This window comes from Siniperca chuatsi, linkage group LG4 (genome assembly GCF_020085105.1).
Source record: "Siniperca chuatsi isolate FFG_IHB_CAS linkage group LG4, ASM2008510v1, whole genome shotgun sequence".
Taxonomy (NCBI): domain Eukaryota; kingdom Metazoa; phylum Chordata; class Actinopteri; order Centrarchiformes; family Sinipercidae; genus Siniperca; species Siniperca chuatsi.
This window is the reverse complement of record NC_058045.1, coordinates 26086476-26198358: the sequence shown is the minus strand read 5'-3', so window position 1 is coordinate 26198358 and position 111883 is coordinate 26086476. Positions and strand designations below refer to the sequence as shown.

General features: G+C 39.7%; 4 protein-coding genes across 10 annotated transcripts; 1 reads left to right on the top strand and 3 right to left on the bottom strand.

Moving 5' to 3' along the window:
• Window positions 1-3600: 3600 nt before the first annotated feature.
• tmem231 (transmembrane protein 231) lies at window positions 3601-10246 on the bottom strand. Its single transcript, XM_044193643.1, has 8 exons — window positions 9773-10246; window positions 9417-9583; window positions 9112-9240; window positions 8203-8346; window positions 6390-6471; window positions 6066-6171; window positions 4503-4691; window positions 3601-3938 (listed from the first exon to the last, which is right to left on the bottom strand). The coding sequence occupies exons 1-7, from the start codon at window positions 9909-9911 to the stop codon at window positions 4529-4531; spliced, it is 930 nt and encodes a 309-aa protein (XP_044049578.1). The 5' UTR covers window positions 9912-10246; the 3' UTR covers window positions 3601-3938; window positions 4503-4528.
• Window positions 10247-13067: 2821 nt separating this feature from the next.
• On the top strand, window positions 13068-27058 carry gabarapl2 (GABA(A) receptor-associated protein like 2). Of its 3 annotated transcripts, XM_044193646.1 has the most exons (5): window positions 13068-13467; window positions 14847-14902; window positions 20134-20306; window positions 24252-24302; window positions 25024-27058. In XM_044193646.1, the coding sequence occupies exons 1-5, from the start codon at window positions 13428-13430 to the stop codon at window positions 25049-25051; spliced, it is 348 nt and encodes a 115-aa protein (XP_044049581.1). In that variant the 5' UTR covers window positions 13068-13427; the 3' UTR covers window positions 25052-27058. The 3 variants fall into 3 exon arrangements, with proteins under 3 accessions (XP_044049581.1, XP_044049579.1, XP_044049580.1); XM_044193644.1 differs by having other exon boundaries at window positions 13125-13467; window positions 24252-27058; XM_044193645.1 differs by having other exon boundaries at window positions 13193-13461; window positions 24252-27058.
• A 2471-nt stretch (window positions 27059-29529) lies between these two features.
• Window positions 29530-41195, bottom strand: adat1 (adenosine deaminase tRNA specific 1). Its single transcript, XM_044194212.1, has 9 exons — window positions 40854-41195; window positions 40327-40395; window positions 39839-39893; window positions 39578-39708; window positions 38462-39113; window positions 36697-36842; window positions 32770-32869; window positions 32588-32674; window positions 29530-30655 (listed from the first exon to the last, which is right to left on the bottom strand). Exons 1-9 carry the CDS (start codon window positions 41035-41037, stop codon window positions 30523-30525), a joined length of 1557 nt encoding a protein of 518 aa, XP_044050147.1. The 5' UTR covers window positions 41038-41195; the 3' UTR covers window positions 29530-30522.
• Window positions 41196-46336: 5141 nt separating this feature from the next.
• wwp2 (WW domain containing E3 ubiquitin protein ligase 2) lies at window positions 46337-110004 on the bottom strand. 5 transcript variants are annotated; one of them, XM_044193251.1, is made up of 24 exons: window positions 109891-110004; window positions 108622-108703; window positions 102291-102447; window positions 101646-101767; window positions 98017-98154; window positions 86581-86656; window positions 83526-83668; window positions 82461-82704; window positions 79559-79648; window positions 72718-72892; window positions 62993-63047; window positions 61100-61181; window positions 59291-59419; window positions 57791-57869; window positions 57061-57132; window positions 56516-56604; window positions 53904-54063; window positions 50732-50865; window positions 50300-50440; window positions 50052-50172; window positions 49165-49269; window positions 48897-48993; window positions 48046-48118; window positions 46337-47163 (listed from the first exon to the last, which is right to left on the bottom strand). In XM_044193251.1, exons 2-24 carry the CDS (start codon window positions 108689-108691, stop codon window positions 47064-47066), a joined length of 2652 nt encoding a protein of 883 aa, XP_044049186.1. In that variant the 5' UTR covers window positions 108692-108703; window positions 109891-110004; the 3' UTR covers window positions 46337-47063. The 5 variants fall into 5 exon arrangements, with proteins under 5 accessions (XP_044049186.1, XP_044049187.1, XP_044049189.1 ...); XM_044193252.1 differs by having other exon boundaries at window positions 83526-83662; XM_044193254.1 differs by lacking the exon at window positions 59291-59419.
• Window positions 110005-111883: the final 1879 nt, after the last annotated feature.

The following is a 111883-nucleotide window of genomic DNA, read 5'->3' as shown; positions in this document are numbered from 1 at the left end:
ATAAAATTTCATTTATATAGCGCCAATTCATTACAGGAAGTCATCTCAAATGTTTCAACTACAGCATTTCCAATACAGCATTTTCTAGTCGTTCTGCTTCCCTTCAGCAGTTCCTTTTAGGTCCTAAACTCAATTCAATTTTCAATTCAATTCAGTTTTATTTATATAGCCCAAATTCTTAACAGAACACAGTTATCTCATTGCACTTTTCCTATAGAGCAGGTCTAGACCGTACTCTTTCTAATGTTATTTATACAGACCCATCAATTCCCACCATGAGCAAGCACTTGGCGACAGTGGCAAGGAAAAACTTCCTTTAATAGGCAGAAACCTCGAGCAGAACCAGACTTAGGGTGGGCTGCGGGGGGCACAATGCAAATTCCACCTAGAATTTTAAAATAATAATAATGTAATGGTAGTGGTAATTTTAATAAAGTAATAATAATAGGATGATATTGATAGGAATAATAATGATAATTATAGTAATAAAACTAATAATAACAACTGTAGTAGCAGTTGTAGAGCAGGAACATACAGTCAGCAGGTGGCCCACGATCACAGATCCAGACTCTGCAGCTCCGGAAGCAGAAATACCTGCTAATTTGCTTATTTATCTAATATTTCAGCATGGAAATGCACATAAAAATATGTCCCAGCATGTCGTTATGTAGGCCTACATGACTTAAAACCTCAGAATACTGTAGATAACTGTTGTGTAGATGGCTGGGAAATACTACCAAAACATAATAAAATAACCTAATTATTTTCAATATTTTGTGGAACAAAGCGAAAGCCAGAAATATACAGTGGAGTGTTATAGCTCCCAAGGGGAACATGATGATCATTTAGTTTTATAATACTTCAATGCCTCAGTAGGAAATTATTATATTCAATGATGAGATCCCGAATTTAAAAAGTTAACAAAGTAAAAACTAAATGTGAAATAACAGCATATTTCAATTTGAAAGCCCAAGGCATTACTCATCAATAAACAGCATGTAATTATCTCCATAAACCAAGTACAGGTACCCATCACTTCATACTGCTGTGGTGGTATGTAATGTAACTAAGTAAATTTACTCAAGATCTGTACATTTGTACACATTTGTGGTACTTAGTTACTAGGTACTGTACTTCCACTTACACATGAATACATCACTGGTAATACTCCAATAATACAATCTGCAAAAGAAAAACACTCATAGGGGCCATTTGAGTATGTTTACTTAAGTACATTTTGCTGAGTAACAATTTCACTGCTTTTACTTGTAATGGATTATTTATTTTTAGTGTGGTATTGCTACTTTAACTTAAGTAAATTATAGAAATATTTCTTCCATCTCTGATTTTAAGACGTATTTTATGAAAGTTTACACATGCAAGTCCTATAGGGTGTGAGAGGTTGGGGTTTAAACACCCAGTGACCACAGTGAATTAAATGGAATGTTAATTTGTGCCCCTAATTTGTGTGTCATTTAAAAACATTGTGACATACCGTGGTAAAAGGGGTGGCAATATGAGACAAAAGCAAAAATGTCTTCACACATAGTCTTCATTATTCTACGGAGTTTGTTCGGTTGTCATGGAGATTGACATGTTGACATGCAAGCTCAGTAGCTGTTACGATTTCATCCACAACACTTTTAGGACTTTACATCACATCTGCTGGAGAAGATACTGTAAGTTTGAAGCTTCAGAGAAAACTAGAGTTGTGGACCGGTTGGGGATGTTTTATCAAAACACTGAAATGATTTTGGGAAATTACAATTCAAGAGGGTCTAGTACGGGTAGCATTCTTTCTGTCTAACAATTGTATGTTTAAGGCTGTAGGTGAAAGAGATGATATTGCCATATATGCAGTTGTAAGAAGTGAGTAGAATGGACCTGTGTTTAGCTCTCCTGGGCCTTGGTGATTAGCTGGAAGGGATCGCAACTGATCACAAGATGAATCCAGAGAAAAATAAAACACTGAAATGGGATGCACCTGGTTCCTGTAAGAGCCAGACTCATATCCTGTCCTTCTCTCTGCATCCAAAGCCGAAGCGCTTTGGTCGCCAGTAAATGCCTGCTGGATAAACAGAGGGGGTGGGGTGCGGGGTTAACTTAGCCCAAGGGCACTGATGTGGAACCTGTTTCAAACAGCTGCAGTAAGGTGTTAAAAAAAAAAATACAGTGTTTTGTCATTCAAACAATAGTCAATCAGTCTCTAACATTGTGTGCAACGACACTATTATTGATTCTAAGAAACTGGTTAAAAGGCTGTTTCTTATTTTGCATCACTGCATTGCACAAAAACAAACACTGATACTTTTGTGAGGCATGACCCCACAGTTTGGGTATCAATATTGTTAATGGCAATGTCGGTTGGTCAGTCCAGACTTAGATATCTCTCAACTATTGGATGGATTGCCATGAGATTTTGTACAGACATTCATGCACCCCAGAATATGAAGTCTACTGACTTTGGAGACACCTTGACTTTTCCTCTAACGCCACCAGCAGGTAAAAAATTCACTTTGTTCAATACGTTAGTTTATGACCAAATAGCTGCGAAACTAACGACATTCCCATCAGCCTCAGTTGTACTTTATGTTTAGAGCTAATTAGCAAATGTTAGCATGCTTACATAATAAACTAAGATGGTGAACATGACAAACATTATACCTGCTTAGCACAGCATGTTAGCATTGCCATTGTGAGTATGTTATCATGCCAACGTTAGCATTTAGCTCAAAGCACCACTGAGTCTAAGTAGTCTAGAGCATCACAGAGCAGCATGGCTGTAGTCTCTTAGTCACGACACTTTCACATCACCTAAGATGTTAACGCAATACTACTGGTATATAACTTTACTGTTTGTTAGCTTTAAGGGCAGATGAGGATTGTAGGTACTATAGCTGAGCAAACAGGGAGTGACTCTAACTGAACTGTCTGGACCATCCCTAACTGGCACGGTCAGTGGCCTAAATGAGCTAATATAATGGTACTGGTCCAGAACTAACTACACACACACACAACAAACTAATTGTGGACATGCACATATACTAACAAACATCTCCTGGGACAGGGAGTCAGATGGAAAATGAAAACCATGTTTCTTGCCACTAAAGTACTTCAGACAAAGATCTTCCCACAAAGTACAGCACAATTCTTCGTAAGCCATCATTAAATAAAAATGCGGATCTTAGTATCCTGTGGGTGCTTCCGCTTGTAACTGCAGTGGGTATTTGCATGTACAAAGTACAGAGCAATTCTTCGTAAGCCATCATTAAATAAAAATAAAGCGGATTATATAGGATAAACTTGTGTGTACTTGATGTGTCATGTTTTTTTCTCAGTTGTGATGAATAAGGTGCAATGTCTCAGTCAAAGATTAGTCAGTTTCTATGGTCAGGTGTGTCTGCTGACATTATGTAGTAAAGTGGGAACTTAATCAGTTAAATTTTAACAAGGTTTAAGGTTACGTAATGACTGATGTTAGAAGAATGTTAATGACAGCAACTTTCAAGGTCTGTCCTTCCATCCTTCTTGCTATTATTCTGCTATAAATACATCATTATTTACAGAATAAGAGTAGTCAAAAAGTTTCACTGCTGTTACTTACAAATTAATCTTTTTATTCCAAAAAAGGATTAGACGATGAAAGTAAAAGATGCAAGTAAATTAAAGCATTTGGTTAAATAAATGTTAAAATGTACAAATCGTTTATTATCCATCACCTAAAACTCCTGTACCATACAAAAATGAAAGAACACATCGCCAAAGTATTTATTTAATAACTGTCACAAGCTGTCATAAACATACAAACAGTAAAAATATAGAAAATGTTTTTATATTTTCTATAAATTTCAATTGCTTCAAACAGCAGTAAAAGAAAAAATGCCTTTTCAAGGGCAAGAACTAGTGCAGCTCCAGTAGAGGGGGGCCTGCGTAGAAACCTGTCCAGGAAAGGGTTAAAATATAAATCAATTTGTGTCTCTCAGCATGTTTGTATAAAATACAGGCAAATTATGAAATTACAGCAAGTTCTTGGGAGGTTCATTGGTCAAATTGTTGAGTAATGAGGACAAACTAGAAAGACGTCTTAAAGTGATAAAAGTAAGTTCAATTTTCAAAATGAAACACAACAGTCAATACAGCTGATGCGGCTCGGTAACTTCACTCATGACATTTGCTTCGTATGGAAACAGTGTAAGTCACTGCAACTTCTAATCAGTTTTCAAATTGCACAAAACTGCCATAGCATCTACGTACAATTGAAAGTTTCTCTACATTTAGTTTTAAAGCTGCCGCTATTGGTGTGTGTGAACGTTATGGTATCAGCATGGGTAATAAACTGGAGCAAATACCTACCAGAGACAGCCGGTAGAATTTATGCTCTCATAATGTAATTACAAAACTGAACAAATGGCTGTTCCTTAAAACTCAAACAGTCATTCATTTGGTATTACATTACATGTTATATTGTCTCTGAAAAAAGCAACCTAGTGGTTCTTGTATACCTGGAGGTCAAAGCATTTCCACTGCATCATGACAGGTGAGGTTTTCCCACTGGTATGGGTACGGTGGTTAGAACCTGGTTCTGGAAAACAAATCTCTGTATGCGTTCAAACACCCAGAGGAAGACGAGGAGGACACTGACGTATTGAATCCAGGCAAATTTGATGGTTTCCCAGAAGCCAGGACGATAGGTGGAGGGAGAAGGTTAAGGCATTGAATGATGAAGAAAACTTGACAGTACCGGCCAAACCGTTGTTTTTTAAGCACTGTATTTGGATGAAGACATTGAGGATAGTGAGGAACAATTTAAAATGGATGAATAGCTCACTAAGTGTGTGGCTTAAAGGGTCAGTTCACCTAAATAAAAATAAACATTTTGCCATGCAGATAATTTTAGTATTATTTACCAAAATCTCAAGATATCCACTGCTACCAGCCCAATACAATGGAGGTGAAAGAAATTAAATTCTTGGAGCTAAAATAATGTAGAAAAATGTTCTACCAAAAGATGGATATGTTATCTGGGACGGTTTTCTTTCATTAATAAACAAATGTCTGGAGCTAGGTGCTGTATAATGTTCAGATTACCCTCTCTACAGTAACCTGTTGTGTAAGGATGAAGTTGATGTGCTGTTATTGATTTACAAAATTCTAAATATGTGTACTCAAACACAGACAGACGGATGCTACTCTGACAATATAATATGCACCATACCATGAACCATGGTAGAAAGATGTAGAAGTTATAGTTAGTTCAGCCGTTTTCCTAATTTACACAAATACTGCGGTACAAAACTTCAACTGATAATTCAACTGCTCAGTGCTTTAACTTAAACTGCAACTACCATTCAACATCTCAGATGCAAAACATTTGAAGACATTAACCAGTTTAGTGTTTTCACCTGTGATTGTTTGCGTTAGTGAGCACACTTCAATTTTCTTCAAAACATTAAGCCTTTTCTAGTTAAACCTGTTGTCTCACTGCTGAGCCTTACCCACACTCATTTCATACCTGAAGGTCAACAGAAAGGCAAGAACGACATACTGTATAGTATAAACATATATGAATATATATAAAGAATATAGCTAAAATTATAAAATGGGCAACACTTTACATCGACCCCTAGTCTTTATTAGCGTATTTGTCAACAACTATAACTCCTCCTGTGGGTGCTGGTGGAGGCTGGTGTATAAACAGATAATGAATGACAATATAGTAAAACAAAGCAGTAATAATAATAAATAAATAATAATAAAATATGTTATAATTATTGAAAAATATTGTGCATTAATAAACACTTTAAAATGTCCTTATAACTGTTTACAACTACATTATAGTGTGTTTTATACCATTTATCAAATGTTTACTGTATACAGTATTTATAAATGCTAAATTGGGGAGTTAAAATAAATTGTTACCATAGAAGGTATACAAAAAGAATTTCTCCAAAATTAGGTTTGAGCGTATCCTATGTTAAGACACACACACACACACACACACACACACACACACACACACACACACACACACACACACAGCCTTTCCTGCATTTATTAAAGGATATCTAATGACCTCCATAGGGTACCGGATCTCAGCATTAAGCTGAAAGGGAGAACCAGCAGCTCGTCCCACAGTCCAGACTGGCATGGGACAGGACAGTACTGTGGTCACTATGGTAGAAAAAAGAAAGGGACAAAATGACAGAAAAATGTGACAGTATCCACATTTCACAAAATGCATGTGTAATGCAGTGGATGTGTAATAAACTGTGGGCTTAAATCCCGCTCAAAGGTGGTAGTTCAGCTTGAGCTCATTCTGGTTTTTGTCACACAGTATATTAAGCAGTAATAAAATCAAGCAAACAAAATAAGAGCCTTTGTCAACTTACGGTTTCTATCCTGGTAGCGTCCAATTATGTTGTCAAGGTCATACGCACTTGCAAAGGGGCTGGAGCCATCGATCACTGACACCTTGGCATCAATAGAGAAAAAAGACAAACAGAACTAAATACCAGACTGGTGACATGTCATTTTAATACTGTACATTTATTTTACACTATAATGCAGGGATTTTCAAAGTCTGACACTGTGGGCCCCCCCAGACAAAATTGAGACAACTGCGTCCCCCTTCCACAGCCCATCTACTCATCCCCATCACCCCCCAGGTGCAATTTTAAATTGTTCACTTTCTTTTGCCCCCATGTCCACAGGTTTTCAACACAGGGCAAATGTCTGTATATGAATGGACAGAGGAGAGTGTCAGTGTTATAGAAGGACCATGTCGAAGAGACATTCTGAGCCTCAGTACTGTCAAAAAACATGAATAGTGCAACATCAACACGTCTGTGTGTTCAGATTTATGTATCCGAGAAGGCGAGAAACAAGACTAAAACTAAATAAAAAGTAACCTTTGAAAATGAGAACTATGATGAAATGTATTACATTTTTCGTCAACGAATAAAAACGAAACGATGATGTGAAAGACTAGTGAAATTAATTAATTAGTGTTTTAATGCAAAGTATTATTCAGTGACCTGCAGGCATCTGCTGAATCACACACTGTAGCCTAGCTCCTGTTTAGTAAAACAGTGTTGTCCGCCAGACTACAGAGCAGCTTCTTCCCTCAGACTGTGATACTCAACTCCACCTCATCCTCCGCACTCCACCACAAATAAATTACATGTAACTTTCTGTTATGCTGGTTGTATATATATTTTTTGTATGTACATATGTAACTGTATATCTTCCTTGTCGATGTAATTTAGTTTTCTACTTTTATATAGTTTGTTCTATTTTATTGCTTATATTTTATTCTAATTTAAATATTTTAATTTCTGTTTATTCATTTTCTGTGTGTGTAGCATGGAGGGGACTACAACTGCATTTCATTGTGCAATGCTGTATTGTATCATGACAATAAAGCTGAACCTAACGTTACTGGTTCTTGAAAGAAACAGATTTAATCTACAATCCACAGAGAATTAGACAAGAAGAAGGAAAGGAATGAGTAAATTTCAGAATTAATGTAGGTAGCCAACCAGCTAAATCGTCCTCTAGATGTTCGCTAAAGAAATATCACTGCGTTATGTGACATTTTAGCTTCTGCTCTCAAGCTAAAGCCAGACAGTGAACAGTATTTTAGTGAACAGGTGAGTGATTCCAGTTTCTGAATGATCACTCTGCTCTGCAGTGGAGAGGTAGCTGCGGTAATGCTAGGTGAGCAGTAACAACGGAGAGAGAGTGGTACTGTTCAAACAGTCAGTTTGTAAATGACAACTGGATTTACTGAGGAGACTCAGTCTGTATTACTGCAGAGCAGAGTGACATGGACACTGTGTGTGTGAACAAGTAAACAGTGCTTTTTCCACTAACCTCGCAATAGACAAGAGCAACAAAGATGGTGACTGCTGTAGCTTCAAAATTCCTGGCTCATATTCATAAATTTGCCCTTTCACTCATTTTCTTTGTTGATTGTTTTGCATGCACACACCACTATCCCAGTTTCACCTTCCTGCAGTGTGCTCTGGCAGGCTCTGCTCCAGCCTTGGACCAAGTGACCCGTAGAGTCTCAGGGTGTGTCAATATATTTTTCCATGTCATTGATGGGTGGCTAAGTCTCCTCTACTTGAATTTGTATTGGTGCAAAAGGGAAAAGGAAAAAAACAAGAGAGAGAGAAAGACAGTAAGTCTGTGTCCTCTCACATTGTAAATGTTCAACAGTCCTCTGTGAGGCAGGGGTGTCCTCTGCTGCAGCCTCAGGTCTCCGCTGATGAATAGCTTAGCTCCGGGGACAGAAGAAGAGTGCTGCACATAGGCCAGGGTCTGCATCACCACTGTGGACATCCGCTAGAAAAACACAAAGAAATAATATGCTTTTACTTTAGTTGGAGCACTGACTAAGGCCGGTCTGGATAGGCTTGGTGTCTCACTGCAGTTGGCAGGCTGTACTGTAATGGTGGCATACACACTGAAAGGATCTGTGGCTCATTGAGTGTTATAGCTACTGTATCAGTGGGCTATATTCTAAATAGTTGGCTGGCTGATAATATGACTAGGAGCCAATGTTATATACCTCCGGTACAATGCACATGAAGATAATACATATTAGTCCCTGAATTTATCAGTACACTAGTTGTTTGTGAGAATACTTGTGAATGTTAATTGAATTTTGACCAGGATGGTAAAAATGGTATGGTATAAATGCTGTTTCAAAGGCTTTACCACAATGACAAGAACATTCTTTTATTACTAAGACTAATTCTAAAATCTGAATTGCCCATAGGTCAAACCGTGGTGCATAGGACCTACACACAATTTGCATGGGACAATTAGGCAACAGAGGGATTGTGTATTTGAAGCCAGACCTCAACAAGGTAATAGTGTAGTAATGATCAGACCCAACACACAGTGAGTAATCACTGACTGTATTTTTTTAAATATTCGCTACGACAAGATCAGAATTTTGTCTGAGATTGACTTTCATTACTTCCTAGCTTCAGGTTGAGTACTGCTTTCTTAACAGTCAACACAGACACATGAAGCATCTACAGTATGTGTCATGTATATACTGTGAGTGGATAGACAGACTAGGTGCTGCAGCGGCATACATACAAAGAGCTGGTAGCTGAAGGTGAGCAGCAGCTGGACACTGTACACCTGTTCCTCAGGTTTTAGAGGTAGCTGCAGTTGAAAAATCAGAAGGTCCAACTTCCCGTCCTGGTTATGGTCCTCTTCTCTCACCTGTAGAGTGTGTTCACCCACACACACACACACACACACACACACCATTGTATTTTTGACAGTGTTAAAACAACAACATCCAGCGTGATTATTGTGTAAATGCAGGCAAAACCATGGAGGCACAAGCTGCAGGGGACACTGGTGTGCATTTAAGGGAACTGTGGTGAATCTCTTACAGAGACAGCAGGGATCCGGAGGTTGGCCCCAAGCATGTTGTTAAGATGGGGAAAGGTGCTCCAGGCGACGTAGTCTCCCTGAGTACTGGTTGCTGCCACCAGCAGAGTCTGGTACTGGTACCTCACAACCGGTTGTTCCTCATAAGTGCTTCTTTTTATCCAGAAACCTAAAATGACATGACTTTAAACATCGAGCAAGCATTTCTACTTGTTTAACAAAAGCGTTTAAATTTCGGCGTATTTACACTTCACGGAATATATATAGTTTATATAGTATATATATATATATATATATATATATAGTTTTCCATTTGGCAATAGCGACATAAGCAGCGACCATAACAGCAGTAAGTTACCTTGGCTCCTGTAAGCGACCAGCAGAGGTGGGATGTAGGTGAGGCACAAAACAACAACTAGAAACAGAGTGGCTTTGGTGCAAACACTCGTTTTGTACCGAATCAAAGCCGGGTGAGAATACACTTCATAGAAAGCCATAGATAACGATATAGATAGCGTTCGTAACCGCAAGTGTTGTTTATCATCAAGTCAGCCGGCTAGCTAGTTAATGCTCAAGCTAACATAACGTTAGATGCGCCCCGGGGGAGTAAACGCTCACAGACAACAAAATGCCAAACAAACACAGATTAACAGTCGTTAAGTAATATCCATCTAACAGCTTCCGAAATGAAATCGTCTTTGAGAGAGTATTTTTGGCAAAACGTAGCGTATTAACATGCTACTTAACGTTACGTTAGCGCCCTAGCTAGTGTCGTGCCATGCACCGCGCCATGTTTCAGTTTAGCTTAGCGTCTCTCACGGTTACCATGGCTGCCAGTAGTAGAAATCATGCTGCATTCAAGCAATGTCGGTACAATGGAAAGAACAAAAACCAAATATTCACTATTTCAAGCATGAAATGAAAATGTAGGCTACTTTGAAACACTAAAAGGATTGACCAATCATTAAGCCATCGAGACTATGGTCATTTACAATGCCTTAAGAAGAACCTCCTTTTAATTTTAATATGTGTGCAGCCCTCTTCTTGTTTTCTTGTAATTAATTGTATTTCTTATATTTTTGTAACCTTTTTTGATCATTAAATAAAAATAAAAAAACAATGGGCAGAACAAGAAAAAAAAATCATTTTATTCCGATTTCATAAATTTCATATGCACCCTCAGCAGCCCCCTTCCCCTTTTAGCCCCAGTATTAAAACTGAAATCACAAGATTAGAACCTGCTATCACTCTCAAACTGATGACTGGTCTCAATACAGGAAGTAATGTTAAATAATAATTCAGTTTAAGTAATAATATGCTGCTGAAGGTTTATTTGCATCAGTCATGTTTCTAAACACATTACTTGAGAAACACTGTACATTACAAGCATCTTAAAATTGTATGATATTGTATAATACTTATACAATAAAACAGACTACTTGATGTTAATATTGCATATCTCCTTTCAGTGAAAACTGCTGCAAATGACTGTTTGAGATGACATTTAGCATCCACCTTATGAGCTCACTGTGTGTCAGTAATACAAGAAGATGGTGATGATGGATGAGCAGCTGATCCACTCTCTGTGGCTGTTTGTCAAACTGAATGCAATGCTACTTCACTTATCAACAAACTATTATAATATTAGCTAGCTTGCCACTTTACATACCAGTATTAAACCATTCACACTTCTAGTTTATCAACCGCTGCTTTCCCTCTGATTGGTTTCTGTCTTGCTCTGTCGTTCTTCTCTCTTTTGGTCACTCTACTTATTTTTAAATTACCTAATTGCTTCAAAGTTCACCTATAAGGTCCTCCGCATCAGCGCAATTACCACTTTTGGATGCGGAGGCAAACTATTTTTGTCTACCCGACAAGGCCTAGGTTTAGGCCTAGACTAAACCATGTGCACCTTTCAGAGCAGGGAGGGCCCCTGAGAGGTTTAAATATTGTTTTAGATACAAGAAATAGTCTGTCAAGCTATTTGTTTAGCCAATAGTAATTGTTTCCCTATATTGCTAATATCATCACATTTCAAAATGGCAGATAAAAACAGACTTTTAATTCCAGGCTCTTTTGAGGGCCTCCTTTGTGCTATGCTTGAGCATAATATGCACTAGGGACAGTGGGGCCATGGGGGCCCGTTTTTGTCCTGCCCACTTTTTTTTTAATCCAGCGAAGCCGTGGTAGCTCTCTAGAGTCCAATATTCTGACGTTGGGTCTGTGGTATTATTGTATGTTTTACATAATATGTCTTATAAACCCTAGGTAGTATAACAATAGGAATCAGCTTGGGAGATGTCGGGGTGCATGATGGGATATAGCAAAGCGTCGGGCGGGTAACGGACCTGTAAGTCGGCTATGTCAATAAAGAGTTCCGTGTTCAGTAACAGTTAGTCTCACAGTGCTCACACAGTGCTGAATAAATGTACTTAGTTACTTTCCACCACTGCACTAGCTAAACCCAGCACAAATCTCTAAATAGGGCAAAACAGTCCTGGCCAAAGAAGAGAAGCCTGGAAACTGTTGTTGTAATGGTTCAATAAATAAATTATTATTTTATAATGCCGCATTTCAATTTCTGGAGTCAAACCCGGCAAGAAAACCACCTGGTACTTAACTACTGTCATGTTGTCAAACTGCAAACAGGCCTCCATCTTCTCTGTGTCCGGTCTTGCAGCTCTGTGAGAGAACCACGCCCCCTTCATTAAAATATAACAAATGGAAAAGTGTCAGTATGAAATTGTCCCATAAAGTAAATAAATGTGGCATTATGAAGTAAAAGTCCATTGAAATAAAAACCTATTTATTTATTTACTGAACCATATTGACTCATTTATTCATTTCATAGGCATATTTATTTATTAAATATTGACTAAAATGGCATTCCATATTGTTGTTGTTTAGTTGTTTATTTTCCCATAATTCAGCAGGAATATCTTTCCCTTGGCTTTGTTTTCGGTGGAGCTGCCTGGCTGCCGTGAACCTGTTACAGTGTCCCAGCACAAGGAGAGGGCCACTGCCTGTTAAATAATGAGAAATGAATGTGCCTATGTTACAGGTGAGCGGGTACATACTATCAGTAACTTCACTCGTGATCAGGTACATTTTGTTCTAAATTGTTACATTAGGGAAAACTAAGTGGTAGTCAGTGTCATCTAGATTGGCAGTGGGGTTATTTGTAATGTGTAGCATTGGTGTGACAATAGGGAATAGCCTGAACAGAACCCTCCTTTTCATGGGATACAGGACAGCCCATGAGTCAGTGAGAGCCTGGATTGCAAGGTGTGTAACCACCTGGGGAATGTAATCCTATCCCGTTCTTAGGGAGTCATGGTCTATGAACACTGGCCTGCTCGCTACTGAGTTTTTCAACTTGGCAGTTGGCTGGACCTGGGTGGACCTTGATTCGTCAGGGTTAAGGAATGGTTTGCATGAAGCAAACGGATTTTGAGTCAGGTCCTAAACGTGGGGCAATCTTTGCTTTGGGTTGGAATATTTGTTAAATACATAATGCAATGAAATCACTTTTTACATTAGAGTTGAAGGCACACTTGATTGCAGTGGACAATTGATTATTTTATTATTATTTATTTACTAGCACATGTTACTATATTATTCTATAAATGGTTTCATTCTGCATCCAAAACTCACGACATTAATTGGCGATACCCAGCATGTAGGCTAGTCTGCACTGTTTATGAGGGCTCAGTTGTTTCAGATACTTCATGTGCAGTCAATGTTTTATACAGTCTATGGGCCCGATTCATGGATGGACGGATTCTTTCCGAGAGCCCTTGAAGGTAGCATCATCACCAACACCCCTCTGCCACACGGTGACGTCACCTTACAGCCAGACGGACAGCGGGGAGCTTCGGGCAGAGAGACATTGTTGACGTTTTGTTTTGATCGCTTTTGTCTGGAGTTTTGGACATCACGCCGACATTATCCGCTGATTTAGCAGCCCGCTTTTCGACGCTACCATCACGCCTCAGAGCGGGGATCCAGCAAAGATGAAATGGATGTTTAAAGAGGACCATTCCCTCGGTAAAGGTGTTTGGGTTGTTATGAAACAAGAGATGCTCTTGTCGTGTCATGCACACCCTCTTTACTGTTTTGCTGTCTCCGCGTCGCATTTTGCCATATCATCACACACAGTTGCAGAAATGCATGCTTGTCACAGCACCTCGCTAAAAAAAAAAATCTATAATTGCTAACGCTGCATCACTAGCAACAAATGCTAACGTGTTCTTCCTACAAGTGAAATGACCGCTGTCAAAACACGTTTTACGTTGCTGATACATCGTATTAGATCAGATGATTTCTCCCCGAAACGTGTCTTTATTCCGCATGGAGACATTTCATCGCCAAATTCCATTCAAGCATCTGACAATGTAATATTGCCTTGCTTATATGAAATCCTTGGTGGAAAACCATTGGTAGAAAATGGCTTTTAACGTGTCAGAAATTGGTCAAGTGTAGTTCGGCAACAATACTCCACCAAGAAGCACTTTCTCTCAATAGCACTTAAAGTTTTTGCATTGCTTCACACTGCTCGGTACCGCCCTCCAGGGTATATTTTACCGACAAAGGACAGCGAGAATTTCAAGCGAAACAAAGTAAAAGAAGCAGGACATTTGATTAAAATTAGTAGTGAGTGTGTATTGCACGGATGTCGAGTGTGTCATTAGTATTTGTTCCAGAGCTCGCAACGTGTTAAACTGGCGTGAACATTTTAAGGTTTCAGGGGGAATATTTATTTACAAGAATTTTCAATTGAGTTTGGTGTAAAGTTCTCTCAATACTCAAATAGCTGTGGCAGGTTGTCTTGCAGCCCCATAAGTTACATTTCTGTCGCTTAGCGCCTCAGCTTCTGTGTTCATATTCTCTTCAGATACCCTTGAGTCTCCTTTTTAAAGAAAGGCTGCTGCGGGCTTTGTAGAGATGTTTCCAAAAGTAGGCCTCTTATCTGGGCTAATGAAAGCATGTGAGGTGTTGAACCTAAATGGATCTGCTACATCTTATCACCCATCACCTCACCCTCCCCTCTCTGGCCTCTGTTCAGTGTATGCCTGCTGCACCTTGTCCTTCCCACAAAATGTACTGGAAATAGATGCCTTATCACTTGGTCTTTGATAATGATAATTACTAAAATGTTTAGTATCACTTAATAAAGACCGTTGATGTAATTCATTACTTAAACTAAACAGTTGTGACAATTAGTTGAGGATCACTACTAAAATTAACGAAGATAATCACACTTTGACCTGACTGCTGCCAACCTTTTATGCTTTGCTTGATCTTGCATGTGGAGCACTATATCGTACTAGGCTTGGCTGTTTTTGGCAGTAAGGCATGAGAGGAGGCTCCCAAGAGGCCTCACTCATTCCTTTAATCTCTGTCTTCCTGTTTGTTTCCTGTCTTTCCCTCAGAGCACCGATGTGTGGAGTCAGCCAAAATACGCAACAAATATCCTGACAGAGTACCGGTGAGTGAGGGGGAGGTGGTGGGATGGGGGTTAAAGGTACAGATACAGTGAGTGACAGTGAAGTCAAGAGATAAGGAGTGAGTGACTGGGTGAGTGAATGGCAGTTATGGGTCGGAAAGAAGTGAATGAGTGAGTGGTAGTAGCAGTCTTGATAGACGGATTTGGACGCAGCTCAGAGAACCAGGGTTCCATCTGTGACCCCAATGAAAAAGTTTTCCATGACTTTCCATAACTATGCCTCCATGTCCCCCTGTCTGCTTTGTTAATCACCTGAAAACCATCTATGGAACAAGTCTGAAGATACCTCATTGTATACCACAAAGTGACTATTTCACACAGAGCCATGTAGGTTTGGATTTTGTTTTCCCTTAATAATAACAACCTTCATTTAAAAACTGCATTTTGTGTTTACTTGTGTTATCTTTGACTAATATTTAAATTTGTTTGATGATCTGAAACATTTAAGTGTGACAAACATGCAAAAAAAATAAGAAATCAGGAAGGGGGCAAACATTTTTTCACACCACTGTATATTGTGAGCATCTACTACACACAAATTGAACACAAAGGTTCTAAATACTATATACACCAACATAAATAGTAACTTTGAAGTGTAATGAAACAAAAATAGTCACAAATAAAATAAGGACATTGCAGTAAATAATACAACACATTTTCTGGTTTTCTCTCTGATGTCCTCTGGCTGCTCTGCCTCAACTGTCAGTGACTTACAGAGTTTACAGATGAACAGATAGCTTCACTTGCTGCTAACTGTAACGTTATCTGCCCTCAGCTAGTTAGCTGTGCAGCTGCGGTCCAATTACCTGACTCTCCCCGGGGTGGGAGCTTGGAGCAACGGAGTAAACAATAACACTCCCCCGGTGCTCCCGGCTCAAAGCTCCCAGTCCGGGCAGTCAGCTAATGGGACAGCTAGCAGCACAACTAAAGTAGCTAACCGCTAACAACAAGTAGTTTAAGCCATCTGTCCATCAGCAAACTCTATTAATCACTGAAAGTTGAAGCAGAGCAAGCCGAGGACATCAGAGGGAAGACCAGAAAATATTCCCTCCATAAAATATGATCCAGTTTCACCAAAATCCGTGAATAAAGTTAGAAAAGTTGTGTGCTTTTGTACAGTAATCAGTGAGGCCCCAGTCCCAGTAAGTTGGAAACATGATAGACGCATACTGAGAATGGCAAGCGAACTTATTAGCTGAAGACCCATAGTTAACCTGGGACTCGCTGGGCGACCCAGTATGCCTGCCTGCACAGCAGCTCATGTTTTACACTCTTCTCCTCCAAGGTCTTCCTTCTTTTGGCTCGTTTTGTAGCCTGTTATACACTGTTGTAGGCAAAGGAGGTATTGGAAATTTATCCGCTGAGCCTAGCAGAGAGGAAGGGAGAAGAGCCATGTAGATAGAGGATAAGGGCGAAGCTGGATGTGGTCAATGCCCCACTGGATCACCAGAGTCCACAAGCAGTAACAGACAGCAGTTCACAAGCATCATATGCACACAGTGCACAATAAAGATAAAATAACACAAGCTGCACCATAGCCCTCTCCTGCTCCAAGCCCTGTCTGAAAGGTGAAAGCATTACACCCCACTCACGTAACACACCTCTCTATGTGGCTCTGGAAGGAAGGAACCAAAACACGTAGAAACTAGATGACCGTTGTTTGTACAGCGTCGTTTTTTTAGTGTCGTTTGATTGGCTAGTTATGTGCTAGCTAAGCCTGATTGGTTGTTTGATTCAGACCGGGTACAGTTTCTAAAAAAACTAAATACAAAGGGCCAAGCCCCCACAGACAAACATTTTTTTAAAGGAACCCTTTGGTTAAATATTGTTAGTAACATGCAATGGTCAAAAGGTATTTCAACTGAAATTATAATGAAATAATATTGCCTACTTCAGCTTTAATAAATAAAATGGGAAATTAAATGTAAAAGTAAATAAATATGGGAATTAATACAAATGTAAATAAAAACAGAAGCAAATTAAAACAGAAATATCAATTTGTGTCACATTTAATAAATTATTTAAAGCCTAAATTCATTTTAATATAATTTGTGGTCCATTTAATGGCATATTAATTTATGTATTTATTTTAAATTTTGGCAGTTCCGGTCCTCCATAATTTGTGGCTCTAAACCTGGTCCAAATGCTGTTAGCCAGGTTTTTTTCATTCTGTCAAAAATACAGTACATAGAAAATACAGGAGAAACATCATGGTGTAAACAAAATCAAATATCAGCAGCTTTAGTCCAAAGAAATGGTCTTAAAAAGTCCCTTGCAACTGATATGTGACTGATGTTACGCTACATGTAGACTTTAATTCATCTCACACTGGCTAACAAAAGCACACCCACACCCCTGAAAAGCCTGTGAGGTAACCTTTGCAATGCTGGCAGGAAGGGAATATAGCAGCGCTAAGACTGACACCTCATCAGATCAGAGCACATACAGAGTGACGTTGTGGACAACATAAGGTGTTAAACTGCCTGGCCCTAGGAAATGCATACCCTGAGCCTTTTGTGTGGATGATAATGCCTGTTAAACTCAGGCTACCTCCACATTACTACGTTTTTGCTTAAAAACGGCATTTTAAAACGAAAACGATCTCCGTCACAAGCGTTTCAGCTCAGTTTCATGGTACGTGTCCACAGGGGTGTTTTTGTATGCGAGGGGTCGTGCTGCTTCCCAGCTGCTAGATGTCATGATAGATGATTGACAGGTGCTCTCCTTCCCTGAAACACAACAGGAAACACTTACTGGCTGCACCTGATTGGACGAATGCTTTCACTCGTGGGATGTCTGCTCCCAGATTTCAAACCGGACCAACATGGCATGTTTGGAAACTTTCTCTTATGTTACAAAAATACTTTAACGAAATGTGTTTCTGAAAACATTTTAGGCGAGAAATAAGCCATGCAGTCGCTGAATCTGTCTTCATTTTAGATCGACAATGGTTAGTTTAAACGTTTTTCGGGAGTTTTCCAGAGGCGGCGAGTTAAAAACATATTTTTCTGTTAATGTATGTGCTCCAGGTGATAGTGCAGAAGGTTTCTGGCTCTCAGATAGTGGAAATTTATAAGAGGAAGTACATGGTGCCCTCTGACATCACAGTGGCCCAGTTCATGTGGATTATCAGGAAACGCATCCAGCTGCCTTTAGAGAAAGCCATCAGCTGGACGCCACTGATTTGCATAAAGTAGCCTAGATTAAAGTTTATGCAAATGAATTAACAGCCAATGTGACGGCCCGTCTCTCGAAATGCAATGCTACACTACTAGAATGCATTGCAGGGCCTTCTACATAGACAATGAATGGAAAGCGTGGAAATGATGGAACCTGTGGACTCTCCGTCCATACTCACACCCATGAAAACGCATATTACATGACCATTCAAGTACACTGGGCATGCGCGTGCCAGTGTAAACAGGAACAGGACAAAAATAATAAGGCAGGGAAACGTGACTGCTCATCACAAAATCACCTGGATAATGCTGTTTTTATTAAAACATTGTAAATAGCATTTTGTTTGTCTCTTTTCCATCATTGTATTACATCAAGTCTTTTTGTGTCTTTCTAAATATAGAAAATATAACATCCATTCCGTCAATATACAAACTCAAACTCTCCACAATATCACAACACATACGAGTTCACATTAGCCAACGATGCTTATAATCAGAATCAGAATCAGAATCAGAAATACTTTATTGATCCCCGTAGGGAAACTCTTTGTTCCAGTAGCTCTTCTTTACGTCAGTGCACACAGGAGAAAACGATATTATACACTATAAACAGGTCAGAAATAAATTAAGTAACATGTTGGTATAAGTATAAGATAAACTAAGTGTCGAGTACCAAGTGGGTTTACTGGTAGATGGTGAAGTACAGTATAAATACAATGTCACTAATTATGTAATAAAAATACAATACCCAACGTTACATGTTGTAGTCACAACCTTGTACATTCAAAGATTGTTTCCCGTTTCTGTTGTTGTAGTCTGTGGATTAGCATTGTGGCATAACTTTACTGTGTGTTTGCAAGAAGTTGACGACAAGATCCTTCACTTCGGGCTCTGTGCTCGGTGTTTTCATGTAGTCTGGACCCAGGGAGATGGTGATAGTCTTACAGACTTGTCGGATGATGACTGAAACAACTTGTCGGGATAGTCCATGGGATAGTCCAAACGCATTAACGTTATAATTTTTCGGGAGTCTTCTATCGTCACTTAGATAATACAATGTGCAAGATACCTTTGTAAATACATCCACGTGTGCTAGTTTTTGTTGTTGCTCCTTCCACATCTGGACATTTGAAAGTTTTCTCGCCATTCCCCAGGAACCTCAAAACCGGCGCTCCGTGTAAGGCTGATAACGCCGCTTAACTTGGGAATTGTCACAAATCGCTCAAATAATAGCTTGCCTCCTGTTATGTGGGCAGTAGTAGCATTATAAAATGCTGAATTTAACTGTACAACAGCTGCTAGCATTGACAGCAAGGTCAGCAACGCCGGTTCGTTATCCATGTTAAATTAGCCATGCTTTGTGTTTGTTTTCTTCCAGAAAAGGGTTGCGTCATAGGGGCATGACGAATCAGGGAAGGACACGTCGTTACTGATGAGATCCAATCAAGAAGCTAATGCAGGTGTCTGCGTCATCGTTTCCAAAAGACTAAAAGTTCTCAAACGAAAACGGGGCCAGCAGCATTTCCAAACGTATCCGTTTTAGGGGCTCAAAAACACCGGAGTAGTGTGGACACTAGGTGTAAACGTAGCACAGCGTATGTGTTTTAAAATGAAAATGTAGTAGTGTGGATGTAGCCTCAGTCCCTTTTAACTAGTTCTTGCATTCTGCACCTGTTTAATGGGAAGACTGCTGGGAGGAACAGGACACAGAGTCAGTGAACACAAATCAAAGTTCCTCCTCTTGTTTAGGCTCACTGCACAGATCTAAATAAGAGCAAGGTAGAACTGTGCTTTGGATAAAATAACTATGTGTAATGCAAAAGGGGTCGCTTGTAGTGACAAACCCACAGAGAATTATCACCCAAGTCTGCCGTTTTCCTCTTCCCACTTATTGAAGGGTTTTAGCGTCTTTCAGCTCATTGTTTTGGTTTTATGGTAAGCAACTGTACTGTTTTGATTCAGTTGTAGCACGCCATATCATACAGAGTTCTACAGTTCTCATACAGAGTTTTTCTGTTAATGTATGTGCTCCAGGTGATAGTGGAGAAGGTTTCTGGCTCTCAGATAGTGGACATTGATAAGAGGAAGTACCTGGTGCCCTCTGACATCACAGTGGCCCAGTTCATGTGGATTATCAGGAAACGCATCCAGCTGCCTTCAGAGAAAGCCATCTTCCTCTTCGTCGACAAAACTGTCCCCCAATCCAGGTGAGAGCAACACTACATTCAGCAGTTGTAGTAGTGGAAGGAAGTTGCAGTAAGACAGTGAAATCTAGCTAAATGAAAGGCAAAATTGTTTCATCAATCTGTCATTTGTGGCGTGAAGCACTGAACCAAATTTCTCCCCCAAAGTAAAATGCAGTGTAGAGGCCACTAGAGGCTGTACAGCTTTTTGGTGATGGTCTTATTTGTTTATGGTAATTATGGATTCTCAGAATCAATGTTGAAATAATTTATTCATGATCAACTGCTATTTGTAGCAGTTTTAAAACAGTGCAGCAAAAAAGTTAGCATAATTGTGTAGAAGGACTTTTTTTTGCCAACACTCTTTTTGATTCATTTAAACAAGTACTCAAGACGTTTTGCTTTATAATGACCCACGTTCATTAACAACTATTTATAATGGATGGGATAAACTTGCATTCAACTGTTGAATGAATTAAATTGATCAAACTGTACATACATTGAATGTAAATGCACGTTAAACTGAAACAAAAATTAATTTTAGCTGAGAAATCAATATATATATGTAATTAGTGTTTTGACTTTGAACTGTGAAATAGACAGCTAATGCTAGCTGAACCCCCCTCCTTTCTATATGTAACAAATGCAGCACTGATTGTGAAGTAACATCTAGTGGGAATCCAAGCTAACATTAGGAAGTTAGGCTAACTAGCTTTCACTTTCTGAGTGGAATACAAACTTACCAGCACAGTGGGTCCTCCCCAGTGTTGAATGTTTAAAGGGACAGATGTCCTAAATTGCCTATGGCACGTAACGGTACAATGTGTGTTTGTTGAGGAAAAGGACAAACCTCTTATATCAATGTTCGTAGGCTGTGCAGGGCTGTGACACGCTCCAGTCAGCAGTGCATCTTCTAGCAGCGGTAGCACTCAACCACTGTCATGGGAAACGCCAACCCAGAGGCCTGAAGCATAATTCCACAAATATGTCCACAAATAAGCAGTAAATTATATCTGAAGTATCATATTATTATAGTTTAGATTTCCTCACACAAAAAACAGAATTTAAATTTCAGTTCGATTTTAAGTAATTGTCTCTTGAGGGCCAAAGAGAGTATCATATGGCACACAGCTGCTGCTGCATTTTTGTAGTCACCCAACCACATCAGAGCTAGAATGATAAATTAACCCATAGCTTATTGTAGCTATGTTGGTATTGAGTACACTCAATTGTCAGTTTATTAGGTACACCTAGCTAAAACTAATGTAGTCTAATGCAAGAGACCTGCAATAAATCCTACCTTCATGAAGGTTATAATGTTCAGTTTCTGTGTTGTTTCTAATATTTTGTCCACCCCATTTATAGCAACGAGGATAGACAAAATATCAGAAAGTATTGCTGTGAAGTCGGTCTGCTCAGCTTCACTGTGTAGAAAGTTATCGGTGTGGTGCAATACAATTCAACTGCACCACAAACTACACCCTCCAAAATGATCATGCAGTTGAATCAACACCTCTCTAAAATAGTCTCGACCAAAACAACACATATTAGAAACACATTTTTTTTTAACATTCAGTGTTACGCAGGATGTGTCAAGCCAGTGTGACACACCCTTGCCCAAGCAGTTTGTTAGTTTGGTTGCAGAAATAGTAGGTGTTTTTGCTGCCACAAATATAATAGTATCATCAGCGTACATTTGTAGCCCAACTCCTGTGCAAAACTCAGAGATGTCATTGATACACTGTATAAGCTAAACAATAAAGGTCCAAGCACTGATCCTTGTGGTATTCCCATTTTACTTTCACTGCTTTCAGATTTAAAATGACCGATTGTGACCTGTTGACTCCTATTTAGTAAATAAGAATTAAACCATGTTTTTGCTTGAGAAGAGAAACACCCCCCCTATCCAAAAAGCTTTTGATATTTTCACGCAGATAGCAATTAGCTAGTTCCGTTGAATGCTTGCGTCTGAAACCAAATTGATTTGGGTGCAAGAGGTTATTATCCTCCATGCATGTCATTAATTGTTGTGCTACAACCTTTTCTAAGACTTTGGAGAAAATTGGAAGTATGGAAATTGGCCAGTAATTTGTAGCCAGGTTAGTTGCACCTGACTTGGAAATCGGGGTAATCAGAGCTGTTTTCCAGTGATCAGGGACTATTTCTGTAGCTATAGACAAGTTTATAAGTTGGGTTAATGGTTCTGCAAGAGTAGATGAGTGTCTCTTCAAGAATGCTGTGTCTAAATTAAAGACATCTTTATCATGTGAATTAGACAGATTGGTATTTTGTGTACTGTATCCTGATTGGTCATTTTGGTATAGAAAGAGATGTCTGAGTCTATTGTAGTATCATTCTCTAGTTGAACTGGTTGAAAATTTCTAGCAAGTTCATCTTGCAAGGTCTGCAGTTGTGGTATTCTCAATCTTTAGTTCCTTAACATAGCTTTGTTTCTGAGGTTTAGGGTTGACAAACTGTACATTTGTTTCCAAGCATTAAAACCATTCCCCTTGGCATTTTCAATCAACCAGGTAAAGTAATGTGCTTCTGCAGCACGCATTTCTTTGACCAACTTGTTTGGGATTTAAAAGTTATGATGTTAGTGTTACGTTTTGATTTATGGGAGATTTTTAGGGCTTGATCTCTCTTTATTATTAGTGCCCAGATTTCCTTTGTCAACCAAGGTAGCTAATTTTTCTGGGTTTTGTTTTCCAAATCTGTGTATACTTCTCCATAATATTTTTGACTGTACCCATGAGGTTATTGCAGCAGTTATTCAGATGATCATATTTTAATGTTTTCCCAGTTAATTTACTGAAACTCAGATTGAAATATTCCCAGTTGTGTTTTGGAATGCCCTTTATTCTATTCTATTTTAGCTAATCTGTGGATTATCTTGAGTAACCGGTTCATGATTTCTGGAAAGAGACATTGCGGCTGAATTTTTCAAATGTATTTTTTTGGCACCACAAGCCGAGTGCCATGTAGTCCCAGTAAAAAAAAAAAAAAAATGCAGACATCTTTACGACCGATATCTCCAAAACTTGGCAACTCACACCAAAACAATCTAGATGGATAAATAGCACTACAGGTAAGAAGAAAAATATAGAATAAAATATAAAATATATTTTTGATTTTGGGGTAAATTTTAAGTAATGGATCTGAATACTTCTTCCACCTGTGGTTAGCACACCCACAGTCTAACTGCACCTGTTTGCTACCAGCCGAGCCTTCCCCTTTAAGAAAAGTGGTCTTGTGGGTAACCTGTGTGTTACCCAAGGAGAAAGGAGAAAGCGCATGTAGTGGTCAGGGACAGTGCACGCAACATGTCCAAAACAGTGATTGAGTTCGGTGTAGCCTAGCTCATTGAGATGATCCCTGTGGACAGAGATTACATTTATTTACTTGTTTTGCAACATGTGAAATAGTTCAAATTTGCCCTGGATGTGGCTATTGTCAGGATTGTCTCAGGGAGAGCATCATCAGAGCCTCTAAAAATAGGATGAATTTTACAGTTTTGTTTGAAAATGTTACATAAAAATAAATATGACATGTTTTACAAGTAACCTAAGTTGAAGCAGTTTTCGTATTTTGCCCAGTGAATGTGTACATTTTGAAAAGCATTGTATTTTATGCCCGCATCTGCCAGTGGGCCATCAAGATAAGAGTAGGCATAATGATATGTTAATTCTATCATAGGCGAGACTTGATGTTCTCAATTAAGTGGAAAGAATATGTGCATATATCGGTATCAGCAATCGGCCAGAATGAGTTGGAAAAATCCAGTACCGTGCATCGCTGTAGGCTTTAGTATAGAATACTGATTACAAAATTCTGTTGATCAGCACAAAATAACCACTATTGGAGGCTTTGGTCTTCACAAACCCATATTGGAGATGTAAATAGAATTGATTCTGCTTGACTCTGTGTGTGATCTAATAAGAGTTTGGTTTCTGCTGTGTGTTGCAGTCTGACTATGGGCCAGCTGTACGACAAGGAGAAGGACGAGGACGGCTTTCTGTACGTGGCCTACAGCGGGGAAAACACCTTTGGTTACAAGGCCTTTTATACAACACAGGATTAATGCTTCACTGAAAACCAGTGTCTCACACACACAACACACACACACGCACACAAACACACACTGACACTGTAGGGCCCAACATATACTGTATACTGGTGCACATTGGCCTTCATGTGTTAAGTAATGCATCTACACACTTGACACAGTCATTTATGGTCAATTTTTATACTAAAAATACACATTTATGATGACAATTAACTAAAATGCTACAATTAACAAACTTGTTCAGATTTTTTGACAGGCTCAGATGATCATTAGTGTCAAGAAATGCTTGACTTTAATGGTTGGTCTTTTTGTCGTTATTGCTGTTTAAAGGTCAGTTGTGGAGAGAAATATCTTTAACACTGCCGTAAAATAACAATAACAATCGCCACACATTACAGGCACGTCAGATATCATTAATTTTCCAAGTATTGACATTAGTGTTAGATTTAAGAAACTCCTTTAGGCTCTGACACGTGCCAATCATCCATACTTTACCCGATCATGCTACATTTTCTTCAGTCCAGCTTTGTTGTCACAGATATTTGTGTTCATTTGACGTGAGAAAGAAACCCTATAATCATGTGACTAGAATCATTAACCACAATATGGATGTATTTGTATGGCTCATAATATCATGTATAAAAATTTCAGTATGTAACTTTAATTCCACAGGTACACTCAGCACTACGATAGGCTATGAGAACGACTATAAGGAAATGAAAGAAGGCAGCTCATGCTACTGAGATGGTGAATGATGGTGGATGACTATAAGCTGGTAAGGAGGCAGCCAGTGTAAAGTGTGTCCAGCTCAGGGCCAGGGACCAGCACCAGTCCCTGGGGTGTTCCTGAGTGCTTCCCAGCCTGGCTATTATGTATTTGCACTTTATGTTGGCTGAATAGATGTCAGCACCACCCAGGATTCAGACTTGTGATGCCAACAGCAAGTCATGGACCTCAGTGAACTGCTAAAGAAATCCAACACTTTACTTGAAGTTTATTGTGTCGAACTGTGATATTTTTATGTTGTCATCACAGGGCAACAATCTGAAAATTACAAACACTTAACAGGAAAACTCACATAGTTAATCTTATATTATCAGTCTGTGACATCCTGTCCAAGATAATATTCAGTGATGAAGTGTTGCACTTAACCTTTCTCCCTCAACCTGCGTCATCTACCTCTACATCAGTTTTTGGTTTCCTACACTCCCCATAATGCCTTTCGACAACCTCAGACATTTTGACTTGACAGACACAGGTGTAACTAATAATATTCATAATGACTGCATTTCATTTAGGTGTTCAGTTGTAGGTCACTTGAATCAGTGACATGGATCCAGACACACCTTAATGGAATAGAACCGTCATTAATGTTATAAATTACATCTGTGCTTTCCCTGCTATGACAAGTCAAAATGAATTGTTTTTATATTAGCCACGGATCACATGACTGTGTAATGTGTAAAGGGTCACTCGAAGTGATGAACCCACAGAGAATTTCTATCTTACTGTACAGTCCCCCTCAGCTCTGCAGAGCTTTTAAGTTGGTATCAGCTCATTGTTTTGGTCTTCTTATCAAAAAAGGTCTAATAAACCCACTGGACAATACCTGCTCAGCACCAAACAGCAGACAGACACAGTTAGAGACTAGCTAGTGTACTTAGTCGAATATTTAGTAGCTAAGGAGACAGATAGTTGGTGGAGACCAAAACAGAGGCAAAAGGAGCGTGTATATTGGATTTAAGTTCCATCAGATTGACACTAACAAGACTTCAAATGGATTACACCCTAATTATCATGAACTGGGCTAACAAGCTACAAGCAATATGTTTGTCCTTTCTCTGGAGTTTTTTAAAGGCATTCTGGAAAATGTAAGAAGTCATTGCAGCAAAAGTAGAGCAAGCAGGTCACCAAAACAACTGTTTACACCCCACTGTGAATACAGCCAAGGAGGCTACTGCACTGCGTTCAAGTTCAGCTTGTCTGCTACTGCTAATACACTGTGAGCCATCAGCACATTACAAACAGGATAATAACATCAGAAACATTATTATGACATGTATTATATTTCCTCATGTTCCTGGAATGAGTGTCATGAGATTGTCCCCGCCGATTATATCTTGTTCAAATTTTAATGATTAAAAGACACAAGGCTCTAATCGGAAATTTGGTTATAAAAATCCCTGAAAGTGTATTTTTGGTGTTTACACTCTTGTTAATGATTAAATCCACATATTTAACGTGCTTACAATGAACCCTGTGTTTATAAGGACCACGGTAAGAATATACAGCACTGTAATTCACGTCTCCAATACTTCAAGTAAAGAGTTGCTCAGGTCTTTGGCTGTGCGGGTTTAGAGTTATAAAATCAGAACTAGTTATCTTTCTTCCCTTCACTCAGATGACTCTGAAGCTGACATTTTGCAGCTGTAGTTTTTGGTGCTGAATCAGAGTAAGACATCCGGTGTATTTCCACCCTTTACTGGACCCATTATTCATATTTGTGTACCACAAAGCTGGTTCATGCTTATAGACATGGTATGTAGATGTGTAATATATTGATGGAATGCTATATATCCAGTATTGTTTTATTTCATCATTGTTGTATGATTGTTAAAAATATCTTAAAGACATAAAGGAATTTTAGATATTTGAAAAAGGTAAGGTAGCTGGAAGACCTGACCAATAAAAATGTATGTGAAATTAACCGTAAGGTGTTTCTGTCTTATTAAAAATGAAAAAAAAAAAAAAAGAATATATCAGTACACTTACACTTCAGAAAAGAGCCATTTTGGACATGCATTTAGCATGTAATGAGATAAATGAACAATTAACACAGGGACACAGGATTAGAACTCCTGTGTTTTTCATTTCACTGTCTTTAGTTATTTACATATACAGTATGCACATTTGAGATATTTTCATAGGTCATCTGACTGCTACCTCATGATTGCTTGAGTATGTTATATCTTTTTAAAAAAAAGTGGACTTGATATGCCAGACTGACTGCTGAACTTCTAAATTGTGTGTTCTATGTGCAGCCATTTTGATGAATAAGACCTGTTGGCTGAAACACAAGGGCATATATCCATGATAAGAGCTTTTTCATCTATTCTATAGGCTTTTCTCCTATTGTTTTGAAGTACCATGGTCAAAAACAGTACAGCTTTAATTAAGGTTTTGGTTTTCATCCATGAATATGCAGATGGGTGACAAATAAAAGGAAAAAGTGTCTTAGTCTGGACTCTGGCCACCACAAGCCTCCAGAACAACTTCAGTGCTCTGTGCCAAGTCTGTGGAACTCTATTGGAGGGATGAACACCACTCCTCCTCAAGATATTCCCTCATTTATATATACCACCTTTATTTAATCAGGTGATCTCATTGAGATCAAGATCTCTTTTGCTAGAGAGACCTGAGTACAGATAGAAAGAAAAAACAAACATAACCTAACATAAAGGTTCTGTATATGAGATTCTGAACATTAATATAGCAGCAAACAACTACTTGCTATGTAAAGATATAGTGGAGCAATGGCATCCTGAGCAGAGGATGACATGACACTCGCTCTGCGAGTCCCTCTGTGTCAAACTGTTCGTCTGTGAGGAGCTGGTTCTTTTCTCATCTAACACGGTGAATTAAGGGTTAATTTCGACCAAACCAGAGTTGGTGATTGTTGGAACAGTGGAAACACTAACAAAGACGGTTTTGGTGAGTTTTATTTTGTTTCTGTCCAGTTTGAATGAAGTGTGTTTTACGATGAGCCTGCAATGTAAAATTACAGTTTTTCTCAATGGAGTCTGGTGGGCCGTAGCGCACATTAGTTTTGGTCCGAGATGCTGGTGCAATGGACAGTCATAGACATCACTAAATAGATTTGAAGATAAAAGTTTATATTATATCATATGGTTATAAGTATTTTAATTTTATACTTATATCCATTTTGTACTTAATTTCTCTTGCCTGTATTATAATGTACTATATTCTGATTAGTTTAGAACTTCTATTCCTGTGTGCACTGACGTGATAGTGAGCTGCTGTAACAAAAGAGTTTCCCCTCGGGGATCAATAAAGTATTTCTGATTCTGATGATGGCGGAGAGCGCTGGTCCAAAATCTTCCATAGGTGTGAAACTGGGTTGAGATCTGGTGACTGTAAATGCCGTAGGATTTTATTCACGTCATTTTCATACTCACCAAACCGCTCAATGAGCCTGCGGAAGCATCTGCATTTGATACGTTTCTCCACTCTTTTATTCAGGTTTTTCCCTTTCATTTGTTCCTGCATCTCTAAATGCTACATTTTTTTGACCAAAGTCTAGAATTATCCACTTAAATAGCCACTCCAGTGATTTAATATTGCACTTCCATAAAGTTGGGGGACTTGGTAAACATCTGTGCAGCAGAAGTTTATCTATCCTCACTTTTAGTTACTTGTATGGGTCAAACTCCACAAACGTACATTTCCCATAATGCATCTATGTAGCGTCACTTTATGAGAGCCTCCCTGCCTGGTAAACTTCCACACCTTTCAAACTTCGTGACCCCGCACTGAAACTACAGTCATAAATTTGTAATCTCCAAGCCCAAGCTGATATCATCATCAGGGTTATTCTCTGAGACTTCAAAAGCCAGAGGCTTTCCACAGATCCACAGAGGACATAATACTAGTGTTTTTAATCGGGGTGGCAGTGTCTGTCAGCCCGTTGGTTTGTTGCTCAGATCACCACTGTACTCCAGACTGCAACATCTCAACAAATACTGATTCATGTTCACTGGAGGATAAATTTGAATAACTTTGGTGATCCACTGAGTTCTAGCGCCATCATCAGGTCAAAATTTGTCCAATAGTTTGCTTTACTGTATGACCAGAAACCTGCAAAACTAATGACAATACCATCAGCCTCAGCTGTACTTTGTGTTCAAATGTTAGCATGCTAACACGCTAAACTAAGATGGTGACTGGTAAACATCTGCCAAACTAGAGTCTTGTTCAGACTTTGCTCCCTCTTTAGCCACAGAAGAGATTATACAGTACAACTGTTTGCACAAACTGAGTAGAACATGATGACTAAACTGATCTTGTGTACATTTTGGAGGGTCCCTTTAAGCCACAGACATTTTGTGAACATCAAAAGGTTTGCTGTCATTTCCTTAAATAGGGTGAAAAAAATTCTAATTAACAGAGATACTTGGGATATTTTACTGAGCATCACAAGGTATTTGCAGTGAAAGTATGCCTGCAGTACAAAAAACATGCCAAGAGTCTTTAAAACAAGACCTCTAAACCTCTAAAAATCTCTACTGCAGAGGAATGAGAATGACATTAAATACACAGTGTAAAGCTTCCTGGTCATAACCTGCAACATGCTGTTCAGCATTAGCCGAGCTGAACTGGGTCATTACTTGTCAGTGGAATCTGCTGAGCTTAAGCACGAACACAACTGATCCTCTGTCCCTGCATGGATTTGGTGTCTGGACTTCGATGAAGGACATAACTGTTGCAGAAATATGCAGGTTCAACTTATTCTTTGTCTTTATGGGTGAGTCAAGTGTCCCAGAGGACTGGAATCTATTCTAACATGCACTGGAAACACCCTGGTCAGGTTTACAGGTCATCATCGTTTCTGTGGTCAGAGTTGTCTTCAGCCCATCTGAGCAGAACGCTTAGACTGTGCGGGGAAACCACAATGGGAGAGCATTCAAACTCGGACTGGGAACTGAACACAGAACTCATTTTCCACTTGCCTGTGTTTTCAGAGCATGAACTCCAGGCAGCTGCAGTCACAACATGTTACACACATTTTGAAAATAAAACTATCATCTGAGGACACTGAAGAGCGGTCATCAACCTCTTGGAACAGCATGACAGAGCAGGGTGTCCTGCTGTTGCAAGCAGTGACATCCTGGGTTAAGAGTCAAATATAGCCAAACAATATTTATCCAGATTGATCAGCTGACCCAACAGGTGTTAAGAAATGAACACTGGAAATTAGAGTTGTCACGTTTGTCCTTTCATTAAAAGTGTGACATGATGAACATGATTCAGAATATTTTTTTTTCCACCAGTATGTCTGTTACTTCCATCTTTTGTTTGAAATGTGAGTTTCACAGGCCCTTCCACCCTGACAAGAGTCAAATTCTGGGAGAAAAACTATTTCAGAGTGGGCTTTCAGTGGAAGAGCAGGAGATCTCTGTCACTGCGTGGCCACAGAGGGAAAGCCTGGTTGTGTAGCTGCTGCCAGGCCTGCTGGTACAACTGAGAATCCTGCTTGTAGTCCCAGTAGGTCTGCAGCTCTGTTCTCCTGAACAGATACACATAAAAAAAAAGCACAAGGAGAGGGGGGACCCAGTTATTGCCCACACTTTAGTTCTTGTGTTTACAAGATCATTTAAATTAATCTTCCTGCTGTAATTAATGAACTAATTTAAAATAACTCAAAACATAAGTCATGTGTGTTATATATGAGGTTAATACACTTCACAGTTATCAATAGAGTATATTGGACTTCCTGTATATTGCACAAGGCTAAGCATAAAAGCAAGGTCTCTCATTTCCCACATGTATTTGTTTTGGAAGATCCTTCCACTCTAAAAGATCAAATTCCATCAATGCTCTCTGAAACTATACAAGCGGCCATTTTGCTAGGCAGGAGAGTGCTTGTACAATAAAGGAAGCCCATTTTTAAGCCATTGTGGTATAAGTGGGCACACATGAAATGGTATCCTTTTCCCTACTCAGCTTATAGCTCTGCCTTCCGTAATACAAGCAATTTTTTTTTATTTTTGTAAGATTTAATTTAACACTATACAACATTTTGGTTTGTTATTTTTTGAAATTTTATTTAAAAACAAAACAAAAACAAATCAATGAGCTGTTTCACGAAATTACTGAGCCTTTTTAAAAAAGTATTAAACTATATTCCTGAGCTGTTTTCGTTGAGATTTACGTCTTCAGTAGGAATGGGCTTTTTAGTTGAGTGCCACAGATAGGGTAGGGAAGTCAGAAAGTATTGAGAGACGGACTAACACATTGTTGGTTTTAGTCTTTCCATACTGACAAGAAAATAGAAAACTAGAAGGGCACTCGGAGAACGCAGACCTCCACCAAGGCCAATAGTCCAGTCTTCTATGATATGCAAATCTGCAAGTGCAACCACTCTATATGTCTGAATATATTTCCAAAACTATTAGAATTACAGTATGTCAAAATATGGTTGTGCCTAGCTGAAGCCTCATCATCTCAGCTGTGCATTTAAATCTCCTCAAAAATGTACCAAAAATCAAGAAAAGCAGCAGGATGTTTCCAAGCCAAACTCATCTGTATGTAAGTAAACTATCAGAGAGTCTGTGATACAGTAACCAGGTTTCTCTTAAGAATAAATCTTGTGCAGATAAAGTGGACAGTTTGATTCTGATTCTTTATTTAATTGTGTATGTCCCGTCAGACACAAAACTTTAAGAGTGTATGAGTGTGTGTGTTCTGTTGATCCATGTGTGGCGCCGGGCCGGACTAGGCTGGGATCAGGTATATCAGCATTTTAGCAGGTAACTTGATCCTCTGATCCTGCTAAAATGCTGCTAAACAGAGGGATCACTGTTCTCCCTTTGGAGAGGATTCTTAGCCATCAGCGCACACATATACACACACACACAAAGCATGTGAACAGGGACAACCCCAGATGCACATGTGGAGACTAACTAAGATGAAATATGAGCACAAAATGTCACATACAAAGACACACACAGTGAAAGCCACAGCACACATACATATGCACACACACAGACAAAATGTGTTGGTCACACAGTAGCAGCAGTACTGACACACTGGTCTCATTGTACATTATGAAATAAAAAAATATTAGTCTGTGTTCACTTGTCTTTTATCCAGATAGTACTGGGCCTTAAGAGACGCCTCCGAGCCATTCATTCAATGAGTTCTCCTTGAGGGAAAATATCAGGCCCTTAAAACAGAAACCTCAACATTTCCTTTGCACTTTGTCTTTATAATGCTGTTACTCATGATGACTGCGATACATAATGTTTGCTTATTAGTTTGCCTCACTGTCGATTCGACGTGGTTCAGCAGCAGATGAGATGAGAGTTACCCAAAAAGACAAAATGATGAAAGCCAGACTGTCGTTTGGAGATTTTCATTAGTGTTTTGGGTTGTTCAGATTTTGTTTGAGGCTGTTTAAAACCACAGTGAGATTATGAAAGAGCCTACTGTTTGTTACCTGAGAGATTCTGGAAGTGCTGAAGGGTCAGTGGCCGATACCAGAGACAGGAAGGAATGAAAAAGCTCCAGTTTACACAGAAGAGACCTAAGGACACACAAACATGCATAAATATCACTGAAATTTGATCTAAATTCTCATTTATGTGATAATAATGTATGATGAGAGTGTGTTGGTTCTACCTGGCTTTAGCTGTGCCAAGGGCCTTCTTGGTGACTCCATGTTTGTAGCCGTTGGCAGTGACATCTAGTGGCTGCTCAGTCACATTACACCAGCTGATGGCTGAAACACACGGATTGTATTTACTAGAGAGACTAAACAAAACTTCAAACACTCTATGAGCTCCTAAAAATCACAACATAAATACTTTTTTCTCTTGATGAATTTATGACTTATGAGGTAGGAATTAGGGCCTTTGTTGTCTCATAAGTTTGCTAAGTTTGTCTCTAAAGCCTGGAAAAGAAGGCTAGATGGACTATTTAATTAGTATTTATTCTGATTTCTCGAGTACTAAATGTTTGTATTTTTGTAGACAATGAAGGTCTGAAGATTTGATTGTGAAAGTTGTTTAAGTTGTTTCCCTATTTTTGGACTTTTTCTATTGTTTGAAATGTATATGCAGCACTCTGGTACTGGCCTATACTCTATACAGTGCAACCGGAAAGTATCCACAGCGCTTTGAATTTTCCACATTTTGTTGTGTTACAGCCTTATTCCAAAATGGATTAAATTCATTATTTTGTTCAAAATTCTACAAACAATACCCCATAATGACAACGTGAAAGAAGTTTGTTTGAAATCTTTGCAAACTTTAACTCAGTTAAAGGCACATGTCAGCCAGCCTAGAGTTTGCCAAAAGGCACCTGAAGGACTCTCAGACCATGAGAAACAAACTTCTCTGGTCTGATGAAACAAAGATTGAACTCTTTGGCCTGAATGGCAAGAGTCATGTCTGGAGGAAACCAGGCACCGCTCATCACCTGGCCAATATCATCCCTCCAGTGAAGCATGGTGGTGGCAGCATCATGCTGTGGAGATGTTTTTCAGCAGCAGGAACTGGGAGACTAGTCATGATCAAGGGAAAGATGAATGCAGCAATGTACAGACATCCTTGATGAAAACCTGCTCCAGAGCGCTCTGGACCTCAGACTGGGGCGAAGGTTCATCTTCCAACAGGACAACGACCCTCAGCACACAGCCACGATAACAAAGGAGTGGCTACGGGACAACTCTGTGAATGTCCCTGAGTGGCCCAGCCAGAGCCCAGACTTGAACCCGACTGAACATCTCTGGAGAGATCTGAAAATGGCTGCGCACCGACGCTCCCCATCCAACCTGATGGAGCTTGAGAGGTCCTGCAAAGAAGACTGGGAGAAACTGCCCAAACATAGGTGTGCCAAGCTTGTAGCATCATACTCAAAAACACTTGAAGCTTTAATTGGTTATTTTTTATTTGTAATAAATTTGCAAAGATTTCAAACAAACTTCTTTTACGTTGTCATTATGGGGTATTGTTTGTAGAATTTTGAACAAAATAATGAATTTAATCCATTTTGGAATAAGGCTGTAACACAACAAAATGTGGAAAAAGTGAAGCGCTGTGAATACTTTCCGGATGCACTGTAAATCTGTGGTGTTTTGTAAGCCCATGAGGGTGGGCATAGTCATAAACATTTCTTTCATTCATTCACCAGGACCCTGAAACTGAAGCAGCTAAATGGAATTCATGTATTAATGTCAAAAAAAAGGTCCAAAGCACCCTTCTGGCAAAAAAGTTAAAAAGCCTTTATTCAGATGGCTATTTCATGGTGAAATTCTAAAAACAGACAATGCTTGTACATGTTTAAGTAGAGCTCGGTAACAACGGCATGCGTAAGTGCACAGACAGCCTTCTTCAAGGTCTTCTTCCCTGAAGAAAGCTGTCTGTTTTTAGAATTTCACCATGAAAAAGCCGAGGCTTTTTAACTTTTTGCCAGAAGGGTGCCTTGGACCTTTCTTCTTTTTTGAACTGTTGTGCTCCCTACCAAAGAGCACCGTCATTACACTTGTTTGAACTTCTGAGCACTCCGAACTTTTTCTTTTCTCGTGTATTAATGTATTGTGCATGCTGGCTCACTGTCATGGCTTACTGGGACACTTGAATAGAGCAGAGCCGTTGTTAATCTTATTAGTAACACCTGTGATTTTGCTCCTATGACAAGTCAAAATGCCTGCTGTGAAAAAGGTTTATAGTATATGCAGTTTGGTGAGCTTTGTCTTCTCCACATTCCTCACCAATCAACCAACGCGTTCACTTCATATTATCTTTTTTCTTTCTTTCCTATATATAATCAGGTAAATGTCTCATTGAGATCAACATCTCTTATTCAAAAGAGTAGTTTGTTCATCAACATCCTATAGCTGTCGCTATAACCACATTTTCCTGCAGGTATCACTGTTTCATCGCATTTCATATTAAGTATTAAGTACTACGCACATGGTTCTGATGATGTTGCTTGTAATTAACAACTCCACCTTTTTTATTTGAATGTGCTCAGAGCTGGATCAGAAAACCCAGAGCCAGTAATATTTGTTCTTAAAGCAGAATATCACATGACATGGTTAAGCTACGTTTGAGTCAAAAAATATTATAAATGCAGTTGCAAGAACAATACTTTCCACTCATATCTTGATGTTTGATTTGAAGGAGAACTTATTCTAATTATAACTCTTCTAATGATCTATTAACTCCCCCTGCTCTTTCATTTGTTTCTATCTGCGGGATGTCTCGTTTTTTTATGACTCACTCTGTATGGAGTGTTTTGTCAGAGTGATTGTTATTTTGGGGTGCTTTAACTGTGCACTCTTCCTCATGCCTCTTGGCGCACTGAGAGGTGTTTTCTCTCCTACTCTGCTCTATGCTGGACTGTTACAGTGTGTAACCATCGTCTCCGCTACTCACAGTTAGGTTTTATGTTGTTCTCAAGTTTCATTCCCTCATGGTGAATATCAGGTATTGTACTGTCTCTGTGCCATCTGTGCGCATATAATGTACGTCCAGAGGTATGGATTGGTTATTGATTTCTTGTGAAGTGGGTGTGTGTTTGCGATTGTAGGTACCCAACGGACCCAGTGGGGCATGGCCCACATCCTGCTTCGCCCTTATCCCACTAGCGATAGCCTCGGAGGGCTGCACCTATATGAAATAGAATGTAAGTTACGTACCGTAACTCCAGATTCTATGAGCATAGGCGCAGCCCTCTAAGCTGTGGGCCCTGGCCACTGTTTTTGGGAGCCAAATGTGGGCCCCAGCCACCTCGATCTCACCTTGTGTATAAGTTTAGCTGAGACGGAGGTGGAGCCCACATAGTAAGTGGGCATAGACTAAAAGTCTTCAGTGCTGTACTGTACTCATAGAATCTGGAGTTACGGTATGTAACTAACGTTCGCACCTCTTTATTTTGAAAGAGCAACAGCCAATGGGAAAACTCGACCGCCTAATGGTGTAACTTCTGTAGAACATGGTGAGAATGCAGGACATGCTGATTTTGATTATCTTTGCCTTCCACATGGGATCAATGGGAAAGTTTTACGACCCGGTTTACGACTTGCACGTGTTCACGTCCTCAGACAGTTGGTTTCAGAGTTAAAATTGTGAGGGTTAAAAATACTGTGCGTTGACAACGTAGCACTATATCCATTATATTTATCTTTAATTACCTTGAGCAAAGGACTTTGGCTGATGTGTGGGGTCCACTCTTGGTTTTCAGACACTTCCACGTTATTTAGTGGAAAGTCAGATACAGTATATCTTTCAGAAAAATCTGGGTCATAATTATGACGTGGATGTTGGCAAACTGAATGCTGTTTACAGATGGAAACTGGTAATTACTGTAACTCCCATATGATGTGAATGCGGCATTAGTGCTCCTTTCCGGTCAATCATACCAATGTGTGTGTGTGTGTGTGTGTGTTATCAGAATCAGAAATACTTTATTGATCCCAGAGGGGAAACTCTTTTGTTACAGCAGCTCACCTTTAAGTCAGTGCACACAGGAATAGAAGTACTAGCAAAAAATATAATACAGGTCAGAAAATAAATTAAGTACCAAGTGGGGTTACGATCCTACCTGCCCCACAGGGGGAGATGCGTCCCTGTCCGGCCTGGTGTCGGAGCTCGGTCTGCGCCTGGCTGAAGGGGAACTCCAGGCTGGACTGGAGCAGCACAGGTGGACACACAGAGAAACCAGCGGGGAGGTCCGATACATGGGAGGATCTGGGGAGTACAGGAAGACTACATTCAAGAAAGTCTGCCGATTCCCTTACACTGAAGGAAAAATACCTCCAAAATACTCCAACACTAACTTAAAAGTGACAGATGATTAAATTACAAGTTATGTTTTTAGCCTCCTTCAAACTGGAGATGGAAAACTCTAATATCCAATTCATAACAAACAGACACCATCATCAGAAAACCAATACATTGGCCTAAGTCTTCACTAAGGTCACTCAGCATTTCACGATGTTGTAATATTATCTTTTCCCCTGTATTTCCATCATCTAAGATGAAAAGAAGAATAATAACGTTTGTGAGTATTTGGTTTACAGTTCTCACAAACCCCATGATTAACATCGGTCTATGTCACTCTCATTACCATATCTCCTTAAGTGACTTTCACACATGATGCAATACATGCACACCTACACTATAAAATGCCTTGTTCCCAGCAGTGCACAAATAGTTTACTTATAGTTACTTTTGCACCACATTCTGATGAAAAGGTCCACACAAACCTCTGTCACAGAAGATAACTGACTTGTCAGGAGAAGCACAGGTGTGACTAACAACATTAATGATGGCTCTGTTCCATAAACACTACCAGTGAGCCAACATGCATAATACAATGGCGCTGAGACTTGTACACTCAAATAGAATGCAGCCATCATCATGGTCCATATGTACTTGACAAGCTAAAATATTTGCTGTGAAAAAGGTCTATAGAAACAAGGAAAAGAGCCATTCAGAAGAAAGAGGAAATAAAGCAGAAACTTTATCTGACTTTACTGAATTCTACAGAATAGAAGCATAATGAGTGTTTCTGAGTGCTGGCCCCAGTGAGGTGAACAGTCGTGATGCTTTTTGGGGCCCAGAGCTAAAAAAAAGGGCAGATAAAAATACAGTAGGATTGTTTTATTTAAAGCTGCACTGCTGGTATTTAAAGTTGCACTAAATAGATCTTTTTATATGAATAATGGGTCAAATGACTGTATGTGCAATGTGAAAGATGTTGCTCATAGTGACACACCCCCAGAGAATTATCACCTGACTCTCTCCTCAGCTCTACGGATCTTTTATTAGCATAATTTAGCTCATTGTTTTGGTTTTCCGGTCTGCAAATTCTCTTGCTCCATGTCTGCTGGATTAGCAACTGTTTACCAACACATTCACCATAACAACCTATTTATATGTCAAAATGTTGTGTTTACAGCTTGTTCCAGTGACCCCAGGTGGTCACAAAAACCTATTAATGCAACTTCAAAAATGGAGTCCAGAGAGAATATTCGTTCATGGGGCTCAGAACTTGTAGCTATACCCCTGGTGGTTAAAAAAAAACTATGACTACTATTTTTTATATTTTAGATGTTATTCACAAAACTAACAAGATGAGCTAGAAATGGCTCTCCTTCCAGCTTTCTGAAAGTATCTAATCAAGAATTAAACTGTAACAGTAATTAATCATTTGTCCATGTCAGAAAATAAATAAAAAAACAGCCATAGCAATTTCCCAAAGCCCCAAAGTGCTTGATTTATCCTACCAACAGCGTGAAACTCAAAGATATTGAATTTACAATGATATTTATCAATTGGCTTATTGTTTCAGCATTACTCCTCACCTTGTGACCAAAGCTCTCTGCATAACTTCTTGGCTGTATGGACACTTCCCCACCACCACAGTGCTGAAGTAGAGCGCCTCCTGTAGGTAATGGGACAGCAGTGCGCCCTGGAAGCCCAGCACCCCCCACCGGGCCAGCTTGTCACTGCAGGAGAGGGACAGAGTCGGCTCTCCTCGCCCGGGCTTCACCCGGAGCACCCCTGTGCTGTGGTACCCCACCCCAGGGTGCAGAGGGTCGGTTGGGCCACTCGGGACACACTTGGCCCCCGTTCTGTGAATGTCTGGGACCTGTGGATGCAGTCCAGCACTGTCATAGGGGCCTTTGCGTTTTATCTCCAGCTGTGCTGAATCTTGTGAGGCAGTTTCCACAGGTGTTTTTGCAGAGTGACTCTGTGATGGATCTTTACTTTTGGATGAATTTGAAAGGAAGGATTGTTTTGTGTCTCCTCTGTCCTCTAGCTTTGTCTCTGCTGTCTCCTGTTCCTCCAGACAGGGCAGTTTAGTGTTTTTCCCTTCACTTGGTTCCTCAGCTTTCCTTTTCAGATCTCCTCCTCCATCAGTCCCTTCATGACCTTTTACAGATGTGACAACCTTGACAGGAGGGCAGGGTTGAGACTGGCTGTCAGACATGGGGATGATGGAGGCGTCACCACCTGGTAATACACAAGAAGTTCCAGACTGATTTTGGCTTCCTGTACAAACCACTGGCATGGGGACCGAGTTCAGCTATAGCTTTGTGAAGGCTGATACTGATACTTTTGGACTAAAGCTGTCTGACAAGAATAAAAGTCCCTGAAACAGCATTTAGATCAACATGGAAGACTCAAACTCTCTTCTTTGTAGGAACTAGAATAAACAGAAACTGTAAAAAAAGATTAAAAGCATTCAAAAATAACACATTATATGGGATGTCCAACAACTCACGAATCATGGAAAAAGCATGCACTACTTCAGAGATAAAATATACGCCTTAAATAAATATATCTAAATTGCGACACATAAATACATGACAAAATGTATAGCTTGATTTAAATCCTGGTGCATCATCTCACATAAGCTGCTGAGATAAGTGCTGAAACAGACAGCCAGTTTGGTACACTGGGAGCACTGGACTCACAGGGAGTATGACTGGTAAAGAAGAGGAAGGAAACTCCCGGCTGAAGCCTCCACTTCCCCCGCTGATCTGCCTGACAAAACACAGAGCTGTCCCCATCACTCACGGCCCTGTGCAGCTCCTGGATCAGGTACCTACAAATACACACACACACACACACACACACACACAAAATGGTTACAGCCTATGCTCATACTGTATGCTCAAGCACGGAGCACCAGAGCCAACAAGCTACTAGGGACACACACAAAATGTAATACACACCTGATGCATCCCCTTCTGGCAATGACTTCTGCATGGCTGTCGTTAAGTACGTCACCTAAATGGATGAGAGAATAAATATAAATATATATATAAAAAAACATATTGATATAAAGGTTGTTTTTCAGAAACGAAGACAAACATTATTTTAATTAATGATTTTTACAATGGACTTTTACAGGCTGTCGTGGATGTCAGCGTTTCCAACAGATTGAGAATTTATTTGTTGTCATCTAAAGTACGAAACCAATTCAAAAACTAACTTCCGTCTAGAGAGGATATTTTTCCAGTACAACACACAAATGCACCATTTCTGTGTACATTTAAATCAATCCTCACTTGAACTCCTGAACTCTGCACAGACTAATGGAACACAAAGAAAATATATTGTGGGCTGCCAAAATTAACTCTGTTTTGAAGACAGAGACGGTGAGCATTCAGCACATAAAGAAGACCAAAAAACACCAATTACAGTAACAAAATCAACATACCATTGGGACTCATAGCTGTCTGTCCAATACATTTGGTCCCAGTTCCCAGGGAAACAACCTCCTTTTCAACTGTGAAAGAAAAAAAAAATCATTATAATGTCATTTATCACATATTTCGTCTTTATACTTCCACATTTTCATATCCTATTTTATGGTTTTTGTGTTTTGCAGTGTCTAGGTGCTACTAGCCTATATATTGGTAGAATACATTTGCTCCTTTAATTTTTTATTCTTAACATTCAAAGTTTGTCCTGTGCAGCGTAATTTGGACAATGCTGTTGGTTTAGGTACACTTACTGATATTAAGTGTAGCTTATTGTTACTTCTTACATGCCGATAACACCAGTAACGGTACACATTAACGTTTGCTAAAAGTTAACTTTACCGCGTTGTAATAACGTTAGATACGGTGGACGAGAGACGATATTAAAATGAATAAAGTAGCTGTTTTCTGCCCAGCGACAGGACATCGTTGACATAAAGAGAACATGAAATACGTTGTAGCATAGTTAATTCAGCTGTCCAACCTGTGTCAGAGTTAGCACACCGCGTGATTTTGACCACAGCGGCCAGCAGGGTCCACTCTCTGCCCGGCTCAGGCTTCCCTCTCCGGGGAAGCTGGTTGAAACGCTCGTAGCACAACTTAGCGATTTCATCCGCGTTCACCATGTTAAACCGGGCAGGGACATACAAGTCGAGGCTGACGGGCATTACTAATATGATTTAAGTTAACGGTAAATGTATTTTAAATAGTCACGGTGTCACATGAACAGTATATGACCAATATTTTGATTAGGTTCGACCAACTGAACTGGTTGGAGGCGTCTCGAGAAAACGAAGAAGTTACTTCCGGGCCGAGCCAAGGAATGCTTTACTTTCACAATAAAGGTCCTTAATTAATGGAGAACTGAAAATCTTAAATTAATATTAATACGGCATTATTAGTATTATTAATTAGTAGTATCCGTTGTAGTAGGTATTATATTAGTTTAAGTGAGGGAATAAGTACAATAAAATACAAAACCAACCATGTTAAATTGTCATTGGCCCATCTGCCAGTTGAATAACAAAGAAAGACTATAGAAGAAGATTAAGAAGATTAAAACGGTATTCAGTAATAGAAATACCACAGTATATGAACACTTTATATTGTATACTGTATTTATACTTATACAAATAGAAGTTCGGCATTTAGAATTTCATTTAAGTAAAAGTACACCGGTGAAATGTTAAATTACTCATTAAGCAGAAAAATGGTTCCCTCAATGTGACATTAATGTTATATTATTGTTGTATTACTAATATAGTTTATTATTGGATCAAGATTACTAATCCATTACCATGTGAGCAGCATTTTATGTAGCTATGTAGGCCTAATTTTAACTACTTTAAATACCGTTTCATCTATAACAGTGCTTCATATTTACAAGTTTATCATATGTTTTGTATCTAAACATCTTAATCTGCATAGCAACTGTAACTCTCTAATAAATGGAATGGAGTGAAAAGTAAAATATATTCACCTGAAATATCGTGGACTAGAATTATAATGCAAAATAAAATGGAAATACTCAAGTACAGTACAAGTTACTCAAAATTGTTTTAGTACGGTAAATGTACTTTCGCACATTGGCATTGGTAATAAAATGGGTGGTGGTAGTAGTTTGTTGTTATTAATATTAATAGGAGTACTAATAGTAGCTGTAGCAGCATTGTTTGCTTCCACACACTCAGCCATAGACTCTTTCACCTGTAAAATGTTAACTGACTTGTGGATTTATTCAGCTTTCTGTCAGTTTCTATACTTTTAATGATATGTTAACTTTCCGAGCATCTCCCACAGACACACTGAAGCCTTTTCTTTTGTCAGAAATGTTTTCTTAAATGTAGTTACTGTCCTGGCAGATGCAGAATTCATTATTTATTTCATTTGTCCAAAAGGTTCCAATAGAAATGAATTTTGGATACAGTAAGTGTTAAATAAGGAGGCTAGATTGTTTATACACAAGTGCACATTTCAGATGGTAGACCAGAATCTCTTTTGTACACTGCCTGCATTTATCATCTGCATAAAGAGCACAGATTGAGTTCAGTTATACTATGAAAATATTAAAGTACAGTCAAAACACAGATTTAAACGAGTTTTTCATCCCTCAGCTCTATCAACTCAGAAATCACCTTTTGTCAGTCAAATTGATGGCTTACATATCTTCAAAGTACCTAGACACACATCAGACCTCTGTCCTACAGTATGACCTATGTAAATTCAGAAGTATTTGAAATGTTTGTACCACACATACGAATTGACTCCATGATTACTAAATACAACCAGAAGCATTATGGTAGAGGAAGAGTGGGTAGTGGACCTGTTCGGACTAATTTGTTGTGATGTAAGGTTCACCTCAGGTCATGTAATGCTTCTATTTGGTCAAATCTGTCGCACCATTTAGCAAACATTGCAGTGCTGCTGTTTGGCTGCAGCCACTGGTGTAATGGCCATCATAAGAACACTGAGCCTCTTTGTGCTCACTGGATACTGTAACATCTCTTACGCAAAAGTGGAAACTGATTTGAGGTTCATGTGGAGGGACCACTTTGCTTCTCTGCACTCCACTCACTTACACTCATGTACTCTGCTTACACTCTGCATGGCTGTGGAGGAGGCTGCTTTGTTAGACAGCTGGTGACCGCAGTGAGGGAGAACACCACCTGGTTCATCAAGCCACAGGTATGTTACACTTTCTGAGCTCTGACAGAGGTCCTTAAATACATCTTAGCACTGTCAGTCCTGTCACATCAGATTACTGGGAAAATACTAAAAAATCCTGACAATGGAGACACACGAAGAGTTTGTTTGCATGGTCACATCCAAAACCTATATTCTCAATTATTGCGAGCTCGCCGGCCAAACCACAAAATGTGCCCTGATGTGTGGAAAAAGCTGCTGGTTCTGGCACAGCTTTATCCACATTCACAATTATTTCCCTTTCATTCGTTCTTACCAGTGTGACCGATTGAGTACAAACCCAGTATTAGCTTGTAGGTCCAAAGGCAGTGGAATAACTTGTCAACATCCTCATATCATCCTTAATTAAGACCAAGACTCAAAACCATATTGTCTGTAAATGAGATGCAGATCATGGGCTATTGCTACAGACAGAGGTGCAAAAGAAGTACATTTATTTAAGTAGTGTACTAAAGTAGAATATAGAAATATTTGTTTTTACTTGATGTAAATATGTAGTGATGAGTTGAGCAAATTGGAAGCCATAATGCAAATGAAAAGTGAGTTTTTATGCAAATGTTTAGTAATATGTGATTTTTAAATGCAAATGAATAGTGACAAAAGGAGTATTTATTGCAAATTATTAGTGATGCAGTGGTGGTGGTGGGGTTTTTTAAAGGTAATTTTTTGCCTTTATTAGACAGGGACAGCTGAATTCAATTCCAATTTCAATGTATTTATATATATAGTGCCAATTCATAACAGAAGTTATCTCATTGCACTTTTGCCATAGAGCAAAAGTGCAATGAGACCTAGACCTAGACCTAGACCTAGACCTAGAGCAGGTCTAGGTCATACTCTTTATAATAGTGAGACAGGAAAGGGGAGAGAGAGAGAGAGGTTGGGAACCACTGCTGAATATGATCAGCATATGTGACCAATTTATGTAGTACTATACTAGTTATTATGTTAAAAGTTTCTACATTTTTCAAACATCCACATTTATTAAAAAAAAAAAAAAAATTCAAAGAGCATGACTGATCCTGAGCCAGAATACATTCGAAAACAAAACCATGAGAACAAAATTATATGGGAACCTTAAAAACTTCATAGACAGACACAGACATAGTACTGTGCACTGTTTCTTGCTATATATAATTTTTTTCTGCCCGTATAGTATGATACTATGTATCCTGTCACTGGTATTAGGTGTCTGTTATGATGCATATGTTCTTCTTTGGTGCCCCCACTCAAGTCCCGTTGGACTGATTACATGGACAGTCACTGCTGTGTCCATGACTGAGTAAAAATATCATACAATACTCAGATTAAAAAAGACTTTACAATACTGTAACTAGCAACAAAGAGTTAATCCAGAACAAGGGTTTAATCAGGTCTGGGCTCACAACAAGCCTTCAGGTTCAGTTGGGGTTTAGAGAACAGGCTGTACTGTATGTATGCACACATCAGTTCATCGACTAAGGAAAGATTTAATCAGCCCACTACTTTCTGTGCATGTGTATGGACTCCTGCAGATCTGATCATGTCAGCTAGAGACACATTATAGATTGTTTATATACAGTACGCTTTAATTTCATATATTTGTTTCTCTCACATCCTCATATTTTTTCTTGTTTGTGACACCCTGCATTCTTTAATTTGTTTTCATAACCCATGATTTATATTCTTTGTATAGAGTATTTCATATCTCATTACTACTTCAACTGTTATTTTGCACGCCCTTCATATGTACTGTAATTCTTATATCTAACATGTTTTATTAATATAGGCCTACTTAATACAAAGTTTTGTAACTATTAGTGTGTCAATATTTACCATGCACTCAATTCTTATTTGTTATTTCTTATAGCATTTTACTTCGCTGTATTGTGTTTATATTTGCTTTTGCCTCCTGAGAAAGTAAGTGTTGTGGTGCCAGGATATACATGCATTCAATGGATATTTCCCACATTACTTACTGTTTTACCTTGCTATAGCCGTCTGTCCTCATGTACCTGCATGCATGTCTTCTAATATGCCAGAATGATGTATGTATTTTATGTACTGTATGTGCATGTGCTTTATGTCTGCTGCATGTTTCAATTAGTGCCTAATAATGCAGCACAATGTTGTCTTATTTAGCACATATTTTTGTTAACATTAATATTCCCCATTTCATTGCTTTGCGTGTCTTGTATTATGTGCTCCTGTGTTGCAATATTTGATATTGTACTTGACAATGTAGTATAATAGTGTTCTGTTTTTTTTAAACTAACATTCATATTATTTTCTCTTCTTATTATTGCTCTGCATGCTTATAAATGATTTCAATAACTTTTGTAAATGTAATCTTATATTAATCTGTCCAGGAACTACAGATGAAAAATTGCCTTTTGGCTAACTCTGGGGCATTTACAGCAGTGTAGTTATTAATGTGCACTGTCCCTGTTAAATAAACCAATAAATAAATTAACTTACTTTGTAAATTACGTTTCTTTTGCAGCTGTCGATCAGACTGTTGAGCAGTGAGAAGGGTGTCATCAGAGAACACCAGGCTATCCTGACGGACTATGAAGGAAACACTAATACGTGCTCAGCCGGCTGAACCCCTTCATGTACCACAGCACCTACAGCACACCTGCACACATTCACACCGTCCAACGCGGTGCCCTTAGAGCCCAGCTTCCATCAGGCCTGGCAGCGGGTCCAGAGGAGACTCAGAGACCTGGTGGGACATGAGTGGGACAGCCTACTTTATCACAGGTAACCTTTAAAGACAAATGAATTCACATTTAGAATTTATGAAGCAGAAGCTAAAGTTAACTCCTGTCATGGCAGGTGTGGTGGTAAAGTCTAACTCCACTACCATCTCCCACAGCCGTGTCTCCATCCCCAGCCACGCGTTACAAACGCAGCCATAAAGGTCGGTCCACTTCCTTTCTTTCCTTGGGTCCGATTGGTCAGAGGGGAGGAAGGGACGCTGCACCTGGTGAGATGATCATCCAGGTGATGAGTCTGTCAGAGCTGACAGCAGCTCTCAGACAGCTGTGTGTGTGTCACATTCAGTCACTCAACAATGAAGTAACACTTCATCAGAATGCAGAGTGCTACGGTAGCTATCAAATAGTTTGTGAGGAAGTAATTATTTTGGCTACACAAGGAAAACTGTTTCTAGGCTTTGTCATTTGCTGTTTTGGCAGCTGAACAAAACGACACAAGTGATCAAGTTGAATGCCTTATTTTGGTCACCTCAAACTGTCTCTTCAAAAAAAGCATCAACACAGCTCAAGATTGAAATCTCATTTATTTTAGTTATGTACAGGAGGAAAATGCTGAATTTCACAACAAACAGAAAAATAAAAACTAAAATCACATCTCATCTCTCTAGCCTTTGTAAAAGAGGCACACTAGTTCATGAACAGCTCTCGTATACAGACACACACATGCACTCATACACTGCCTCTCTTTCTCCCACACTCTCTGTCTCTCTCTCTCTCGTCACTTTAAAATATTAAAAAATGTATTTCTCTGTTAGATATGTTATACTGCATTTGCGCGTAGCTGTGCTGTTGTCGTGAGACACCGACGACATTAAAACTATCCTGTTGTCTGGGTTTGGTGCGTTTCTAAGCAGTGAGTAGAGGTGTATGTGAGGGGGGTGAGACTCTAGTCAAATATAATTCTCTGTATGTGCCATCCTGTCCAACCCACATAGACATACACACAATATATATGTATATACACAATGGCATTTATGTGAGCAACCACACAAACATACACACAAGTAAGCATACACACTCTTCTTCTATGTTCTTGTGTCTCCATCGCCTAGATCAAACTTTATCCCATGATTCAGTTCACAAACATGATTCTCCCCCAGGTCTGGGGCTATAGATGACAGGTGATTTCTCAGCCATGTGATTAACAAATGCAAAATAATAATATTAATAACAAAAAACTATCCGACTGAATCAACTGTTCTCCTTTAGCGGTCTTGTGTCCTTTTCCCCTGTCACTCCTGACCGAATCCCTCTGTCTCCTCGATGGCGAACAGGAGTTTCTCTCGGAGCTGCTCCAGGCTTCTGTAGGGCGGCAGATCCAGACGATTGAAGCTGGGAGGAGGAGACGAACAGGAGGAGACAGGCAGGTCACTATTAGTCATTCCTCTTTGTGGATTCACAGAGTGGAATGACAACAAGTCTGTCAACTGTTTGAGCCATTCTGTCTGAAATCTTCTGTGGCTGCTGCTAGTTAAAACAGGCTGGAGGTCAAATCCTGAATTTAGTGGCAACAGTGTTGACAAAGACCGAACACCATTGTTGGGAACATTGTGTTGTTCAGTATATTGGTTTGACATTAGCAGATATAACCCTGTCACAGTGTTGTCCACCTTTCAAATTATACGAAGCAGTTTGATTCTGTCTGAACTCACTGCAGCATGTTAGTGTTGGTAATTTTATGTCATTGATATCAGCCTCACTGCCCACTGATCACTCTCCTACAGCTGTATCAGAGCTGTATTTAGTCACTGCTGATGCAGTGTAATGATGAGTAAAGGTTTGAAATAAACTCTCACACCAGTTGGAGTTTTGTGGATTTTTTGCCAATTAAACATATCTGGATATTTGCAATCTAAACAACAAAAAAAAAGCTACCAGGCTTTAAAAATGGTCAACAACCTTAGTGTGATAACTTCGTACTGAAGTAGGCTACATTAACTAACAGACCTGTTTTCACATGAATTGATTCATTTATGAACAAACAGATAAACAACTGTTTCCCATTTGAGCACTGAAATTCATCCTCGACCTTTGGAAACTGTACGTGTAACAAAACAATCTAAGTTTAAAGGTGCACTTGCTAGCTTTTGGGAGCTTTCAGTTGCTTCTTCCAGGTCTTCCTCTTAAAGAACATCACTCAGAAAAGCTTGGGCCTCGGAGTTTAGATTATTTTGCTACACGTTTACAATGTTAACAGACGAGGCAGCAGCTTACCATGTGTGGCTTCTTGGAAGCCAAGTCTCCTTCCCCACCTTGTCTATGCAGAACTTCTGGGGACCATTACTTCCTGCAGGGGAAAAAAGAAAAACAGTTATTTCATTAAATATCAGCTTGAATTTTTTTCATCATAATTGTCTTGGGAAAGCCGAGCTTCAAATGATGTGTAAAAAAACCACAGAGAGGGTGAATTTGCCTGTGGCCTAGTACTACTGCTCACACAGTAAATTCAGTATAATGTACATTTCCACAGCACTAATGCCATCAGTACAACACAGTCATGTTATACTCCCAACTTTGCTGCCCTGAGTTTCTCTTTTTAACAGAAATACCTGTTTCATCCACCAATTACAGTTTTTCCACTTTTCTGTTTTTGCCGACTTGTGTTAAGCTTCTGTTAATGAAATGTAATGTAGATTTGTCACATTAAACAACTACAGCACAGTAATGGGAAGTAGGGAATACTTTCAAAGGGAAAAATCTGCTGAGTTGCATTCACGGTAGCCTGACATTGATCGGTAAAAATGGAAAAGTAACACGACTGGAATTACAGTAGAGTGGTGAGCATGACGTTTTTGTACTCTCGGAATTAGTGCTGTGGAAAAAACTGACTGGTACTGTTGCTTGGGGAGCATATTGTTTGCTTTTTGTACCATTCTGCTTTGTTTTTATTTGATTTGTTTATAGCACCCTCAGAAAACTGGAATCTCAACAAATATACAGTATTCATCAAAAAAATCTAAACAAAATGACAGACATCATCGCTTATGTCAATTATCCTTATTTCACAAAAGGACAGTGACACTTAACAATCATGATGTGGCGTTGTGTGAATCAGTGCTGTGTACCTATGAGCTCAGCGAAGCCTCCGACAGGCAGCCGACAGGTTCCTGTTACAAACTGAAGAAGACGGATTCTCTTCTCGTTGTCCATCTCTTTCACCACCTGCAGGAACACAACTCCATCATTCACTGGCCAAACTCACATCAGTGCTCAACACATATACTTCATCATAGCAGATGTGTGTGTGTGTGTGTGTGTGTGTGTGTTTAGATCAAGGCTTCTGTAACCTCTAACATCAAGCCTTGTGCCCACTGAACCACAGTGTGTCCGTACCTGCCAGAACCAGTGGATCTGCTTGCTGTTCTTGGTGTAATGTCTATAGATGGTGTTCTTCTGCCAGTCGGCCAAATCGATCTCCTGCATCCCACACAGCATCAGCTGCAACAAACAAAATGACATTTAAAGTCCAGCGAGTGCAGCTGTGTGTCCTTTATTCTTCATAGTTGTGTTTGTCTGACTCATCAGTGGGCAGAGGACAACACGGGACGGGACAGGACAGTGAGTCACAGTATGTCCCACCTCTACGCCAGACTAATTTCATTCACCGTCTGTTAGACTGAGTTACTGCTGGGACATGGACTCATTTAGATGAAAGCTCAGCTGCAGCAGTTGAGGAGAAACAAACAAACTGATCTCCGAAACTCATCAATCAGGATCAGGAACAATTTACAAACTAAATCACGGCCCGGACTCACTACAGGTTACTTTCAATTCATCCTACTCAGAAGCAGATTTTGACAACATTTAAATCTTGGAAAACCTGTGGCTCTGTTTGTTGTCAGAGCGTAACTGACAAAAAATAGGCAGGAACAGATACTTAATACAGGCAATATAAATATGTATTATCTTCCTTCTTTCTCTGTCACCTCCTCTGTTTTTATATAGAAATCACTGACGGTGATGCTGCATTTAGTTCTTACACCCCCCGACTCTGGATTAGTCTCCGCGTAGATTTGAGAATGTGCACTTGCTAACAACTTTTATAAGAAATCTTTTTAAATTTGCTTTTAGGTCACTAACTATCACTGCTGTGTATTAAAAAATATGAGGGGAAAAAAATCGTTACATTTCCTCTGTTTTTCAAAAGGACCTTGTTTCATCAGTTTTCAAACACTGACAAACCTGCTGGCCCTCCCCCCAGCCCTCCCGCTCGTCCTCACCTCCAGCTCCTTTTCGTCAAAGTAGCGAAGCCACTCCAGAGGTACCACTTCGTTGAAGCCGTCCAGGAAGGCTTTGGTCTGCTCCTCCACCCCACGGGTGAACCTCCAGTCTGTCAACAGGCTGAGGGAAGGAAGAGCGGTTGTTTTTTATGGTTTGGTCTCCATCGCTGACATAACATCTCTTGATGAACTTTCATTCTTCTCTGTCTGTTCAGCTGTAGTGGCTATCACCGCTTATGTTAACTTACCTGATGTACTCTTCCTTGTTTTCCTCGGTGACCAGCTCGTTCTCTCCATCATCTTTCAGCTGGTGAGTGGAAACCTTCCCGAGGATCTCCATGTCCTGTGCAAAATACAGCTCCACGCCACACTCCTCCAGGTTGTTCTCTCTGGACACACACACAGAAACACAACCTAAATCTAATGCAGTAGCCTTTGCTACACTTCTTGCAAGAAGGATAATTCTTTTAAATTGAAAATCACCTGCTACTCTGCCTTTTAGACAATGGGTTAGAGATTTGTTAACTTCTCTGGGACTGAAAAAAATCAGGCTCTCACTTGAACTAGAAATGAGCCGGGAAAAATGTCCTTACTGATTATTTTCCTCTACTTTCCAGCCTTGTGAGCATAAAATAGCAATAACACACACATTCAGAGGTAACCCATCCTGCGTTACTTACTTGACCCACATGATGGAGTTATAAAACTCAGGATCTATGGACTCCAGATCTTTAAGGGTGGGTTTCTTGTCCAGCATTCGCTTGTAGAATGGCAGCGTAAAGCCGGTGTCGATGAACTTCCCATGGTACAAAGCCTGCAGGGAAGATTTGTTACATTAGAACCCACAATAAGGAAGGTCACCTGGTCTCCACTGCTCAAATTCAGAAAGATATACATAGAAACACAGTGTCAGGTCACTAAACCTGATGATATGGCAGGTTTGAGTCCCTGGATCTAACAAAGCAGAGAAGTGGGGGGAGTATTTTTCCCCTGCTGTAATTTTGTGATATTATAGTGGTATTGTATGGCCATTGGTGACATATGGTTCAAATTTGTTCTTTTGAAACTACACATATATCCTTCTCACTGATTCTTTGTACTGATTATTCACTGGGGATTGTTTCGTGCCCATTCAAGTGTTAGAAATGCTTTAACAGCCAGTCATCTTTACAGGAAACATGAATGGGCCTTTTATTCCTGGAATCATGGCAGCCTGATATAATTCTTCTCCTGTTGAAATCATCTACCAGCACAAACTTCACACCTGCTTATATACATGAAGTTACAGGGACAAAACAACAACTGATAAAACATATAATATATGTGTCACAAACACTTATTTTGTGCATGTCTCTACAACTACAGCTACAAAGGGTGACATATGTATTTGTTTCCGATTGGTCCAGAGGGGAACTGACATTGTAGCTGCTGCCATGTGTACATTTGACTTCAAAATTACATTCTGGTGACTTCTTCTCCTTCTTCTGTACCATTTATCCTTATTCTGAAAACTACAAGGAGTCACTTAGATTAGATCAAGATACAGAGACAAAACACTAAGCTAAGCCCATGTGTGCACTTAACACAAATACATTCAAACAGCTTCAAAACAAGTCTTAATCTTTCCTTGGTGTGTGTGTTCACAGAGAGGTAGAGTGAGCAGACTCAGCCAGATGGAGCTGTTTAATGTTTTAAACCCCCCCCCACAGAGGGCTCAGAGCTGTGATGAGCCAAGAACAACACAGGCGCCCACTGACTGACTCAGTCACAGTCTGTTCTGTCCTACTGTATCCTGACTGACCATGTGTGTGTCTCACAGCCAGCGAGACACACACACACACACACACACACACACAGGAAGATTTATAGACAGAGGAGAGGGTGCCAATGGAAAGTGAAGGGCAAAGACAGAAAGTAAAAAACGTAAAGAAAAGAGAAGTGAAAAAAAGAAAAGGAGACAGTAAGAGGGTTTGGTAGCTAAGACTTGGTAGAGACAAGCATCTTTATAAGGCAAGTCAGCAAAGTGCATTTTAGGACTAAATATAGGCAGCTGCTGGTGGGTGTGGGCTGGGTGTGGCAGTGAGGTCATGGTGTGGGTGAGGGGTGGGGTGGCAGACGGAAGGAGGGGTGGAGGGTGTCGCTTTTGGAGTTGATCCCAGAGAGAGAGACATTATAGTACATACTTTACATCATGTATATACTGTAGACACTGACGGTTAAAAAGTATTGAATTGTACACATCTTCAAAACAAAAAAGGCACGGTGGCCTCGTGGTAAAGACCCGTACCACATAATAGCAGCGTCCCTGGTTCAAATCTAGCCGGGGACCTTTGTTTGCAAAATGCCCAACAAATAACCGTAAAAAAAATACACCATGCCAAAGGAGCAAGTGAATAAGAGTTTGGCTTCACAAAATACACATTTAAAAACAACTCATAAATACAGTATGTCAGTGCACACGTGGACACCGTGTTTCTCTCTGTGCTGATTATTCAAAGAAAAAAATCTCTGGATCCAGCTGTCATATAACTACGTTTACATGAGCATAATAATAAGACTATGAAGTGGTTCTTCATAGGAACCTTTCCATTCACATGTCTTGTTTCCTCTGAATGGAATTCTGTCAATTTAATGTCTGAAGATACCTCCTGCACATTGTCAGAGTTTCTGTGCAGAATTCAACCTCAAACCTGAACTTACTGATTTCATGGTTTATACTTGTGTCAAGAGTACAGATTTAGCACTGCACTCCTATAACGTTGTTGGACTCCCGGTAGACAGTTTTAAAGCAGAACCAGAGATATCGTCTTTTATTCCCTGCATTCTTCTTCCTTGTCAAAACCTGCCGCCTGCATTACCCACAACAGGTGTGTTATGCTAGTAGCTACTAATGTTGCGTCAAGCTGCTAGCCTCTAGCAGAGATGAGGAGTGGGCTACAGAGGTCTGCTAAGCTAACTTTCATTCTAACTCCACACCCCGAGATTTTTTTCAATTTCAAACTTGTAGTCTTCAGCCCCAACTGGCAGCACTTGAGGACATTTATTGGATTTCGTGCAGCTCCCTCAGGAGAGACTTTATACAACTTTTTCACATATGCAGTAGTCCTCCCCAACACCTGTAAACAGATGTGTAAAATCGGTTCCCCTTTAACAGTAGCTTTAACATAATAGAAAATATACAAAACTGTGTTTTTTCTGTATAGATACAATGATAAGTCGTTTAGTTGATCGACTAAAAATTAACCAGCAACTATTTTGATAATCAATTACTTGTTTTAGTATTCTTTCAAGCCAAGTATTCTCTTTTTCCAGTGTGAGGTTTTGAAGTTGTTCTGTTTTATATGTAACGGGTTTGTGAAGCACTTCGACTGCTGTTTGTGTATCACAAAAAGCTGTCAAATCTCTGATAGTCATGGGTGGTTTACACAGATAAATAATAAAATAGAATTATATAATATATATATATATGTTATATAATATCTTGACTATATGTCAAAATGAAGATGTGGAGTTTTGAGTTGTGTAGGCAGCTCAGATCTTGCAATAACCACCAATGAAAATGAAACGAGTTTTCCCTGTACGTGTTTGCTGATAGCAGGTTGGGGGTAGTTAGAAAGCTAGCTTTTACAAATTGCTTTTCAATGTCAGTAAAAATGTGTTTGAGGCAGCATTTTCTGTTCCAAAAAAACAAAAAATAACTAGACTTGCAAGCAAGTATAACAAGGTAAAAATAAAAACAGCAAAACACATACGTTGCCTGTTGCAGTTCAGTTTTAAAGACCTTGAATATCCCTGAAAGCAAATCAAATCGTAAGTATGATTTTAATAAAACTATTCCAAAGTGAAGCTCACCATGGCGATGAAGCGTCCAATGAAGCGGAAGTATGTGAGGTGGTCAGGGTTGATGGAGGAGGCCGGGTTGATCTGCAGACAGTAGTTGTTCTTGCCGGCGTATTCAAACAGACAGTACATGGGGTTCAGCACCTCGTGGGACAGCAGGAAGAACCACTCCCTACAGAGCAAGAGGACAGAAGACATTTAAGCAGGAGAGGAAGATATGATACTTACTGAGAAGTTAAGTGAGATCATTTTCCTTTTAAAAATAAAAGGGTATAATGTTGGATGATTCTGCAATTTAATATGTCAGAACAATCATTTTTATCAAAGACTGGTACAGTAGGGGAAGTGGAGGAGTTAGTTTCATCACTGGGAGCAGAGACAAAGTGGTCGGTGGGGGCAAAAAAACAAAAACACATCACAACACATTTTGTGGTCCAGGAGCAAGAACAGATAAAAACAGGTGACAAATAGATGATGGAGAAAAATATGACATCTTATAACAAATACTGACAAAACAATAATCACAGTACATTTAACATGATCAACGAGCACAGTTTATATCTACATATATATATTTAAAAAAAAAAAAGAATGAAACACTGTAATTCTACCTCTTCAGAGGAATGACATGTACGTCAGCTGAGATTTGAAGTCGTCTCTGATACGAGACGAGATGTTGCTCTCAGTTTGTTTAATTACATCATAATACTGTACTGAGAGAAGGTTTCAGGTTTTTATTTTCTGAATTCCCCTCATGTTTTACACCACTGAAGATGGTTTTCATTTATGGTATTTGATATTTTTTCTTCACCTCTGTTTGGTATCTAATTAAATATTTTGTGATGAGGCAGTAGTCCCAGTAAAGCAGAGAGCGTCGACACTGAGCTCTAACTGAGTAAATAAACTGATTAAATAAAGCCAATTTTGATGTAACTTCAAATACAATTTTATAAAGGTTTCCAAATTGTGAATTAAATTAAATTCTGAATTAATGAATCCTGAATGACAGTTGGGCAAATAGATTGAGTAAGTCTACAGCTTCTCATTAAAGGAATAGTTCAGCTTGATACCGCCAGGCCAGTAACTTTCTGGAGTCTCCGCTGGTTGCCTGGCAACTCATGGTGACGATAAAAGGAAGTCACTGCACCTGGCCAAGAAATACTTCTGCACATACTGTAAAACCATAAATTGTAATTTTTATACTTCAGTTTTTGTTTGGATTAAACAAACCAGATATAACATGTTAATTAGTGAGCTTTAGAGGCTCTAGTGGGCGGATTTTGCCACCTTTGAACATAGCCAGGCTGGCTGTTTCCCCTTGTTTCGTCTTTATGCTAAGCTAAGCTAATCGTCTGCTAGCTCAAGCTTTATATACAGCCATTAGAGTAGTAATGATCTTCTCATCTAACTCTCAGCAATTGAAGGGAATAAGTGTTTTTCAAAAATGTAGAATTATTTCTATAATGAGAATATAACACTCTTTTCTCTTAATCTAGGCTATTTTTTTATGGTAGTCTTGTGTAGATCAACTTTAAAAAATAAGAATTTTATCAACCTACTCTGGATAGTGGTATAGATTTGAATATACAGTACATTAACAAATTTGCACACATCCTACAATCGAAATCTGACAAGCTGACATAAATAAGATGAAGACAAAACATATAAAGTGAAGGATAAATACAACAGGGTAGAATAAAAAAGACACAGACAGATTGTGGAAGGATGCATGTTAGAGAGAATGAGGGCCCACCAGCAGCACCACCACAAGCTGCAGCACCAGAACCAAGAGCTCCCAAGGCCCCTGCCCTCCCCCTTGGGTTTTATGGGAGGGGGGTATGGACTGACGGGCGGACGGACGGACGCAGACACCTCACAACATCCCGTCCGTGGTTCTACCCTGTGGTAGAACAGCATGATGTCACCTACCATAGGGTAAAACCACTGACGTGACACCGGAGACAGAGACACAATGCAAAACCAAACAGAAAAAATGAGAACACCGCCAACAGAAAAATAACAACATATACAGAGAGGAAGACCTGAAACACAGCAGACGCGGGGGGGGCAGGATGGATACATGTGATGGGTGGATGGAGGAATGGGGTAAGGGAAGGAGGACAGAAATGTTGCAAGAGGGTAGGAGGTGTTGTATGGTTTCAGGAAGCAACATTTAAAGGGGCATTAAGTAATTTACAGTATGACCTCTGCTGGCAACCAGTGAGAATTTCATCCTCACACACAAATTTCTGACACGCCAATCTACCCTCAGACAAAAAAAAAAAAAGAAGTTATGTAACAATAAGGATTTACAGAGAATGGAAAGTTTTGAAAGCCAGCAATCTCAACACCTTGAGTCAAGAACCCTGTAATGCTCCGTGCCCATTGCCTCTTTATGGTCTTTTAAAATTCTTTCAATCCTGCCTGGAACTGCAGTTAACACCAACTTATAAGCTGGTTCCAGAGGAGGAGGAAGCTGGTGCAGAGATGGAGAAGTGGCAAGAATAAGAAAAACACACCATCACCAACATTAAAACAGTTCCTAAAAAAACCTGTAGTATCACATAAAATGACCGAATGTGAGGAGAAGAAGAAGGGTGCATTTGTTTTGCTGTTGCTCTAACCTGGCGATGCCGCCGTAGTCCAGCCCCTCCTCTCCTCTCATAATGATGTAGAGTCTGCGGCGAAGGTCATATGGCTTCACATTCATGATCTGATGACAACACACATATATATATTATTAACAAATACTGTATATTAATACTTTTTAACAGGCAAAATTTGAGACTGACAGAAAACTGGAGTCACATACAAAGTGGATCAAACATTTATTTTCACCTTTTATTTTCCTAACTGCAGGAGTGAGTGATGATTTTCGTTCTTTTATTGTGTCTGAAATGAATGTATGTATTCATCCTCGATGTTGTAACCTTCATGTGTCAGATGCTTATGAGATGTATGCATTTGTGTTTTTCTGCTGTATGTATGGACTCATCTGAGGCCAAGCTTAAAGCTTAATTTGTTTTGACCTGTGACTGCCAGTATTCTTTGTGTCCACTAAAAATCTTTGCTTGCATGGTGATTTTTTTGTGTGTGAACTAAACACAAGATGTTGTTAATGTAGTTGTATCTAAGTGTAGAACAGATGTGTGTTTTGTCCGCCTCTGACCTGCTGAAACGAGTCCTCAAACAGTGTCTGTCTGGACACCGAGATCTTTACATGGCTGGGCAAGGCATTGGACTGGACAGAGACAAAATCAAACAAAATAAATCAAGAAATTAGAATTACTGTAGTTAAAAAAGACGCCAGATGCAGAAAAATAAATTGTTACACAGGTATGAGTTAGCAAGAACTTCTGAAAAGCCTTGTAGGACACTGACACCAACATTGATAGCTGCTAGTTATCACAAATCTCTTAATTCTCATCTCTAACTATAACCCTAAATTAGTTTTGACCCTTACTCTTTGCCAAAAACACCCTGGATAAGCTGAACATGGATGAGTACTTGAGTTATATCGATATATTCAGTACAGATTTTTGCTTTAATTAAGCATAAAATATTGCCTATATGCAGCTTTAAGCAAAAAAGAAATCTGGTCTTCAAAACCCAAACTGGTTTGACACAACATTACAAAAAACTATATTTTTTTTAAAGTGCTATCAGCACAATACATGAAATTCCATATTGGGTTGGAGGCAAATCTCTTAGAGATAAATATCACAAACTCTGGACAAATACAGAGAAAACTATTTGCATGGCTAGATACCACTACAGGTAAGTGTGAAAATATATTTTTTCCATAACTTGAACAGACCCAAACTCCAGTAATACACACCAACAGAGACCAAGGTGAGGTGTGACTTTTATTGTGGCTTCAGACTACAGTTAATACTTACATGGCACAGGAAACGGAACTGGTGGTATTTCCACCTGAAGCTGCGGTCGTAAGCACCGGGTGAACCACCCTGCCGTGACCTGCACACACACACACACACACACACACACATTAAGAGAGAAAGAAGAGAGGAACTCAATTTTACACTGTTTAAGAAAAACCCATGGGAAATCCTGATTGAATAATTCCAGAGTTAATAATTGAAAACAAACAAACTGATGGCCTTGGTATCTTTTGTTTTCGGCTCTTAACTGGTCAGCTGATCAACAGAAACATGATGGTTTCGTTCAAGAAGCCCTGATGTTCTAGGTTGTAGGCCAGAGACTCAAAAGTAAATATTAAATTCACACCAGCCATTCTGTTCTAAATAACGACGCGGCGTGTCTGGATCTCAAAGACAGAGGTGAGTCCAGGCCTGCAGCTGTGTTAGTATAAGCTTCACCAACCCACTGCACACACACACTGGATATGTGCCTAGTCAGCACCGGAGAGGCTGAGACACAGAGTGAAAGAAAGTTAGATAGATAATGGAAGGGAGGAGAAAGTAAAATGGGGGGGAGAGAAGAAGAAGGAGGCCTCTAATGCGTCAGGTTTGTGCTTGCCGAGCTGCCAGGCACATCTCGGTTTGGGTTAGGAAATGGAGACCGCAGCGGCAGAGCGCTGGCCACGGACACACACTCTTGCAGGATCCAGTGTAAAAACAGTGAAGACTCTTTCAGAAGCCCTCTATGACCACCGGCCTAAAGATCCGTTCAAATATCAGCATGAAAAGCAGCTTGCAGATGCACTCACACACACACACACACACACACACACGCCACAAGCTAATACACACTTGCATGCCGAACATAAACACAAAAAGACACAAACACCAGCGTACACACACACCCACACACATGCCAGTGCAGTCTGCAGTGGATCTGTTGTCGCACATCTGCACATTCTCCTGACTTTTGCGGTGAGATTTGAGACTGCTTCAAGGCAAGGCAAACATCCACAGGCTGACGGGAAGAGGTGTGTGTGTGTGTGTGCTAGCATGAACATGTTGCTGTGATAAAATATGACTTTTTGTTAAAATATCTATGATACTTAAGTTGATTATGTCTGACCCAAAGCAATAGTTTAAAATAGGCAAAGAAATGAAAGGCAATGAATAAAATATGGGCTCAATAAAGATGCAGATAAAAAATAAAAAGATGATGTAGTTTAGATTAAGATACAATTTTGACCTTTTTCGTGATTTTTTAAGGTTTACACAAAATTAGGGGATTGTTTAAATTAATATTTGCAATGCAGTTGTGTCAGACCTAGGCAAAATCATTGTACAATAATTAAAAAAATTGAAAAGGAAGTTGATTTAGTTCACTTTATAAGTGTTTTTTCATTGACCTGAATGACAGAGCTCATTTCCTCAGAATGTCTTTGCCTCGGTCTGTGACATACTTTTTTTTTTTTTTTTTTTAAAAGCAGGCTTGGGAGGAAGGGCTGATAGAATATTTACCCTGACTCAAACCCGGGTCGGGGGTCTTTAAAGGTGGTGGTGCGTGAGTTGTGGTCCACAAAATATCGGACTCCCTCAGCGGTGTACTTCATCTCCCAGCCCGGGGGCAGGGGGTGCTCCTTGATCATCCTGCAACAGGGAGAGGGCAGTGAGCACGGTCCCAGCTGGAGGGGCCCCGTCCTGGGGATGAAACTAACACACCTCCCTGCCAACCTGTGGATCTAAAGCCCTGGATGCTAAAACAAAACCCATGTTTCTCTCTTCTGAGGAACCCAAAGGCATGTTTGACTTATTCCGACTGCTTCGAACCACTGGAGATGAACACAGAATAAAGTCTAGAGGGCCTTCATTAGTGGGGCCAACAGCAGGAGAGGCCCATATACAATTTTATTATAAAAAGTAGTGACTCAGAGCAATATTTTTAATGTGGCCAAGAAGTCCTAGTTCCATCCTAGCCGCAGTTTGTGCCTCTCATGTATTATCATTATGTTCGAATCTCAGAGCATCAGTTTGTCTGAAAAATAAGTACGCAGCGATCTTTGAAAAACCCAGAAGGTAATTTAACAACACTTACCGCTGTTCTGAAGGTATTTCCAGAGTCCTCAATGACTCTTCCAACCATCTGGAGGAAAAAAATATTTCTGCTACACGTACAAAAGATTTTTAACCCGTTTCAGGAGTTGTGACTCAAGTTGTGTTTAATATCAAGGTAGCCGGAAATTACACATGTCCTTGCTCATTTTGTACAACACAAGAAAAATATAAAGATTTTCATGGACATGAACACTGATATAAAGAATTATAACTGATAATAAAAAGTTTACATTTTGGTTCATGTCGTTCAAATTAGCCAAGGACATATGTCATTTTCAGCTACTATCTTTGTTTGACAACAGCTTAAAAATCTTTTTTTTGTCTTTAAGGATTCTGGAAATACCTTCAGAACAGGAGACAGCGTTGCATGACAACATTTTGGGTTTGTCAAAGGTTGTGATACTTAGCTCTGTGACTTGAATGTAATGTTAACAGATGAGAGGCACAAACTGGGGCGAGGAACCACATCTCCAGCTTGCCCTTATGATGTCATATAGGGAGGAAGAAGATGCCCTGCACGCTCTGACCATAAAAAAAGGACTGAAGATTCAAATCTGTAATGTGTGAAATTTACTTCATCCAACCAAGTGGTTGACAGAGTTCAGCAGAGGTTCAATTAGAATGAGTGATGTGAGAGGAAAATAATTTAAAGAGCTCAAGAAGTGTTTAAATGTCAAAGAAAAAGAGGGTGATGCCAGAAAAATGATCAAATAAACAGCAGATAGATCGTAGGATATCAGCCTAGAGCCCAAACACTTTCCAAATTCATCTCTGGATGTATAGAGTTTGGGGAGGAGGGAGATGAACTGCAGTACAACTAGGGTTCCCACACATGTAGAAGTTGAAGCATTTTCTTTACCAATGCTTTTTGCAATATTTTTCAGCTCAGAACAGTCAATTTGTAAAATAAATTCTGCCGTGTTCCCATAAACTCACAAATGTTTAAATTTCCCTGGACTACCTCAGAGAATTTGTCAAATTTTCCTCTCTTGGGAACATGCCTCTTTGAATTCCAAAATATTTCAGGACACCCCTGATCAGTGGGAAACATGTACACATCATAAAGTAGATGACTCCCTCTGTTGTCATACTAAACTGTGTAAGATGATTATATCTTCTTTAGTATGAACAAAGACCCAAAGCGACGTACCATATAAGCAGGCAAACACATGCACACACACACACATTAGTACTTTTTCTAGTTCACAGTCTCACCCTTGGGTCCGAGGATCGTCCCACTGTGTTGTTCGTGTGTTGTGGTTGACAAAGTACACTCTGCCATTGTCCTGACGCTTCTCTGTGGACACAAACAGAACAGAACGGCATGCTGAAAAGTGAGTTTTATGGGATTTGTGATGTTTAAAGTTGGAAGATTTTGAAAAAACTGGAATAAACTCCACAATAAATAGACAGGGATCAGAGGGATCACCTGAGTGTCTCTGTCAGCAACAACTGGGCTCACTCTCTTTTTTTGGGATGAAGAGAAAAAAAACAAATCTCACCACCATGATAGAAAACCAGCAAGTCTGTGTGATATTTCACTGTGGCTTGATCCGAATACCTCACCAGGGTAAACCTAAGTGTGTGTGTGTACAGAATTAAGGTTGTGGTGGGGGTGTTTGAAAGTCAAAGTGACCGTGTTGTTGGGAGCAAATATTAAACACAGAGCCAAGATTTCAATTAAAAAAAGGTAACAAATAGTTGATACACTACATTGAAAGCACCTTAAACACAGAATAAAATTTTATGGAAGTGTGTAAAATATGTGTGTGTGTGTGTATGTGTGTGTGTGTGTGTGTATGGTAGGCCACAGGTCTCATGAGAGAGTAGCTGGTGCCCCATCCTCCTCCCTCCATCGCTCTGACATCTTTTTCTCATTAACAGGAGTGTGTGGAGGGCCCAGAAACAGTAGTGCTCACATTGCAACTCTTGGTAGCTTTCTCCTTGTCTCACTCCACCCCCATTTTACTATGCAGTTTGAAACCATCCTCCCCCCCTTTCTACTTTCTTTCATTCGCCACCGTCTCTTTTCCTCCATCTTTCCCTCTTTTCTCCCATCTTTCTCTTTTTTTAATCTGAGCCTAAAAAAAAAGCAAAAAAAAAAAAAGCGAGGAAAGCAACCGCAGATGAAAAAGAGCGCGCCAGAGAAGCGAATCTGAGCCAGTGATATAATTGAGGTTTTCGTCTTGAGGTACCGCAACATGTTGAAAAGGCATCATGGGCAGGGAGTGAGAGTTTTTGGAGAGAACATGGCTGTGTGATGAAGTCTGTGAAAATGTTGGTGGGACAGGAGCTGCCAGCAGCGTTCATTTATGAATGAATGAATGTGTGTGACATGATTCTGCGTGGATCTGATTACATTACTCATTTGGGAAAATGTTGGATGATGAAGAGTCCCATCAATAATGCGGCATCTGTAATTTGTGGACTTTAGAGTAAAGGGAGTGCGTACAGTGATGAATTGGTATAACATGAGCAGAGTATTGAAAAGAACCCAAGAGACATTTTATCCAGATATTCAACAACGGAATAAAAATCAAGTTCAGGAGCAGAGACATAAATCAATCAATTAACAACTGATCTGCTCACTGAGCACTACAAGGAAGAGACTGAAATAACAAAAGCCACAGAACATGCATTGTTTCTGATGTTGCATAAAGGCTTAAAATCATCCAAAATGTGCTCTGAGTTCTGTGGAGAGAAAACACTGCCATGCTGCAAACATTTTGCAACACGTCACCCAAACCTCACTCCGTCATAGCTGCCTTAAAAATCATCAGAATTAAGAACCCACCGTTTATATCTTGACAAACTGCATTGCTTTCACTGTTGACTACTGGCAAGAGCCGTCAAAAATACCTACACCAGACTGGCGAGGGTTGCAGGTTTTGACTGAAAAACAGCTCAGAACTTAAGAATCCAGTCCTGACTGATCAGATTTCCTTCAACACCAGACACCTCCAGCAGGTACAGAGGACTTTCAGACTAATCAAAATCTAGCCTGTTGACAGAAGCCAAATCTCAAGACCATTTTATAACAGTTCAGCACTTCTCACTGAGTGTTTTTGTCTGGAGTGTATGTACATGGAGTGTGTTAGGTAAACTTACCCCATCCAGGAGGGAGCGGGCCCAGAGGATCATTTTCCACCGGAGCACCAGACGGCTGAGGAGAAACAGAGAGAGAAAACAAATCCTGTTAGGACACCTTTCTGTCTCTCTCCTCTCTTCTTCCACCTCTCTGTGCGGCGTTCTCCTGCCTTTTCTCAGTGTTTGTCCTCGTTGTACGGCACGGTGTGAAATTCTTCTGTCTGTCCTCACCGCCGCACGAGGATGATGAGGAGGAAAAGGTCGGGAAAAAAAACAACCCAAAAAAATACAGAAAGGAGGGAAAACCGATGAGAGTTCAGATGACAAAGAAAAAATAAGAAATTTTAAAAACGCTGGTAAAACTCACTCAGTAAAGCTGTCCCAAACTTGGACAATCAAGTCTTCGCTTGACCTCGCTAACTCACGAAACCAGGGATGATACCTGTGGGTAAGTCAGGCTGGCTGAAGTGTGTGTGTGTGTGTGTGTGTGTGTGTGTGTGTGTGTGTGTGTGTGTGTGTGTGTGTGTATGTGTAAGTGTTAAGGGCAGAGAGGGGTGGGGTGGCTCCTCTCTGCTGCAGTGGTAAGGGGCGACTGAGGGAGCTGGCTGGCCGGCGGGTCGTATGCCTTCCAAAAACTACACGCTCGGTAGGAGGATAAAACAACATCGCTGTTCCAATGAGCTCACTGGCTGGATGCAAGCCCCACCCCCTGGCTTCCCGCTCACCTCCTCCTCCACCCTGGCACCCCTCCCTACCCCACCCAGAGGTCCTCCTCCTCCTCTTTTCTCTTGCTCTCTTCTAACACTGCTGTGAAAGTAGGCAGGGAAGTGTGATGTCTGAGGGAACTGAGGGAACATTCATGCTTGTTCCAGACTGGACACCTCCGCCCCACCCACCCCGCCTCCTTACCGGCCGCCCCAACCCACCCGGGCCTGACAAAAGGCACCTTTATTCACCCTGGGCCTGGAAACCACTGGGGTTTACTCAGCCTGCACTCATATACACACACACACAGAAAAAAAAAAAAAAAAAAACGTGTGTGTGTGTGTGTGTGTGTGTGTGTGTGTGTGTGTGTGTGTGTGCCACTGTGTGGAAAGTTTGTCTGTGGCAAACAGTTAATGTGTACGTTCTTATGTTGGAATATACACACACAAACCCACATGAATATATTAACTTGAGTGGAAAAGTAGCTGAAAAGACGCTTGTTTGGAATAAGCGGCTGCTGATGGGTATTCATGGTAAAAGATGTTTATCAAACAGGCCGGTCTAGGTGTGCCGTAAACAAGTTCAAAATCATTAAATGTACCACCAAGCACAGGCCCCTCTAATGACAACATGTTACGCTGATTAATGTCGTGGTGGCGCTGTAAATAAGGAGGTGGGTACACTGTGAGCTCTATTTGGTGATTGTAAGAAGGCAAACAACCCTCAATATGGACAAAAAAAGAAAAATCAATTATGCACTCAGAAAATCATCACAAAATGTGGGAAAATTTTGTTCTGGTGGCTTCCCCTTCTATTAAATGGCTGGTTTTGGCAGCACAGGTATCTCTTGTTGTCATTTTTTGGCTACACTGAGGTGAAAAAAATCAAAACCATCGTTTTCCAAATGAAAACTGGTGGAACTTCAAAGGGTTTTTTCACTGAGACATGTTGCACCACAAAAGTGATGATTATTTCCTGAGAAGCAATAAAGTAGAGCATTATCCACCGAACGTCAACGTCACTTTACACAGCATTTCCCAAAAAGAAATGTGACTGTGCCCATTTAAAATGGCTCTGTCATGGAAACTCTGAGGGAGTCGGGATGGAAAGGACGGGGCCTGCTGGAGGAGCGAGAGTGGGCACATAACAGGGTTAAAGGGTGTGTGTGTCGCTCCCATCGACAGCCAATCTATGCCCCGGCGTCCCACCCTTATGGGTTTTCTGTGACTAAAAAAGGTAAAAGGAGAATATAATGATATAAAGACATGATGACTTCATCCTGGCTCTGACCATTCAGCTCCTCAGCAGCTTCCAGACAGAGCGAGGCTGGAGGGAGGAAAAGAAAGAGAGACTGAGAAAACAAGGGAGGGAGAGGAAGAGAGGGAAAAGCAGCATGTTGGCAGAAATGTGTGAAATAATGCCTGGGTGTTATGGATTTGGAAGGAATATGCCATGAAGGCCTGTTTCAAAGCCAGGCACCACAGGTGAAAATGGCAATTTCAGCTAGTTGCTTTTGACATGTTAACACTTTTACCACCACTGTGGCTTCAGAAGATAAACAAACGTATTAGTGAAACTAAAACTATTAATGTATGCAACTATAAAAATTTTAGTCACATTTCTGTTGCAAAGACAACTTGCCACTTATTTCCACATCAGCAGAGAGGCAAATCTTTGTACACAAGGAGATAAAGTGAATAACAGGAATCCAGTAAACTTGAGGTCAGTGAGTTCATCAGCCATTCAAACACTCTGAAAACATGGCAGCTCATCTGTTTCTGACTGATTTAGTCAAGAAGTTTTTGTGTTGTTGTTGTTGTGTTCATACCACAGTGCATATTTATAACTGCAATAGTTAATCCATGCAGAGAGAAAATATTTTTGCTGGTGAATATTTGCCTCTCTTTACTTTGCTCTCTCAATTAATTTGACATCGAGGTTAATATTTCAAACAGAGGCGGTTTAAGTTGGAGATCCACACACTAAATTTGACCTGCTGCTCCTTCACTTTACAATTACACAAAGACACAAATATCTCAGCTCAAAAGGTCCACTTATCAGGTTTTTCCAGAGCTTTTAACTGCATTTCAGGGTCTTAGGTCTTGTAATGACACCATGAGAAATAGCTGGGCTGCAACCAATGTTTATTTTCATTACCGGTTAATCTGCAGATTATTTTTCGATTAATCGATTAATTGTTTGCTTTATAAAATGCCCAAGAATAGTGGAATTTTTTAGCAATCACAATTTCAAAATTTCCTTCATATCACTTTTTGTCCAATCACCCAAAATACAGTCGCTTTACCGTCACAAAAGCAGCAAAACGTCACAATGGAGAACCTGTAAACCAGAGAATGTTTGGCATTTTTGCTTGAAAAATGACCGAATTCATCAATAATCAAAACTGTCGGCAATGAATTTTCAACAAATCAACAAATTGATTAAGCAACTAATCGTTTCAGCTCTAGTTGAAAGAGATGAAAAATCTAGTAAGTGAACCTTTGAGTTGAAATCTTTTGTCACATATACTGTTCCCAAGGTCAAGGTCAACTTTCACTAATCCTTCTGTAAATGACCATCTATCTTAATATTCATCAGGAAAATTACTTTTCCACTGAGAAAGTCTGACAACTGCCCTTTCTTAAACAAAATACCAGCTAATATAAACATATTAATGACAAAACAAGTCAACATCATACAATATATCAAACATTCTCAAACGGGGGGCATGGGAGAGTTAAAGGGGGTGTGCAGGGAGAGGCATGAGGCAAAGATACTGCATGAGGTGAAAGGGACAGGTGCATGTTGGTGTTCTAAAAACAACTGGAAGTTAGTTATTGTTTTTTGGTCTGCTAATCAACACGGTCAGCAGTTGGAGCAGCAGCGGTTGTGACACACAGCTCATGGAGGCTGTTAAGGTACTTTAAAAACCTATTTCTCTGAGTCATAAATCAGTCCAATCTGAACACACAGACATGATACACATACCGTATTGTTAGATTCAGTGCTACTACCTGTGGCTAGCATTACCTCCAATGTCCATTGCAAATAAACATCCATAAATCCGCTTAGGCAATTTCTGGAGTTACAAGGAGCGTTTTTAAGTTTTCTTCAGTGTCAGAGTAATCCAGTGATAGTTATCTGTACATGCATGGGTACATTGCAAACAGGAACTTCTACTGGCTAATTCGGCATTCTTTTAAGTTTTACTTTTTGCCAAAATGTAAACAAATATAGGCAAATAATATATAAATAATAAAACGGTGCTCAAGTTGTAGCCCACAGCAAACTCACTGACTCCATGGCCACATTATACTTCCTGTTTCCATCCCCCAAAGACTCCAAATTATGGGAACTGGAGTTCTAAAACTTAGAGTATGCACTATGAATATATTTTTTTGACAGTACTAAGGCTCAGAGTGTCCCTTTGACATGGTTCATTTTTCTTCCTGGAACACTGACACTCTCCTCTATCCATTCATTTACAGATATTTGCCCTGTTAAAGACCTGTGGACATAAGAGACAAAAAAAGTCAACAATTAAAAAAAATTGGTGGGGGTTGGGTGTATAAAGTTGTCTCCATTTTGTCTGAAGTGGGACCCACCGTTTCGGTCTCTTAATGAGCCCAAGAGTAACAAGTAAACAAATTACCATTCTTTGGCCTGTTGGTGTAGTTTGGAAAAAGCCAGAATGCAGGTTAAGACACAAGAATACAAATGTATCTAAAATATAAGATTATAATGTGCAGAGAAAAATCATCTGCCCAGACAGCCTGGACAGATTCTGTCCATAGTCCTTCAACTTTAACGTAGAGATAAAACCAACATGCAGTAAATCGCACTCATAGGATCAAAGGACTTTTTCCTTTCTTTTATTCATAACATAATGTTAACAAAACCAGCATCAGTGCAGTTTAAATGACTTCTGTTCATTGTCCTTTCATAGTATAAACCACTTACAAACATGCTTTATGGAAACATGAGCACTGACAGGCTGTGTGTAAACATGAATGAACGTGACATTCAGCCATGTGGACGTGTGTGTTTTCTGTTCAGCGGTGATAAAACACAGGGCTGATTCAGGTGCAGCTGTTAAGGGTCCTTGTTCCATCGAGAATGGACAGAAAGTCAGAAAGGGAGAGGGGAGGGAGGAAGAAGGAGGCAATTGAGGGAAGGTGAGGGGAGGGAACGAAAGACTGATTTGAGAGCAGTGGAGGAAGAGTGGTAAAAACAGAAAACAGAAAAAAGAACGAGAAAGAGGGAGAGATTATCTGAATTGAGCCAAGATAAATATAAAAGACATTTCGGTGCGATGCAGAAAAGGGGGATTTTGAGAGGGAAAAGGAGATTGGGGGATTTTGGAGAAGTGACAGAGCGATGCAGAGGTGGGAGGAGGTGGGGTGGGTGGGGTTAAAGCAAAGGATAGAGGTAAAGGAAAGAAGACAAAAAAGTAAAGGGGGTGGGGTGGGGGGTGGGGAGAGAGGGGAGAGCCGGAAACAGCAGTTAATGACTCTGAGGCTGCTCTCTGGGGTTCCTAACGAGCTGCAATTACTCTGCAAACACACACACACAAACACACACACACACACACACACACACACACACACACAACCATTGTAGGCCACCTAAAAAGTGTATATCTGCAAGTATCTGTGTGTAACTAATGTATAAAAACTCTCAATGCACGCACGCCTTGGTACTTGTGTTTATGAGTTTGCACAGACACAACTTTGCACATATATATATATGTGTGTGTGTGTGTGTGTGTGTGTGCGCGCATGCAGGCACCAGTTACACCGCCATGGTCCATTTAAGAGGACAACCGGCCCCTTGACCCTCTTTGGTTGTCATGTGCTACAGAAAAGAAATGTGGCACCTGACCTCGACATCACAGCCCTGTGAACACATCTGCACACACACACAGACACACACACAGACACACACACAGACAGAGGAGGAGCATGTGATTTAACAGTAGGGACAATCACCAGCCTGAACAACCACAGTAAATGAAACTGACATGTTCAGATTTTTAATGGCAAGAGGATGATAAATGATTGTTCCAAAGAAGTTTTTTAGTAATTATTTTTGAGTAATTATTTTTTATAGCGCGTCCACACACAGTGAGAGTGTCAGTCGGGCAGTAGAACATGTGGCTGTGTCCAAAGTTAAACTATGAGCTCTTTTGTGTGTGTTTCCTTGTTCACACACACTGGGGCCATAAATAGTCGCTGCTATCAGCAGTGAGGGCATTCCAAGACAGAGCAGTGTACTATCAACATGGAGGGCAGACCTGCCTATTGGCTTTTCTCACACACACTAAAGCTTTGTTTATACTCGCGCGAGCCTCCACAGAAGGCGCACATGCACAGAGGCGTTTATGCTCAATGTGTTGTTCGTTGTAATATTCTCTGAAACGCTATGGGGCATACAAACAAAATATTCTGTGAATAAGCAAGAAGTCAACGAGTGTTACCGGAAGAACGTCAACTCCAATGTGGCGACCCCTCATATTTTTCCACACTTTCCTACAAAATGCCTCATCTTTTGCCAGTGTGATGGCAATCTCTCTCCACGAATTGAGTCATTAGGCTGTCCCTGTGGTCTCTCAAGGAAGGGTTGTAGAGGTATTTGTAGAGGTGAACCTGCTCAGCTAGTCTACCTTCGAGCGTCCATGTTGAAATGAAAAGTGCAGCATGCGTCTAGTTACAAAAATTCAGAGGTGCACAACCAAGCACCGCGACAACTTGCGGAGCCCTCACGTTCGACATGAAGGATGCAATAACGTCATTTTTGGCACGTGCGCCCTCCTAGCTTAAGGGAGAGGGGTGAGGGAGGGAACAAGGGCAGAGGAGGAGGAAGGAAGGAGGCAAAGTTTCCAGCCCACACCGAACCTAAATGTTTCTGTTTCAACGTGAACAGAGCGTGTGTGGAGTCACCTTTGGTGAAATGAAAACCTGAGTTAATCCCGACACTGCCAATAACTCTATTTCTGTTTGTCCAATAATTTGTACATGACACATGAAATCTGACATCACTGGAAATGTTTACAAACAGGGTAACCTGGACATTAGTCAAGCTTTGGTTAGTCTTCTTCAGGCTAAGAACCTTTTCATACTCTGAGTCTCCTCGATATCCACATCATTAAATATCACCCTCCCTGCCTGCCTGGACTATAACAACTTACCTCTAATACAAGGACAAAAATATGAATCAAATACTTAATTAAAATGCATCACAATACTGCGCATGAACGAGTCAGAGAGATACTTAAGATGACAGTAAACCAAAAATCTAATCCAATTGCTTAAATACACTTTGTAGAGTACAGGTCGTTTTAAACCAAAGTTTCAAGGTGTGCAGAGGATGTTAAGGCAGAAAAGAATTGGTTTGGGTATAATTTTACATTTTTTTTTAGTAGCCCTTTTCTACTGCAGGAATGTAGCAACCTGTAAACTGGGGCTCCACATAACCAGAAGTTAAAGGAAACAAATTAGGCTTTGGTGCAAGGTTCTTTCTTCCATTACCACTGTATTACAATATGATTTAGCGATAACTATGTCACTTTTATGTGCTGTTTGGCAAGTGTAAGTAAGTGATTGTGGAACAGAAAGTGATGGAAAAACTGGGGCCAAACCACAGCTCCACTGTGCGCATTGTGATCCTTAATTTTTTTATAATCATGTTCCATTGTTTTAATTTTGTCCCTGCACTATTTGTCTGTCTGTTGCACTAGACACTGGACATCTTTGTTTGTCCAACAGTTCTTCACTTTTTTTTTTTTTAAATAAAAAAAGTATTGGTTGTCGTGGTCGTTACAGATGCAGTAGTAAAATGGTAGTTACTGCTGTTGTGTTTGTTGTAGTCGTCTTTGTTGTGATGTGACAACACATCAGCTTGATCACCCCTGAAAGTACCTAGAACTGCATTTGGCAGGCAGATACACATTATTTTAAGCTCCTGTAGTGGAAAGAACTAAATGATACTAAACAATGCTTTTTCAGAGACCCTTCGATACCATTCAATACCTACGTACCTAAGACTTTTTCCCCCTTTTGTTCATTTAACAAGGCAAACTTCTTAAACACAGTGTTTAATGTTGTCTTAACACAAGCAAACATACAAGAATTATGCTGAAATAAGATTGTTTAAAACTTGCAAATGATCATTTAAATCAAAAAACATCTGATCAAAGAATAAGGAAACATGACTAAGAATCCGACAAAGCATTTAATGCCAGCTCTGGTACTTTCAATACTTGGTGCTATGGACACATTTTGTTTGGTATCTAGGTTTTTATACCCAGCCATAGAAGAGAAGAAATTATATCTTGCTCTGCCTTCATATTTATGTGATTTGAGTCTTACATGAAGATGTGTGCTGTACTTTCCCTGCTAAAGTGCAGCATTAACAGAAGGCTATTTAAGTTACAGTAATAACATTGGTGTTACAATCAATAAAGTAAACAGAGTAATACTATTACCAGGGTCTAAAATGATCAGCTTCATTTTAGACCCTGGTAATAGTATTACACTGTTAACTCTGCCAAGAGTTACTGTAAATGCCAGTGGACAATAAATCAGTAAAAGCTACCAGCTACACAACCTGTTCACATTTTGTGTTTAACTTTTAACAAAGGAGTCCTGTCTCTCTGCTGCTTGTATATTTAACTGCCCAGATTGATGAGCGTTAGTAATAATGAGTAATAACAAACACTAAGCACAGCAAACACAGGCAGTCAGAGATACTGTATGATGGTGGGATCGAGAGTGTAAAAGGAAGAATATTTGAGTGTGAAATCATCAACGTGTAGAAAAATAGGGTGGGACATGATGAATAAAAGGATAGACAGATGATGAGAGTTAGAAGGATGGATGGAATGAATCGGATGAAGGTTATTTCAATGAAGAAAAACACATAACAAGGCAAACATAATTGTAGACAGACAAATGCACACACAAATTTCATAAAAATGTAACACTAGCACACAAAAACACACACAGAGTGCAGGGTGGGTTTTTATAGCAGCCTTTAAGAGTTTTAAGGCTGGTTTTCCTAATGGTCCATTGAGAAAGCTCTGTTGTTTTAGTCCCATAAGTCTTTACTGTCTGGCTGCAGTATGACCTTGGCTGCTTCACTGAAAGGATGCCGACTGTCAGAGACACAGCCGAACCTCGACTGACTCCACTGGAAAAATACTATAAACAAGTCTCAAATAACATCTTTAATCCCCCCTATAGCCGACGTCTTCTGACTGTTGAATAAACCGCACTGTGTCACATACAGCGCTGATCTAACTCAAAACACGTATTGATCCAGTTCGGTCCCATGGTGCATTTGTGGGGATGACATGGAAATCTAAACACAGATCCATTATGTGACATTTTCATGAAAAGTATTTCACTGTGTTTTTAATCTCACCGAGGTGAGCTGAAGCAGAAAAACTCTAAACCCTGCAGTACTGTGTGACACCGCAGGGATTTACCACCAAGAACTCGTAAGAAGTGACAAAACTGGAAAATACAAATTGCAAATCAGCCGGGATTGTAAATATGTATTGTGCTACATTGTAGCTTTAATTTTACAAAACACAAATCCAAAAAGATGTAAAACAGATAACAAGGTCAATTACTTTATTCCCAACACTGAGTTAAGGGATTGTGGTCTCAAGAACTATAACAGTAGGTTATAGTTGGTTTCTTTCAAACCAAGCTAACTTCACTAGAATGTTGAATGGGAGTGGTGCTGCTCACTCTTCACTGTAGTAGAAACAGAGTCTAAATATAGTATCACTCATGAGTGACCAAGGAAGCTTCTGCTTAGTTGTGACCTTGTAAAATTTGGATCTAGTGATTGGGGTTTTGTATGTTTTGTTGTGGTTGATCAATTGATGAGGGTGGATATTGCTGTTCTTGGGGGACAAACCTATTGAAAATGAAAGAACTAATCCCTTGTTACCTTTGCCTAAGCGAGGTGTCATTATCTCCTGTATATTAGCATACTGTGTGCATGTAAACTTAGCCAGTGAAGGCCTGGAGTACCTGGTAGAGGAAGCGCTGGCTGAACTGGTGCATGGCGCCCTGCAGCTGGCTGCGCTGGCTTTGCCACTGCTGGTAGTTGCGTACGGACTCGGCCGTGGGCCTCTGCCATGTGGTGGTTCTGGTGTTGTGGTCCACGTAGTAGTACCTGCCCCGTTGGTCCACTCGCTTCTCCCAGCTGGAGAGGGGGACAGAGAGGGGGGTGAGAGGGGCTGTGGCTTTCAACAACATCTTTACTAAGCACGTCAAGAGTGGGTGGTTGTATCAAAAGCTGGGCTGCTATTAGTAACAACACTGATTTATAGAAGCAAGGAAAAAGAAACAAAGGCATGAACAGGAAAGAAAACAGTAAGAGGAGGGATAAAAGAGTAAAGATTGAAAGACACTGGGGATGACGAAGGAAAGACAGGGAGAAGGAAAACAAGAGGGGAAGGAAATGATTATGATTATGCTGCGAAGATGGTTAAATCAAACTATCCCTGCTAGAACATACTTTATTAAAGTTGTGGATTACTGAGGTGAGTAGAATAAAACAGATACGAACATATTTTAAACGCTCTGTCTGTCTTTAAATGTAACCAGTAAACACTTGCACATTATCAGTGCCCCACAGTTAACTAATCACCGTTCCAGGGACAGAATAAAACTTGTAGATATTCGCATGGCAGATTTGTTTTTTTTGCAGTGTTATCACTGGTTTAGCTCAGCCTCAGACGTCATCAAACAGTTTATTCACTTTAAAGACAATTCCAGCCCTCAATTACGATGAAGAGGGAAAACAATTGGAGACGCCAGGTTTCTGAGTGACAATAACCATGTTCTGTGGTGTGTGTTTGTGTGTCAGTGCCTGCCAGTGCCATTACTCAGAGGTCTATGTATATCCTGTTCTTCCCCTGAGATGGGGGTCTGGACATGGACTGAGATGTAGACAGTCCAGAGAAACACACAAAGGACACACATGGTCAAACATGTAACACACACACACACACACACACACACGCACACACACTCACAAACATGGCTCCACACACACAAACCAGTTCCCTGGGCTCAGCAGGACCGACTGCTCTTCTGCTGCTATTCTCATATCTCTGACTTCAGCGCTACAGAATTTGGAAAAGAAAACAGCATCGACTTCCGTATGGTAACAAAAGCACACAGTGCGGATACCAACAGGCTTGAGAAGTGCACACACACACACACACACACACACACAAAGGAATAAATACGCATGTACACCATGACAGCACTTCCAATGTAGCCCTGATGTAAAAACTCCATGACGTTTTTCAACCTTTCATAACTAGTTTAACTAGGAGGACTGTATCTCTGTGAACTTCTTCTTCTCTGGTTGGTTCTGTGTTTTTCTAGTGGTCCAACAGTCTGGTTTCCACTGTAGTCAGGATGAAAAACACCAGCTACTGCAATGAATGTGTGAGACAAGCTGTAAAGTTAATTCTGCTGTACTTCTCCACAATGAACTTTAAAATCAGTCAACATCTTAGATTTTCTACATTCCCTGACCTGTTTGGAACACATTTCTCAAAGCTCTATGGATTACATATAGAACGCGAGATTTCACGACTGGTGGGAATCTGAACAATACACAAAAGTATTATAGTTATAGTTCTACTCTCTCCTTCACACACTTACAGTAAAATCCGTATGACTGTGAAGCCACCATCCTTTTTGTATGCTGGGTCCTCCCAGTGGTCCAAGACCTCTAAACAGACTCACTTTTGTTGCGGGGAAGCTATAAATGCAAACTCACACACATTCATTGTGTATTCAATGTGTATTCACTGTGCAGGAGAGCTGCATGAAAGATTTACTACAGTATGTGAGGCAGCTCAGTCAACTTTCTATGGATGAATACATATTAATCTAAAGTTATAATCCTTAAGATATTCATTACATCAAACCCCATTCATTAAGTATTTTTGGGGAATTTTATGGCTTTGTTACCAAGTTGACAATAGAGAGATGACAGAGAGATAGGGAATGACATGCAACAAATGACCCCAGCTGGACATAGACCAGGGACGTTGCAGTTCAAAGTCGGTGGCTTAACTTTGTACCCACACAAGGGATGCACAGGAAACAATGCATGCAAGTACCCTTCTGTTACTGTTCGTTAAGTTTCCCTGTTTACTGATCTCTCTCCTTCAGCCGTATCTTGCTAATGCAAACCGAAAGTTTCTTCCTGCTTCAGATTAAAAGGGTTCAACTGGTGAACCACAGGGTACATTTTATTGCAAAGCAGCTACAGGTAACACAATGTATTTGTCACCAAGATTAGCGGTACTATTGTACACTAAATTAGTGTACACAGCAAGATATGAAAAATTTTAGCACTTTTTGTCAGTGGATGAGTTTTAAATATTGCAGAGAAGAAAGTGAACAAGAAGCAACAGCCACAGTGAGCTGTTAGATGAAAAGCTGCAGACGACAGGCTCTTACTGCAGTTTGTGAGAACCAACACATCTCCAACAAGTAATCAAGGTAAACAACTGCTTTTACTATGCCCTACTGTTGTGTGGAAAACCGCTCATGTTGTGCTTGCAACAGCTGGGCCCTGTAGTCTTTTAAGTTACTCAAACAGGAGGAAATGATGTGCATTTGTTGGGACTATTTTCAGCAGCAGGGCAGTGTATGCGAGACTGTTAATGGTAATGGAGGAACACGTCAGACAGGGCAACAGTGTGGATCATTGAAGGGGTGTTTTGGACAACAATGGAGCTCTGTGGCACAGAGGAATAAAAGATATATATATCAGGCTTTAAAGATTTTTTTATTTGGCCTTTGTGCTTTATTTTGATAGCGAAATCTTGTTAGTGGAATCAGTTCATTGTCAGTTTCGGTCTATTCATATTATTTGTTGAAAACAAGAAAAATATAGAATGTCACCAAAATGACCCTTTAAAAAAAACACACTTGCTGTTACCACCAGTAACCACAGGGGTCTCTAAATCAACCAAAAGTGAAATCTTAAGGATTCTAACATTGAGTGGAATCAAGACCCACCGTGTATACTGAAGTTGTGCACCAATATTAGCCAAATGAAGTGAACTAACTCCAGCATCTCTAAAAAAAACTCTTAAAACATGCAAAGTGGCTCTTCTGGCACTACTAATGTTCTGACTAACATTCTGATAAGCCATAGAATTGGAAATGTTCTTGATGACTGTGTGTGTATAGATGTACTGTAAATGGTATTTCTCTCTCTTGAGGACTTTAGCGTAATGCTTAAATATTTAGCATTAGTGTCTCCAGTAAGAACTGAGCCCACATGTTCTACATTATCACCGTGAAGATTTCAGTTCAAAAACAACAGTTAACTAGATAAGCTGAAGAAAGGATGAATAATAATGATAATCCCTTCTGAAGGGAAAATCTCTTTTCTCTTGTGGTCAGAAGTCAGGCTCAGCTATACGACAGCACCCCAGGAGCTGGTAGGTTTCAATATCTTGCTCAAGGACACTTCGGCATCGTGGATGATTGCAAACCTAGGGAGTTATTTGGTTGAGGGAAAGTCTCTGACCACTATGCCTCCGAGCTTCCTTTAAGAAGGCAGGAAAAACACTGTTCCCTCTCTGATATTAGCACTAGCTAGTTATTTACTGGAGCCAGAGAAAATCCCGGAGCCCACAACGGCCTGTCTGAGAGTCTCTACTTAGTTCTGCTATCGGACTTTAAATCTTCGTACCAGTCATGTCATTACCTATCTAGTCCATGTATTCCTTGGAACTAGAAGTGTACAGTCTCCTCACCACGAAGTGTCCAGATTAAGATTATACAGGACATCCTTTATCTTCTTTTGGACGGGTCACTCATTATTCATCACCATGTTGGCTGACAGCGATCACTATGAGCTCCAGGACAAAAAGGAGGTTGCCTGGTATGGGACAGACTGAAATTAAACCAACCTCTTTCAAAACATTGCTTGATATTCTTCTGTGGTTTGAGCCTGAGCTGGCTCAGGCCCTAATTAGCAAAACCGGGGTTTGTCAGAATAAAACCAAAAAATGATTGTTGCTCAATAACACAGTCACATTAACACACGCTGCCATGTAGAAAGTCACCAGCAACCCGGACAGGAGGGGAGTGACTGCAGTCCTGATGGACAAAGTATTGATCACAGCTTTGATTAATTTGTACATAAGCAAGAGCTCCTTTGTTTAGCTTGCCCATCTGGCATGTTCTTTGAAAATAAGTTACTACTACATTTAAGTTAGGGACAGCTGTTCCCATTCTATGCTGGGATTTCTTTTAAACCCTAACCATAAAAGGAATAGTTCAGTCAAAATGTAACCATTTTATGTTTTGAAATGCAATATTGAATATAAACACATGTTGCCTTACAGTCTAGTTTAACTTTGTGTAAATAACATTGTCAAAAATCATGAAAAGGAATTGTAACGTGGTTGACAGACATCATGCGATGCTGACAAGTATGGCTTTACTTTTAATTAAAGGGGCCCTACTGCTAGACTAAAAGAAAGTGTGTTATGACATCCTGCAACTTACCAGAGTGGTTGAGCTTATGATGCATCACTAGTTACAAATTCTACAGTATATCTGATAAAGAGCAGTGTGACTCAGAAGCTCTCCACAGTCTGGCTACGGATGGCTTTCATTATTTCAGCTTCCAAACCTCGATTGCCTAACTCCCCCCCCCCCAACCTCTAAACAGTTCCTGGTGTGTACATATGGAGCACTAGCACCGCATTAACTTGCTAATTGATACTCTGAAGGGCCACAGCAGCCAGCAGCCAACACAGTGGTGGATGGAAGTACATGTGGCGCTAAGAAAGGACTTTTGTTCTCCGGCCCCCACGCTCTCGCTCCTTGAATGGAAAAGCTGAGGAGGGGGGTGGAGTTTTTTGGGGGGGTGACCTTTTCCTAAAAACAGCCTCTCTTTCTCTCTGTCACCCAGTCACACACTCTGCGAAAATCAATAAATAACTGGTGCAAGTAAAAATGTCATTGGGCTGGACTCTGGCAGGGGTACTCTGCTCTTGTAATGCTGTACACAAAGAGGGAGAAAACTGTTCTCATTATGACGGCTTAGCACTCAAACGCTAAAATCAAACTGGGTGATTTAGGACCAATTACAATGTATGCAGTTATAACTGAGAACGTAAAACACATTCTTTAAAACAAACAAACAAGAAACAAGGCTTGGTCTGGCAGCTGACAAGACTGTGGCTGAATATGAACATTCCTCTGGACATTTCTCTGTACTTTATCTGCACATGTCCGATAATGTGAACACCTGGTCACACCAGCACTTACAATGGCAACATTTGGTGGCAAATTCAATTCATTTCAAATGGAATGACCACAATCAGAGGATTTGCTCGCAGGGGTTAATCTGCAGATTTTTTTTTGCATATATTTCAACTTTGATGAACTTTGACACCCAATTGGCATTACTGACCAATAGCAAACCGTCTGACCTTTGAGGCAATGGAGAGCCGGAGAGTCAAAAATAGAGGGAGCTATTGTAGCTTATTGGCTGTCTCGCACCATCCACTTTCATTTAACCTCCTCTGTCGGAGTATACACTCAACAAAAGAAAAATAGCTTGCTGACAGTTATAAGACAATGGTACAAATACATCTTTTGAATGAACTGTGTGAGTTTTTTTCCGCCTCAATAACTATTGTGACCGACTAATGCTAGCATGTTCCTGGCTGGCTAGTGTGTTTACCAAGGACCCTGCGAGTAGTCCCCCAATCACCAAGCATCTAGAACCACATGTTTCACGAAGACGTGTGAATGAACCAGGCCTTAACAGTGTACATATTGTATGTACAGCTGTATTTATTTCTGTACATAGCCTCTGTATGCCTAATGAACAACATTAGTTCTTATTATGCTCTAGTGAAGTGCATGTTTAACATTAATTATTTCCTTATCTACAGACATTTTCTGAGACAGGAGAAATATTTGTAGTTGTAAATAAAAACAAAACATAGTCTCAAAGCCAATTAATAACCAAAGAACAGACACAGTACGCTGTTCTTTCCCATGGCAAAGGCTACAAACAGGATGTTGACATGGCTTGTAACATTTATGTTATCGTTTACTAAAGGAAACTAACTTCGCCAGTCTTTCTGCTGCTAGAATTACTGCTAATCTCTCAATTCATTTATGCATTTAATAAACTATTACTCATTTTTGTATATGTTTTTATTGTATTAACTGCCTGGTGTTTCATATTACCACTAGGGGTAAAGGTTTGTTGCTAGCAGATGTTTCTGTGTAGCTGTTCATGATAACTATCAAAAAAGTATTCTACCAAAAAAAAAGAGCTTCTGAAACAGCATTTAGTTATTCTTGGCGCACAAAACTCTCTACTGAAACAAAAAAATGACATTTTTTTGCAATAACAGTTAGCAGCTGCTTTAGGCAGTCATCCTTCACACATATTTACTACAGTAGTTGGTAACCATTACATTTAAATCCACTGACCTTATTCATCCATTCAATTTAAAAAAAGGAGCATTTGAAAACACTCATCTCAGCAATGAAAGTCTCACAGTGTGCCGCCAGTAAATCAAGAGCATGGACCAGTTGTGCTAGCTGTCTGTAAGTTGTTCATCCCATTCTACCAGGTGAACCACAGGCTAGTTTGGAAACCTTATTTGAGAGCATGTTTGTTTTCTGTATCTGTGGTCACGCAGTAACTTCCATAAAATCAGAGGTGGAAGACATGACATTTTTAAAGCCCGGTGTCGACCCAACATATCCATTAGCCTAACCTCGTCTAACTCTAATGTGTGTCAAACAATCAGTGCATCAACACAGAAAACACATAATAAAAATGTAACAGGCATACCCTGGCGGCAGTGGTCTCTCCCAGGTTGTGGTTTTGGTGTTGTGGTCGACATAGTACACTCTGCCATGAGGCAACACCCTCTGCTCCCAGCTACACAGAGAGAGGGAGAAAGAGACAAGTGTTGCATTTGCTTCTACAATTCCCACATTACAAATATATTAGAAGCACCTATTTTCTAAGATTTCATAATTAATTCATGTAATTACAACAAACAAACCTTTCTCCCCAATACACAACTTAGATTATTTGGAGAGGAAAGGGAGTGTCCCACACTACCTGCTCAGTATAACAGTAACAGTGTGTGCAAAGACAGAGAGGAATATTGATGCCATGAACCCAGAGGAAACACCAGCTCTCTAACTATGTTTTAATCACCTGCAATCATTCACTAACTTTTAAGTTGTTTAGTGACCTTAATACCCTTGCAATTATTTACCAAATATATCATATCTATCTTTGGTACTATTTATTCTTCTGTTTTGCTTTGCCAACAAATAGTGTTGTATTTCATGTCACTAAAGCTCATTTGACCTGAACTGAGAGAGAGAAAGACAGACAGGAGACAGTAAGGAAAGCAACAACAAATCAGTGGATGAATTTAAATCTACTGCTGTTTATAGCAACTTTCCTCCCATTAACCATTCTGCACATCCACAAATACTATCATTAACACATGATTCAATATGATATTGTATTACAGTACTGTAATTACATTTTTTAACAGTAACAGAGGGTAAAATTTCTATTTCAATCTCACAAGTCACCTTATGCTGTGCCCCTTCTGCTGATAACAAGCCTTTTCGTGACATTTTGACTTGTCATAGCAGGTACAAGTATATGTAACTATGTAATTAATGGCTGTGTTAAAGGGCCTCCTATTGTGCATGCTGACTCATCAGCATGCAAACCTGTCTACAGTCAAATAATTCACCATGTCTTGGATATTGAATGTTTTCACACAATTTTGACTGAAACTAAATAAATAATTAAACCTATTTAATATCTTGACCACTGACTGATTTATTCTGACTATCAAAGTTAAATATGATGCTGACCATTTGAGAATGTACCATTAAAAATGCATGAAGTGAAGTCATTTATAGCTGCAAGCAGCAATATAGCAAGTAGGCTCCATTTTATTACTGTATGTAGTCATGAGGAATGCAAAGGAAATTAAAAGTTTAAGTATGGGTGGATTCTCATATTTCTCACACTAAAAGCAACATATTCATGACACATTTACTTACAGTATGTGTGTCTTACAAAAGTTTGTGTCTACCTCAGCCTGTATGCTTGTTAAGATTTCAAAGATTCAGCATGCACTGTACAACAGACTGTTAATGAATGTTTGGAGTGTTGTAAATGCATATGACTGCTAGCGTCAACATCATGAAAAGGGTTCCCACAATTTAGTATGGATCACTTTGAATGAGACTGGAGTATTCTGCAAAGGTTGGTACAGTTTCATACACATTGAATAATAATAACAAAAAAAGGTCTCTATCTTAATTTATCTTAAAACTGTAAATAAAGAGAAAATGTGTTTTTAAAGAAATGTTTTGAAGAAAGTGGTCCTTGAGTTGGGATTGTTTAGTCAAACTAGTATTTCAAAGGTCAAGAATGAAGTTTAACAGATCCACTTCCATGACAACAGAGCAAACTCCATCCACTGATGAAGACCATGTGATACAATTGAAAGCACTGAAAAAAAAGTAGACCTTGAGTTGAGATCTATTTCTCAAATTTCCAACTAGCTTTGTCTGTGGTAATTATTTTACATTGCATGTGCACTGTAAAGGATTTCTTCAGCAGGCTCAGTTTCCTCATTTATTTTATTACGAAATAAAAAATAATAATAATTTTTTTTTTTTTTAAATCACAAATTAGTCACATATGTATATTTTCATTACAAATGGATGAAATGCATCATCATTTGTGAATATTAAGAAAACATGATCTTATTCACTGGGAACAAGGTTTACGGTAGCTTTTACTGTCATGTTTTACATGTCACTGTCTTAACTTTTGTTATATTTTCAAACCAGGGAAAAAATTATCTGTCCCTAGACTGTACACAAGAGTGGAGGCCTGGAAGAACATTTTTTGTAGTTGTCTCTTTCTAACATGGCCACCTACCAGCATTGGTAATCACTTAAAAAAAAAAAAAAGAGAGCCAACTAACTGAGAAAGTGAAAATAGGTAAAAGAATGGAAAACAGGATATTGATTAAGAATCCAGTAATAAAACACCAAATCAATGTTATCAACAACTATAATCAGACATTGAGGCGTTTCTGTTCATTGAAATACTACTACTAACTGCTGTGCACATATTCTGTCTTGTTCAGTTCCTGTTCAGTTGCCATCCCTCTTGTACCACCACCGCATACTGCAGGGTTCCCCGCAGGGTTTTATAGTGGAGGCACCACGCCTCGCCTGAAATAAAGAGCGCCTCCACTAACGGCAAAAGAAATTATAACGGTATGGACTGTATGAGCCACGTCAAAGACAAATTTCCATTGCCTTGCGATAGACAATATTTTTCTAATTTAAAATATTTATGAAATACAATATTAGGTATATTAAGCTTCAAGGAAAACAAGCAGTGGCCCTAAAACTATTTAGTGCCTTCCACCTCTGCTAACCTATTTCCTCAGGGAAACCCTGTACTGAGCTGCTGTTGCTTAAGTTTAAAGCCTTGCCTTGAAAATAAATATTCTTGTGAGTGCCTCGTGTGGTTTACACGTGTTTACATTTTGGTGACAGAATCTTTTTACAATTTACATTTGTATAGCTATCATAAAGGAGGTATTAATGATCTCAAACTGCACTGCTTCATATTGTGGGCTGAATGTGAGATGTTCTGATGCACTTTATCTTTGCATGCTCTTACAGACGCTTACCCTTCCGGGAGCGAGTCTGTAGTGGACTCTGTGGTGCTGTTGCTAGCCTGTTCGGTGCTGGAGGTGGCGTTAGGGCCGGGCTCCGATGGAGTGGTCAGACCCAGGGCGTCCTGACCTGGAGAGGGGCTACTGCTGCTGCTGCTGGCGGCTGGGGATCTGCCTGACGGAGAGGATGGAGGCGGCGTGTGACGGGCCACGCCCCCACGACTATTCTCCAGCCCGTTAGACGTCAACTCAACTTTGTCTGAGAGAAGACAGAGAGGGCAAGAAGGACGAGAGAAAGGAAAGATGGATAAAAAAATTACTTATTGTTACAGTTATTGCGACATAGCTAAAAAAGTTACAAACCAGGATTTAAGAATTAGCTCATTTTATTTCGGTGGTGATGTGGAGCAAGGGTTTTCACGATTATATTATTTATTTCATTTCTTCCTATATATATATATATATATATATATATATATATATATATATATATATATATATATATATCCCTAAGTTCTCTTTTTATTTAGTTATTTATAACTAGTTATTTGCAAATGTTACTCAGACTTGATAAGGGATTCGAAATGATTTATTTATTTGCTTATTAATACAAAATTCAAAACTAGACGCTGTGTGTACAAAACAATCACAGAAGTTAAATCCAACTGTAACGACAAAAGGGGCTCTAGGGTTGTATGAGAATTCATAACTGATCAATCTCCTTAGTTCTCTATGGGAAGACCTTAACTTCAGCTGATTCCGATGACAGATTTTGATTCTACATAACTCTGAATGAGTCCTGCATAAAGAGAGAATTCAGCTTTTTGTGAAGTAATCATTTAGGCATAACAACTGCACACACTGAATGAAGTGATATAATGTGGCAATTTTTTACAACGTGGCAGTCCAAACATCTTTTAGTGCCGCTTTAAAATAGCTGGACAAATTACTATCAGCAGTTTCTATCCATTTAACATCAGAATCAGTTCTAACAAACAGATCTGAGTCTAATTCTAGTTAGTGTACATGCATGTATAAATCCTGTTAAAGCCATTTGAGGTTAGCAGACTTTTTCTATACCTGCGCTGCTTCCAGGGCTGCTGTGGCTCTTGGAGGACCGACGGCGACCAGACGAGCACGACCCAGGGATCTGCTCCTCATTCAGCTCCCCGTTAGTCAGAGAGCCCCCTCTGGAGCACCCTGGGGAGCCTGAGTGCCTGTTACTTCGGCGATCAGAAAGACACACACACACACACACACACACACACACACACACACACAGAGAGAATGGGATGTGAAGCAGATGAAGGGAGAAAGTAAAAGAGAAGAAGATGAAGAGGAAAGGCAGCAGGGAGGGAGGGAGGTGCGATGAGACAGAGGAGAGAGATGACAAAGAAACATCAACATTTGCACTTACAACAGTCAAACATTTTTTCCCTTGGAGTGTCTTACTCGTTCTTTGACTGTCTTTCATGTCCGCTTCCTGTGGATCACCCCACGGCTTTTTTTTTAACAACTTATAATTAGACCTATTGTTGTTCCTGACTTAGGGGAATAGACCTGGCACATGTACGAGTATGTACATGGGCAAAACTAGCACACAAAAAACACACACAGAGGTGTCGGTGTCGGCTACTTTTCCTCTCTGAACACCCTCATATTTTCCTAATACTAAATATATCTTTGCTTTTCCGACAAGAACTTTTATACAAAGAAAAACATGTTGGCTTTGCCTCCCCAAGACTGAGGAATGCTGAGGCCGAGCTTGGACTGCCATCAACAGAAAACCGGATTCAGGGCTGCGCTCGGTTGTTTATTCACCACAATAAGGAGAAGCAGCAGAGGAAGGAAGCAACGGTTTGACATCAACACTTGCAGTGTGTGCATGTACTGTATACTCTTACAAATGTGTTTGTGTGTGGGCACTGAGCTCCTCGACACGGGAGGCCGACAGAAATCACCTCTCCTCTTCTTTCTCTCTGTGGCATCTGTTCGAACACAACTGGATGGAGATGTTGACTGCTTCCCCATGGCAGCGGCGGTTTGGGCTCTTGGCTGAACTGTGTTTAATGCCCCCCTGCAATGTTTAGAGGGAAATACCATCTGACCCCATGCACCGCCGCCGCAAAGCTTTGAAATAAATGCAGTCTGCTCCACTATTTATTATCCCACTACCATTCTAGCCGGTGAGAGCAGCGTCTCAAACCACATTCAGGGGGGAATAACATGCTGGCACTCTGCATAAGTGCTTCAGTCGACCACGCTGGCACAGGCTTCCTTCACTCAATCCTTTTCTTTTCTTTCTTCCATTTATTTTTATTACAATTATGCCTCGGGTTTATGATTTTAATATAAGCGCTTTGCTAACAGTGTTTTAGAAAAAGTTTATTATTGTGTTATTATTCTTATTATTATACCGCAACGTCTGCAGAGATTTGTAGTGAACTGTGGTTGATTTAGATGCCTAAAAAGCTGGTTTTGTGTGTGTGTTTGTCAGTGGGTTAAGACAAGAGCCATGAACTTACTTAAAGTTGGTTGAGGCCTAAGTTCCATGTCACCCCATCCTCCTCTTAATATGTGATTATGTTATGATACAAAGTAAACAGAAACCTAAAAATGACATCCAAACTGTCTCTTAAACAGCTTTGTTTAGATAAAGGTGGACTCAATATTAGAAATCAATATCTTCTTTTGTCTCTTTATATAAATCATCACAAACTTACCCAAGTTGATAAACACTTTGCTGACACTTTGCAGGATTTGTCAATCAAAAACCTGCTCAAAAACTGTTTTCTGCAGATTTTACACAATACCAGGGTAACACACTTACACATATAAACTTACAGCTATTCAGTGACAACTTTTACATTTGTTTCTCTAAACCAGTGGTTCCCAAACCACAAAGCAGTGGTGTCCTTCTGTGCTTGTGCAGGAGTGTTTCCTCACACATCCCAACCTGACTGGGACTTATGAAGCCCTTCATAAAAGGCATGCTGTGTGCATGCACGCACTTATCTGTGTTGATCTACCTTTTTTCAGCTTTGTATTTATTTTCCACAATATTTGAAATTCATTCTATTTGGGAGCTCTTGAATTCCGTTGCACAGGAAGTGATAATTTTTTTCTTTTGTTGCCACATAAACACAATATTCACCCCAAGAAGCAAAAAAAAAAAAAAAAGGAGACAGATCGCTTTGACTAAGACAAGCTCCTATAAAGGAAAGCTGCTGTCATTAAGCCAAAACAATCAATGCTGCCTTTGTAAGATGACAAAAATATTCAAGATGTGAGGGGATAATGAGGCGCTATGCATATGTGGTTTTTTCTTTTGAACTACAGGGCTATCATTTCTTAGACATGATTTACACTCTACAGTGTTGCTTCTCACACAAACCATAATCAACTGTGCCCGACTTCTGCAGGCTAGCTGAAAAAAACCCTAATTTTATTAATCAACAACAGGACACTAAATGGCAGTAGCACACAGTGAATAGGATATAAAAATATTACAATAGAAATAAAAATAAAAATAAAGCAAATACTAACACCAGGTGAAACTACTGTAGGATTGGGTATGGAACCTGAATATTGAATTGTCCCATAAACAATGTTGAAGACTACCAATACTGAAAGGTTTATTAATTATCTGATTAGACGTTTGCTGATTTAAAAGGCATGTTTTGTCTGTTGAAAGACAACCAAATGTTGATGGTGGTGTACAATCTAATCCAAAATGATGTGCCTTTATGTTAGAAGCCAAGCCCACTTCCTTTTTAGCTAATTGGTATGAAAATGTTTTTAGTTCATCCTCTCCTCCCCATAAATAACCTTTCCACACAGCTTGTACAGATCAACTTTTGAGATGTACTTCCATCAGACAGAGAGATGGAATAGGCTACTATTTAATGTTCACCCAGATGAATATGGACAATATATATAATATGGGTATATCAAAATATTAAATATATTCAGACATCAAACACATTTTCATGCATTGGTTAGTCTCTCGCCTCTCATATTACATCCAATCTCTGTTTTATCCCTGAGGCATCAAAGAGACTGTATCTGAATTTCAAACAGTGCTTAGAGACTGTGTGTGTGTGTGTGTGTGTGTGTGTGTGTGTGTGTGTGTGACCTATGAGATCCAGCTGTACTGGGTGTCTCCTCACTCTGTGTCCTCCTCAGGTTGGGTCTGTCTGACTGCAGTATCTCTGCAAAGACACATAACATCATCATTGTACAGACACAGATAACCAGCTAATAACTAGCTGTCAATCACAACACATACAATGTGTCAATTGGGGGTTGACAGATTGAGAAAAAGTGTTTGCTATATCAAGATTGATGCCAGTCCAGCTTTCAAACATCCCACACTCATATCCGCAAACACAGCTCACATTCATATTTAAAAAGGTGGGGTATGCGATTCTAATCCAATACAAACCATTCTAAACCTACGCTACAAGTATGTGTTGTTAGCTGAGTATTGTTTACATTCTGCTTAAGAAACAACAGCAGACTGTAAAAATCAGAGGATTCCAAAATTTGGCACAAAAATCTTTTTTAACAATGCTGTCTATAGCTGCTACACAGGCTGAAACTTTAAAATGATTCAACACTAAAACTCACTCAGCAACAAAGTTTCACTAACATGAGCATTAGTTCCAGTCTCTCCCTAGAGGTTCAATCATCACATTACTGTCCCACTTCGAACAGAGGTTACTGGTCCTCTCCTGAGCTGTGCAGAAAATGAGAAAGTTCTCATAGTGAGGCTTAGGCCACTTTGTGTTTATAAAAAAAACCTCTAGAATAATCAAATCCATATAGACTTGAAACATGTGGCAATGGAAGTACAGTTGGTGGTTTAATAGAGACCATTCATCCTTGTATGTTCTGTGTAGTCTGTGCTGGTGTGTGTGTGTGTGGGGTATGCGGTCTTGGTGGTGTGAGGGAATGTGTGACTATATGCTCAGTCCCAACTGTGACTGAAAACCACAGGCCTATAAGATGCTTTTCATTAACACTCACACTTTCTCCTTTACACACACACACACACACTTTTCTATGTGTGACACACTCACGCCGAAAGCATTACAGCCTCAAACAGTATCCATATTTACACACACACATATATATCCTCCTATCTAAAGTAAAGCAAACAGGTAATCTCTCACTGACTGATTGACTAAATCACACACTCTCTCGCTTTCTCTCTCTCACACACACACACAGACAGACTCACACAAGCGCTGTTTTGTGGCAATGAAAGGGCTTTTTGTGAGCAGACCCGATGGACATACAGAAAAATAAACAGTGGTCTTGAGGAAAACCATTGTGTCATAGCCTGTTCACTGAGTTCATCACCTCCACCCTCTTAATGGCACAGGTCTAATTACTGGTGTGGTGTGTGTCTGTGCGCATGTACATGTGAGTGTATATATACAGTATGTACAAGTGTATAAAATAGAATTTCCAGTCAGCGACCATCTTAAATCACAAAAACATCTCAACAACTAAACTACACTAAAAACAACAGTAGGCACATTTCAGGTTCAGTAGCTGCTATGGATGGATAGGAAACTTTAAGTTACTTGTGTAACCCCAGTTCTCTCAGTGGCATGAGTGAAACATCTAAATGAATGCTATGAAAGGGAATGCATTACATTCATACCGTCATTTAGGACTGCAAGCAATGCATATTTTCACCATTGCTTAATCTGTTAATAACTATTTTGATGAATCAATTAATCATTTAGTCTATAAAATGTTGGAAAATTTTGAAATATATATATATATATATATATATATATATATATATATATATATATATATATATATATATATATATATATATATATATATATATATATATATATATATATATATATATGATATAAAAACTGAGAAAAGCACCAAATCCTCAAATTTGACTTTGGCTTAAAAATGACTTTAATAAATAATTGTTGTTGAATAGTTTTCTCAATTGACAAATTGATAATTCAACCAAGTTCCAGTACTACTGTCTGTTGCATCAGTTGAATGTAAGTTTGATCAGAAGAGTGGAGAGTCACCACTAACTGCTATTTTGAAACTAGTTAGTTTCAAACTAAAATCAACAGTTTGTTTAATTGTGCCATCTCTACTTATACTACAGCTTAAAATAAGTAGACAGTAATCAAAACATTATCGCAGAGTGATGTATCACCCCGTACAGCATTTAGATAAAATGGGAGAGAACGACACTACAGATTAATGACAAAAAAGTAAGAGACCTACAATAGACTGTTAAAATTAGAAAATAAAATAGAGAAAGTAATGTATGCTATCATGTGTGAACTAGCTAACATAGGATACAACGCATGTTTGTCCTTCCAACTTCACCTCAGTAATAATAATTCAAAGAGCATTTATTGTTTGCATCTGTTGTTGAAGATGACTTAAGTCCCTAGAAAACTTCCATCTTGGCTAAAAGATTCTGCTGAAGTCAAAAAGTTACAAGTCTCAGTTACAAGCAACAGAGCTTCCCATTAGGCTAATTTATATAAATTTTTTATTCAAAACAATGCAAGCATGATGATAGAGAAACGTGTGTGTGTTTGTGCTCGCACTCAGCTCAGAAGTTGTGTCACGCAGAGTAGAGAACAGAAAGTCGTCTTCAGTGTTAAATATTAGCAAAATAACTGATGAAAAACACATTAAGAACTGCATTGATTGCACAGACAGGGGACATCATCATTGGACGGGCTAGTTCGGAAAACACCGGTGGCAGCAACTTGACGACTGCGCAGTAAGCATTAAAAAGTCGACTGAAAACCCTGGATTTTCCATATACACCACACAGACGTTTATTGGCTTAATGAATCATCAACAAATCATCTTTATTTACATTGCTCTTTCTACAGCAGAGCCATCTCTAAGACGCATTGCAATACACTAAAACAGGCAATATTGTCAAAGTAACATATGAGGAAAACGTGGGCTATGCCTCAGCCTCACATTGCAATTTTACAGTTTAAAATGTCCACAAAGTACACGTTTGTATTTTTTGCCATTGACCAATTGACCAATTATACAAACTAATGTCCCAAATCATGTTTTAAAAATTAAATATGATGTAATGGAACTTCCTGCAGTAATATATATGATTAAGTCTATGTTTTCTCCACATGATACATTTTACCCAAGGTTTAAATTTTTGGTTATCCAGTAATTTTCTCCTGAATTGTGAGTAACAAAGTGAATGCCCATTCTTAAATCATACCTGCTTACTGCCCATAGGTGTGGAGTATATCAATAGAGAAGAAAAGGGAGAAGAAAGATGCTACCCAAAAGGAAGCTAGAGTGTAGTGGAAATCAACAGACTCTGACAGGCTAGGCAAACTCATAAAAATATGCAATAATTAAGATCAGTGTATATGATGGAATAGTGGCATTAGACTGTGCCAGAGGCCACTAAATTTGGGCTTTAACGGCCAAAAGTTTCCTCGGGGGGTTGGGGGGCTAGCTGGCTACTTCATATCCTTGTGGAAAGCCCTGAGCAACCAAATGGTGCCAGCTTAAATTCCCATCTCAAATTAATGCAGCATAAAATCACACTGTACCGCACAATGGTGGTTGTGCTGATGGTTTCAAGATGGCACCACAGCTGGCTGGCTCTGTGTTTTGGTGCGCATTGTGCAAAGGTGCTCTCACCATTGCTCATGTAGTGAAACAACGAAGGAGAGGGAGGCGCCTCCGCCAGCATGGATATCGCACAACGTTACCGGGAATATTTCTTTCCAACGTGCGCTCACTGTGCAATAAACTGGATGAGCTACTGGTGAGGAAAAACAGAGACTTTTATTCATCTTCTGATCTGGAATATTTTTTCATCAACTGCAAACCTTTCTACTCCCACCATGAGTTTCTTTCATTCATTCTGGTCAGTGTTTACGTTCCAGTGCAGGCCAACGTGCAGGACGCACAGTGCACGCTCGCAGACCGATACTGTGTGTGGAGCGGAGAAACTCTGACTCCTTTAGTTATTGTCCTCGGTGACTATAACAAGGGTAATCTCAGCCATGAACTGTCCAACCAGAGAGGAGAATATTCTGGATCACTGTTACACTACATTAAGCAGAGCCTATCACGCTGTCCCTCGCGCTGCACTGGGTCACTCTGACCACCTCATGGTCCACCTGATTCCTCCAAACAGGCAGAAATGAAAGCTCTGTAAACCTGTTGTGAGGACATCAAAGCAGTGGACCAGTGAAGCTATTGAGGACCTTCGGGCATGCTTGGACTGTACTGACTGGGATGTTTTCAGGGCTGCTGCCAACAGTCTGGATGAGTTTACGGAGCCTGTGACGTCCTACATCAGCTTCTGTGAGGACTGCTGCGTACCATCACGCACCAGGGTGAGTTACAATAATGACAAACCCTGGTTCACGGCTAAACTCAAACAGCTCAGGTTGGAACTGGAAGCAGCGTTCAGGAGTGAGGACAAGGACAGGTTTAGCAAGGCGGTGAGAGAAGCTAAACGACGGTACTCAGAGAGACTACACCACCACCACAGGTCTACAGACCCGTCGCCCTGACCTCTGCGGTAATTAAGTCATTTGAGTGCCTTGTGTTGTTCCACCTCAAGGCCATCACAGACCCACTCCTGGACCCCCTGCAGTTTGCCTACAGGGCCAACAGGTCTGTAGACGATGCAGTAAACATGGCCCTCCACTTCACCCTCCAGCACCTGGACTTCTCAGGAACCTACGCCAGGATCCTGTTTGTGGATCTCAGCTCTGCCTTCAACACCATCATCCTGGCTCTGCTACCGGACAAGCTCTCCCAATTGAATGTGCCTGACTCCACCCGAAGGTGGATCACAGACTTCCTGTCCGACAGGAGGCAGAATGTGAGGCTAGGGAAACATGTCTCTGACTCCCGGACCATCATTACCAGTTCCCCCCCAAGGCTGCGTTCTTTCTGCTCTGCTCTTCTCCCTGTACACCAACAGCTACACCTCCAGTCACCAGTTCGTCAAGCTCCTGAAGTTTGCGGATGACACCACCCTCATTGGGCTCATCTCTGATGGGGATGAGTCTGCCTACAGGTGGGAGATTGACCACCTGGTGACCTGGTGCAGCCAGGTCAACCTGGACCTCAATGCTCTAAAGACAGTGGTTATGGATTACAGAAAGAGCCCAGCCCCACCCGCCCCCATCACCCTGTGTGACTCCCCTGTCGAAACTGTGGAGTCCTTCTACTTCCTGGGCACCATCATCACTCAGGACCTCAAGTGGGAGCTGTACATCAGCTCACTCACCAAGAAAGCCCAGCAGAGGATGTACTTCCTGTGGCAGCTGAAGAAATTCAACCTACCAAAGTAAATGATGGTGCACTTCTACACCACTATTATTGAGTCCATCCTCCCCTCCTCCATCACTCCATCTGGTACACTGCTGCCGCTGCCAAGGACAAGGACACACTGCAGCATTTCTGATTCAATACCGTAAATGTATAAATGTAAATGGTTGTACTGTTGTCTATTATGGCCAATGTGCTCCTGGTGTAATTATCAAAGAAAATTTTCCTCTGGCTCTTATAACATTAGTCTCTGTTGTCTTCCACCATGAGAACTATTCATAAGGAATGACTAGCACCAACTCAGGGAAGGTGTGAATTCTTAACTAATCTAAACTCTATGCTATGTTGTAACTAACTTGTATGGTGCAACCTGTTATAACTAAAATATAGCATAACTCCCATACTACATTCAAACTAAGCTACATTAAAACTTACATAACTGGTACAACAGCCTGCAGATGTGTTGCTGAGCACCTCCATCAGTGAATTTGGATGATCAGACCCTCAATAATCTTTGGTGTGGATTTTGACCTGAATTAGACATTATTTTATGCCATGAGGCAATATAAATTTGTCAACCATTAAAGATTTTGCCGTACTGTTTATATTGTGTTAGCTATCCCTTTAATAGCACTCACTGTATGAGGCCATTGTGTGCAATATACACACCATGATAGAAGACTGTATCGATTTCTCCCACACCTAGTCTACACCTAAGACAATGCCAGTTTAAATTAGGTTTAACAACAGTTAGCAAGTTACAATTCTTCACATACAGACTGTTAATGTACAGAGTCTAGCATGATGTGTTCAGGATGATGGGTGTTAGTCACTGGTCTGTCTGTGTGGATAGTCTTGAGTGTGTCTGTGCCGCAGTGTACATGTGGCTTCTGTTTCTGTGGGATGGGAAGTTATGTATACGTGGAGTGTGTGTAAGTATCTAACCGTTACATAGTGTGCCAATATTTTCAGAGTTGAAATCTTTCTGCTCTGGCTTCTGTTTCTCCCCATCTTTCAATACAAGGGTTTGTTTATGAAGCCCACTAGTGCGTGTATGCGTGTGTGTGTGTGTGTGTGTGTGTGTGTGTGTGTGTGCCAGAAAAGCTGCCAGGGGAAATGAGTAAAACCTCCAAACTAACAGAGGTGCGTTCAGAGCGAGAACACAGAGCGCCTTAACACCACCAGAAGGCAACACACTCCCACCTTTATACACTTCATACATTCGGGCAGCCAACATATGCCTGCACACACACATTACAGAACATAAAACACATGTACATGCAAACCCACAAAAATACACACACAAGCTCAAATACACACGCCTGCATCTACACCCAGGAGACCATAAAACACACACATACAAAGACAAGTGCCTCAACTTGAAACCCTGGTTTTAGAGGGCACACTTTAGCCTCTGTTCACTAACCTCTCCTGCCCCACACACACACACACACACACACACACACACGACCTCTGTCATCCCTACCCCTGCAAGCCAGGAAAGGGAAACCCCCCCCAATGCACACCGCTTCAGGATCACAGGAGGCGATTGTACTGCTGAGCTGCAAGCAACGAGTCTCAATTACGAATTCTCAGAAACAAATTAGACAAAAGCACTCCTGATGTCTCTGATTTTGTGCATATGTATGTATACAAAGATTTAAGAGAACTCCAAACAGGCCATATAAAGAAGCACCTGCACACATGTCGACATTACAGTCCTAAGTTTGTTTAACTGCATTGTGAGGACCTCCCATTTAGTATACTCATTAACCTTATGTCCTGACTCTGACCCTGATTTTACTTTTAAAAAGGAATAATTCCACATTTTGAGAAATATGCTTATTTGCTTTCTTGCCGTGAGTTAGATAAGAGTGTCCTGAAATCTAGCTTAGCTTAGCACGACTGGAAACAGCTAGCCTGGCTCTCTCCAAAGGTAACAAAAAGGGCCCAGCAGCACCACTAAAGCTCACTAATTAATATTATTATATCTAATTCGTAGGAAGTCTCCTGGGCAAGAAATAGCCCGGCATATGACCCCCTGTAACTACTTAACCGGCTGCTGCCTGTAGCTTCATTTTGAACAGACAGCGTGATATCGATCTTCTCACCTAACTCTCGGCAAGAAAGGGAAAAAGCGCATTTCCCAAAATGTCAAACTATTCTGTTAAAGCAGCGGTCCCAATCTTTTTGGTTTGTGGCCCCTTTAAAAGAAAGTGTTCACTTGTGACCCCTCATCAATGGCATTAAAAGTCTAAAAGTTGAAATCCCAAACAGGTATCCAATATTTCACCAAAAAAAGCAAAGATTAGGGAAGGAAACAAAACAAAACATAATTAAAATTTTCACAGGAGACTTTTCATTTTTGTATTCGATTAATCATATTGCGACCACTCAGATTTATCTTCTGACCCAAAGGAAGGTCACAACTCAGATTCGGAACCGATGCTTTTAGGAGTACATGTATTTTTATTGTAATTTTTCCTGATAGTTAAATTATCCATCAAGTGATAGTTGTGCTACAGTGCTAGTATGCAGCAATGGGAGAAAAACATCAGCCACAGACACTCCTGTGATTTTGGGGACTGTGTACTCAAAAGTTAAAAACATTAACTTTTTATCGGACGGACTGATTTTACCAATTGGTCCGTCCATCAAAGCCTCTGTGTATCTTATCCTAACCTACATCCAAACCCAAACTAGCCTCCTTCATAAGTGATGTCTTGCAAAACGTCCTCCCTTAACAGGATTTTTCTCATCTTGCTGTCCTTGTGAAGACATGTGGTACAACAGCATGCACACAAACACCCATAACACACCTCCTCTTAACCTCTCTTTACATCTAAACAGTCACAAAGAGACACATTTATACAGCCCATGCTGTGGCAGGTTTTACTGCTGGCCCTGTGTTAATTCAGCAGAATACACTGTGGGCTCTGTGTGGCGGTCTATGAAAAGCCTGTGTGTGTTTGTGTGTTACACTGAGAGGAGATGGATGCATGGACGTGGCTATGGTTTTAAGAGCAGCTTAATAACTGTGTGTTTGTTAAAAAAGACACCTAGTATTTGCTTCCAAACCATAAAAGGAAAGTAAAATGTTAGCGTAGTGCCTGGAAGTGGGAGATACTGTTGACTGAGAGTCAATAAGTCTGTGGAGGGTTTGAAATCCTTCCTCTAAGGGCTACAAAATTATTTTATATTGGTTTGGGAATAGTAACACATGCACATGGAGATTAGGTGTTGTCTAAAGTCAGTGTTAAAGTTCAATGAATACAAGTTGGTGAAGGCATGGTAGCAGTTGTGCAGCTGTACATAGTCAATATTTTGCCCTGACATTAAGTTACCTTACGTTTAACAATGTTCTTGACATGTTATTCTTGGCAGGACAGAAAACCGTCTGACACACTATTTAAACATTGTACAAACTCTCCACTGAAACCCAGGCGTTGCTGAAATAAATAAATAAATAAATACACATATAGGCTAACCCTAAGCAATATGCAAACTGGTTTCTATTGTTGCCAGGTTTGACACAATGCAGCAGAGAAACTGAAGCTACAGAATAACTACAGGCAAACAGGTTGAATTTAATTCAAATACTTGACAACTGTTATCTTCCACTATTCCATTTTCCTATTTTACACTTAAAGCAGGTAAAATCAGTTTGCAAAGGTAAATGATAAAGATAACATAACAGTAATAATTCAGAACAGTTAAAAAAAAAAAGCCAATACACGATACTCAAAAAAGCTGATAAAAACATCATAGTCCCACAGAGAAACCCTGGAGTGAAAGTAACTGTGTTTTGCTGACCTAACAGTTCAAGGTACCGTGATGCATTGTCTAGGGGTTAAAAAAGCAAAAGTGCAAAACTTTAATTTGAGTCTGCTCAGTGAAACATCTAACTAATGAGAAGAGCCCTGAGGCATGAGGGTGTCACAGCAGAGATCAGACATGCAGTGGGAGAACATGCAGAGCTGTTGCCAGGGTTGAGCTGACATGGGGCCAGTAAAGGGAAATTTGTTAAGACTGACAAGAGCCTAGCTGATGCTTTCTGGATCACTTACAGGTGTGAAAGGCCTTTACATGCTGTTGCCACAACACAAGGAGGTATAGTTGTTCTGTCTGGACAATAACACATGAATGACTTTTGCTGAAGTAGGTAAATGACAAGAATGGAAAAAAGATGGTATTCTGGAGAGGACTGAGTTATATTCTTCATGGTAAAGATTAAAAGGTTATTAACATAATCCTGGGTCTCTGATAGAAGTCACTCTGTATTACAGCCTGATTTCTGAGGCTGATACCGGTATCGATATTAGAGTAAAAAAAAAAAACTTTCAATTACACTGTATTGGCCGATATTTCTTTTTTATTATAAGCATTTAACAAACATTTTTGAAAATTGTTACCTCAGACATATCTTTGGCTTTTCTGTATTGCAATTACTTATTGGCCAAAATATGTGGTGATACCAAGATAACTGCACAACAGCTAAAATTGACAAATAATATCTGTCATGTCGATGTATCACCCGGGCTCTCCTCGGTAACTCACTGTGTCAATGAGTACAGCATTGGCCAGATGTGAACCAAAGATTCCCTCGGGGCTACAACTTGGACAGCAAATCTGGTAAGGTTACTTTCAGTGATGACACTAAGTTCATCTCACAGCTCACCACAGGGGCAGGAGGAGGCGCATGTCAACTAGCCCTTGGAGTAGCTACAGTAGCTAGTAGTAGAGAATTAGTCCAGGGTTGAACCTTGTGACATGCTTCTGCAAGTGATGCTGACATGAGTAACATTCATCAGCAGGATACATGCTACAGGATACATATGAGGAACATGTATAGCCAGAGAATACTTCAACTTAATAAATTCAATGTTTCCACTTGCATGTTATTAAACTACATTTAAACTAAGGGACTTTTAATCTCAAGCTAATAATATAAAAAGCTGTGAAGCATCTGCTCAAATGTTGTTTTGGAATCAATTCAGATTGTGATTCCCATCCACAATCAGAACTGTACTGATCAGTTGTACAATAAATGTGAAATTAATTTAAGTACATAATGTCAAAGGTGAACATTGTTTGGGCCAGATCTAATTAATAATTAAGTACATCAACCTCATCTATACATCAAATCATAGTTTTCTTTTTTTACTTAAATATAAAATTATAAACAAAATAAATTTCAACTTTAAGTGATTAAATAATAACAATATTCTGTTGTACATTATTGCACAATTGTACAATTCTATCACCACATAAACACTACACCAACAAGACTCCAAACCCTCATTTCACCATAACAAAGACCAAAATGTGTATGTGCACACTATAATACAAAGTCATGTGGGTAAGAAGTGACTTTTAAAAGTTCCATTTACATAAAGTAAAACCTCTGGCTTTTTCCAAGTGGGGAAAACACTCATTACCAGCGTGGAGAGACACACAAGCACCCTACTGTACAAACAAATGTATGTGCATGTTTGTGCGGTTGTTGGCAATATTAAACATTTAAGAGAGACAGGAAGGGAAAGAGTGAGAGGAGGAGAAATGGTTTAGTATTGTGGTGTATTCTGTACTAATAAGCTGTCTGGATTTCTGTGGGAAAACAGCGTGTGCATGTTCACTTTAATATATCTTCGCTGACGAGTGAAAACCTTGTATTTCCAAAATGCCAACTTTTCACAAACTGAGAGAATGCTCTTAATGTTAGCTTCACTCTGCATTTGTGATTATCCATAGAGGTTTAAAACGTGTTTAATAAACCCAAAGGTTGTAGAGTTTTTAATGCATTTGTTATGGATTACAGTTACTTTGATACAAGTTTTCTAAATGTGCATACAATATATTCACAATTCAATTAATTTTTTCTTTCAGAATGTTGTTGTTGTTTTCAGCCCTCATGTTTTTAATGTTGAAACTGTGGCTGACATGATGTTTAACACCGCCATTTGCAATATCTTATTTTCGGCACTGCAACCTCTTCCTAAATTCTCCACAAGGGTAATTTGACTTTTATCTTTTATTACTTCTTTAAGGGAGTTCTTTCTTCTCCATAAAACATGAAAATCACCACTCTGGAGTTAGTTTTTCACACAACAGCAGTGATAGGTATGTGCACATGGCCTCAGTGTGAGTGTTTCTCTAGGTGCTTCTCTGTGCATTTCACTGTGTGTGTGTGTGTGTGTGTGTGTGTGTTTGTGGTAAAGGCGGGACTTACTGTCTGCTGCCGTGCTGCCATTGGGCAGCGAGCCCAGATCAACAACCATGCCGTCCAGACAGACGTTGAGCTCGCCGCCCGCTACAACCGAGCCTTTGTTCTCCGTCTGCAGCACTAGACTCAGCTGGACATTCTCCACTAGAGGGGGGAGGAAGAGCGACAGAGAGAGAGAGAGAGGATGAGTGGTTGAGAAGGTAGGACAAAGGTGGTGGGGAGGGGGAGAAAGGTTGAGTTGGAGGAAGGGAGAGAGTGAAGAGAGATTGAAGGGAGGAAATCAGACATCTATATGCTCTAAAATGAGAAAACAATGTGAACCCTCGGTGTATTACCTTCCACAGGGATAACAGTGGAGGGCCACCCTGCTGAGACATTTGAGACCAGAAAAAGTACGAGATGATCAAAAACTAGCTGATAGAGCGGAGTAATATTTTATCTTTATGAATAATGCTGTCGTGTTTTATTTCATAGTGGTTTCAGAAGAAGATGTGCCACTTCTGTGTACAGAAAACTGCCAAGTGCTGAAAGATGCCACTGGCCAGATTTAAAAGGTCCAGTGTGTAACATTTAGGAGGAACTACTGGCAGAAATGGACTATAATATTTATAAGTATGTTTTCATTAGTGTATAATCACCTGAAAATAAGAATCATTGTGTTTTCATTACCTAAGCGCTTTATATTTACATAGGAAGCGGGTCCCCTTCCACGGAGGTCACCCAGAATGTAGTTTCTCCTACACGCTTGGAAGGGGAGGGTGAGGCGAGCGGTATTCAAATGGTTGCAATCTGCAATTTCACCGCTAGATGCCACTAAATCCTACACACTGCTCCTTTAACTTATTCTATGATCAGACAATCAGATTTAAATATTGTAACTGTAGTTTATTCAGGTAAAATATAGTTTCAGTATCATTACTGAAGCTCACATGTGTTAGTGGTACTGGTATCAAAAAGTTTAAAATTTTGAATATCTGGTAACGCACATCTTTTAAAAGGTTCTGTAAATGAGATTCTGAACATTAATATAGCAGCAAACAACTATCTGCTATATAAAAATATAGTGGAGTAATGGCATCCCGAGCAGAGAATGACATCACACCCCCTCTGCTGTGTTTGTATAGCCGCTCCGGCCGCGCGTGCATGTTAGCGCATGTGAGTCCGCCATGTGAAACTGTTTGTCTGTGAGGAGAGCTGTTTCTTTTTTCATCTAACACTGTGATTTAAGGATTTATTTCAACCAAACCAGAGTTGGTGATTGTTGGAACAGTGGAAAAACTAACCAAGATGGGTTTGGTGAGTTTTATTTTGTTTCTGTAGAGTTTGAATAAGTGTGTTTGAATGAAGTGTGTTTAATGATGGTCTGTGAGGTAAAATTATTGTTTTTATCAATGGAGTCTGGTGCCGGGCGAGAGCAATAAAGCAGCAGTTTCTGGTTAAACAAAAAGGATGTTACTCTTTAACAAAAAGGTCTCTATCTCTGTAGGGATCCTTTCCATAATGTTGTCAGACACTTAGAATAACAATCTGAGCCTGTCAGTGGCAAAAACAAGCACTTTTAGTGGGTGTAGCTACTTTGAGGGGCACATTTGTCCACAGCAGCCATTGCAGCCCGTTTTGCGGCTGCCAGCCAAAGCATAAAGCCAGAATATTTCGGTCAATTAAGGGTTTATTTTCGACCAAACCAGAGTTGGTGATTGTTGGAACAGTGGAAAGACTAACAAGGACGGATTTGGTGAGTTTTATTTTGTTTCTGTCCAGTTTAAATGAAGAGTGTAATCTGCAAGGTAAAATTACTGTTTTTCTCATTGGAGTCTGGTGCGCCATAGCGGACATTTGTTTTGGTCTGAGATGCTGGTGCTGTAGTGGGACATTTAGAGGCAGTGAATGGTGAATGTCGCTTACAGCTCCTTTAAGGTGGGTGGCATGGCATCTGATTTAGGAATTTAATCTAGGCAGCAATGGACCCCTAAGGGCAAGACATCATACATCACATTAATCATATTGTTCAATCTCCTCCAACACAGGATTAGACAGCTTTAAGCAATTCACTGATGCCAGTTACTTACAAAAGCAAAATTAGTTTAGATATCTACAAGTTAGTCACCATTTTGAAAGAAACATTAGAATTCCAGAGGAAACCTGAATGAGTCAGGTAAATGTATAAAAGCTCAGGACAAGCAAGGGAATTCTCGTGAAGAATATTATCAGGTGTTTTATTACTCATTCATTACAGTGGCAGACCAGAATATGGTCACTGCTGGACACTGTGTGATAATTTTACACTTCATACTTTTGGAACTGTACTACAATTTAACCTTTAATTATAAGCAGTAACAGAGATGGTTAATAAGTTTATAGATGGACTAGTTTTAGTCAATGTATTCAGATAATAAACTAATCAAGTTTAAAGGCCCCATCAAATAAATAGTTTGTACAAGTTTGTAAAATAAGTTTTCAAGATTGACTTTCACTTTAAGACTAAAACTGTGTCCAAATTCAGAGGCTGGATAAGACTGAAGACTGAAATAGAATTGACCTAATCAGCGTCATCAGACTCAAAGGCTTCTCTGAATGAGAAATGCCACCTTCCTTTTTCCCCAATTTGGAAGATATCCTGTGTATCCTGCTATGAGTCTCCCATAATCCATTATGGGCCCAGTCAGTTGTCGTAAACTTATAAAGTCAGGAATTATCACGTGACCCTGTTATATTTACAAGCTATTTGCCTGTAGGTGATACATTACTTGAAGTGGACCACTGAAAAGGCCACTGTAAAGTGTAAATAAAGGAAGCCAAGAATAAACTTCACTGTTGTTATAGGACTATATATTGACTGTTAACATGGCGCATTGTGTGCCAGTTGTCCATAATGTGTTTCAGGGAAAACCTCACAATCTGTACTGTAAACATCTTGGTGATAAAATAAATAAATAAATATCTGACTTTGAGTTTACAAGGAGCACCCGAGCACATCCTTAGTTTTTCGTCTCTGTGAGGCTAAACTGTCTTATATGGAGAGGCGCAGGTTGTTCAGTGTGGCCTTCAGAGCTTCGGAAGAAAACACTTTTTTCCACACAGGGCACCCCCCCCATCCGACTTTTTTTCCCTTGTCCCCTCACACTTTATTCTCTCTTTACTTTTTCTTTCTTTTCGAATTCTATATCTGAAATATATCAGATTTCTTGCAAACATGCTGTAAATTCGTACTTGACTCATGTTCTCGTTCTCATTTGTTAAAGCTAGGGTAGGTAATGTATTTAAGAAGTATTTTTTGTTACATTTGTTGAAATTCTCTCTACAACCCGACAGCAATCAATAAATCAAATGCTCAGAAAAATTTAATAAAATTCTGGTATCTGTGGCTGTCTGGCCTGTAATACGCCTACTGCCTGTCTGTCTGCCTGTCTACCTGTGTGCACTCTGCCTGTGCACTTTGGAGGGAGGCCTGAAGGGGGGGGTGGGATTTTTTTGGTTGGATACTTTCAAAATCTAGACGTCTCTTGCTAGTTTCTCCAACATTACCTACCCTAGCTTTAATATACTGCTTATAAGTTAGGTTATACCTCATTAAACACTGTGGCAAAATACCATAATATTTTCTTTTTTTTTTTTCTGTGTGTGTGTGTCCTTACTCTTGCCATCATGTGTGCGCAGGGTGTCCAGCAGGTCTATGGTGGCGCTGCCCAGTAGCTCCTTCCTCAAGGTGTGGCAGCTCCACAGCTTCAGATCCAGGCGACTCTGAGGCGTCACATTACTGTGAAACACAAGACAACATGAACACGCACACATTATCACACTGAGGCCTGTTACCACACTAAGACACATCATTTAAAAATACAACAAATTCTGCATATCAGTACATTAACCTAATCAGTCCGCATGAATGCTCGCATGAAAAACCCACTTACTACAAATTAACACAATAATTCTGCTTTGCTGCATTTTATTATTGAGTCCAGTTTTACATTCCTTATTTTCCTTACCTAGTACTGCTACTGTAACAAAGTTTTTTGGTTTCCCCCCAGAAATGTTTTAAATGAGCTGACTTTTACTTTTAATAAACTAGATTTTTACAGCAGAACTAGCTGAACTTCAATTAAATGTTAGCCATGGTATAGCACTTCTACTAGAGCGGAATATTCTGGTATTTGTATCAGTACACATATAACAACAGAGTAGGATGCATACAATGGATGTTCTATATAATTGTTTAAACAAGTTTACAAACAATAAAATACAGGACAGTATAAATAATGTATGGGTAATGGTGTTCTCACAGGGTGAGGTCTTCATTCCACTGCAGCTCAAGGTGTCCACTGCGTTTGCCTGTTTTTTTTGTTTCACTGCTCAGGCCGTCGGCAGTCACCTCGACGAAGGAGCTGAGCCGAGATTGACGGTTTGGCAGCTTGGGAGACTGGGGCTTCGCTGAAACCACTGACACACACACACACACACACACACACACACACACACACACACACACACACAAAAGCACAATCAGATTAAGGAAAATAGTTATAAAGAAATACATTAGAATTAGTAAGGAGTAAAAAAGTGTTCTTTTTGTACCACTCGTACACACTAGACCAGGATACACAGTGTGTGAATATGGCCACAGTTCAACCACAATAAGGAAATGTATTTCTATTTCAAGTGTGTGTTAAAGGTCAAAGGTTTAGCTTTCATATCAACAACACCTCACCCACAATTTCTTTTAAATAATATGCTGTCTACTTCTGAGCCAACCAGTGATTTGGGGCCCCTAAAATTACGTCATCTGCAAACAGAAGTCCTGTAATTTGAGTATCTAACACAGGAAACACAAACCAGCTCATCCAAAACACAGCAGCCAGCATCCTCATATGTACACGCAAAGACAAAAATATTACTCCAGCACTTAAAGTAATTGGCTCACAGAGAAACATAGATTCAGTTTTGAACTTGTACATGTTTTCTTTGAAGCACTTCTGATCTTCTCACTGACTACAATCCAGTCAGACCTCTCAGGTTATTAGGTGGTAGTCGTCTAACTGTACCTAGAATATGATCTAGATATGGAGAAAGTGCTTTTAGTTAGTCTGGTATTCTGGAACAAACTGCCTGATGACCTGAGATCTGTCACAACTGTATCCTCATTCAAAAGCAAACTGAAAACTGTCAGCATGTGATGTTTATGCCCGTAGGGTGGATGTGGGCTCCTTATTGTCTTTGGGTGGGTGGGTGTTTGCACATGCATTGTTATGTAAAGCACACTTGTAGTTTACTTGTAATGAAATGTGCTATATAAATAAAATTATCATCTCGCCTAAATGGCCACGTTTTATAAAATTAAAATATATTTTTTAAATATATTTTAATTAAACAGGGTTTGACTAATACAGCAACCCTGTTTTATACCTTTGCTTTGGAAGGAAGTAATCTGTTTCCATGTTGCCCATTTTTACAGAACATTTTCTGGTTTTATGCACAGTTTTAATAATTTTCTACGTATCCCCCGCCATACCATTTTCAAACAATTTTAGGAACTGGCCATTACAGCAGAGTCAAAAAAATCTTTGAAATCTGTAAAGCAGGAAAAAAAAGGGTCATTTTGCTGGACATGCCTGTGTACCTTTCTATTTTATCAGTCTCACGCAGTCCTTAACTTTGTTACAGTTCATGGAGGGGATGCCACCCAACAGTAATCTGTTTTCAAACAGTACTGAATATACAGATTTTTGGTTCTGGCAGCAGCACTGTCACTATAGTATACGGTTTTTGCAGTTTTTTTATACAAGACGTCAACATACAAATTGCAACTTTAAAATTCCACTGCTAATTAAACTTAAGAGACAGCAAATTCTTTATCAAAAATTGTTGTTTTCTAAGGTGTTCCTAGAGCCGTTTCCCTACCATTCACAATTAGCTTTATATTTTTCCATTGCATTGCCTTGTGGCAAAATGGAGTCCATCAACAGTTTTTTAGTGTGCATACTGACTGTTTTGAGTATACTTAATTTTGTCACTTATCCCGTGTGAACACACTTCATACTCAAAACCTGCTTATAATTAGTATGTTGTATTGATTTGGGATGCAACTTGTATGTCGGTGGTAGGGCAAGCAAACAGACAAATATAAACATTGCCCTCTAGTGGAAGAAAGAAAAACATCTGCCGTACCACTTTCATTAATTGTCATGAGACTGAGGTCTAGGAAAATAATTAAATGGTCAAAATGAGGCCTCAATGTTAAAAAATACCAGAAACCAGTGTTTAGACACTGGAGGGAAGTGTTCACACTGCAGGCCTGGTGGAACGTTCCATGACTTTTCAAGGACTTTAAATACTTACATTAGAGTGCTTCTGCAGCCTAAAAATACTTTTGTTTTCTGGTTTATTCATGCTGTGATTCAGTTTGCACACGAGTTGGACTGTAACAACCTAATGAAATTAATGCATGAAAAGAGTTACACAACTGCTGCGTTATACTTGTGTAAAATTAAACTTCATGAAACTTCCTGATATTCCCTGGCTTCTTACAGAGAATTGATTAAACTCTCTGACCCTTTCTGAATACACCTCTCAGCACTATTGGAAGCTCTGCAACTTTGGTAAAAGTCTACAACTGGGCTTAGACAGGCTTAGTGGCTTTGAATTCTTGTAGGCCTGCTGAGAATCGTGTTACAGCATGTGTCAGTCATATATGAGAGACGATTTGTTCATCCTGAATCACTTTTGGATTGCAAACTGAAGAACACACAGCCTGCCAGGGTTTGATCAGGACGAGTGGTTGGATGAATAAATGATGACAGAGAAAAGGGCTTCTGTCTGTACTCCTTCCTATCATAGCGAACACATTAGCAGATCTGCACTGGCTGAGACAGGTTGACGATCTCTGAACTCATAAACATCTGGCAAAAAAAAAAGTGACTCATCCGCAGCTCTCTGAAGAGAAGGAAGTGACACAGAGAGGTGGAAGAGTACCAGAAATGGAAGACTCAAAAGTAGCTCTCGACAAAGTGAGAGGAGGTGGAAGGGGTGGAGAAAAGGTGGAAACAGTGGTTGAGAGCAGATCAATAGTGAGGTAAATGAAGAGGTGAGTCAGACCTCAAACGATCAACAGTAAATGACACTGAGGTGTTGTGACTAAACTGTGATTGGGTGAAATAAGATTGGTAATGTAGAAAAGAGAAAAAAAGGAAGACCTTGGTCACATTGTACTTATTTTGGCACGTTTATAGGAAAACAAGCTTTTGAGGAGACAGACACAAAAATCATTAATGTAACTCTAGTGCTTCGTGCTAAGACTTAAGTATACATTACCTTGAGTGACATTACACCATTAAAAGATCATTTAGTTAATTACAATGTTTTTTTTAGATTTGACCATATTTTCTAGCTATTATAATAACATTGTCCTCATCAAAGTAACTGCTGAGAGTGTAGGGTACCTGCTGCATCCACCGTGGGATATCCCATTATACAACCATTGTGGAGCAGTGCATGGACGACGGCCACGGAAAACCAATACCAAGAACGCTCAAGAGTAAGCATGTTATGTGATAAATCACACTAAAACTGAATTAGTCAGAATTTAAAATGTTATGTGTGGGAAAAGCCGGCAATTGCTGGCCAGAAACACAACTTCAAATGAATGTTGCTCTGTAACTACTGGATGTGAAAATAAGCAACCGTTTTCTAATACGTTCGCCATATCAACTTGCAGTGCAAGTCTGTATTAAATGGACTTATAATGTATTAAGGTAATACATGTGTCTTATTTAAACCTGCATTAACTAATATCTGGCTCTTTATCTGCTAAAGGCTCCACTATGTTCACTGGCTAGTTGCTAATGTTGTCTGCTGTTTGGTGTTGGACAGGTGGTATACAGTGGGTTTATCAGCCTTTTTTTAAAACTGAAAACAGTTGCCTGCTGTGTCTGAAAACAACGCTATGAGACCAGTGAGAGCGAACCAAAACAGTAATGTTGTGGGCCATAAAACCAAAACAATGAGCTGAAAGACAATAAAAAGCTCCATAAAGTTGAAGGTAACTGCAGAGTCACGTGATGAAACTGTGGGTTCTGCTCGTTTTTCTTAATCTCTATAAACAGATATCTGCATATGAATGCAGAATCTGTAGGCATAGGACAAGATTTTGGTATCAGAAGCGTTCTGGTTTCCGTTTGTAGTCCGAGTAGTATTGACCTATCACGTTTGAGAGGGCTTTGTCATTGTTGAATTTCTTTGCTAATTTATTTTACAAAATCTAAAAACAATGGAATCTATAGGCCTATATACAATTTTTTTTCCAAGTTCCCACAAATGTTATCAATACTGGGGAAAGATGGAGGATTCTCTCTCTCTCTGATATCGTTGCATGAATCCTTGCCCTCCATGTCCTCTCCTCTATCTGTCTGTGTAAACCGGTGTAAAACACAGCTTACACTTCAGTCTAATTGGCTGAATTGTTGTCACGTGACTGTTGGTGTAAGTCGACTGATTCAAAGCTTCCCAGTTGCGCTGAGGAGTGCAAAATTTAATGTTTTTTACGGGATCTGGTTTATTTATGGCAAATTTTTGAATGAGACGTAGAATAAAGTGATTTTAATAAAATGTCACGATTTTAAGCTTAGATTTTTTGTTTTTCCTGATGAAAGCATATGCAACAAATGCTTCGTTCAAGACCGTCTGAAACTTGAAAATCTGAAAATCATTTCAGTTTTTACAGCTTTTGGCTATGATCAACGGTGTAAGAAAACATGCATTTTAAACATGCCAGCTGGTTTTGGGGTTCAGAGGGTTTTATTAGAGCAGACTGACTCATTTTTAACTATTTGATGTTCATTGTTCACTTCATTGAGACAACCCTTGTGTTAGTTTTACCATTGACTAGAAAGGTTTTAATATTATGTTAAAATACAAAACTACAACGTGTGCTGTCCTAAAAGGAAATACACACTGACGTAATACTTTTTAAGTGCATAATTCTATTATCAGTCAACATAGTGTATGCTAAGGTGTTAGCATGGAGCACAAGAGGCAATAATCATCAGACCAGCATGGGCAGTTTTCATCACTACTCTACATTCACATTCAATACATTCACACTGCAGGTGAAAGTAGACCAAATCAGCATTTTTCCCCTCATACTGTAGTGACTCAGATCTTTTTTAGATACTTTAAGATACTGTGAGAAATCACACTGAATTTTCAATTTTTACTTGGACCACAGTGTGTTCCTAAACCTGATTTGTGTTGATGAAAAATCATCAGAAATCATGTGAATTTTACATGAATCCAATGCAGCATTTGTCACTCCTTTTTGCAGGCGACAGCTGTGATGGAGAGTGTTCAGCTGCTAGACAGAGGGGTGTTAGACCGCATAATTATTTGTAATGTAAGTGACGTAATTGTAAGCATAAAAAAAAATGAAGGCAAAACAGAGCCACAGAAGAACAAAGATGCAAGGTCAGTGTAACGTTAAGAGCTAAATAAACCAACCGAGGGAGCGTGTCAGAGTTTGGTCCATGAACTGGTTTACTGACTGTGGAGCCGTTTAACCGGTCTGAACCACAGTGTTGTGTATTCATTAGTAAGGAGAGCTTTTTAATATCTTTTGTCCTTGTAGCTGTTTAATATAAAGGCATATAGTTGTCTGCCCGCTACCTTAGAAATTCCTTTAAATAAACGTTTGAGAAAATGTTAGGTTAGAATCTGGGCTTATTTTACGTTGATGGACGGTGCCTGTGTGTGTTTATTATTATCATGTTGGAGTTGCCAGTATAAACCTACTGTTTAGCACTTTAATATGTAAACCTTTGTTTACATTTTGTTTTGTGCTGCATTATACAATGACATAGAACAGTCCAACAAAAAAACAAAAAAATCTGATCTGAGCAGTTAATCAAACTCAATCATCAAGGCTTCCAGTGTGAATGTAAACTAAATGACAATCGGCCAGATATCTACTGTACTGTGTTAAACATTGATTGGTGGTGTTAACAACACAACACAGTGGGTGCCACAAGTCACACGAGAATATATTCGACAGTCAAAATACAGCATATGCAAATAAATATTTATCTGAAACTATCTGACTTGTCCTAATACCTTTCCCATTTTATAAATGCTGTGAAACTGCAGCACGTCTGGTCTGAACAAGGTCTGAACAGCAGGTTAGCTGTGTAAACAATGGGAGAGAGGTTACAAAAACGGCCTTCTGACCAGTAATGAGCGCAAAACTGACAAGAGGAATATGGTCTGTGAGGTGTCAGACCCATTATTTTCAAAAAGTGGCTAAAATTGAAAAAAAGAGGTTTCATAAGTTGGTGCGTCATACAAAGAGCATATTTTCATGTTATGATGGATGGACAGAACAGCTGACATCGTGCTGCCTAATGTTCAGAGCCACCATGGCTGAACACATGAATGAAAAAGAGGCACCTAATAGAGACTCAACAAACTGCTTTTACTCAATTGGAGACAATCTGAGATTAAAACACACACGTTTTGCTTGTAACACTGCAGTATGGGAAATTCTCCTGTTTTGTCTTCATTTTGGAAGGACATGCCATGTATCAGCACTTCCCATTTAGTTAATGAGATGACAAAAAAACAGATAATTACCTTTCAAGATCAACTGAGACTTTTCAGTGGTCTGGGCACCGCCAGGTCTGCTCACACTGGCAGCTGCCATGACCTCACAGCTCTGAAACACAACCACACACAATATTACAACATAGTACAGCTTCATCGCAATATTAGAACAACCCTTGTCTCCCCCCTCCCATCAGACGTGGTGAATGCCAAGACTTTCATCAACCCTATCAACATCACCTTGACCAAAGTCAGAGATGTAGCCTGCTGGATTGAATGCAGAGGGAACTGCATAGGCAAGGCCAATACGCAGCAAATCTGAACTCTTGTCTGGAGCTATTGTTAATATTGTTCTTTACTTTGTATATACTAGTTTGTGCATCCTGTTATCAGTGCAACGTAACGTTACTTGCTGCAGCACCAAGGTGACTGCTGTTGGCATCTCAGCCTACGACCAGACAAAACCCAGTGATGCATGGCCAGATGTGACCTGGCCATAATAAAAGAGAACTATGATGTATTAATCTAACGACCACCTGAGGTCTGTCTCCGGGCTGCAGACAAACATCTCAAAGTAAATCACAACAAAAGCGCACAGCATCTTCCGTCAACCTTATGAAACAAGCTGACAGGTTTCGCAACGTTAGCTAAATCCGCTACTCAGTGGATGGTGGCTAAACTTCATATAGACTTATAAAGATTTAACTGTCCCTGCTAAGCAAATTCCATTGTCCCTGTATTTAAAGAGCCTTTGCTGCTGCGTACAAAACACAAACACGGAAGATGATCAAGACATTTATATGTATCACTGTCAAGCGAGGCTGAATAAATACTGACTTCCGGTATTTTTTTCCAAACTACAACTCATCTGGCAATTATACCCATGTTGCAAAATGTTATAATTAATACAATGCACATAAGAGAAAGCACACGCTAAATCTTGAGGCGAATTGTTACTGAAACAAATAGCATTGCGTAGCCCTTCACAATTTTGTATACCCCACGATACTTGTTTTCCCAACAATATGACAGTTTATTTGTTGCACTTATTTTGAAGGGGAAGTCGCGACATGTCCGGTCCGATGTGGCTAATTCTGGCTAACTTGACCTAGACGAAGCTAACTGTTAGCGAGCGAGCGAGCTTCGTAGGGGGATTTTACAAAAGGACATGCCGATAAAACCTGTTCTAATCACCTGACAACAAGTAAAGCTGCATTGGTAGTTACGTGGTTCATGTCGGAATACGATATATCTATTTAACCACTAACATATCAGGCTTAAATGTAGTCTTTCCCGTACCTTTTTCAGCTGTGCTTCGCTGCTGTCGACAGTGAACTTTCATTTCCGCCTCAGTGACAATACCACGTGACCCAGGGTATGTCTTATTCATTGCACAAAGGATTGTGGGTCATATATAATGGTAAACATAATCACTTATATATTTCAAATTAAAGTTACGCTGCTTCACTTTACTTACAGAGAAAATAGAATGTACAGCAAAAGTAATTACAGCATTATTAAGCAAATATTAAAGCAAGGAATGAAACATAAAATAAATAGGTATCAAAACAGGAAAGCCAAATAGATACCAAGACATTATAGCAAATCTTAACAAGTGAGCTCCAAAGTTCAGCCCAAAGAGAAAATGTAATGATGAACTCAACCCAAATTTCAGCTGAATGTTTATCATATTTTTGACTTTAAAGGAGCTGTAAGTGACACTCACCATTCACTGCCACTAAATGTCGCACTAGAGCACCAGCATCTCAGACCAAAACAAATGGGCCTCCGGACTCCATTGAGAAAATTCATTTCAAAAAACATCAAAAGTAATTTTACCTCACAGATCATCGTAAAATACACTGGACAGAAGCAAAATAAAACTCACCAAAACTGTCTTTGTTAGTCTTTCCACTGTTCCAACAAACACCAGCTCTGGTTTGGTCGAAATAAACCCTTAATTCACTGAAATATTCTGGCTCTACGCCTCAGCCTGCAGCCGCGAAACGGGCTGCAATGGCTGCTGTGGACAAATGCGACAAATACACCCATTAAAAGTGCTTATTTTTGCCACTGACAGGCTCAGATTGTTATTCTAAGTGTCTGACAATATGCAAAGGATCCCTACAGAGATAGACCTTTTTGTTAAACAGTAAGATCTTTTTTGTTTATCCATAAGATGTTTTATCGTAGAAAAGGTTTCAATCGTAGTCATGATGGAACGATAAAACCTTTTCAACCTTTTCTACGATGGAACATTCCTGGACGAATGAGGGACTACACCGCCATAAGATGTTTTATCACTCTCGCCCACTACCAGACTGCATTAAAAAAAACACTAATTTTACCTCACAGACCATCGTTACACACTTCATACAAACATATTTCATTCAAACTAGACATTTAGTGGCAGTGAATGTTGCTTACAGGTCTTTTGAAATGTGATGTTCCGGTCATTTTTGTAGAAGTTACAGTTAAGTCCCCACACACTTCAAGAGCTAGAAACACGTAAGATGTTTGTGTGCCAAATATAACTGTAATTTCATAAGGAAAGTGTATTTGACTTAAAATTAAAAACACAATACAAACTCGCCAACATTTTGTGAGCTTAAGTGTTGTAATAAATTACTTCAGGTTCATGTTGTTTGATGAAAGGTGTCAAGAGCTGTGGCCTCTGACCAGGGGCGCAGCTAGACTCTCAGCACAGAGGGGGCTGAGCATTCTCGAGGAGCCCTTCTGATAAAGTCATTTTAAAATTCACTCCTGTAAAATAGCTGATATATCCTATCCTATCCATAAACACAAATTGTCACTTATTGAGCCAAGCAATATGTATAAGAAAACATACAGTGAGGCCACTTTGTTTCAGCACCTAAGACAGCACGCAGCGCTCTACATGCATTAACGAACAGTTCAGCGCCACCGCCGACAAACAGCGACAGGCTTAGACAGCCAGGGGAACTGTCTCAGTGGGAATAACTTTAACATAAACATAACATAAAATAGACACGGTGGTCTACAACACTATACAAGGCCTATTTAAATACATAACCATATAAAACCAGAAAAGGACAAAAACCGCAAAGTCCTCAACAATCTGCTCTAGGTTAAACTTCTTTGCTCGTTCATTCTCAAAGCTTAATATAAGTCCACTCAGCCTCTCTGAAAAGATAAGCTTTTAGCGGTCTACAACACTATACAAGGCCCATTCAAACATAAAATAGACACAGCGGTCTACATCACTACAAGGCCTATTCAAATATAAACAGTCTAAAATAACACAGGCAGTAAC

Bases quoted from the DNA above. Each gene is read 5' to 3' on its own strand.
- tmem231 (XM_044193643.1), bottom strand. From the start codon at position 9,911: ATGGCTTTCTATGAAGTGTATTCTCACCCGGCTTTGATTCGGTACAAA. The intron at 6,472-8,202 runs GTGAGAGGACAC...ATTGATGCCAAG, and splicing joins GACTGTTGAACATTTACAAT to GTGTCAGTGATCGATGGCTC. The intron at 4,692-6,065 runs ATATCCTTTAAT...TTCTCCCTCCAC, and splicing joins TACCCTATGGAGGTCATTAG to CTATCGTCCTGGCTTCTGGG.
- gabarapl2 (XM_044193644.1), top strand. From the start codon at position 13,428: ATGAAATGGATGTTTAAAGAGGACCATTCCCTCGGTAAAG. The intron at 13,468-14,846 runs GTGTTTGGGTTG...TCTTTCCCTCAG, and splicing joins GGACCATTCCCTCGGTAAAG to AGCACCGATGTGTGGAGTCA. The intron at 20,307-24,251 runs GTGAGAGCAACA...TGTGTGTTGCAG, and splicing joins AAAACTGTCCCCCAATCCAG to TCTGACTATGGGCCAGCTGT.
- adat1 (XM_044194212.1), bottom strand. From the start codon at position 41,037: ATGCCCGTCAGCCTCGACTTGTATGTCCCTGCCCGGTTTAACATGGTG. The intron at 39,114-39,577 runs GTGAGTCCAGTG...GTGTATTACCAG, and splicing joins CTTTACCAGTCATACTCCCT to GTGGTGACGCCTCCATCATC. The intron at 36,843-38,461 runs GTGAGGAGTAAT...TGTACTCCCCAG, and splicing joins CAGAGAGCTTTGGTCACAAG to ATCCTCCCATGTATCGGACC.
- wwp2 (XM_044193251.1), bottom strand. From the start codon at position 108,691: ATGGCAGCTGCCAGTGTGAGCAGACCTGGCGGTGCCCAGACCACTGAA. The intron at 83,669-86,580 runs GTCACACACACA...TGATCGCCGAAG, and splicing joins AGTACAGCTGGATCTCATAG to TAACAGGCACTCAGGCTCCC. The intron at 54,064-56,515 runs GTTAGAGCAACA...CTTGCTCTGTAG, and splicing joins GACTACGGCGGCATCGCCAG to GGAGTGGTTCTTCCTGCTGT.